The sequence below is a fragment of the Bacidia gigantensis genome (genome assembly GCF_019456465.1).
Source record: "Bacidia gigantensis strain McMullin 20006 chromosome Unknown contig_125, whole genome shotgun sequence".
NCBI lineage: Eukaryota > Fungi > Ascomycota > Lecanoromycetes > Lecanorales > Ramalinaceae > Bacidia > Bacidia gigantensis.
The window spans coordinates 1465406-1601776 of NW_025408591.1; the positions used below are offsets into that span (position 1 = coordinate 1465406).

At 50.2% G+C, this 136371-nt stretch overlaps 40 protein-coding genes across 40 annotated transcripts; 19 read left to right on the plus strand and 21 right to left on the minus strand.

Annotated features, from left to right (window-relative positions):
* Window positions 1–1538: 1538 nt before the first annotated feature.
* Window positions 1539–2416, minus strand: KY384_001223 (uncharacterized protein; the record flags this gene model as incomplete). The annotated part of the gene is made up of 2 exons (XM_044809754.1): window positions 1539–2065; window positions 2176–2416. The coding sequence occupies 2 exons, from the start codon at window positions 2414–2416 to the stop codon at window positions 1539–1541; spliced, it is 768 nt and encodes a 255-aa protein (XP_044673661.1).
* Window positions 2417–4273: 1857 nt separating this feature from the next.
* Window positions 4274–5494, plus strand: KY384_001224 (uncharacterized protein; the record flags this gene model as incomplete). Its single annotated transcript, XM_044809755.1, has 1 exon — window positions 4274–5494. One exon carries the CDS (start codon window positions 4274–4276, stop codon window positions 5492–5494), a length of 1221 nt encoding a protein of 406 aa, XP_044673662.1.
* Window positions 5495–7112: 1618 nt separating this feature from the next.
* KY384_001225 (uncharacterized protein) lies at window positions 7113–8505 on the minus strand (the record flags this gene model as incomplete). The annotated part of the gene is made up of 6 exons (XM_044809756.1): window positions 7113–7176; window positions 7242–7414; window positions 7469–7931; window positions 8003–8014; window positions 8070–8302; window positions 8365–8505. The coding sequence occupies 6 exons, from the start codon at window positions 8503–8505 to the stop codon at window positions 7113–7115; spliced, it is 1086 nt and encodes a 361-aa protein (XP_044673663.1).
* A 1142-nt stretch (window positions 8506–9647) lies between these two features.
* On the minus strand, window positions 9648–11226 carry KY384_001226 (uncharacterized protein; the record flags this gene model as incomplete). The annotated part of the gene is made up of 2 exons (XM_044809757.1): window positions 9648–10888; window positions 10953–11226. 2 exons carry the CDS (start codon window positions 11224–11226, stop codon window positions 9648–9650), a joined length of 1515 nt encoding a protein of 504 aa, XP_044673664.1.
* A 1069-nt stretch (window positions 11227–12295) lies between these two features.
* Window positions 12296–15029, plus strand: KY384_001227 (uncharacterized protein; the record flags this gene model as incomplete). Its single annotated transcript, XM_044809758.1, has 2 exons — window positions 12296–12732; window positions 12779–15029. The coding sequence occupies 2 exons, from the start codon at window positions 12296–12298 to the stop codon at window positions 15027–15029; spliced, it is 2688 nt and encodes an 895-aa protein (XP_044673665.1).
* A 2466-nt stretch (window positions 15030–17495) lies between these two features.
* On the plus strand, window positions 17496–18309 carry KY384_001228 (uncharacterized protein; the record flags this gene model as incomplete). Its single annotated transcript, XM_044809759.1, has 2 exons — window positions 17496–17874; window positions 18182–18309. 2 exons carry the CDS (start codon window positions 17496–17498, stop codon window positions 18307–18309), a joined length of 507 nt encoding a protein of 168 aa, XP_044673666.1.
* Window positions 18310–18347: 38 nt separating this feature from the next.
* On the minus strand, window positions 18348–20919 carry KY384_001229 (uncharacterized protein; the record flags this gene model as incomplete). The annotated part of the gene is made up of 6 exons (XM_044809760.1): window positions 18348–18469; window positions 18797–18873; window positions 18993–19183; window positions 19309–19711; window positions 19764–20459; window positions 20585–20919. 6 exons carry the CDS (start codon window positions 20917–20919, stop codon window positions 18348–18350), a joined length of 1824 nt encoding a protein of 607 aa, XP_044673667.1.
* A 598-nt stretch (window positions 20920–21517) lies between these two features.
* Window positions 21518–23158, minus strand: KY384_001230 (uncharacterized protein; the record flags this gene model as incomplete). The annotated part of the gene is made up of 2 exons (XM_044809761.1): window positions 21518–21555; window positions 21640–23158. 2 exons carry the CDS (start codon window positions 23156–23158, stop codon window positions 21518–21520), a joined length of 1557 nt encoding a protein of 518 aa, XP_044673668.1.
* An 853-nt stretch (window positions 23159–24011) lies between these two features.
* Window positions 24012–25024, plus strand: KY384_001231 (uncharacterized protein; the record flags this gene model as incomplete). The annotated part of the gene is made up of 2 exons (XM_044809762.1): window positions 24012–24903; window positions 24969–25024. The coding sequence occupies 2 exons, from the start codon at window positions 24012–24014 to the stop codon at window positions 25022–25024; spliced, it is 948 nt and encodes a 315-aa protein (XP_044673669.1).
* Window positions 25025–26032: 1008 nt separating this feature from the next.
* On the minus strand, window positions 26033–28050 carry KY384_001232 (uncharacterized protein; the record flags this gene model as incomplete). The annotated part of the gene is made up of 3 exons (XM_044809763.1): window positions 26033–26862; window positions 26923–27549; window positions 27609–28050. The coding sequence occupies 3 exons, from the start codon at window positions 28048–28050 to the stop codon at window positions 26033–26035; spliced, it is 1899 nt and encodes a 632-aa protein (XP_044673670.1).
* Window positions 28051–32068: 4018 nt separating this feature from the next.
* Window positions 32069–33089, plus strand: KY384_001233 (uncharacterized protein; the record flags this gene model as incomplete). Its single annotated transcript, XM_044809764.1, has 2 exons — window positions 32069–32465; window positions 32536–33089. The coding sequence occupies 2 exons, from the start codon at window positions 32069–32071 to the stop codon at window positions 33087–33089; spliced, it is 951 nt and encodes a 316-aa protein (XP_044673671.1).
* Window positions 33090–35823: 2734 nt separating this feature from the next.
* Window positions 35824–37550, plus strand: KY384_001234 (uncharacterized protein; the record flags this gene model as incomplete). The annotated part of the gene is made up of 2 exons (XM_044809765.1): window positions 35824–37002; window positions 37206–37550. 2 exons carry the CDS (start codon window positions 35824–35826, stop codon window positions 37548–37550), a joined length of 1524 nt encoding a protein of 507 aa, XP_044673672.1.
* Window positions 37551–38134: 584 nt separating this feature from the next.
* Window positions 38135–39106, plus strand: KY384_001235 (uncharacterized protein; the record flags this gene model as incomplete). The annotated part of the gene is made up of 1 exon (XM_044809766.1): window positions 38135–39106. The coding sequence occupies one exon, from the start codon at window positions 38135–38137 to the stop codon at window positions 39104–39106; it is 972 nt and encodes a 323-aa protein (XP_044673673.1).
* A 451-nt stretch (window positions 39107–39557) lies between these two features.
* On the plus strand, window positions 39558–40856 carry KY384_001236 (uncharacterized protein; the record flags this gene model as incomplete). The annotated part of the gene is made up of 4 exons (XM_044809767.1): window positions 39558–39806; window positions 39865–40041; window positions 40093–40213; window positions 40276–40856. 4 exons carry the CDS (start codon window positions 39558–39560, stop codon window positions 40854–40856), a joined length of 1128 nt encoding a protein of 375 aa, XP_044673674.1.
* Window positions 40857–42714: 1858 nt separating this feature from the next.
* Window positions 42715–43845, plus strand: KY384_001237 (uncharacterized protein; the record flags this gene model as incomplete). Its single annotated transcript, XM_044809768.1, has 2 exons — window positions 42715–43066; window positions 43133–43845. The coding sequence occupies 2 exons, from the start codon at window positions 42715–42717 to the stop codon at window positions 43843–43845; spliced, it is 1065 nt and encodes a 354-aa protein (XP_044673675.1).
* A 727-nt stretch (window positions 43846–44572) lies between these two features.
* On the plus strand, window positions 44573–46945 carry KY384_001238 (uncharacterized protein; the record flags this gene model as incomplete). Its single annotated transcript, XM_044809769.1, has 3 exons — window positions 44573–45170; window positions 45274–45515; window positions 45572–46945. 3 exons carry the CDS (start codon window positions 44573–44575, stop codon window positions 46943–46945), a joined length of 2214 nt encoding a protein of 737 aa, XP_044673676.1.
* Window positions 46946–48450: 1505 nt separating this feature from the next.
* On the minus strand, window positions 48451–50080 carry KY384_001239 (uncharacterized protein; the record flags this gene model as incomplete). Its single annotated transcript, XM_044809770.1, has 2 exons — window positions 48451–49576; window positions 49623–50080. 2 exons carry the CDS (start codon window positions 50078–50080, stop codon window positions 48451–48453), a joined length of 1584 nt encoding a protein of 527 aa, XP_044673677.1.
* Window positions 50081–50994: 914 nt separating this feature from the next.
* KY384_001240 (uncharacterized protein) lies at window positions 50995–51747 on the plus strand (the record flags this gene model as incomplete). Its single annotated transcript, XM_044809771.1, has 2 exons — window positions 50995–51296; window positions 51375–51747. 2 exons carry the CDS (start codon window positions 50995–50997, stop codon window positions 51745–51747), a joined length of 675 nt encoding a protein of 224 aa, XP_044673678.1.
* Window positions 51748–51881: 134 nt separating this feature from the next.
* KY384_001241 (uncharacterized protein) lies at window positions 51882–55578 on the plus strand (the record flags this gene model as incomplete). Its single annotated transcript, XM_044809772.1, has 4 exons — window positions 51882–51947; window positions 52074–52664; window positions 52724–53417; window positions 53522–55578. The coding sequence occupies 4 exons, from the start codon at window positions 51882–51884 to the stop codon at window positions 55576–55578; spliced, it is 3408 nt and encodes a 1135-aa protein (XP_044673679.1).
* Window positions 55579–56631: 1053 nt separating this feature from the next.
* KY384_001242 (uncharacterized protein) lies at window positions 56632–57858 on the minus strand (the record flags this gene model as incomplete). Its single annotated transcript, XM_044809773.1, has 1 exon — window positions 56632–57858. The coding sequence occupies one exon, from the start codon at window positions 57856–57858 to the stop codon at window positions 56632–56634; it is 1227 nt and encodes a 408-aa protein (XP_044673680.1).
* A 1002-nt stretch (window positions 57859–58860) lies between these two features.
* Window positions 58861–59562, minus strand: KY384_001243 (uncharacterized protein; the record flags this gene model as incomplete). The annotated part of the gene is made up of 1 exon (XM_044809774.1): window positions 58861–59562. The coding sequence occupies one exon, from the start codon at window positions 59560–59562 to the stop codon at window positions 58861–58863; it is 702 nt and encodes a 233-aa protein (XP_044673681.1).
* A 437-nt stretch (window positions 59563–59999) lies between these two features.
* Window positions 60000–61397, minus strand: KY384_001244 (uncharacterized protein; the record flags this gene model as incomplete). Its single annotated transcript, XM_044809775.1, has 1 exon — window positions 60000–61397. The coding sequence occupies one exon, from the start codon at window positions 61395–61397 to the stop codon at window positions 60000–60002; it is 1398 nt and encodes a 465-aa protein (XP_044673682.1).
* A 1284-nt stretch (window positions 61398–62681) lies between these two features.
* Window positions 62682–63533, minus strand: KY384_001245 (uncharacterized protein; the record flags this gene model as incomplete). The annotated part of the gene is made up of 1 exon (XM_044809776.1): window positions 62682–63533. One exon carries the CDS (start codon window positions 63531–63533, stop codon window positions 62682–62684), a length of 852 nt encoding a protein of 283 aa, XP_044673683.1.
* A 3933-nt stretch (window positions 63534–67466) lies between these two features.
* KY384_001246 (uncharacterized protein) lies at window positions 67467–68387 on the plus strand (the record flags this gene model as incomplete). The annotated part of the gene is made up of 1 exon (XM_044809777.1): window positions 67467–68387. The coding sequence occupies one exon, from the start codon at window positions 67467–67469 to the stop codon at window positions 68385–68387; it is 921 nt and encodes a 306-aa protein (XP_044673684.1).
* A 581-nt stretch (window positions 68388–68968) lies between these two features.
* On the plus strand, window positions 68969–70454 carry KY384_001247 (uncharacterized protein; the record flags this gene model as incomplete). The annotated part of the gene is made up of 2 exons (XM_044809778.1): window positions 68969–69187; window positions 69309–70454. 2 exons carry the CDS (start codon window positions 68969–68971, stop codon window positions 70452–70454), a joined length of 1365 nt encoding a protein of 454 aa, XP_044673685.1.
* Window positions 70455–73988: 3534 nt separating this feature from the next.
* Window positions 73989–76688, minus strand: KY384_001248 (uncharacterized protein; the record flags this gene model as incomplete). The annotated part of the gene is made up of 2 exons (XM_044809779.1): window positions 73989–75200; window positions 75252–76688. 2 exons carry the CDS (start codon window positions 76686–76688, stop codon window positions 73989–73991), a joined length of 2649 nt encoding a protein of 882 aa, XP_044673686.1.
* Window positions 76689–78030: 1342 nt separating this feature from the next.
* KY384_001249 (uncharacterized protein) lies at window positions 78031–78912 on the minus strand (the record flags this gene model as incomplete). The annotated part of the gene is made up of 2 exons (XM_044809780.1): window positions 78031–78510; window positions 78706–78912. 2 exons carry the CDS (start codon window positions 78910–78912, stop codon window positions 78031–78033), a joined length of 687 nt encoding a protein of 228 aa, XP_044673687.1.
* A 3091-nt stretch (window positions 78913–82003) lies between these two features.
* On the plus strand, window positions 82004–84361 carry KY384_001250 (uncharacterized protein; the record flags this gene model as incomplete). Its single annotated transcript, XM_044809781.1, has 4 exons — window positions 82004–82195; window positions 82446–83060; window positions 83474–83861; window positions 84336–84361. 4 exons carry the CDS (start codon window positions 82004–82006, stop codon window positions 84359–84361), a joined length of 1221 nt encoding a protein of 406 aa, XP_044673688.1.
* Window positions 84362–84513: 152 nt separating this feature from the next.
* Window positions 84514–85602, minus strand: KY384_001251 (uncharacterized protein; the record flags this gene model as incomplete). The annotated part of the gene is made up of 1 exon (XM_044809782.1): window positions 84514–85602. One exon carries the CDS (start codon window positions 85600–85602, stop codon window positions 84514–84516), a length of 1089 nt encoding a protein of 362 aa, XP_044673689.1.
* Window positions 85603–87220: 1618 nt separating this feature from the next.
* Window positions 87221–90406, plus strand: KY384_001252 (uncharacterized protein; the record flags this gene model as incomplete). Its single annotated transcript, XM_044809783.1, has 2 exons — window positions 87221–87533; window positions 87585–90406. 2 exons carry the CDS (start codon window positions 87221–87223, stop codon window positions 90404–90406), a joined length of 3135 nt encoding a protein of 1044 aa, XP_044673690.1.
* A 108-nt stretch (window positions 90407–90514) lies between these two features.
* KY384_001253 (uncharacterized protein) lies at window positions 90515–91402 on the minus strand (the record flags this gene model as incomplete). Its single annotated transcript, XM_044809784.1, has 2 exons — window positions 90515–91001; window positions 91113–91402. 2 exons carry the CDS (start codon window positions 91400–91402, stop codon window positions 90515–90517), a joined length of 777 nt encoding a protein of 258 aa, XP_044673691.1.
* A 3996-nt stretch (window positions 91403–95398) lies between these two features.
* KY384_001254 (uncharacterized protein) lies at window positions 95399–97829 on the minus strand (the record flags this gene model as incomplete). The annotated part of the gene is made up of 3 exons (XM_044809785.1): window positions 95399–96977; window positions 97094–97254; window positions 97338–97829. 3 exons carry the CDS (start codon window positions 97827–97829, stop codon window positions 95399–95401), a joined length of 2232 nt encoding a protein of 743 aa, XP_044673692.1.
* Window positions 97830–100379: 2550 nt separating this feature from the next.
* Window positions 100380–100944, minus strand: KY384_001255 (uncharacterized protein; the record flags this gene model as incomplete). Its single annotated transcript, XM_044809786.1, has 2 exons — window positions 100380–100517; window positions 100558–100944. The coding sequence occupies 2 exons, from the start codon at window positions 100942–100944 to the stop codon at window positions 100380–100382; spliced, it is 525 nt and encodes a 174-aa protein (XP_044673693.1).
* A 2214-nt stretch (window positions 100945–103158) lies between these two features.
* On the plus strand, window positions 103159–104462 carry KY384_001256 (uncharacterized protein; the record flags this gene model as incomplete). Its single annotated transcript, XM_044809787.1, has 2 exons — window positions 103159–103393; window positions 103495–104462. 2 exons carry the CDS (start codon window positions 103159–103161, stop codon window positions 104460–104462), a joined length of 1203 nt encoding a protein of 400 aa, XP_044673694.1.
* Window positions 104463–108066: 3604 nt separating this feature from the next.
* Window positions 108067–109346, minus strand: KY384_001257 (uncharacterized protein; the record flags this gene model as incomplete). The annotated part of the gene is given in 4 exon segments (XM_044809788.1): window positions 108067–108088; window positions 108105–109055; window positions 109068–109258; window positions 109290–109346. 4 exon segments carry the CDS (start codon window positions 109344–109346, stop codon window positions 108067–108069), a joined length of 1221 nt encoding a protein of 406 aa, XP_044673695.1.
* Window positions 109347–111094: 1748 nt separating this feature from the next.
* Window positions 111095–111909, plus strand: KY384_001258 (uncharacterized protein; the record flags this gene model as incomplete). The annotated part of the gene is made up of 2 exons (XM_044809789.1): window positions 111095–111479; window positions 111854–111909. 2 exons carry the CDS (start codon window positions 111095–111097, stop codon window positions 111907–111909), a joined length of 441 nt encoding a protein of 146 aa, XP_044673696.1.
* A 375-nt stretch (window positions 111910–112284) lies between these two features.
* Window positions 112285–114811, minus strand: KY384_001259 (uncharacterized protein; the record flags this gene model as incomplete). Its single annotated transcript, XM_044809790.1, has 3 exons — window positions 112285–112589; window positions 112638–112856; window positions 112969–114811. 3 exons carry the CDS (start codon window positions 114809–114811, stop codon window positions 112285–112287), a joined length of 2367 nt encoding a protein of 788 aa, XP_044673697.1.
* A 5289-nt stretch (window positions 114812–120100) lies between these two features.
* KY384_001260 (uncharacterized protein) lies at window positions 120101–121942 on the minus strand (the record flags this gene model as incomplete). Its single annotated transcript, XM_044809791.1, has 2 exons — window positions 120101–120127; window positions 120425–121942. 2 exons carry the CDS (start codon window positions 121940–121942, stop codon window positions 120101–120103), a joined length of 1545 nt encoding a protein of 514 aa, XP_044673698.1.
* A 2678-nt stretch (window positions 121943–124620) lies between these two features.
* Window positions 124621–126553, plus strand: KY384_001261 (uncharacterized protein; the record flags this gene model as incomplete). The annotated part of the gene is made up of 3 exons (XM_044809792.1): window positions 124621–126095; window positions 126148–126278; window positions 126483–126553. The coding sequence occupies 3 exons, from the start codon at window positions 124621–124623 to the stop codon at window positions 126551–126553; spliced, it is 1677 nt and encodes a 558-aa protein (XP_044673699.1).
* Window positions 126554–133924: 7371 nt separating this feature from the next.
* On the minus strand, window positions 133925–134678 carry KY384_001262 (uncharacterized protein; the record flags this gene model as incomplete). Its single annotated transcript, XM_044809793.1, has 3 exons — window positions 133925–134394; window positions 134458–134530; window positions 134571–134678. 3 exons carry the CDS (start codon window positions 134676–134678, stop codon window positions 133925–133927), a joined length of 651 nt encoding a protein of 216 aa, XP_044673700.1.
* Window positions 134679–136371: the final 1693 nt, after the last annotated feature.

Here is a 136371-nt window from a genome sequence, read left to right on the forward strand (position 1 = left end):
GTAGCTAATCCCGTTGCATCCCTCATCGTAATTGCGGCCGGGGACCGTCACAAACCTCCAAGGGTGCGAATGGCTTCTTCCGTTAAAAAGAACGCACTCCTCATGCGCCTTCATTTAAAGCCCTTGCAGAGCCCTTGTATTTTCAAAAGCATGACAAGTATAGCCAGACGGCCAGAAGCGACGAGTTTTTCAAAGCGCCAGGAGCCAATTTTGCTATATCTAAGAATCTAGGGAATGCATTCACTTCCATTCTTCGAAAAGTATAGTCTTGCGCGTGGCCAAAAAAATATCCGCGTTATGACTTTGATCCGTATTTTCGCGAGACATTTCCCTGGCTATTTCAATTGGAAAAGATACTCGCCGTTCAGCGCCACGGGGCACGTATAGAGGGATGATCCACTCCGCACTTTTTATGATTTCACGTCTCATAACTAAACGTTCAACAATGCCATGCTTAGTATTGTTGATATCAGGTTCATTTTCGTCGATAAAGCACTGGTAAAGAGACTAGTGCAGCGAGACGTAGATCCTATGGAGCAGAAATCAACAAGACGCTGTACATCAGTCCGAGGGCTAGTGTTAGGAGAACGGAAATGCGTACCAGAAATCAAGGATGTCTACAGATCTCCTTATGTCTCTCATGTAGATGTAGAGTTCATAGAGGCTGTAAGGCTCCTAGCTCTGTCCCGTCAAGACGTCGAAGAGGGTAGGCAACTCGATCTTTTTATACAGCATGTTGTTGGTGAACATGAACGCGCTCGAGAGAGCATTAAGGGAGTCGTCATGTTCGTCGTGATTGGCTACCGCATTCTGACTGTTCCGCATAGCCAACTGGCCCCCAGGCCCCAGCGATAACTTAAACTCAGCAGACAAAGGCATAGCTACGGCGGCGGCGTCATTCAATAATTTCGCCCCCCAATCTGACTCTTCAACAGATGGGTTAGATCGAATGGAAGGAAGGGACGAGTCGAAGTCGGCTGCAGGGAATATGTCGGCAGAGGTGGCGAGGGCATTTTGGTCAGGCTAGGATAAGCAGGAGTCGAATGCGGAATGAAGGATAAGGGACTAGCGAAATAGAAGGAGGTAGCATATTCTTCTAACGTCACTTAATTCATTCTTCAACAAGGAATGTAGTATTGTAAGGGAGAATGTCACTTAGAGAATAATTGTTAAAATAGGGAAGCATTCAGTCTCAATATCAGTAGAACTTTTCTCCTATTGAAAGTACGCCCCTCCACTTCTTTCATCATGACATTTGCATGCTTTGGCTTCTGGCAGCCTAGTTATAAGTGACTCTACTCCTCTTTTCACAGCAATGAAAGAATAAGAGGTTCAGAGGGACCTAACCCCCTCCTGCCCGCATGCCGCCAAACCCTAGACAGAGGTCAATGTCTCCCTTTCCCTCATATATGTAGTTGTGTTTAAGGGAAAACCACCACAGCCTGCTCACGCACACATCGCCAAAAAAGAACGTAGACAATAATCTCACGACCCTAGCTTTCTCCTCCCCACACCTCCCAACCCACCCCCACCCCACTCTACTTCCTCGCAACCGTCAAATTGACCATCTCCTCCTTGACCAACCGGCCCCCCTCACTCCTATACTCCCTCTCCAACTCCCTCCTCATACCCTCCCTCAATTCCCCCATCTCCCCTCCAAACCCCTCCTCCCTAAGCGCCTCATGCCACCTCCCACAAACTGGATTACCCCCATCAAAAAACCATCCCACCATCTCCTCCGCGCTGCTCCAATGCCAATGCGTCTTCACCTGCTTCGTCTCCACATCCTTAAACCCCGCGCTCTCGAGATTCTTTTTGATTTGCGCAGCCGTCGACCATTTCGGGCTCGTGACTAGCGGCGGTTGGAAGTTCGGGTGTAATTGCCGGCAGGCTTGCACCCACGGCAAGGAGATGGCCGGGTGGTACGGGTCGGCCCAGGTCGTGAGGCCGATGATGCCGGAGGGGGCGGTGACGCGCGAGAGTTCAAGGATGCAGGCCGTGGCGTTGTGCGCGAGGTCGATGTAGGTGCAGGCGAAGGCGTGGGTTATGCTGGCGGAGGGGATGTCTGGGGATGGGGTTAGCGATTGGCTCGGTGCTGTATGAATTTGCGCGGGGAAAAATGGTGATGTTGAGGAAGTTGTGGGGGAGAGGCAAGGGGATGGGGGATAGGGATACCAGTGAGATCACCGCCGTCCAAGAGCTTCGTCTCCACATTCTTCCAATCATGGTGCTTTGCTTTGCGGTTCATGACTTCGAGCATGCCGGCTGAAGAGTCGATCGCGATGACGGAGATGTCTGGGAATGATTTCTTGACTTCGGCGGTTACGGTGCCGAGGCCGCAGCCGTCGTCGAGGACTTTGGAGGAGGGATCTGGGGGGAGTATTTCGGTCGCCTGGTGCGGAATGACAGTTAGCATTTCATGCCTGTGGAGACTGGCTGGGTTTTTTCCCTGGGGGGCAGGCGCGTTGTATTTGGGTCATTGGATTGTCGGGGCTGCTCTCGTAGAGAAGAAAGGAAAGCTAGACTAGCAAGGAGTACTTGCCCATTTAATCAGCTCTACAATGACTGGGTGTACAGTACGTTCAACATGATGATGGTGATTGGAAGTGAATGACCAGTCGTCTGGATGGTGCTTGATTTGAGATTCCGTCTGGGTGGTCATGGTTGGTCTCGAGATGTTGATAATGGAAGTCTAGCTAACAAAATTGAGGGTTCAACAGAGTATGAGAGTATGAAAAGTCTGATCAAAATACTGGTAGGGTTGACCTCTTGACAATATTTCTTCAAAGATGAAACCCCGCGCAGGTCGGGCGTGTGTCCCCTCTTTAAAGCTCATGTTCGTAAGCAATGTCATTATGCCTGATCTCCAGTCGTGCATTGACGAGAACTTTACAATCAAGGCAGCCGCTCAACAAACAGCCTGTATGATGTCGGAAAGCCGAATATGCCCGTTTACCCCTCTCTCCTCTGTAGGGTTCTGTAGCGTATGGTCATAAGGACCTCCGCGACGGCTCGAAGCTGCAGAAAGACGCACAGTCTCCGTGGTTCAACCGGTTACTCGGCCCGACCAATATGCATGGCGTCTTTAGACTATCGTGATCGCCGATGCAGCGAGATCCCTTCTATTGTTCTCTGTGCTTGTACATAATTTGCACCAACTATCATCGGCAGAAAACTCCCCGCCTCTTATATTGAGGATGAGAATCACTCGATGATACTCGGAGGAGAATTTGAAGTAGGTTAGGCCGCGGTCTCAACCTAATCAGTAACCGTCCTTATTGTTTGATCGCAAAGAGACAGTAAGGAGACGAGCTTCGCTGAGAGCCTCACTTATCTAGGAGTGAGAAGTCCTCGTACGTATGACTAATATTGATCTGGGTAACAGAACACCCACCACATGTGACTGAACGACGTCTGCAATAATCCATGAGGGCTTTGCAAACATGTAGTGCATGAACACAGCATCAAAGCAACCCACTGGAGATCAGGGGCCGTCCGAATCGTGCTTTTCACTACAGTAGTAGGACGGATGTCAGCTCTAGTGACCCATGTGTAACTCTACAGACACTATGGCAAGCAAGTAAGACAATCGAAGTCGTAAAGCTCGGGAGTTTGGACCCCTTCGTGGATGAGGAACATAGGAATGGATCTGACAGCTTAATGATGTTCGCATCAGCCATAAGAAAACATATCACTTGGCCATCATGACTGCATCTATGTTACATCTGTGTTGCAAACTCATGTGGTGAAATCTACGCAGCTCAATCGTATTGCCCAGTGGCTAAGCGCTGTAGGAATGGGGTTGCATGAACTCTGTCCGAGAGGCTTGATCCAAGCCCTGAATTCCTCCGAGATCTTGAAACATCCACCCTTTCCGTCTGCGCTGAGAAGGCGGGAAAGAGGGTGGGCGGAAGACACTGTTGGCTGAAATGGACCCCCTGCAGCTGCTATTGTTAGGGGCCTGTATACGAGCGGCGTAGCGTGGGGCTAACCAGGGGGACAGATACATATTAATGGGGCTCAGTCGTTGGGTAGCACGAGGCTGAGATTCCGTACACGGTAAGCTCAATTTAGGCGACAAGGTGGGTATTCAACATGCTTCACCGAGGAAATGAATATATAACAGCGCTGTCGAAGCGTCATGGGATCGCCAACACCTGTTCAACATACATCCCGAACCGTCATTCAGCCCATCTCAATCAATAAGCTCTGGTATAGAGCTGAGCCTGCAATAGATATTGGCGCTTTACACATCTGAGTGTTCTCTTCGGTCATGCCAGTGCTACGCAGGATACGCCCAATGCGAAAGAAGTGGTCCTCGGTCCGATCATTAGGCGATTATGCCTGTCCCACAGAGGCACAGCCATCATCTCCACAGGGCAGACTTTTTTCTACGCATACTGATCATGACTCAAACTCAATGAACTCATTAGCAACAGAGTCAGAAACTTGCATCGTATCTTCACCTTCAGTTGAGCGACAAGACGGGCCTGAGGACACAAGCTCTACGACCGTGCTGGAAACAGAGGTCAATACAGTCGCACATGAATGCCCTCAGGAAGTTCACTTGCCCAGATCATCATCGCTGGCCCCCAAAAAGTCGTCTGCTGTGGATACTACAAATCCAAGGATCGAAATAATTGAAGCGTCAGAGCAACGAATCCCGAACATCGTTCTCTTTAATCATGACCAAGTCATCGTCACGCATACAGAAATCGAAAGCGGAGATGAAGACCATGAATCAGATGAAAATAATCTCCTTGTGGCGAAAGCAGCTGAGCCTGAGGAGATCGTAGACGTCAAGACGGAACACAAAGACTCATCAACCGTATGCAATCGAAGTGAGTTACTCGACGTTCCGCATGAGTCAGAAATAAGCGCGTCCGCCTCATCAGAACAGCTTGATCAGCTGTCTGAAAAAAGCGGCATCCTCGGTGAGCAGCGAGAAAACAAGGCTCCCGATCTTGATGGAGAGTCAGAATACGTCGAGGAAGTCGCGATCGATGAAAGAGATACTGATTGTCGAATTTTCGATCTTCAGATCTCCACTACTAGCGAGAGCACAAACCATAATCCAAAGCCTGTATTGGAGATCTTCCTATCAAGCCTCAAGCTAGATCCGTGTCAGCTCAGATGCTCTGCCATCAAAGCGAACGGTAAGATCTGCGGTGCAAAGATCCGACAATCCCCAACAAACGACGCCTTCGCCATACTGAAGACCATGATTCTCAGCGATGATATTGACAAACAGACGATAGCAACAGGCTTATACAACGCTGCGCGCCTATTAACCTGCGGAAGGCATCAGAAGCAAGCCAACACCATTGCCGCAAATTGGGCAACAACAATCTGCCAACCTACAAGCAGCTCCTCAAGCATCAGCAATCTCCAGATCGATTTCGTACCCGGAGGCGGCAAATTCTCACTCCGACATCTAACAACACCCCCCAAAAACAACGATCCGATCGCCTCCTCACCCTACGAGACCGCCTAAAGTCAATAATCCACGAACCCTTCCAGCCCACAGACACCAAGAAGGGCTACATCTACATCTACACCGTCAACAGCAACTTCGGGCTGGTCAAGATCGGCTGGACGGCGAAAACGCCGGCCGAAAGACTCGCCAAATGGGAGCAGCAGTGCAAACGGAAGATCCGCCTCGAACACCCGCTTCCCTCCCCCTCCCCCTCCCCCTCCGCAGAATGTTTCAGGATCCCCCACGCCTGGCGGGTGGAGAAGCTCGTGCAAGCCTCACTGCGGCCGTACAATCGATGGGAATTCGGCTGCGGGTGCAGAACCCGCTCTCATAAGGAATGGTTCGAGGTCGCGCTCCCGTACGCGATTGAGATGGTGAGGTTCTGGTCTGCGTGGATGCAGACAAGGCCGTATGAGGAAAGAGCTGGGGAATGGCTGGAGACAGGGAAGGGGAAAGGGAGGGGGAGGGGAAGGGGAGGGGGAGGAAAACTGTTCTTCCTGCTTGGAAGCTGAAGACGACGCAGGAGCCGGAATTGGAGCGTGTGCTTGATGATGTTGAGGAGAGAGTTAGAGGATATCGGGAACGGCAGGGGCGGGCGCGGCCTTGTGAGCGGCGCGCCAGGAGTGAAGGGTCTGTGGGAAGGTCGCTGGGGAGGAAGGCGAGGTCCGAGACACGCAGCCGTGTGAGGACTAGGAGCCATTCTGGTCAGGCTGCTAGTGCGGGGTCGGAGGGCGGTCTAGGTGCCGGCTGGGTAGATAGCTGGTCGGGCTGAGGGGCAAAGGGATTCATTTCATCAGGATGATGAGTGAGGAATGAATATCGGAATTGAGGCGTTGGCTACTCATCAGCGTCCAGCCATCAGATTTGATTTAGGCGAGATCTTGTATGGTTTGTTGTTTGTAATTGGAGATATATTGGATGGGTGACGTTGTAGGATTCGAGCATAAAGGAGACTTTTCAGATTTACACATCATTAGGGACTGGTCAAGGGGGATATTCGTATTTGCGTCGAGTCAAGGTGTCTCTGCAACTATCCTTGGGCGGTCCGCTACATTATCTGCTTCATTTGATCGGCGTATAGCGGATTTTTCAAGTATTCGAGGGGTATAGGCCTTCGTAAATCTCTGCGTTTGTCTTGGTGGCAGTGATTCCCTCGATCCTGGAGCTTGTGTTTGCTTGACTGCTCTATTACTCCCTTTTGATGCTGATGCTGGCTGGTGCTCTCACTGATTGTTTCTTCGTGAGATGCGACACAAGGACAAAACGAGGTGTCAGGGCGAGTATCATCCAACGAATAAGCTAGTATGAAGTGATACTGATCGATCCAGAGATTCTTCAGCATACGAATGATTGTAAGTGGCATCATTCATGAACAGGTGTCTAATGATATATGGCAAATGAATCTAAATTAGGAGATAGTCCTACTTCCCAGTACGTGCACCGGACTTCCACTTCTTTTCCAGCCATTACTGCAATCTGGCTACCTTACGATGATGTCATTAGTCTAGCTCGGTTTCTGATCGAAATCTGAACGATGGCAGCCTTGGGGACCGCTCTCTGTATTGTCTTCCATTCTAGCTCTTTCTTTCTTTCCTCATGTCAACTCGTTCACACAAGTGTTTGATCAAGCGCTATCTCATTCTCCATCTTCGGAATCTTCGTCATCTTCGGCACTTTCGTCAGAAGAATTGCTGGCATCGCTGCAGAGTTGGTTAGCTCTTGTTCAAGCATACAACAATCCTTTGAGAAAAATTAGATCGCTCACGTTTCTGCATCCGTCTCTGAGCCTGTTGTTTCCGTGTACCAATGCTCCAAGCATTCAGTAACCCACGGTTTGAAAATTCTTAGCGCCCAGAACATAAGCTGATCGACAATGCGTCTCAACTGCACAGCGTGAAGAATGTGTTCGACGTTACCGCTCCATATGCAAGCCATACGCTAGTGAAGAGATCTGTTAGTACAATGAAGTACGGAGGCGCAAACGCAGCTTACGTAAATGGCTCTTCTATCTTTGTACATGATGAATATCTTCACCTTGGGTCCGACCGATGTGAAAGCAACGATCGGCGACACTGGAAGGTGTCCTTTCGCCGCAAGACGTTCACCAAGCCTGTAACTAGTATAGCTGTCGTTTGCAGCTTGTCTCAGGGCTTCCTGCTGGTCTCCGAGTTCTTTTTTGAACTCTACTACCATCCAAGGAAATCCTGCATCTTTATTTGACTTCGAGGGGAGATGCAAGAATCCGTTCGGATGATCGCGGCTGAGACATCGTAAATTGTCTTGAGTAAAATGATCAACGGCTTTGCCGGACTTTTCAAGACCTTGAAGCCGGGAAAGCCGCTGGTCGCCGTAAATGCCTAAACCGAACCAAAGATCGGGTTTTGGTCGGTGGTCTTCCTTGTCTGAGAGTTGTCCTCGAATGGGGACGGCATTTGTAAACAGTTCATCCGAACCCCTGTGCAGCGTCAACGTCATAGTCGGGCGCTGGGGGACGAGGATGGGACTCTACCAACAAAGCAGATCTACCATAGAAATACCCTGACTGTTTCCATGAGCTTCTTGAGACTTGGGTTGCAGGACTTGCTCGACTTACTCAGATGATTGCTGGTTGATATCGTGAAAAACGAAGTTCGTCATTAAGGCATTCCGCTGCGACTCTTTGTGCCTCGTACCGAGATGTTTCGCCATATCTCGCAAGTTCGATGCTGCTTGCCATCGTGCCTCATACGTCGGGTGAAGAGAGTCAAAGAAAATGTTATCAGCCGGTTGAACGTCGCCTCTTACAAGATGCTCGTCTGTAAGGCAAAGTTTCTTGAGATCGATCTTCTGCATAAGCCAGAACAAAGTCTTTCAGTAATGCAACCTCTCACGACAAGGTCTGACAATACCTTTTGTTTAGGCAGAATATGCTTGAAATTTAGTAGAAGCTGTCGTAGCTCTTCTGCATGTTTTGGCAACGGAGTAATCCTTCTGGGGTTGGCTTCGATCTCGATATTACTTTTGTTCAGTGTTCGTAAGGTTGGTGCCATTTCCAAAGACTTGACTTATGTGATATCGCTTGATAGAAGTCAGACTTTGACGTGCTGTAGACGTGCAGTTGAAGCCATTATCTACTCTCATATCTTAGCCGCTGCGGTTGTGAAACATGCAAGCTTACACGAGTTGTTATTTCTGGAACGATTGGCCGTACTGCGGCCAAAGATCTGGCAAATTGAAGCGAGTCCTACCTTAACCCCCGAAACACCGGTCTTGGCCCCCTTGAAGCCAGCCTTACAACAGAAGATCAGCTCTCATGCAAATCTATTGGCAGGGTATCAACGATGAGAGAATGACACAGACACCATCATCATGCAATGGGGAGACCCTGGAAAGCGTCTCCGAACCATTGAAGACCAATCCCGATGTTTGTCCCTGGGCCGATCCGCAGCACTGGCCGCAGCAACTGCTACGCCGTAGGGTGCCCCATCACGGTACGAGCCTTCTCAATCCCTGAGGTTTGGGTGACAGTGACATCTCCGTTGCAGTTCCATTAAGTCTCAATTGTGGCTGAGAATAATAAGCTGGTCAAGAGATCCGACAACCAAGCGTAGCCACAGGTTGAAGATTTGTATTTCCTAAGGAAGCGCTTATTGAGGTGCTTTGGATACGTATTCTTCATACTTCAACAGAAGACCATCGGAGCAATGGCTTCAAAGCATTTTCCTCCGTTGCATGGTCGGGAAAAGCTGTGTGCATGCCAGTGTAATGCACAATACTCTGTTTGTGACGCAGCCTTGTTGGAAAACACGAGTGAATGCTGAAGGAGGGGACTTGACGCTCTCATTGCTCATGAGATACAAGATCGTTACACCTATCAGTCTTGCAGGCATACTTGTTCGTCCCGCAACACATGACGCGGCTTTCAGATGACTGTCATAGTGGAACAGAAAGATTCGAATCGTGTTTGCAGGCGGAACGGATAAAAGTATATCCGGTAAGGCCTTGGCATTGCGAGGAGGTGACCACTCTTCTGGACAACAGAGAACTCCACAAAAAACTGAAGTACGGTCTCGGACTCTTCTGATTTAGATATTGAGGAAGATTGATGATAATCCGAAAGTTTGAGCAGTCTCCGTAGGCTTCCAACAAATCCCCTTACTCCTCTCACTCCTCTAGTGACCATTTGTCCTCGTCATGCAACATTTTGATACACCCACGATCCAAATCCTCCATCGGCTACAGTCTCGGGCTTACAGATTTGCTTCCATTCACCACAACTTCCAGCTTGTTGCTCGAACCATTCCACATCTATCAACCATCGCCACGTAAGCCTAACTTCCACCTTCAACTTTGCAACGGCCTCCAAGTAGCGCATCTCTTGCTCGGTCCATCGAGAGCTTGCCTCGCTCTGATAGTTCATTTGCTGAATAGGACGCCATTGCCTTATTGGTTGTAGCGGTAATACCGATGTATGAAGAAGTGCAAGACCTGGCAACTTCTCTCTCAAAACCTCTACTACGTTTTCCCCATTAGTGCCAGAGATCTTTTGGCTGTAGTTGTACGTGGCTTGGCAGATCCGTAAGTGACCAGGTATGCTTTTCATGATAGAACCAAGCTTTATGAGAGCCTCAAGATCTTCGCCGAAATCTAGAATGAGTCCAGCAATGACTTGTGTCCCGCATTTGGGGCAACGAGTCCCGTGCGGGTGGGTGTCTGGGCAGCAGCTGACCTGAAGTCTGTTCTTGAAGCTCTGGCTCTGGAGGAAAATGCCATGGCTTGGGTCGGCGAGCTTGTTCGATAGTGATTGAAGTTCTGGCATGACTCTGCGAGACTCAGCTGGGATTCGGCTAGGCATGATGGTGTTGCGCCAATCACCACAATTCTTGAGCTCTCCCATGAGGCTTTCAAATTTAGGCTGACCAGAGGTTCGTTTCAAGACTAGAGTTTCCAATCGTTCTATCAATACCGATATATCCTTGCTTCTATCGCTGCCGTTTCCCTCCTTGAGGTCTCGGCTGCTAGTTTTGATCTCTAGCCATGGAGTCAACGAAGATACATGATTTTCCAAGTAATGCCCTAAATCCAGATTTTTTGACGCAAGATCAGACATAAGATCATATAGAGCCTCGACGATGAAGTGAATCTCATCGTCGACCTCTCTTGACGATATTTCCCGAGGCAAAGTTCCAAGAGCAGAGGCCAATGAATGCAAAGTATTGCAGACGCATCTCTCGACATCCTTTAATCCAGCCTTAAGCACCTGTATGTGACTCGAGATCTGTTTTCTTTGTACGCTGTACCTTCTTCCATTTGGAGCACTTGAGTCAAACTCATATGTCCATAATGCCAGTCGTTCGTTGGCGCCAAGTCCATCAAGCTTCACAGCATTGTGCGAACTTCGTACGCTAGATTGCCATTCCGCGGTCACAACTCCTATGGCTTATTCGCAGTCAAGTTAGCGTTTTACTTGGGAGATTTTAGCAACTACAAAGCTTACCGCGGAAGAACGCATCGTCCGTAGAGGCTTTCCACATAGATCGGGCTCCATCTTCAGCTCCATCGTCGCGCTTTTTCCAGTGATAAAGTCGATAAGCAAAACAAGACCGGCCCTCGGCGAATCGCTTCAGCTCCACCAGCCTAGGATGTGCCCCAGAATAGGTCGATTGGTTCACGACTCGGAAATGAAGGCTGTTGTCAAAGAGAGCAGCAAGACAGGAGAAAATCCTCGTTTGCAGCTCATTTGGTAGAGCTTGAATACGTTCATCGAGCATGATGGAGATGAGGGGGGCACCATAGGAACAGTTCATAGAGCCTGGGGCTTTTGTAACCCGAAGTATGTCTTACTATGGAATGCATGCAGCTGTACCAGCACACTGCAAATCCGCCCCTTGCGCCATTAATGAGAGACATTTTGCAAATTTCTCGTGAATGGATTTGGAGTAGAAAGGATTTGGAATTGAGGCGGAACAAGGATAATATGGTATTCTTGTACCACATTCACGCGTAAATTTATGCTAGCTAGCGAGCCTTTCGTGGCGTCAACAACGGTCATAACGAGTTTTACACCATTCTCGTGTCTGATCAGCCCATACCAGCAATTTGCCACTTCTTTGCACTTGATTTGGAGAGCAAACGCCCGTTAGGCTATCGCTTGTGCCACTGAACGTTCAGTTTGTGCTTCAATCTGGATCGTTCCAACCGGTCTATACTGCCAATGAGTTATTCGACGAGCGTTCATGTACTTCCGGTGCAAGTGTCCCAGAAGACTTTTCCTGCAGATTTGATACCTCCCGCCGAATGTCCGTGATAGCATGATGCACTTGAGAGAGCGAAAATATCTCCTCGGACAGCCAAGGCGCTAATTTGGATGCCTTTGTCGGAGAGCGGAATAACATATATCCGAATGTATCTTGGCATTGAAAAACGATAAGCGGGAACATCAATCATCTATTCAATTCAATACAAAAAACTTGAGAAATCCACAATGTCTTCATATATATCTAAAAGGAAGACTAGGCATAATGATAGAGCTGTAAGTTCTGGGCAGTTGCCGCAAGATACAGCGAGGGCTTGATGGTTTTCGCTGAGTGCTACAGTTTATCAACTACATTGATCCCGAACGATAGCAGTCGGATCAAGACTCTACAGCATTAGTCGATCTGCAGACTAGGACCTGAGATACTCCCTTTATTATATATACGATACATTCGCGAGAACACTTCTAATGTAGCGATTGATTAGTGGCCTTGAGCTCAAGAAGGACCACCTTGATAGCAATTATCCTCTTACGACTACGTCGAGGCGCTCAATGCTTTCAAGTTGAGTGCCCTGATACTAGCAATGGATCCATTCTCTGCTCTTGGATTGGCCGGCAATATCATACAATTCATCGACTTTGGCAGCAAAATTGTATCTAGTAGCTTCGACATCTACAAATCCGTTGATGGATCTTCATCCGTGAGTAGAGAATTAATATCATTAACAGAAAGTCTAGAAGAATCATGCGATAGTCTCTTGGAGCACCAAAATTCTATGACTAGGCATCGATCAATTAAGGCCGAAAAGGATCTCCTGGACTTGTCACGCTCCTGTAAAGAGCTGGCGGAGGAGTTTCTTGGTCGTTTACAAAGCCTAAAGGTGAATGGCGGTAACAGAAAATGGCAAAGCCTCCGACAAGCCGTCAAAAGTGCCTGGAAGGAAAAAGAATCTCAAGTCTTTGCTGAGAGATTAGAGAAATATCGATCTCAGATACTTCTTCTGCTTGTCCAAATCCTAAGGTGAGAAAAAAGCTTAGCAAGTGACAACTCATTGACTCGATGGAAGTGGCCAAACCTCAAAGACTCAACGGGCGCAGTCAAAACTTCTATCTCAGCAGTCACAAGCTGCGGGCGCATTAGATCAGCTCGTTGAAAGCCATCGTCAGCTGAATATCACAACAGCAAATGAAGCGAGCCGGATGAGGAGAGACATTCTCAAAGATCTAAAACAATTGATCACTGAAGATAATAGGAGGAACCTGTGCCCATTAGCCTCGAAACTGTCGAGTCTGATGTCAGAGGGTGATGTGAAGCTCAAAGAGCTCAAGATCATCGAAAGTTTGCAGTTTTCAGCGATTCATGAACGAGAAGAGCGTATAGTAGGAGCGCATCCAGCCACCTTCGATTGGCTTTTAGAAGAAGAGTCCTCGGAGTCTCAAGAAAGCGCAAGAGTGTCCATGCTAGAGTGGTTGAAAACACGTAATGGTATTTACTGGATCACTGGGAAACCGGGTTCTGGGAAGTCGACGCTAATGAAGTATGTTTATCAACACCCAAAAGCTCTTGCGGCACTCCGGCACTGGTCAGGCGACAAGCAGCTTCTTACTGCTCATTTCTTCTTTTGGAATGCCGGTACAGACATTCAGAAGTCTCAGCAGGGTCTCTTACAAACTCTACTCTACCACGTACTGAGACAAAGCCCAGAGTTAGTCTCTACCGTATGTATGAAACAGTGGTCGGCATTGGAGGAGGGTCGGCCAGCCATTCCCTGGACACGCATAGAGCTTTTGGCTGCTTTCGAAGGCTTGAGAATGCAAACAATTGAATCTGCCAAATTCTGCTTCTTCATCGACGGTCTGGACGAATTTGGTGGTCAGCATACGGATATCATCAAGAATTTTGCGTCCTCGGAGGATGTCAAAGTCTGCATCTCGAGCCGACCATGGAACGTCTTCGAGCGTGCCTATGGGACTAATTTCGGCATGAGGATCAATCTTCATGACTTGACAAGAGAAGATATTACACGATTTGTCGCTGAGACCCTCACAGAGGATGCGCTATTCCGAGAACTGAAGGAGAGCGACAGCCGGTACGAGGATCTAGTCTTGGATATTGTGGATCGAGCAGAAGGCGTTTTTCTTTGGGTATTTCTTGTCGTTCGGTCTCTGCAGCGAGGGTTAACGAACTCGGACACCATTTTTGAGCTACAAAAACGCTTGCAAATGCTTCCAACGGATCTGGAAGTTTTCTTCAAAAATATGCTTGATTCTGTGGAGAAGTTCTATCATGAGCATGCGGCTCGCATATATCTCATGTGTCTAGCAGCATCAGGCTCTTTGACAACAATGAGTCTTTCTTATTTCGATGAAGAAAATCCCTCCTTTGGATGTGTCAGGAACATCAAACCTTGGTCCCCACATCAGGTCGACCGCAGATGCAAAGCAAGTCGGACAAGGATACTAGCACGCTGCACAGACCTTTTACAGATTTCCAATGATAACCGGGTCGATTTCCTACATCGGACTGTGAATGACTTTTTACAGACGCGAGACATGACAGTGCTATTGATCGAACGGGCAGGCGCTGATTTCAATAGCCACTACCACCTGTGTAATGCCATGCTTGCCCAAATCAAAACCATACCTACTGGTGCTACATATGACGGTCAAAGTTCACATGCCGAAGACCTAACGAGTCTAATCGACCATCTTATGTACCATGCCTACCAATTAGAAGTCGAGACAAGGTCTCCAGGTCAAGATTTGCTCCTTGAAATGGAACATACCGTTGCCACACTACGAAGCGCAAATGCAGATGGGAATTGGCGGGCACTAGATCTTAAAAATGGATTCCGAGAAGGGTGGATATTCTCCCGAGCGATTCAAGAAGGGCTCTATCGTTTCCTCAGCAAAGAACTCACAGGTGTCAAAAAGCTTATTGAGAATGGAGGTATTGGCAGACTACCACTTGATATTGCCCTCCGGCCTAAGTCCAGCCATCATTCAAGAGGGAGCGACCCTCGCATAATCCGATTACTTCTCGACCAGGGTGCTGACCCGAATCAACAGTGGGAAGGCGTCATAACCTGGGGGCTATATCTCTCGAACGCGGCGAGAGAGCTATCTGCAGCAAGACGTCGCAATAATTTCGTTATTGTTGAAATGCTTCTCATGCATGGAGCAGATCTCAGTCTTCGTGACGGGTTTTTTGAATTCGTCAGAAGCTGTACGCCGGTGGAAGCTGATCGTTTGAATGACCTGAAGTTTCGAGCTAATATCCAAGATCAACAACGTACGTCTGACATAGAAGCTACCTGACCAAGATTCATCCAGCACAAAAAAGGTCAAACAAGTGTCCATGAGCATTTCAGCCCCGGCTGCTACATTGACCCTGGCTTTCTGGAGCCTCAGATGCTTTGGAGCGCGCCAATACCCCAAACGTCCTATATATCTACGAGAAACCATCTACTGCAGTACTCGCAGCACTAGAACCGTTAAATTCCATCTCTTCCTTAACAGAACGTTCATACGGATTTTGAGCACACAGCCCCAAGCAGTCGGACTTGGTGTTCGACTACCGATAAGCAGCTTTGCACTTCAAAGGAATATCCTAGTATACAGTAACTTAGTTCACCCAGGACCTTTTGGTGTCTCGGCCCACTTGAACCAGACTGTGAGAAACAGCGTCATGAATGTCCCAACCCACATCATAATCCAAGTCTTGTTCGCCAGTGGTTGTGGGGCGGTTGGAGCCTTTGGATTCACAGGCGGCAGTCTCTGCAGATATAGACTGACAACAGCGACAAGACTTCCCAGAAAATACAAAATCAGGATGTAGAAGAGAAGTCTGTGGACAGCGAAGCCTTCTTCAAACAGAAGCCCCCAGACTTCCTCTTTTTCTTCCTGGCCAAGGTCTGGCTCGATTTTTTCGCCGATCTTTTTTGGAATGGCAACAATGGCATATCGATTCCGCTTGGAAGCTGTACAGTCTTCTCCTTCAGGCCTCAGCGACGGCGAATAGATTGAGCGGCTGGGCACCATTTCAGGATCTCGTCAAGCGGCTATCTGCTCGGTGCATAGCTGTGGTATAGGGAATAGCCACTACCTGCGGACTCCGTTTCGACTGATGCAGCTATCATTGAAAATGCGGCTCCATGATTTAGAGGTGGTTCACTACTTAATGCATATGCCTAATTCATACAACGGTATGTTTGAAGGCCCTACATGTTCAAGACGTATACGTGCTTAGTCGTGTCATGAGGCTAAGGGTGGCTCTTACTTACCAGCGAAGCATGAAATCCTCAACTTGAATGACCATGCCGCCCTGAATCAAAATGAAGGCTGTGGCGCTTCATTCCGAGAGAAGAGATGCCATTTTGAAAGCAAGTACAGGCTTCTAATTCTTACACATTCGAACGCTCTTACTGTCCCCTTCGTTTCTTCGTAAATTTGTCAGATACCGTTCCTGTTGATCAAGAGTGGGGCTAGAAAGTTGTCTTACGCAACCAACAATGTTTTAAAAACTACCGTGAGCAAAAGAAACAAAAGCACCTCCGAAGGCGACAATTCGTCTTTTCTTCTGACATACTCTAGACTACGACTGCATTTAGCTCCACATCGGATCGGAATAAAGGCGTTTGTTTTCAATGAGCCACGCAGGCAACAGGCTCTCTTGATACCAAGTAGACCACATGCCACATAGTGCAAATTTTAACAGTACCCTCATTCAGCTTCACCCCTGTTACCACCAGATAGTCATACTTCACGTGTCACTGTTAGCACATGCTGGTCATCTAGACTTGTATTCAAAAACCACCTTTCACCAAGATTTGACGGGCCAAGTAAGACTCTAGATTCGAATCGTTGGTTTCCTTTACGCAAAATCATGACCATGGACTGAGAAAACCAAGTTTTGGGTTCGCAAGGTTGGCGCTGCCTCATACCGATTCCCCAACAAAAGAAGTCGACGGTTGATATGTTGATAGGACACATCATGAGGGCTGATAGGTCTAATGTTTCTTCCCGTTTCCGTTTTGCCAAAATAAGTAACGGCATGACAGCCGACCCGCCTTGAAACATCCTGTGGTCGGACAATAACTTTGTTTGTGAGCACAAAATCCCAAAATATCATGCCTGCGCTTAGATTCATCATACGCGCGAGCATACATTCAAAAGCACAGGTTGATCGAGCGACTGAGGCTGTGCACCAGCGACTCAGCAACAGACATGGCTAGGCAGGAGATCTCACTCTACCCCAGATATTTGGAAGCAATATAAAGATTTCGAAGTGCCCACAGACGAACATATACCAATAATCCACTTCCAAAGGACATTCAGACTCTACCAGAATAATTCTGCTTCGAGATGCATTCACCGATCAGCAACCTCCTCCCCATCCTCCTCCTTCTCACCCCCGCCTTCTCCCTTCCCGCCCCAGAAGCAGCCGCTCCAGCAGCCCAGCTCGGCTCAATCTACCCACCGTAAAGCCCCTTTCCCCTTTCCCCCTCCCCCCTTCCACCATTTTCCATCCCCACCCTCACCGCATCCCACCCTAACACCCCCCAGCCTCGGCGCCGACTACACCGCCACAATCCCCTCCCCCCTCTCCCCCACCGACCCATCAAAAGCACAATCATTCCTCCTCCGCTACCGCGCGCAATCCGCAGACGAATCCCACCACCTCCTCCCTCCCACCTCGATCCTCGCCTGCGCCACCGCCTTCCGCGCCCGCATCGCCGCCTACGTCGCATCCGGCCGCGCATGGGACTCCCCCTCGCCCCCACCATGCACAGCGACGAGCGCGATATCTCCTCCCACGGCGTCTACATTTCCATAAAACCGGCTATATTGAGGTTTTTGCCTGTCACGCTGGAGGCGGCGGATGGGCTGTTGCAGACGGTTATGAAGGCGGCGGTGGATACGGGGGGCGCGGCAGGTGGGACGGGATTTGTGGAGGAAAGTTATATTGATAGTTTTACGAAGTTTGGGGAGGAGGGGGATTTCATTGCGCTCGCGCCTATGAGGCTGGCGAGTGGGAATGCGGATGGGAGTGCGGTGGTGGATACGGTGGGGTGGGTGGATCCGGTGCCAGCGGAGGGCGTGAGTGCGACGGGTGCGCTGGTGGCGGCGCCGACGGGTGGGATTACGTTGCCGGTGGCGGCGAGTCAGTGATTATGGTGACTGAGAAGGATGGGGGAGCGGGGGAGTCGTGAGAGCTGAGAGGAAGTGTGACTCTTGGGGTTGGTAGACGTGGATTCTTCTGTTGAATATCGAAGTGTTCGAAAAGGCCTTTGGTCCATTGGGATTGATGTGCGCAGATATCAGATACTGCTTGTGCAATGATCGTGTGTGTGACGTCCATGACCTTTTCTATTGTTGTTACAACCGTGAAGTAATGCTAGCTACACCTCGTTGGCCTATCAGACTGCCAAAAGCTCCTTACACTTTTACCTCTTGTAATTTGATCTCAGAAATGAAAAGCCAATCACCACCAAACCCCATAGATTTAGACCACAACCCATCTAAGTTTCCTGAGACGCTTTTAAGACGCATCACTTTTGTAAAGCAAGTGTCGAACATCGAACAAGATCCCGAATAAAACAGTAAAGATCTTGCATGGCTATGACTTAACATCCATCATGCCCTCACCAAGATCTCTCCACCACTAGCCGTCTGTCCCGCTTGAGGGATTGTAATGATATTAGCTGCTAAGAGAGCGTCGATGAGAGAGAAGAGGAGGCCGTCGCATCCGCGCGCCGCTGTGTGGTCATGTTAATAAATTTCTTCGTTTGGTAGGATGGAAGTAGATGCATGAGATCAAGAGACGAAGGGCTGCATCATGTAACACGCAGAACGGAGTTTGGGAAAGACGGCGGGGGGTAAGGTGGAGGTCGTGGTGGATGGGGTAGGATGGAGGGAGGATGGTGGAGTACATACCAATTATATCAACACTCACGGGCAAGACCTCGGTGTGATTTGTTATGGTGGATTCGTAGGATGCCGCTCCGACTGTAATATTCATTAGACTTTGACTATCAGATAGGGGTGGGATTAGGGGAAGAGGGTGGCAAGAAAACGATACTTACGAGGAATAACGAAGTCTGGCACCTCGGCGAAGATCGAGATCTGGCTATCATCGAATCCAAAAGGCGGAACAGGCGAACTGTCACCATCTTTCTGTCAGCAAATCATCTCTCGTCTTCCACTTCTATTGCCGTCGCCTCACTACAGCCCGAGAGCCCCCACCAACACCAAAAGCAAGCGGGACGTTAAGAAACTTACTTTAGGTACTTATTGCGGTACACAATATTCACGCCCGAAGTGTAGAGTATCAAACTCTCAGAGCACGTAGCAGAATCGTTGCTTCCGGGCGGTAGAACGTGCGACTCCCACCAGTCCTTGAAAAGGGTCTTGTTGTGAATAGCGACATCGAGTTCGGAGGCGGGGAGGGAGTCGCCAAAGGCCCAGCGTGCCTGCGATTTCGCATCAGTCAAATTTTGATAAACACAAATTCACTGGAATATCGAGACAGCAGAATTGCGAGTCTACGGTTCTGTGTATGCTTTTCATCAAAGCAGGAGGGTGGGAGAAAACTTACGCGTGGCACAGGATCCACAAATGGCAACCTCCCATCATGCTTCGCTGCATAATCCGCATAGAACGGCGTGCGCACATTCTTCGTCTGCTCCTTGCTGATCAGTGTCGGGTACGTCCGATTTAACAGCACGCTCAGCCCTGGCAAGCCGGCGTCAGGTTTCGTCTGATCCCATAGCTTCGTGTAATTGAGAGCAATAGCATTGGTGCCAAGAAAGGCCTCGAGTTTTGCGAGGAAGGCGAGGAGGACGGTGTTAGTTTGCGCGACCACGTCGTCCGCTGGAACGGTGGAGGCGGTGGGGAAACCGATGGTTTGCAGTTTGGACGGGTATGTGGTGGGGAAGTCAGGGAGGGCGGAGGTGTAGATCACTTTGGCTGCTGCTGTCCAGATAGTAGGGTCGCGGCATCTGTGTTACGTGATGAGATGTATAAGCCTGTCCGTGGGGCAGAATGACTTACAGGAATCCAGCGGTATCAAGCTCTGGGGCTAAGGGCATTACACCTGTAAGCGGCGCGAGTCCGTGTGTAGGGCGGTTGCCGTAGATGCCCTGAACCTGACTTGGACCACGGATGCTTCCTCCGGTATCGGAACCTAACGTCAAATCTAGCCATGGGTAGCTCCCCTCGCCACTCCCAGGCCCAGAAGATGATGAGGACGTGTCTTGATATCCGTCGCCTCTTGGATTGAAAGGTTCGTGATAATCCACCCAGTCAGCCGTTGCGGTCTCACCGTTAGCAAATTGGCTTGTTTTCATCTTTCCTACAATAATCGCTCCAGCGTCAATAAGGCGCTGCACTACCAGCGCAGTCTCGTTTCTTGGCGGATAGAGGGCGTAGTATGCGCGATTACCATCGCTGGTTTGGAGACCACTAATATCGTAGATGTCTTTGATACCCGTTCGTACGCCTGCTAGGGGCTTGTCAGGCGTTTTGGTGTAGTAGAGCCGGGAAGGGACAGCGACGCCAGGAGAGTCAATTCCAGGCACCGTAGCAGGAAGAGCTGAGTAGACACCGCCTCCGGAAGGGAAGGGTACTGTGGCCTGGGTGAAAGCACCCTCAATGTCTGAGTACAGACGGCATGGCTGATACAAATCTCCTGTCGGTGAAAAGAGATATGGCCCAGGCGGGATGGCAGATTCGTATTGACTTGCTAAGCTTGATACCTGACTGGTGGCGTCTCCTACTGAGTATGTCGTAGACAGGTTGGATGAAGCGCCAAGAACGAGCACGCCTGCGCAAACATTAGAAAGCCTGTAAAGGCATGTTATCTTGTATGACACCTCGTCGACTTGCCTGTGAGGAAATCAGGAGTCCAGACATCATCAGCGCCTCCGAAAGTGTCGAACGTCTTTTGCAGCTCATTGACACTGAACGGCCCAGCTGGTGCTTTGACGACCGTGATTGGCGTCAACAGGGACCCGGCCGAGTAGCCTGTAGTCAGAAGTTGAGTGTAGAAAGTGCTCGGCACAGACGAGATTGGCTGTCCGGGGACATAGTATGGAATGCCACCTATCTCGACAGTCGAACCTGTAGATGTAAGCACTGTGGCAAAGATTTGACACGAGAAGAGCAGTGTCGTCTGAATTGCCAACAAGAGAAGAGCGGAGAAAGCCATTCTAGTTGCGGGCTTTGATCTTCAGATTATGAGAATGAGTGGTTGTATGAAGATAGTTTTGGGGGAAGAAAAGAATATATGGTTACAAGAGCACTCAGTCTGCGAGTGTTGTGTAAGTGTTGACATGCAGTGTTAGCTAGTGCCCATGACGCGTTTGGCCGCAACTCATTTCCGGTAGCCCGCAAGACAGCGCAGTTAGACTTGCATGGAGACAGTAAGACGATCGTGGGGTTGGATCCTTTGGGAAAACAGAAAGTCAGCTATTCACTTTTGTACTAGCGTGTGGCAGCAGCGAGGTATCCTGGCAAGGCCGAAAGCTCTTCTATCGTGGGATAGCTCGTCGTAGCTGTACAGCCACTAGCCACTTTACGACACTAGTCTCGCCATGTGGTGGTGTGAGGGCATAGTTGGAGAACAAATCAGATACAGAACAATGTATGCAAGGGCAAGAATAGCCGGATGAGGTGCCTCCAAGGGATTCACTTAGCATGAGCTGGAGATCGCCGATGCACGCTGCACCACTAGCAGTGTTGCCTTGCATATCCATCCAATTTATTTCATCTTCGACCGGGCATTTCCAGGTCGAGGCTTCAGAGATTCATGGCCAAACAAGACTTTCACCCTTAGGTGCCACAGCTTCAAGTCGGTATGAGAAGGTTGAGATTTCGAATGCATCCCCTGGGCCAGATCTCAAAGCTGGTTTGGCGATAAATCAAATACAACCCATGGTCCACAGAATGGCATTGCCGTAGCCCATCTCTCTCATCACCACTCTTTCCTCCTTCTTCACCAGATTACCCTTCTTATCATACTCTGCGGGCATGATTGTGGTATAGTAATAGATCCCGTAGTCTTCTTCCCATACATCTTCTTTCTTCTCTTTTCCCCCTTTCTTTCGCATCGGCAATTTTCGACCGCTTCTGCGAGCAGACTCTGCAGCAACGTGAAAGCCTACGTCCTCTTGTACCCATGATTGTTTCTCTTGGGTCAGCGCTCTGACGTTGGGTATTTTGTTCTTCGTCGCATCTTTGATCGCTTCGCATGTCCAGCAAAGGCAGGTGTGATGCTCGTCTTTGGCCGTATAATCTGGCGGAGGTGCAAGACGCTCACCTTCTTCTGACTTTGCTGTCGAAGTTGCTGGGCACTTGTATTCTGCATTTGCGCATGTGCTCTTCTCGACGTAGTGATGGTAGGACGGAGGAGACAGCTGATGGGTATACCATGAAAGCGCGATGTCGAATGAGAGGCTTGGTATCTCCGAAAGCTGATCTTCCTTCGCCAGATTTGGCAAAGCGCGCTGATATGCAGATAGAGTACGGCTCAATGAGCTTTGGAGGGCAGGTGAACGAATCCAGAGCAACATATGCGCTCGTTCCATCATTTGCTCTTGTGCATGAATAGCCTTGATCAGGTTCGTCAGTGGTTTGTCAGCCGAGCCGGCTGAGTACAATGGCGGCGTGGTGATATCTTTCAGGAAGTCCGGTGACTGGGAAAGCTTTGTTCGAAAAATCTTCTGCGCAGGTTTTGTGAGGTTGTACGAGAAGTCTTCGCGGCTGATGGTATCATGAATGGCCTTCCATGGCAAACCGAGAGTGAAAAACTTCTGCTTATCAAATTTAGAGCAGTCTGACTTGAAATTTGCTGTGTCCAAGACGTAGCTATGCCAAACCATGAGAACGTCCAGGGGCGGGAGGTAGTCTTTCGTGAATAATGTAGTGAAACTGGCCCTTTGATGTATGGGCGCATACGCCGCAGCTTGACTCATGATTCCTTCGATATTTTGCCACCATAGCTCGAAACGAGCGACTGCAAGCTTCACGATGAGACTCCATTTCCGTTTTTGGTAACCTTCGTCTTCTGTATCCACCTCCTCCTTGGCGGTGGACTTTTGAGCTGCAATGCCTTTTTCGTCCCCAATGGCTGACGTTCGCTCCGGCGTTGTAAGTCCTTGAAACATGATATCGAGAGTCTTGGACTGGATAGCATCTCGTCTGAACTTATGTAGGCATTCAAGAAGACATAGATGGACAGCCAAATCGCAGGCGAATGGAATTGAGGATGTGGTAGATGCCGAGTCGTTTGGCTGAAGGCGGAGATCTTTGAAGATTGCGGGATCAGGTATCTGTGGCTGCTCATCGATGCTTTGTGCGACTGGAAAACGATGAGGTAGCTTCCACTCATGGGGGTCGATGGGGGTCGCGGAGGAGCTGCGGGCTCTGAGGAGGTCTCGGAAGGGCATCGATGATAGGAGGCAATGGCAATGATCGGACAAAGCGTGGACGATACATCGCCCTCGACGGGGAAGCCATGATCTTTAAGAAGTCGCGAAGCAAGCCTATTGTGAGCCAAGGATGTACGAGATCCGCAGCAGGGGCTGAGCGACCAAGGCAGGCTTGGCGAGTCTTTATCGATAAGGCAATCATTGGCTGACGAGATTTATGCATGGGTGATGCATGATTTGCCCACACATGACGACCGCGTAGTTACGCTTGGCCATAGGGGCACAGCGGCTCCTCTATTGCAGATAACCTACATGATCACGTAGCTCTATCGGACATCTTTACAGAATCTCAAGCGCTCTGCCAGTCCAAGGAAGTTCGTGGACCGCGGAGCATGGAGCAGGAGCGAGCATTGAGTTGGCCCAACCTATCCGCTGCATGTAGCGATTGAACAGCGAGTATAGTCGATCAGATGCTGGAAAACATCTGAGACCGTTCATTGAGCCAATCTCAGAAAGTGATTGGCAGGAATGATATGGACTGCAGCACCAGCTATCTAGGTTTAGAGCAGCTCATGGGTACACAGATTACCACTGGTGTTATGACATCGGCAATCGCACCTCATTGTATTGTCTATACCCATTGAATTGCCAATGTAATGCGACGACGGAAGCTGATCCAGATATTGGCGGACCCGGAGTCATCTCATCATTCATCATCGTGGCATGGATCACGATCTTCGTCGCAATGATACCCACATTCTTCGATCTTACCGAATTTCTCGAATGGGCGCGTGAGCAGAAATGGCCTTGGGACACCTCCGTTGCTCGCGATCGTCGTCGATCGGTAGGATATCTGCGCAGGTCTGCTTGCATGCGTAGGACGCTCCGCCTAGGTCGTGGAGCCATTTTACGTACAGCGGCTGCTCGCCTACTAGGTGCTCTTTGCGATCTTCAAATCGTAACCAGCCTGGGGATACTGATTGCAGGCTTCGTTCAAATGCCAGAGATATCTTTCTATCATGAGAGCATAATCATGAACGCGTTCTGGCTTACTCTCAACTCTTTCTTTGCCGCGCGGGTCGACTATATGGAGGATGATAGTAAACGTGCCAAAATACGCCAAAGTGGTATCTTGATAAGTGTCATTCTTGGAACCGCTTTCCTGTGCTTCGTGACCCATCGAGAGGACGAAAAGTCCGGTGACTGGAATATTCTGGTGCCAGGACGCTGCTACCTTTACCACGATAAGTCTTCGGTTTGGTTCTGGCAAGGATGGTTTTGGGTGGGAGGGCAGGCATTCTACGGGGTTTGCCTCGCACTGGCTATCATACCATGGACGTGGCCCATTGTTGAGAAGGCAACATCAGGACTTCGACATTGGCAAGAAATGTTGATTACTCAATGGACCAAGAGTGCAGCCAAGCTTGGAGCAGTTCGGTTTGGCCATCTGCAAGGATTTGACCAATTTGACTTTCCACGGACGACGAAACGAATACTGATTTTCATCTTCATGACTTTGATTCTGTCGCTCTACTGGCTGGTCCTCCAACTCATAGCTGTGTACTCTTATGGCGATAGCTTTTATCCGGCGCTGATGCTATTCTATCTTGGGTTTGCGATCTGGAACACCTTCGACATCCTAGATATAAAATTGTCCAACAGGTCATTGGTGGATGGTACAGAAACGAAATGGGGGTTCGGTCAAGTACTACCACTGGTACTGCTCATAGCGATTGTCTTCAACACGGTTGATGCTATTAAAGGTGAGAGACAGAAGCCACATACACGATAGGGAACCTTGAATCACTGATGCATCTTTATCTTCTAGGGGCAAGACAGGAAGTCTCTAACAAGGCGAACAAAGCACAAGAGAAACCGATCTAAGATGAGAAAACCTCGATGCGCGAAGTTTTTGAGCCTAACATACCAGGCCAAGCATCACAACGGGCCCCCAAAATCCTTCATTTTTCTGAAGCTGCACGACTCCGATATTCAAGATGTTTCTATACCTACGAATATGATCAAACGTCACTCGATGCGGTAGCTGGATGTCTTCGAAAGCGCCTTTCATCTGAACCTAATACCAATCTCATCTTTGCTCCATCTTCGGCCCTCATACGAAGCTAAATTGTCATCACATCAAATGTCAAACGCAAGCTCAGCCCAATTTCAGCTATTTCGAGACTTGCCAACTTTGCGAGGTGCCATCCTTGAAGGACTGTGTCTGACTACTTTGGCTAGTGTCTCTGTGACTGCTGGACTGTGAGCTTGCAATATTGACACTTGCTAGCCTACCAGCAGTTTATCAAATGTCAGACTCTGGCCGGGAGTGAGGCTCGTCAGCTTCAGTCCAAGCCGCTCAACGAGCTTTTTCGAAAAGATCAATCAGCTGGAGGTGATAAAAGTCGCCATCACCAGTCCATGTTACCATATTCGACCTTGACCCCAAAAGATCATATGAACGACGAGCGGATCACCACCGTACGTAGCAGACTCCGCGGAAGGGGTAAAGGCTCGGATCGAGCGCAGGATCATCCAGAGCCTTCCTCTGGCATAAGGCAATGCCTTCAGAGGCTCTCATTGGGAATTTCCTTTGCGAAGCTTGTAGACGCTGCCCGAGCTTGGAAAGTAGTTGGCAGGCGGACATTGTGACGACAGGAAATCACAGGATTGCGCCAACCCTGGGAGGATAAGACCGACCTTCATAATTCCTTCGTAATCCCTTCCCACTTCTCGATAAAGGCGCAGGGAGCTCTTACTGATGCGGCAGCCTGCAGAGATCAGCATTGAAACTTCTAGTGGGTACCTTTGGTTCTCTTCTACTTTACGTACGTATGATATAGGAGACGCCATTACAGTCGATGCTATTATCCTCTCATGCCGTATTCATATCTAACGAAGTGACTCTAGATACCCACACCGCTTTGCAAGCTGTTCACTCCTCAACGCCAGCGCTCTCTCCCTCTTAAGCTCCTCACTCCCCGACCTTTTCTTCAACCCCACCTTCTCAATTCCCTCCCAAATCTGCCGCCATCCCGAAACATTCCCAAGTCTCTCCCACCACCGTCTCCACCCCACCTCTTCCCTTCCACCTCTCCCTATTCTAGCGGGCCCCGTTCCCCACCGCCCACCAATAACAAGCACATCGACATCTCCCTCTTCCACCCTCCCCTTCGCCATCGGCCACTCCCCAAACGTCTCCCCAGCCATACCCACCGGATCCCCACTCCAAGCAAAAGCAACAAAACTCCTCGCATACCTCCGCGCCAACTCCATGGCTTCCTCCCCATTATCTCCCGGCGCCACCAACCCCTCATTAAAGAAATACGGAATATCGCTTAGATGGCTGACCCCCCACGGTACTTTCATCTGCTCCCAGAACGGGAGCAGGCGCGTCTCGTTAAGCTCTGCTAAATACACTGCCGTCTTGCCTTCACTGTACCGGGAGATTTGCTGCGCGAGGGTGAATTGCGGGCATGTGAATGCCATATCCCGCGCGATGCGAGCGGCGCGGAAATATTGTGGGGAGGTATGAGTTGGGGAGGCGATCGACTGGGGTATGAAGTCGGAGAGAGGGTAGAGAGATAGGAGGGCGGTGGTGTTGAGGTGCGACGAGTTGTGCGTGCGGAGGAGGTAGTGCGTTATATGGGCTTCGGAGTGAGTGTGGGGATCGATGAAGACGGTGCCGTCGTCGCGGGTCCATGTTGCTATTGTGGGGATGTCTTAGATGTTGTTAGTGAAGACTCTGGGGAAAGAGTGGGGAAAGGGGGAGCATGACTTACTTTGCAGAAAACGCCCTTGCTCGAGCAATTTCGAGGGCGTGTCGGGGATCATGTCCTCGTCGATCACGGGCGTGAAGGCGCGGAAGCCGAAAGGTGGGCGTGCCTCTCTTGCTACGGCTATGTTGATTTTGAGCAAGTCTTCAAGTGGCACGTTTTTGAGACATGCCAATGCTTTCTCGTCGATGATGCCATCCTCGAGCGGACAACCAAGCCTACTAGCCACATCGACGGTATTTGCTTTGACTGCAGTGTCTCCTCTATCTCCAGCGATGCTACCAGAACAGAGAATCGCTCTGTGAAATAGTTTCTCTTGTTCACCACCCCAAGCGATGAGTTGCAACCCCACAGATATACTACCAAAGCTCTGTCCGTAGAGCGTAACGCGATTGGGATCTCCACCGAAAGCGTCAATGTTGTCTCTGACCCATTTCAGAGCCAGATGTTGGTCTCTCAAGCCATTGTTCTCGGCTTTTTGGGTCTTGAGAAACTCGGCAGCGGCGAAACCGAAGACTCCCACGCGATAGTTCATTGCGACGTAGATTACGGGCTGGTCGTTGGCTATGGATTGCTGGATCAGTCCGATCGGGTTGAACGTTTTGTCGTAGGCTTGTCCGACGAATGACCCACCTATTAGTAAGTAATGAGCTTGTTTGCATATGACTTTGGTGGAAGTCAAGTAAGCCTACCACCGTAGATATAAACCATTACTGGCAGAGGCTCCCGATAATGAGTGGCATCAGCAGGTCGAGCAATCCGAAGATTCAAGCAGTCCTCGCTCTGGTACGTAATATGTGACATGAATGGCACAATGGCTTCGCTTGGCTGTGGGCATGCCGGGCCGGCATTAGTTGCGTGTATCGTGCTTCCTGCTGGTGGATAGAAGGGTTTTGGTGCGGCGAACCGATTATGTCCAGACGTGTCTTCGGCGAAGGGAATGCCTTGAAATTGGTCGACGCCATTGTCTGTGGTTCCTTGATAGGTCACCTGCTTGTTGTGGTCGTGAACCAGCGGGTCTGCTGAGACCAAAGCAATTGTGTAAAAGAGTTGCCATGATAATAGCACCAGAAGATTTGCATACGCTATATTTGGAATGTTACCAATTTTCGCGGCGGCCAAAACATGCTTCATGTTGATTGCCGGATATAAAGACTTCCCATTGAGAGGGAGTACTAATAAATTCTTGATCACCAAAGTACGACGACGAAGAAGATAGCAACTCGAAAAAAGCTCAGATATGTTAGGGTTATAGATGCAAATATATGATGCTTGATGATATCGGACCTACTGTGGGCTAATTTGTGGCCGAGCATATCCTGTTGCCCCTCCGAGCCAATAAATTTTCATCGGCGTATATCTACATGCATGATGACGTTGAGCACCTTTTTTGAGAAGTGGGGTGCTCAAAGCATTGTTACACAAGGTTGTACTTAGGTTCTAGCTGCGCCAACCGATACTAAAATGCGTCCAAAGTACACGTAAACAGGGCGAGCTTGAGAGGTACGACATGGGCCCATTTTTTGTGAAAAGCCTGTTACGAAAGCACAAATCGCACTGCATGCAAAACCCTCTGAATATCCAAAAGTTCTGTGCACTTAAAGTGCGTACCCCTTGAGAGGGACAAGAAGATGCATGATAAATGGTAGAACAGCCCGGCCATACACAAAAGAAACTCAACCCCCTTAATAAGAAATGAACTAGGAGTATCTCTTCTCGACCAGGAAACTAAGCTGTCTGATACCTGATTTGGTCTCCTTACACTCTCTCATTCTTCAGCTCCAAAAAGCCTACACCTCTCACACCACTGAAGCCAAGGCCAATAACATATGCCTACCCTCCAGCAATCCTTCCTCCTTTCCCTATCTCCCTCCACCTCAACACCCGCCTTCACTACCTCCTCCGCCATCACCTCCACTATAGGGCCCACTATAGTCTTCGCTGTGATGAATCCTAATTGACTATAAGATTCATGCATCAGAAGATTACTTCTGCAACATAACCAAGGCATAGACTGCATAGACACTCTTTCATTTAATTACAGAGACATATCCTGATAGACTTCAATCAACGACTCGTAAGGATACAATCTGATCACAAGGAATAACTAGATGTTTGAAAGTAACCGGTAGTAGAAAATCACACACAGTATACTTGCAAGTCCAGTGTTCAATTCAGAGGTTAAGCATGTATATTATGAGAGTAGCTACACTGCTTAATTCAAGTATTAGAAGAGGACAGAACCAGGTCACTTCGAGCTAACATACCTAATTCGTTCGTCTGACCTTCAAGATATGCATAGCATGTCAAATCTACACTGAGATTCATCACATCATAGGAGCCACCCCCTTCTTCCCCCTAACCCCAAACCCCAAGAAACCCCTCCAATCTCTCAAGACATCGACGCATCCCGCGATGTCACCTTCAGCTCCAAACCCTTCTTCTCAACCCTCTTCGCCATCCTGGCCCTATGCGTCGCGACCGCCGCCATTGGGATGTAGAAAAAGTACCTAGAAACACAATTAGCCACCAACTCCACCAACCTCACCCGACCCCAGCGCATCCCAGGCTACCAACAAAGAAAAAAAGGTCACTCACCCAACAAGCACCAAAGTCCCCAAAGCCAACAACCCCTGCCCCAATCCCCCCGAGACGCCCACAAAGCCCGCCACATTCCCCGTATTATCCGGCTTGAGGTGGCTCTGGTAGCACATGTCGTAGGCGCCCTCACCGCCGTCGCAGCTGTACCAGATCCACATCATGTTGACCCAGGCGAGGAGGAAGATGGTGGCGCCGGTGAGGGCGTAGATGGGGTTGAGACGATGATGGGTGGAGGGGGTGGAGTGGGTGGAATTGGTGGGGCGGGGGCGGGCGAGGGCGAAGAGGACGGTGTCCGTGATGGTGTGCAGGGTGGAGATGAAGGGGAGGAAGGGGGCGTAGAATATGAACCATCTGGAGGGTGTTTTGTGAGCGGAGGGGTGGGGAAGTTGGGGGTTTGGAGTTTGGGGTTTATGAGGTGGATGGGGGAGGGGGAGGGGGGGGGAGGGCAGGAGAGACTTACGCGACAGACCAGCGTTGAGGGTTTGGGCGGTAGGTGACGCTATGGTCGAGAGGGGCTTTATAGAGTTGAGTCACGTAGGCGGCTGCTAGAGCGAATGTGATGATGGAGAAGAGGACGAGAGCGCAGAGGAGGAGGAAAGTGTAGCGGAGAAAGCCTGTCCATGGCGATGTGGTGTGGGGGGTGAGCATTGTGATTGCGAGTCTTGGTACAATTGAAGTTGATTTTGTTGTTTTAACTGTGATTGACGGGGGAAGAGGCTTCTTATGAACTTGATAGATGAAAAGGAAGAGGAGAACGAATGTAAGTGTTGATAGTAGGAAACGGGTATGTGCGTTGACAGGGCGGGGCAGTGGCTGGGTATCTGAGACCTCAGGATCTATGCACGACCTCGTTTACCGCCCAGTGGCACGGGCTGCATCAGAAATGAAGAACTATACACGAACTACAACGCAGTGCTGCGCCGTGTTTCGAGTGATCCATCGTGTGGCCAAGAAGGCAGGAAGAGAATCCTTTGAAGATACTGAAGATTCCTTGGGGCGGCTATTCTGAAGGTCGGGGGCCATCTTAGGGGTGGCTGGCCCCCTAAGATAGAGACCAGTGGCTTAGAAGCGGCCCGTAGATCTACAGCGGGACTGATTGGTCGGGGAACCTTGCTGCCTTACAGCATTCTCCTTGGCATCCTTGGCATCTGGGGGCTGGCGCTTACGGACTCCCCTTCGTACAACATACATGAAAGAGGATGAACGCATCCAGCTTGTTTGGGATGAACGGCTGGCGAGTCGAAACAAGATGTTTCAGCCTCCGAAGCAGCTTTGAGGCGAGACTCGGCTCGATGCCATGCAGAATGTCGAGATTGGGCTTTCCGGCCCCTGTTTGCAGCCCCTGCTCGCTCTCGTGAACATCAGGGTAGCATGTTTCACTGACTCCTTCACTGGCAATTGAGTTCAACTGCTAATCTAAGATGGCCTCGATATATGGCTATGTACGGTGCAACTGTCATCATCATCAATGTGGTGTTTCAGGGATGCCATGTCTCATGGCTTCGTCCAACACTGTCCCGCTCCACGAACACTGGAAATTCATTTTCTGAGCCTGAAAATTCTTTGAAAAGCTGAGGAGTTGAGCACTGATCTATCGAGATTGTCTGAAAGATGTGTTTATTCATTGATTGTCCATATCGATTCAATAGGCAAGGCCTTGAAAGAAAGGTACCGAAACGGGCGACATGTACTTATTACATGGCAGCAGCTTCTGTGACTTCAGGACTACATATTCCTGCGGCTGAAGATTCACGATTCAATCTTTACGGCCCAGTCTTTGCGGCCCAATCTTTACGGCTAATTTCATAGGGCTCAATAATAGGGCTCCATCCTTACGGTTCAATCCTTACGGCTCGGTAAGGGGCTGAGGCCACACGAGACCGCCACTCAAATGCGGCCGCAGAAGAATAAGTTGGCCCTACCTCGAACAACGCATCTTCATGCAGATGTCTCAGATCCTTTGCAGGCTCTGGCTTACACCGTACGCAATTTGTGCCGCCTCCTCACATCGGAAATGATACCCTCCCACTAAGCTAAAGACCTGCAAGCACATTTTATCCGGTCTCGCGAATTGAAACATGCTCAGAATGAGCCTTATCACCAACATGCCCAGAAGAGGCATTGCCACCAGCCTCACCCATTCGATTCTTGGCGTCTCTCCTCATAGCACCGCGCGTGATATTGCAGTACTACCTTGGAGGATTTTCCCATAACCCTTCAATTAGCGGCCCATACACCATCAGGCAAAGAGGTGGCATTGCTCTTGGTATTCAATATGCCAAGCCATCGTGTTCGACCGAAGGAGTAGGAGGTGAGTATATAGATCCGACTACGTCCTCAAGGCATTCAACAAACAATCAAACCAATCTCTTCGATCTTGAGCGTTGCCTATTGAAGACACTCTTGTCGATATATTACATCGAAAGCGACGAGCATCCACCATTGCACTCAATTGACAAACCCGTTTGTAGTCCTGGACGTGAGGCACTTCGCGGGAAAGGCACGGAAGACTCGGACATATACAGTCGCACTTCACTCCAGGTGAACTACGATGGCAAATCTCTTTTCGATAACACTTGTCAATGTTCTCTCTATTCTATCACTTGTCAATGCACTACCGCAGCTCCAGTCGAGAAACCCCTTAGCCACCCGAGATGATATACCACCTATTCCACCACGTCCTGATAACGTCGGCAAAGAAACTTTTCATGGGAGTCAATTTCAATTCTTTGACCAGCACGGTTTCGTTGCTGGGTCTCCGGGTGTGGAAGCCGCACCAGTCTTTCTATTTTCCAGAACCCAGAAGATATATGATCCTTGCTACCCTGAGAGCGCTGTCGTGATAGGCTCCAATCCACCAAAGCCGAATCCCGGTACAGATGGTGACAAAGGGACAGCAAGCGTGAACCCTGGTGCTGACTGCACTAATCCTGGGACTTACAACGGTGGTAAGTGAATCTGCTTCCTAGAAAGACGTTTTAGAGTGAAAGTCCCTAAGCTCATGGTCTTTTATCACAGCATATACCCTCGGCAATCCCTTCCCCGTCTACGTTGGTGCCGCATACTGTGGCGATACATGGCGTGTAAACTACGATCTATACTATGTGCACGATGGCGTTATGCTGGAGGGCCACAAGCACGATTGGGAAGGCGCCACAGTAGTCTTCAAAAAAGACCCCAGTGGCGCAGACTGGTGGTATCGCGACAGCATCATTGACAACGAGCATGGCTGGAAAAACCACTACGGCTGGGGCGACATCATCACCGTCAACGTTGACACGGGAGAGTTCACCGATGTCAAAGACGAGACAGTCGGCAAGCGTCTCAACCATCCTAAAGTCTATGTTGGATTTTTCTCCCACTCTGCTTTTCCTGACAAGGATACCAGTCGCCAGACCATCACGGCTACGAAGGACAAGTCTATTGCGGACGACGAGTATCGTAGCAATGACTGGTGGAGACTCCCACGTGGAGGCGACATGCATCTTTGGTCTGAAATCAACAAGGATTGGAAGTATGGAGATGCGGACAGCACGCCACCGTCAAATCACGACAACATGTGCGGATGGTAAAAGGCAACGGTCAATCCATTTGGCTGGCGTTCGCGGTGTCTGTTTTCTTATAGGACCCTTAGGACGCCTTCTCTGCTCACGCCTTTCCTTCAGAAAAACGTTTTATTAGAGGCCTCAAGCAAGACTCCAGGTGGCCACTCTGGGGCTTAAGAGAATAGACACCAAGCCAGCCGAAGCGATATCGAAGACCAGATCTTTGTGAATTTCGCCTACCAGCTGAACATCAGCACTCCGCCGACTGTACAGCCTCTTTTATAAATGCATAGCAAACTAGCCAGGCAGCAAACGAGCAGACACCACCATCTTTGCCCCAGTAAGTTCAGAACCAGAACTCGAACAGGCCAAGATCTTCGGGTCAACAGCCATCAAAACTCAGCCCACGAAAGCTATGCCACACCAAAAGGCAAATGCACAGATGAACCCTCCCCCTGTCCAAGAGAAATCTCAAAGCTATTCGCCCAGCGCCCTTTACGCCGTTGAACAGCCACACTCTGCAATCCAACAAGGATAAGACGGGAAAGACAAGACTTCCATACCCATGAATGGACGCCATCGAAATATCTGCACCGGCAATTGATCATGGGCATACTTCAAGACTTGCGAGAAACAGACCTGAGCAGACCTGCCCACGTCCCCTAAAGCCCACCCATCACGTCTGAACGAAGCGTATTCGTAAAGTCAATGCTAGGACCGCTATGACGACTGCGGGCCCCGTGGGAAAGATAGGTGGGTCCAAGACGAAAGCCGGTTTAGTCTGGTCAATATGGATGGTGTAGTGATCTTGACGATGGCTATGGCGATGGGATGCTGGCTGCATTAGAAATGTGTATATTGTATTAGTAGAATCTAGAGAGCGATGGTGTCCTAAATGTAGTAGAAGAGAAATATATTGATTATGCCAATGGAAAGGAGAGTCTGAAAGACTTGCCATGCGTCCCCAACGCCCTACCCACTGATTCGTAGAAACTTGGAAAGCTGTATCTAGTTTTGAGGGAAGGGAGAAAGTTGTGGTGGCGGGAAGCGGGGGGAAGAGGAGCAGGTCCGTGGGGTAGAAATAAATAGATGGTGCATCGTGTTCGTGAATCGACCTCGTTTATGGGAGGGAAAAGTATCGTGGCTAGGGATGTAGCGTAGTAATCTGTAGACAGTAGCTGGGATATTCGCCTTGCTATAATAGTTTCATCGTCCTTCTAATAAAATTACTGCTTTTTGTGATATTGTGTTATCAGAAGATTGCTATCGCACTTAGTATATGTACCAAATCATGAGGCTTCTCAACCAGAATCTACATGATTATGGATTAAAAATGTCACGGCTTGTATCACGTAGATGTATGTAGGCATTGACTATGTTCACTTCTCCTTCTAGGCCGGAGTATTGGTTAGGAAGGGCCATTGTGAATGGCTTACATTGATAACAGACTGCATGCTACTACTCCGCTTCCCTCTACTTCTATATCTGGCTTCTTTTACCTTGAGAACCTACTTTGTTGTCGTACTGTTCCCAGCTGGCTGTACGCTGCTTTTCATGTTTCTTTTGATACTAGCTTAGCCTAAGAGCCCACTATGGGAATACTTTGCAGAGCAGCGTGTCTGCATGTTGCTTTCTTTGTTGTTTTTGGCTTGGACATAGCTTGAAAAACGATTTGCAGCGGACTTATGTACTTCAAATAGCTAATTGACTATTTGCTGCTCTCTCTGCTGCTCGGAGGGTTTTTGTCAACCGGAATACTCATCAATGAGCGGAGTTTGCTAGAGTGTATGTGCTGCGGACATTCACCTTTCTTCCTGAAGGTGTCGGCCAGGTTGTCCGAGATGGGCATCCAATTCGCAAAATGTTCAACGTAAGAAGTGAAACTGATGTGTGACGATACAACCCATCTGCAAGTTCTAATTCCATCCTACTTGCTCTCTTGCATGCCTTAACTTCCATGGGCACAGTAAACCCACTATCATGGTGCAATAGACATTCCTCCCGGATGAGCCCTGCGGGATCGACGGGGATGTTCCCAAAGAGGCAGATTTACCGGTCGAATCATGCTCGCTCTGCTTTTCGGTCTAGATAAGCCTGCTGCAGGGCATTTGCCTGGAAGCATTTATCGCTACGTTGTCGGGTCGAAAAAGCAGTCAGATCCTTCTTGCCACTTCAGCCGATTACCACGCGCCGTCTTATCACTATTTTCAGCTAAGCGATGATGTCTGTTGAGTATTGAATTGATTTCGCTGTTTTTGATACAAGAACTTGTCCTCATAGGACTGGCCTAAGTCTAGAAGCCGATTGGGTCGGAATTGTTGAGCTCTTGATTAGATGGCACTTCCGGACTAGCAGCTTGATAGCGAAGTCTGCTATTACATCTGGTCTATATTCGAGGGTCGTGAGGATTCACAGATAACTGCACTCGGGTCCTTCAAAAACGCTCTGTCTACAGATTGTCTTGCACACGGGCCTTTGGTGGAGCATTACTGGAGCCACTGTCGTGACGAGTATAATGTGCGTGCAGATTCATTTGACGCATCACACCAAGTTTTTTTATCCACAAGCAATGTTGAGAAGAGTTTGACAATAATGGAAAACTGTAAAATCGGCGGTTTTTGGAGTCTCCAGCTTGTCAAGCAACACGCTATCCCAGATCACATCGGGACTGGACGTATAATGGACCCTGACTGATCTTGGAGTCGTCAAGCAATGGAAGAACCAATGCCTGACATCACATGGCGCAAAGTGCCATAATCCCATGAAGATCTGGCCAGCACGGCCAGCGTGGCTCATCGATGTTGAGGATAGATACGTCGTCCCCGGTCAGTGCGATGGAGATTTTGTTGCGTTAAGCTACAGGTGGGGTGAGCAATCAGGCTTCAGGGTGAATGCCGACAATATGACCAAGCTGCAGGAGCTGAAAGCTCTAGATAATCCAGAGATCTCAGAATATCTAGTCCCAATTCTGCAGGATGCTATGTACCTGACTTCCATAGTTGGCGAGCGATATCTCTGGATGGACGCGCTTTGTGTTGTGCAGGGTGACGATGTGGCTGTTGCAGAGCAATTGAACCTCATGGGAGCGATCTACGCCAATGCCATTGTCACCATCGTTGCCGCAGATGGAGACTCTCAGGAGGGAATTCTGGGTCTGAGAAACAGTTCTAATTCTCGAAAATTAGATCAGCATGTCATTCCGTTTGGCAAAGAGAAGATGATTGTCAAGAACAAGTACTCTATTCGTAATGGCTTTTCGGCTAGAAGTCCATATTCTGACCGGGGCTGGACATTTCAAGAGGAGAGAATGTCCCAGAGAAGGATCGTGTTCAACGAGAGGCAAGTACATTGGGTGTGCCAGTGCAATGTGTGGCACGAAGAGACAGTCTTCGGAGCTGAGTTGAAAGAACTCACCGAATCCAGTCTAAGTGTTATCCTGGCGGGGTTTCCAGACACAAAAGCGCTTGAAGATGTTTTGTCGGCTTACAACAGCCGTCATCTTTGTTATGACGAGGATACGCTTCCTGGTATTTCTGGGCTCTTTTCTATAATGAGTCGCACTTTCAGAGGAGGTTTCCTATGCGGCCTTCCTGAAATGCAATTCGATAGAGCACTTGGATGGAGACCCACTTACTACCATGAGCAGCTTCGGCGGCGGACTCTGTCTGACCGTCCTAACAGTTCTCGGCTGTCAGACTATCCTCTGCCGTCTTGGTTATGGGTTGGCTGGCAAGCTGCATTCGTTAGTAACGAAGACGAAGTTATTCGAATAAACAGCATGTGGAAGTTCATAGACGAAACATTTCCAATAACAGAATGGTATACAAGCAATTCTCCGCATGGCTCTCCATTGCGGAGGATCAGATCGACTTGGTACGAACGTCTTGATACCCTCAAAGGAACGACGAAGCCTTTACCCGAAGGCTGGACTCGCGACAAGGTTCATGATGATTGGCCAAACAGTGACGGACCAAGACTCTACCCAGATAGATGCAATGGCTACATATATATGCACTCTAGTATGCCTGACAAGGAACGTCACTCATATTACTACCCATTCCCGCTCGCAGATAATCAGGCGTGTACGCCCGCTAAACATCGTATTTATTTTGTGAAACAAAAAGAGCTCGACTATGGACCCAGCGAGCTGGTTTTGATAATGACCGTGACATTTGTGACAAAGCTGGTCGAAAGATTGGAAAGCTTTATCTGCACAATGCGGAGCAACGAGAGCTCTTTCCCAAACCAGTAGCAGAGGATGCTGACATGTCGCGGCTTGAACTGGTCGCCATCTATCGCTTGAAGAGACACAAACCAAAAAAAGATGGGCGATACAAGTACAGCTATGGTCAGACCGCTGAAGAATTTTACGTGGTCCTGTGGATAGAGTGGGTCGAGGATGTGGCATACCGACTTGCAAGTGGGAGCGTACAAAAGGTGGACTGGGAAGGGGCAGATCTCGAGGATGTGTCTTTGGTTCTAGGATGAAGAAAGTCTCGCATTTAGAGAATCAAAGAAGTCCTAGCTGCTTGGCAGAGGATGTGTAGGCAGCACTGGTGGAGGACGCATATTTTGTAGCTGCTACATGCAAAATGCCATCAGTAGATAGTAATCAGAGAATTCTTGGCTCATTGAATGGAGAGTCCCCACTACCATTCGAGTAGACAAAGGATCTTGGATGACGAAGAGAGGAAACACAAAATCCATCTGAGGAAGGAAAGCCGGGTATCGAATGAGGATGGAATGTTTTCCCCTCTCATCATGAGGGTTTCCCAACATTGTCACTCCCAGCGTTTATGTCATGATACCACACAAAAGATTACAGCACATGGAAGGACTAAACATGCAGACTCCAGCTCCCTTCCGCTCCTCCGTCCGTGAGCGCGGCGATACCATCGGCCCAGCACGTAAGCACCGACCTCGATTTCTAATTACCCCCCATCCCTGACTCCATCGATAAGACGCTTGCGATTCATCGGCATACGCATCAAAATGGCATCGACCTCACACGTGCTAGACCCTATGCCTGCAAACACCTACATCCGGTATCCCTACCAATCTTGATCTCGACCATGCCGCCTCCCCCTCAAAAGATCCTCGTCCTCGGCGCAGGCGAGCTCGGCCTCTCTGTCCTCTCTGCCCTCTGCACCCATCCTTCCCGCCACATCCCCAGCGCCGCCACCATCACCGTCCTCCTCCGCACATCCAAGCCCTCACTTACTTCCCAACTGACCTCTTGGGGCGTCGAAACCGTTTACGCGGACATCGCCGTGGCGACAAAAGAAGAGTTAGCAGGCATATTCGGGGAGTATGACACAGTAATCGGCTGCACGGGCATGGGGTTACCCGGGGGTACGCAGATAAAATCGGCAAGAGCTGTTCTACAGGCTGGGAAGGTGAGGGAGCACGGTCCAGAGGGGAAAGGTCCGTTGAGATATCTGCCCTGGCAGTTTGGCGTGGACTACGATGCTATTGGTCGAGGCAGCGGGCAAGATCTCTTCGATGAGCAGTTAGATGTCAGGGAGCTGCTGAGGGGGCAGGATGTAGTGAAGTGGGTGATCCTGAGCACGGGGATGTTCATGAGCTTTTTGTTTGAGGAGGTATTTGGTGTTGTGGAAGAATTGAAGATTGCGGATGAAAGAGGGGAGGAGAGGGGAGTGAAAGTGAGGGCATTGGGCGGAGCGGAGAATAAGGTCACGGTCACGTCTGTGGAGGACATCGGCAGAGTGGTCGCGCAGGTGGTTTTTGAGGGAAGGGAGATTGGGGGTGTGGTATTTACAGCTGGGCAGACGGTGGGGTATAGGCAATTGGCTGAGATTTTGGGGGAAGTACTGGGACGGAAGGTGGAGGTGGAGGATTGGAGTGTGGGGCAATTAAGAGCAGAACTGGATGAGAAGCCGGATGATAGTATGAGGAAGTATCGGCTTGTCTTCGCGGCGGGCAAGGGCGTTTGGTGGGATGAAGAAGGGACGCTGGAAAAGCAGATAGGTCTAATATTGCAGGACGTCAAAGCGTGGTGTCTGCAGAATCTTAGGCGTAATTAAATTCATATCGACTGATATGTCCTCGTGCTACTCCAGATTGGCAACCTACGATGAACAACGTCATGCATCGTACGGTATTAGTCAGAGCAGCCTCTTGCAAAGAGAGTGAATCTCACCTTACGCATACAAAGTCTTTGCGCTGATTAATCGTTGCGTGTCAGCCTGCACGGAAACGGCTGTTCGAGCGAACCGGGCCTCCCAATGTGGTTTAGCTTCTCATTTTGATTCACTTCCCAATTCTGCATAGTCTTGTCTCAAATGCATCATTGCTTCGGCTCAAGGCCTTCCAGCTTCCGAAGACAATATCAGAAATGTCTACATAAGAGGCCATGAACGGTATCATTCAAGCAGTGCAATTGCAATAACAATCAAGATATCTGGGATACCTTCAATCTATCAACAACTACCGAGATTCTCGATCAGTTGCAAAGACTACTCGACCTGAGCCAGCATGGTTATTCGCCTTGGTATCATCGGCCTCTCGGCCCACCCATCAGCATGGGCAACAATGGCTCACATCGGCCCTCTCAGCAAAGAACCTCTCTCGGACAAGTACCAGCTGACAGCTGTTGCCACCTCCTCACCCGACTCGGCGAAAGCAGCAGCCAAAGCCTTTGGGCTGCCAGAAGACAAGGCATACTCAAGCCTTGAGGCCATCGCACAGGACAAGGATGTTGACATGATTGTGGTGTCTGTCAGGGTACCACATCTCCACAGAAAGAGGCACACCTACCTTTCCACTGACCATAAATGCATAGGTGCCCATGCATCATCAACTTACCATGCCAGCTTTGAAGGCCGGCAAAGACGCGTTCGTCGAATGGCCGCTCGGCGCAAATCTTGCACAGGCCGAGGAGATGGCTGCGTTGGCGAAGCAGAAGGGGCTGAAGACTGCGGTCGGTCTTCAAGCCCGGGCAAATCCAGTCATTCAAAAGGTATGCGGAAAGCTTGAGAGACCGAAAGGCATTACTGAGTTTTGAGCCCAGGCTAAAGAGATAATCGATTCTGGAGCCCTGGGACGCGTCCTCACGACCAATTTTGTCGGTACAACAACTCGTTTCATCAATTTGCCGGAGAAAGCCGTGTACGTGAACGATCCGAAGAGCGGTAAGTACTCGTAACATCCCTTCATAAGTAGATCATAAGTCAGGCAGCTTACTCATCGATAGGTGCTGATATCGTCTCGATCCCCATTCTTCACACGCTCGACGCGCTGTGCTACCTTCTTGGAGAATTCAAATGGCTTGCTGCAGCTCTCGAGAAGAAGTTCCCAGAAGTTCAGTTCACAAGGGCGGATGGCACCAAGACCGATCCTGTCCCATCTCGGTCTCACGATTCCGTCAACATCCAGGGTGAACTCGAAAGCGGGGCGCCCGTCTCGTTCGCATACCACGCCACCACGCGCGCAACACCCGATCACCTCACTTGGGTCATTTCAGGTGAGAAGGCATCGCTCAAGTTCGATGGCGATCATGCGACTGTGCAAATGGCGCAGACCAAATTGAGCTTGTATGAAGTACCCCAGGATGATGCTGCTGGGTTGTATGAGAAGAATGTGGCGGCACCATGGAAGGATATCGAAGTGGAGGCGAACATGGCCTTTGGAGGTGTGGGCGAGGTTTACCAGGCGTTCGCTGAGGGCGACGGGGGAAAGGGCATTGTGGTGGACTTTGAGGAGGCGGTCAAGAGGCATAGGTTGTTGGATGCAATCTTCAGGAGCGCTGAGAAGGGGACTAGGGAGACTTACTGAGACTGCTATCACCAGGCCTTAGCGAAGAAGGTTGCACATGTGGGTCTATGACATGTAACGGTGGGACGGCACGCTCCAGTTAGACAACCCTCATTCGAAATGCCGTCGATTGAGAGCACAAGTCCACCAAATTCATCTGATCACCCTTTGAGCGTTGCACTAAGCACGATATTGGGCGATCACGCCAGGCCAAGACGCGTAGATGATCCTCATACGCAAGCGGCTTATATCAATGACCGGATCGAGCAATAATAATGGATGCAGCACAGACTAACAAATACACCAAGTTATCAGGCTTGAAGTTGTTCCCACAACTGCCGTGGATGAGAATGCCCGAGCAATAAGCAGCACGGACCAGCCAACGTCCAACCTCATGACTTGTAGGCTGAGAAGGACTTCAGCTCCGGGCAGAAGTCGCCCGTCCCACCCTGCGATGTGTAAGCTCGTCAAAAGATCTAAGTGCGTACTCGCTATATGTCGTTGCCCCAAAAAGACCCTATCGTTCACCGACGAGCAGTCAAGAGAAAGGAGCACAGACCAAGTCGACAGAAAGTTGCTTGCAGGGAAAGACCAAGCCTTTTTCAAGCCATCGCCTTCCCCACAATTACGTGCCTTGCGACCAGTCCTTCGCTGCAATTGGAGCGCATGTAGATGGATCGATCTAGCTTCGCTTTGACTCGCACGCTCCCTTTCGGCAGAAGGCCTAAGATATCGATACCGGAGAATTTGCATCAATCACAAGGATCAGCCCCTGCCTCTTCCTCCTCCTTCCAGTCTGTGGTGTGCTGCATTGGCATCGCACTTGAGCAGATCGCCGCTGAAAGTGGATGGGAGAGGTATGGCTCGTCTCGTTTATCGGGCGTGCCTTCTCTGGTGCATGATGGTAAATTGCCTTTGACAACAAGCCGCGCCCGAGGACTTTATCGGTCCCAAGTAGTCGCAATCGACGAGTCTTCGAGAAGAACCTAAGAATTTAGGGGACAATTAGGTCGTTTAAGAAAAGGCTACGGCTTTGGGCTAATTTGCTTGGACAGTCGCTCTGCCCAATCATGGGGGGCTTCCCCATGAAATGTCAGAGGCAAAGTGGCCACACATCGGAGGATTTCACGCAAGACAGCGTTGCGGTTGGCGGATCTGCGCTGACGCAGGATTGAGGCCAAGAGGTGCCAAAGAAAGCAGTGGCAGTAAGTTGAGAGACTTGACCTTTTTTTACGCTGATCCGAGTTCGCGCTAAATCTGCTCCAATGACTTCCCTGATGCGTTCATAGCACTGCATCTCCGACTCGAACCTACTCAACGCCTGCTCCACTGCGAACCTCCTCTTTTCCCTCCCACTACTATCCTCTACCATCAACCTCCCCTTCGCGACAATCGACTCCAGGATCTCCAACCTCGCAACATACCACCAACACCTTTATTGCGACCTCTTAATTTCCCTCGTTCTTCTTCCGACAGCGTTGGGGTCCGCCATGATCATACGACTGAGCACGAGAGCAGCATCAATCAAGCCATCCGACTGCCCTCAATCACACCGTCAGAGTGCTGATCCTCCCTCGCAATGAGTTACCAGCCTTCGCCTGGGCCAACTCATATGAATTACGTTGGTGGCACGCCCCCTCCCGATGGCGATAGAAATCTCGGCGCCGTGATAAATGGGGTAAATTGGGTCGTCTTCGCAGGAGCATGGATCATCGTCATATTGAGATCGGTGTCAAGAGTATGGCTGAGTCACAACTTTGGCTGGGACGACGCCTGCATGATATTGGCGCAGGTGAGTGAAGCCGCGAACAAGAATTCTTAGCGGGTGGATGCATGGGCTGACCAAGGGTCGCGGATGTAGGTTACCAATACAGTCGGCATGGGACTCGTCATGCTGCAAGTCGAATGGGGCCTTGGTCGACATCGGTATTACGCAAAGCAAGATCACTACATTGGTTTCCTCAAGTACAATTACTTCGACTGGTGCCAGGTCTTCGTCACCCTCTCGCTCTCCAAGATCGCAATCTGCCTCTTCCTACTACGAATATCCAAATTTGACCATTGGCGGAAGTTCCTTTACGGCGTCATCGCTTTTCTCCTCGGCACGCATATACCGATCCTTTTCATCTACATCTTTCAATGCCGGCCGGTCAACAAGGCCTGGAATGGTAACGTACATGGACAATGCTTCTCATTAGACGCTATATGGATATTGATAATAGTTCAAGGAGGTACGTGAGAGTCACCGACGTTCTCTAACCTGTGAAAACCAAGCTGATTCTTCGTGAACCGTCTAGTGTGCTCCATCCTCACGGACTTTGCTCTCGCGGCTACCCCTATCATCCTCATTCGCAACATGAAGTTACCTAAACGCCAAAAGATCGCTCTCAACCTCCTCATGGGCCTTGGTGTAATCACCGCTTTGGTCTGCATAGTACGAACTGTATTCTCTTACGAAACAAAAGCACACGACTTGACATGGCAGGGTATACCCAACGCGTTTGGTCGGATCTTTGAAATCAACCTGGGCATAATTGCAGCATGTATGCCAATGATGCGTCCACTATGGAACCATGGCAAGCGAAAATGGAGGGCACACTTCTTATTAGACAAATCAGCTACCCAGCGCACTCGGATGTCGCAGTTGCAGTGGTATCGCGCGCCATCTAGTCTACCGTGGTTCAAGAGAGTCAGGAGACACTTCCAGTTCCCTCTGAGGCCTGTGACCTCACAAACGAGCTCCGCGCAATCAATCAATCGCACTCCAAACTCTTTCAACGAGAAAGTGGTCTTGCCACCTCCACACCCAAATGTCACGAAACCTCGGGCGAAGTCTGCATGGCCACAGGAGTACGAGCGTCCCGAGAACGCGACGTGGGCGAAAGATGTGGATGAGCCAAAAATGAGCCAGAGTATCGACTTGCCTCTGCAGGGGGCGAGGAAAAGCGATTGGGAAAGAGATCCAGAGTGGGGGGCATTCGATTTCAGCTTTCACAGGGATGACCCGTGAGGAGCTTGTTATACGAGCATGATATCACGGAGTTATGTGTAACACGGTCATGAAAATATGTAGATACCTGGAGATATGGGACGGTATTTGGGCTTGACCGGCATAGCGAGGAGTGTATGACGGACCATTCTATAAACTAATGAACCTCTTGACATTCAGGTGGCAACCTTTCGTGGTTGCGTGCAGCAAACCGCAAGGGAAATACGCCCGAAAGACTTTAATGTGTGAGAATGCTTTCTTGTGTCTATGCTAATCTTCCCATGGCCAGCGATTGCTGTACGACCGTCAACCAATAACACTTTCCTCTCAAATCGCGCTCATCTGCGCTCGCCACACTCAATCCCACTTGCCACACTTTGTCGCGATTGACACCCTCAATCTTGGACAAGTGTCACCATCTGGAAATGATGGCAGGGTGGGGTTTGGATGGGATATTCGAACTCAACCAACGCGCTGTTCATCCATCGCACCTACCCATCTGCAGCAACTACCCATTGTTTGGCCTCTTCGTTTGCTTCTTCCTCGCTTCCCTGCAGCATCCATGAACAGGACTGCATGCTCCCGACAGCAGATTGTTGGATAAGTATTTCCATGCTGGCTGTTGGAAAAGCTGTGATCAAGTGACAGTTGAACTCCTCTTTTGCTTGCTGACAGACGACACATGAGGAACGCGCCTTCCTAGCAACATTGCCCGAGATTGTCTGGTACTGTGCAACGCCACGTCTCCATGCCAACCTACACCAATAATCGAGGCCGTGCGAACCACTCACACGCCCTCAGGTACTTTGGGCGACAGGCAGGAGCATCGTCGACGAGACAACAGGAAGCAGCTACATTCTCCCACATCCAGATCCTATCCAGGCCAGCCTCTGAGTACAACGAACCCGGAGACGACAACTCCAGTGAGGCGTTCATATCCAGGCCATCGTTGTCGCGCGAAGTTGAAGCCGGCATGTCAACCATTCGCCCGACTCAGGATACGCTAGCAAACATGCCTTCTGGGATGTCTTTTGCCCAGAAAGCCAGAGCAGCCGAACTCCATGCGGCGAGATCTCGCAAAGCAGCACAGGAGGCAGAAGACCATGTGCCGGATTTGGGACCCGTAAGTCTGGGAGCGTTCAAGTTCACCAAGCGCCTCACCACGCGCGCCAAAAGTCAAAAAGCCGACGGCTCTGATGACAAGGAACAGAACCCACAACCTTTTCCAGACAATCCACCACAGGTCTCTCTACCGCCTACTACGGCTGTTCGCCCCAGCTCTACCTCTACCATTCGCAGTGCGTATGAGCGACACCTGCAAGAGCAGGCTGCAGCTGCAGCCCAGCGTACTTTGACACCTGTGTTACTCTCGAATTTGCAACACAGTCCACCTGTTTCTGAGATTTCGTCGGCCGCCAATATCAACCCCCTTCGGTGTCTGCTAATCAGTTCGAGCAACCTATGAATATGATGAGTCGACGCCCCAGCTACCAGCCCTACGGCAGCAACCAAAACTTGAGCACCCCAGCGTCTCATGTCACCTCTCGTCAATCGTCCGTGATGACACACCCGAGTCAGAAGCAGCCATCAGATTTTGGTGGCTCTTCAGCAAGTGGACATGCCTTTGGCTCGATAGAAAATGGTGGCGCGTACATGCAGAGACAGACCAGTGGCTCAGCCAACCAGTCCAGGTAGGACACAATTCCTACACCACTTCCGCCTTGCTAATTGATTTAGTGCATACGAGATTGACGATCCATTTGTCAACCAGACATTTGTGCCAAACTTTGATGGTTACTCCGGCCAACAGTCAACACTTCCTCAACGCGCGAGTGTACGCATGCCACCTGCTGTCAAAGGCACGCTCGACCAACAGTACCGCTTCCCTCAAGCACATGAGGTGGGGGGTATCAAATCTGCTGAGCCCAGTCCTCATGTCCGACGTCCGTCACTCGCTGGTCAAGTGTCAAAACGACCCGAAGATTATGCAGAGATGCGTGCGATGAATGATCCTAAGGCGGTCACTAAGATCCTCACAAGAGATCCTCATCCATACACGGGATTCACCGCACCCAGTACCAAGCCATCGATGTCGAAAGCGGAAATGCTCATGCAAAATCTCGAGAGGCTGACGAGCGAGAAGAGTGGACCTAATACTGGCAGGACCGTGCTGTACGATCCAGTGGCACAGCACTCATCGCGCAACGCGTCGGATCAAGATCTCTCGAAAACCCTCCATCCTACCACTAATCGCATCCCTCAGCCGTTGGATCTCACCAATGCTGGAGGTCCGGGACTCTACACGACGGGCAACGACAGCCTCAACACCAGCTCGACAATCGGCCCTGCCACAGCCCGTTATGCCCCTCTCCCCTACTCTCCACAATACATCGCAGAACAGGAAGAGAAGGAACCTGAACCCGAAGACGACGCCATCCCCATGTCCGCGAATGAATACATGGCCGCCCTCGCGCATCCACGCTCCCCAACCCAAGAAGAAAAAGACGCCGAACTCATCGCCTGGTTCACAAACAAGCCTGCAGACCACGCCTACGTCCACGATGTCCTCGAGCGCCAGGCCCAACGCCTCGGCATCTTAGTCGCCGGCGCCTCCACTCCACCACAACAGCGCACCGTCCTCGCGCCTATCGGCAGCGGGCGTAAAACTTCCTCCTCCTCCCTCTCCCGTCACCCTACGGCCTCCTCTACCCCCACTTTCACCAATACGAACACGCCGGGCTACAATGCTGCAGGACAAGCGAAGCAAGCTGCAAATCAGCAGAAGGCTACGCACGATCTGATGGCTGGAGCGCTGAGTAGTCTGAGGATTCATGCGAGTAATGATAGGGGAGCGTCTGGGGCTGGGGCTGGGGAGGGAGGGGATAGGCAGGGGAATCCCTTCACGAGGTATAAGCAGCCGCCTGCGTGGTGTATTGATGATAAGAGTGAGAAGGGCCGGAGGAGCTTTTTGGGTGATGTGGAGTGGAATCCTCCCCGACGCGTGGGGAGGGATCCGAGGTATCCGGTTGTTTATCATGAGGGGCGGGCTACTTACTTTGAGGATGTTGGTGGTGTTGGAGGAGGAGGAGGGGGGAGTGGGGGAAGGGGCTGGGCGAGATAGAATGTGGGAGGGAGATGGGTACTCTGAAGTGGGCGGGGGATGAAGGCACGTACACTGGATGGAACGGGACGGAACAGGAAGGTGGAGTAAGGATGCTGTGATGTCGTGTTCGTTATGACTGACTGCCTGGCTAGATGGCTGGATGTATGCTCCGCTGCTTGCTCTTCAATTTCAAAGGAGAGAATGGGCTTGGGCTGATGCCGCGTATATATCTGGCAAGGGACGTATTTGATAGGAGGTGGGATGAATGTGGTCCTCGGTGCATGGATGGATGGATGGATGGACGGATGGGATGGATGGATGCACGGAAGATCATGATCGCTTGTGTACGTACTGGAATTCTTTGTCTCGTGGATGGATGAAAGGATGGATGGAGGGATGGAGGGATGGATGGATGTGACTGTACGTACGTACGTATAAATGAGAAAATTAAACAATGAGAGGATATGCTGCGAGCTGCGTGAAGGTGTTAAATGTCGTTGTGAACTGCCGTGTGCTTTGATTTCATAAGGAATTAATATGGCTTATTGGGGAAGGTGGGGTGGGGAGGGGTGGGGAGAGGCCAGAGTAGGGACGCGTGGTAGAGGTTTATGAAAGACTTGTAGGGGACGGAAGGGTGGCGTGAGGGAAGGGCATGAGAGGAGGGGAGGGAGGTGAGTATATGCACGGGTATAGCAGGTGTGAGGAAAGAGTATGGCTGTTCGTTCGTAGGAAGGGGAAAGGTGGATTGGAGAGGGGGTGGATGGCTCTTTATACTGTTCTTGTAGAGGGAGAGAGGGAGGGGGGCGGACGGATATGGCTGTTGGCGTGCGGGGAGGGGCGTGGGTACTGGGGATTGGGATGCGAATATGAGTGAGGGTGGAGGAGGGTGGAGGGGGTGGAGGGGAGGGTTTGAGGCGATAGTGGAGGCACGGACATGTTGACAGCGTTACTGTGGCGAGTCGCGAGTATGTGAAAGCACATTGAGCATCTGATTGTAAGTAGGGTCGCAATAGATGGGTTGGTGTGATTGTTCCTGAATAAGGATACGTGAAGGTGTCTTTTAACTCGAGATTCTTGCATTCAGATCTATATCTCCTCCGTATCCCAACGCGTAAGCAGATTAGTATAGTACATGAATGTGAACACATTATACCTCGCATCGCACCCTTTTCCCCCGTTCCTCCTTCCCTTCGCTGACGCCTTTCGAAATTATCCTCCGCCCGTGCCGGGGTAAAATATGGTCTACTGGAAATGTTCTATTTTTGTGAGCAAGATCCCAAGATGTGTCCTTGTCCTTGCCCCTTTCCTTTTCCGTATCCTATGGCATGGTTGGTGATGACAGAACGCCGGTGCTATGCGAGTGAATATAGTGATTGTAGCGGAATGAAGAATCGAGATCTAGTAGGAAGATTCGTCACAGAAGGTCGCCAAGAGATGTGCCTCTCGGACGCGCGGCCAGGAGGTGGTTGGCGTCAGTAGGCGACACCATGCGGCGAATTCCCTCCATAGGAAACCGGCCACGGTTACCGCTGCGCCTTGGCTTCCTGCTGTGCCTGACCCTGGTCTTTGCCGGCCTGCTCGGTCTTCTCCTTACTGCCCTCAGCCTGGCCATCCGTGCTCTTGTCAGAGGCTTTGTCTGTCGATGCTTTTGCTCCTTGCGACGCTTGATCTGCACCAGCTTTGGTTTCGGCTGCTTTGTCCTTCGAATTTGCACCTGACTTGTCTTTCGTACCACCATCTTGCGAGCTGGCACCCGATCCACCGGTCGTCGCACCATTTTGCTGTTCTGTAGCTTGCTTGGCAGCTTGCTTTCTTCGATCTTCCTCCTCCTTTTTCTTTTGAGCTTCCTCTTCTTTCTTCTTCTGTTCTGCTTCCTTCTTCTTTTGCGCCTCTTCGGCATTGTGTACTGCGTCTTCGACGTCTTTCTTCGCATTGCGAACCGCGGCGTCTAGCTTGAGGACACCCTCCTTGAGTTTCTGCTTGTCGAAGGCGTCTTCTTCGATGACTTCGTGGAGCTCGCTCTCTGCTTCGCCAAGCTTATCAGGGATCTTGCCGCCGTCTTGCACGTATATGTCGTAATGCTCGTCTTTTACCTGGTTCTTAAAATCATCGGAACGTTGGAGCATCTCCGCCGCGCTTCGCAGCCGGGACCAGTAGGCTTCGATTTCTTCTGGGTAGGTAGTATTTTGCAAAGGAATGTTGATCTCTTCAGGCCTATGCTCGATCTTGTCTAACCACCGTCCCATTGCATCCGGCCGTGCACCGCCCATTCCGGGGAAATGAACTGACACGCTGCCCCTCATCACTTTCTCGCCATAGCCCTCATAGTATTCATCATAGACATTGAACCAATGTCTTGGTTGGTATATCCTGTGCTTCTTATTCTCTGGCTGGTCAAACATGTATCTCAAGGCGTCTTGCTCTTTGAAAGGTAGGTCGACTTCTGGTCGCAATCTTGGAAGCGCAATTGCATCGGAGATGAGTGTGATGCTCCATTCGCAGACACGAATGAGGAACACGCCCGCGTTGAATCCGATCCAGTCTCTTGAAACCAGCATGTTAATGTCATGGAACATGCCTTCATTGGGTGGTAGGAAGATGGTCCATGGTATCAGGTTATTCAGGTGTATGGTATCTGCATCGGTCCATCTGATGTATGTTAGCGCTGACGTGGACAGGAATGCGACGCGCGTACACTATCCATTCGGCTCTCTTGCCAAAGTCTTTGGTCATTTCGTTCACCATGATGGCCAGTAGATATAAGACTTTGTCGTAGATGCCAACGCCAAAGTCGCCGTGTCCGACAATATCGTTTCGCAGGAAATGGGTAGGATAGCCCCATTTGTCACCGTGCGCCAGATGTGTCCTCAAGCCTTTTTCGTACATCAAATCGAAATTGCCGCCGAATTGCATGCTGACTTGTACTATTTGGGGCGCACCCTCATGATTTTCGTCAAAAACGCCTTGATGCTGGAAATTGGAGGCATTGCTGTTGTAGAGGTGATCTGCCTTCAGGTCGCCGCCCTGCTGCTCCGTCTCTTGTTTTCTAGGAATGGAGAAACGCTGAGAAACGTCGCTCCGAAAGAGTAATATGAGGGGAATAAATAGGAGGAGAGGGAGGAAGAGGTATCGTGGCGAGGAGGTGACGATCATGATGGCAGGGGAGGTTCAAGGGGTGGATTTGGAGGTCCCGTCTTCACTCGTAAGCCTCTGTCCACTGTGGCCCGTGCAAGCTAGGCATGGTCAGGGAGGGTCGAGTTGATGGTGCTTTGGGAGTGAATGGTTTCTAGGTCGATGTTTCTGTTTCGTGAGGCTCTGTGGTGTTTCTTGAGGATTCTTCTCATGAGGAGATTGGAGAAAAGAGGCACGGCCACTGTGCCAAAGACAAATGTTTCGGCGCCTCAGCCCTGCGGGGAATTGAAAGGTACGCCCGCCGTGCTCAGATCTATCAAGCGTTTCCCAGAGCTAGGACGCCGCGAAATACGGAGAATTCCGTTGGGCCTCGACTCATTCGTGCGGGGGATTCCTACATCTACAGGCTTTACGCTCATCTGCAAATGTTTGAAGGAGGCTGTTTGAGAGTAGTGCCCCTGAAAGAAAGCTTTCGTGGCATCTTCAGCGCGCTCGAATTCCGCACCAGACTGCCGTCCCAGGGGTCCTCCTCCCAGAAATGCTGCTCGTTCTGTTTCGCTTACACCCGATATATGGTTGAAGCTTGACAGTGATCTAGTTGACTTCTTCACAGAAACCTGGCTGTATGAAGCAAGATGCACAAGTTATACTAGCTTCATTTACAGACGAGTTAGACCATGGCCACAGTTGGCCAGTTAGTCATTTTAGTCCTGCACTTGTCATGCAGGCAGCACACCCTCAGAATCCCTCAGCCTTGTGTGGCAGATCCTGTCGAAAAACACCAAAAACACAGGAAAGGCCCAAACACTGCTTATCGAAGTCAGGGCGCCACAATTGGTCTTTCTTGATGCAACGGGCCTGATATCACAGTAGAACTGCCTTGAGGCAGGCCAACATTCGATCTTCAGGCATGATTGGCGCAGAAGCCTGGAATCATGGCCTCTCAAACGGCCTTCGCTCCTCCCGATGCATGGACTAGGGCTGTTAATAGATTCACAGAGGACCTAGATGACGACGAGAAACACCTATTCTTTCAAGCCAGCCCGGAGACCATCCTCTACGAAGCGAGTGCGGCAGAAAAGACGCAGAAGAGTAAAACCCGGCATTTTCTTGAGAAGATTCAACCCTGCATTGAGTCGATTGAAGATTATGGGCGCGCGCTTGATGTCTTTGCCAATACCTATCCACTAGTGATGAGCCCATTATGGGGCAGTATTCGCATCGTACTCCATGTAAAGTCTCAAAGTCATTCCGTGTCAAGTTTGTTAATCTAATCAAATCAGCTTGCAAACGAAGCGAGTCATTACTTTGAAAGGATTGTGGAAATGTTTACCCAAATCAGCGACCTTTTGCCCCGTCTCCATGTCTATGAAGCGCTCTTCCCAGACCATGAGCGTTTAGTCCAAGCCCTTTCTTTGGTCTACAGTGATATCATCAACTTCTGTTCAGAGGCGAAGCATGCCCTTCGTAAACCCAAACGAGCTATGTTCGGGTCTAGCTGGAAGACTTTTAAGCGTCAATTTGGACACCGAATCGAAAGTTTCAATCGTCATCAGAGGTCGATCGATAAAGAAGTGGACGTCTCCCACATGATTGAATCTGCGAAGACGACGGACCAAATCCAAGCCAATCAGCTAGAGGTGGCTAAAGAGAGAAAAGGTCGAGACCCTCCGCGTCACGATTTTTGAGCGTCATCGTCTTAACGGGGTAATAGCGCAAGATGTATGGCAGACAATCGCCAGCTTATCAACTGTGAACTACACAGAGCAACTATCCAAATCAAGAGCTCAACGCCACGACGGCACTGGAGGCTGGATCATTCATGAAAATCTCTATAGGGAGTGGAAAGAGAACCCACACTCGACAGGTCTTTGTTGTTGCGGCATACGTAAGCAGACAATCTTGCTGACGTGCATCGTGAATTAAAATTCCCTATAGCTGGATCTGGCAAAACGGTCCTCACGTAAGTATATCTAAGATTGCGTTACGTATGCTGAACACGAACAGGTCGAAGATTATAGACGACCTCGCAAACGGAGACTCGGTCGCGAGGCCTGTAATCTACTATTATTACGAATATGAAGACAGACCAACGCTGGAAACCCGTAGTGTATACGGCACTTTACTAAAACAACTTTTCATTGACGGCCTTGTCCCGAATGGTATACTCGATGAATTTGTCGAGAAATGCGCAAGCGATCGCCATCCGCCTCACGATCAGTACCTCAGTAGGCTGCTGCTCAAGGTGGTCGAAGGCATAAGTAAACTTTTCGTCATCATCGACGGCCTTGATGAGTGCGATGAAAACAGCCAACAGACAGTATGTGACACTCTGAGCCTCTTTGCTGCCATCCCTACATCCGCTGTCAAAATACTAGTGACGTGTCGAAACGAAGAGCGTCCATTGAAATACCTGCAAAGCTTTCAGAAGCTCCAAATAACGCCGGCCGCAACATTTGAAGACATTCAGAGATTCATCACTGCAGAGGTAAAGACTAAAATTATGCGCCAAGAATTGACCCTTCGTAACCCAGCTTTGGAGCTTTATATTGTGGATGAGCTTACCGCCAAGGCGCAGGGAATGTCCGTCATTACCCCTGACATGGTGTACAGAAAGCTTGAACTCACTAGAAAAGGTTTTTGTGGGTTCATTTCCAAATCCAGGACCTATGCGAAGCAGCATCCGATTCTGCTATTCGAGAGATTCTTAAGAATCTGCCACGAGGGCTTGATCAGACATACTTGCGCATCATCAAGAAAATTGACAGCTCTATGAACAGAGACCTGGCGCGGATGACTTTGCGATGGGTCGCTATAGCAAGGCGACCCTTGAATATCGAAGAATTACAAGAAGCTGTAGCTTTTGATAAGGACGATAGGCATTGGGACGAGGACAAGATTCCAAACGGAGAGAAGTTGTTACAGGCATGTTATGGTCTTGTGATCCGAGATGAAGCTAACAAGGCTCATTACGCACATCACACTGTCCAACAATTTCTCACGAGCCCAGAATCTGAGGAAGACAATGTTCAATTGCCACTTTCTCACTATCTATGCTTCAAAGAAGACCTGGAACACATGGCGGCAGAAGTCTGTGTGACGTATCTTTGTTTCTCGGATTTTGAGTCCGCTTTGATAAAAAGTGAGGCAGAGAGAAGGGTCCTTGTTAATGACGTATTCAAACATGGAGGCCCAATCGCTATCCCAGCGGCACTGGGTCTCAGAAGGTCCCTCATCAAATTACCAATTAGACTTTTTGGTTCCTCCAACTTCAACATACCACAGGTAGATTTTGCACAGTATGCAAACCCCGCCCGTCTCCGTAAATGGCCTAGGCCGGACCTGCTCAAGAAATATGGTATGTATTGCCAGCAGCGCTGTGAAGATCAAGCCAGCTGGGCGTGCATTCTCTGTCAATTTCAGCCAAGATTTGTTCTGAGCTACATTGCTGATTGTAGTAAGCCCTTTTAGATTACATCGTACAATTCTGGCCATGGCATACAAATCCAGCATTACCAAGTATGCGACCGTTCGATACGCAAGAAACACGAACTTCTCGTACACGCCTCCCCACAATCCCTGAGAATCAAAGACCTTCGGCGAATCAAGTACAAACCATTGACCGGCTCTGGAATCTCATCTTCAACAAAACATTGACTTTCGAGGTCCGTCCTTGGGGACCAAATCAGCACTTTGGCCCATACGGGTGCAAAGGCTGTCCTGTTCCTAAAGATATCCAACGGCCTTCGCTGCCCTTTATGGCTTTGATCCATTGGGCAGCTGGGTTTGGTCATTTCAGGCTCTTGATGGCTCTAGGACCAGACCTCTCCCCACATTTACTACATGAAGAGTATCACCAGGAGACTCTTCTCATAGCTTGTAGACATGGCCATGAACGAATTGTCCTATTACTTTTGCAGTCATTTGATCACGACTTAGGAGATGGTAGAGCTATGTGGGAAGCTTGCGCTTACTCCCAGATTGGCTCCTTGGAATTACTTCTAAGGTACCATAAATCCTATGGAAAGCATTACTATCGCCCGTCTTATTACGTCCTATTGTCGAAGCATGGGAGTGAGAGGCTGACTTTGTTGCAATATGCTGCACAACAAGGCAGTAACGCGGTCTTTGAGCTGCTGATCTCTCAACTGGATGAATCTTATGCCCAAATGGATCAAGATTTTGGAAAGACTGAGCTTCGGTATGCGATAAAGGGTGGCAGTGTGGACATTGTCAACTTGATACTCAAAAGCCCAACGACATTACCGGTACAAGACCTTGTTTCCTATCAAATTGAGTACGGAGAAACCCCTCTGATACTCGCGTCTATGCTTAGAAACGCCCCAGTTGTGAGAGCCTTGTTGGCGGCTGGCGCACCAACAGAACGGACCTCCACAAGATTCTTGGATGTCCCGGTACAAGTCCAAAAATGGGTCCATGGAGGAATGCTACCGGCGTATGATTCGCGTTCTAACCCTAGTCCTGATTACAAAGGTGCGGCCGCTATCCATTTTGCGATTCACGAAAATAATGCAGATGTTTTACAATTGCTCCCCAATATCGAGCAGTCATGCAAATGTGTGGTGCGCCTTGCAGGACGAGAAGATTATTCCCTAGAATACATCGAATTACGACCCTTACACTTGGCTGCAGCGTATGGACGAACCGAATGCGCAGAGGTTTTACTAGCCAAAGGGGCGAATATTGATGTTCCGTGTGACGACGTGGGAATGACTCCGCTGCATTTTGCAGCCATGCGTAGTGGTCGTGAGCTTGTTGAAGCATTACTTCGTTACGATGCAGACTCACTGGCGGACGATCGCTTCGGGCATAAGCCACTTGGATACGCTATTTCTTCCGGAAACGCGAGTATCCTGGCTCTGCTGCTGGGAAAACTGAAAGACGAACAACGGCTGTCTGCAATGTTAGAACAAGATTCAGGTCTGCTATGTTCAGCCGTAATGTGGAACCATATTGAAGCTGTTAAACTTTTGAGCCAGGAGCTTGCGAATCCGAAAATCACAGACAGCCGGACTGTGGCATGGGAGATACGACGTTCACTGTCTGATGCAATTTCCAGTCCTCATGTTAAAGACGACATAATCAGAGTACTGGTCGGGGTTCAGCCCGAAATTCTTACCCACAATCACAAAATCGATGACCACGGAGATGAAACGTTTCTGGACCGGGCCGTTCTCAGTCAAAATGAAGCTCGGGTTAAACTCCTTCTGGAGCTGGGCGCGGGGGATAGATACCCTACAGTTGGCACCTATTTGCAATCAATGGTCCCGATAGCGCTTTCGCTTGCCATAGACAACGTGTCTCCCGCCTGCTGCAGCGTACTGCTTACCTCGAAAATGTACAAGCCACTCTCTTATGTCCGGAAGAATGCATACGACTACGCTAAGACCCTGTATCAGGAGCGAAAGCTTGCCTCTAGATTTAAAGGCAAGGCAGATCAGAGGCGCATTCTGGAGCTATTGAAAGAAGGCGTGGAGCACGACTGGGACCATATCTAGAACTCTCCGTAAAAGTGATCTGCTAGACTAGTCTACAAGGATTGATGTGGCGTCTCCCTCTATCCATATCGCGAATTTCGGCAACAAGCATTTTCGCAGTCAACGCATGTGCGATATAAAGTTTCCGGAAGACAGTTATGCGGACATGCTAGCACGACATAGCACTCTAATCAAGGCACCAGATCCTAAAAGCACTCATTTGGGACAAGGAAGCCCAAGACTTATGCTAGATAGATCAATCAACACCAGCCAGCCACCTAAAGTCTTCATCTTCCAACCCTCCATCCCAATCGCGGCTTCCTTGATATGTTCAACTACACAACCTCCAGATGACCTTACCATGCTTTTGCAACAATATCAACTCCTCCCCACCCCTCCCGGCACTTACCACCACTTCTCTACCTCTCTTACCCCGTCGCGATCCTCTTCACGGCGTTCGCATTTTCTACGCCGGGTCATCGCTACCTCAGTCTACACTGTGTTTGCAAACTAGAGTCCCGTATCCTGCCTGCTATAGCTTTCTCTATTTTTCCTACCTATTCCCGAGCACTTCCCACCCGCTCACCATCGTTGTAAACCCTAAGTTGTAGTGGAAGGGAGGGGAGGGGGTGGGGATCGTTTGGTAACTAGGAAGGAAGAATTTTCTTAGTCTCGATCGGGTCAGGGTGTTGGGTAGTTGAGAGTCAAGGGTCTCAATGTGTGTTTACAGCTTGGGAAGACGAGGGTTCTTCGTATCATCGAGAATCTTTTGAGGTGGTTGTGTTGGGAGTTTGGATTTGGGTAAGAAAGGTGCTGGTGACTTTCTTTGTGCGCTGGTCGTTGTTGTAGTTAGGTTATAGGGTGCTGTAGATGACACTGCGAAAGAGGTAGAATGACGGGGTTTTAGTGGGAGAAGATGAGCTGGAATTTTTTTGGTTTTAAGATTATGTTGTGCAGGTGAAATTTCTGTTAGTCGTGCTATAGATGCTAGCATACAGTTGCTATCCTTGGCCCTTTACTCATGTGTCTGCTTCGCTGCTTCGCTTTGCTCGTATTCGTTCTTTCTGTATCTTCTTACCGCTTCATCGTGTTTAGAAAGCCGGTGACTTCTTCCATGCCACGCTGATCATTATCGTGTTCCGCCAGATCATCTTCATCCCAAATCCTCTGATCAGGGTCTTCCCTCCAAAACACAAGAATTCTCTCTTCTTCACTCTCTGCAGGAATGTAGCATACGTTCGGAAGTTCTTGTCCTTGTCGTTCTTCCTGCTCTTGTTCTTGTTCTTGTTCTTCTTCCTGCCCTTGCTCTTGCTCTTGTTCTTCTTCCTGCTCTTGCTCTTGCTCTTGTTCTTCTTCCTGCTCTTGCTCTTGTTCTTGTCCTTCTTCCTGCTCTTGCTCTTGCAAACCGTCTTCTCCTTCCTCGTCTTCGCAACAACACCCTTCAGAATGGTCTTCTCCTTCCTCTTCTTCGTATATTTCGGTGCAAACACGAACGATGCATGGCCCTTTGATTCTGCAAGAGAGGACACGAAGGTCATTCGCGGCCACTGCATGACGGCCCCTCATGGTGATCAGCGATACTCGTGACTTAGCGGTATTATCTGGCCATCGGAGAGTGGACTCCTCCAGAACATCGTGGAGGTGCAGGCGCCGGAGACTTGGTAGAGTCAGAATGAACATCAGATCGGCGTCACATTCGTAACCATGGATATGGATGCAATTTAAGTTCGTCAAGAAGATTTGTTGTTTGTGTTGCATTGTTGATCGCAGCATGATTTGAAAGAACGTACGCATCCAGAAACTAGTTGGTATCCCGAGCTCGAGGGATAGTGTGTGAATGCGGGTGGCTTTCATGAGGTATGCTGCCCACAGGGCCATGTTTTTGTTTTCCCAAGCGTTTCCGCCGAAAGAATGTACTCGATCGGAGAACTCGGCTTCAAGTTGATTTATGTCCATGGTTTGCGAGCATGAGGGTGCGAGAGGAGACTGCTCTTCATTTATCCTCACGGAGATGGAATGGAAGTCCCAAAGGCCTGGCAAAGTTTCTTTGATGCTCATATGCTCGGTGTAGTAGAAACCTTCGCTAAGATCTGTTTTCTCCTTTGGTGAGAATCCTGGGGTGTGGTACCGCCCGACTTCAAGACACTGATATTGTTTTTTCAAAGCTTTATGGCGGGTGTATTTCTTTTGGCATGTTCGGTAAAGTCTCCTCGATGCAAACGCAAAGTTCTCAAGATCGGGGAGCCAAAGCTCATCCGAGATGCGAACTAGAAGCTCGTTTGGAAGATCGAAAAGAGCCATTTCCTGCCTTTGGACTAAGTGAAAACTTCATTCAATTCTGTGGGTAGAAGAGAAGAAAGAATGATGGGAGGGGGGATAATTAATAGAAGACTCCACTGAAATTTCTCGAAAAGGCAACAATGCAAATGTTTAAGGTCGCACAAACAAAGAGGCTGCCATCACCGGTGTCGAGCTTGTACAACAAAGAGTCTGACAGCTCTCACGTCAGTGAGTTGTGTGACTTGCAAAATGCTGTTAGTTTCCTCATTCAGGTATCACAGTTTCAGAAAACCGACTTCAGGCTCTGTGTTTTTGTGATCGTTCGTCCAAACTGGTTTCGTGGGGGAATAATGTCTTAATTTGTTGATGCCAATTTCCTCCACAAAGCTAATCATTCAGAGAAGGCTTTCCTTCTGACTTTCCTTCACTTAGTCTAGACATGTGTTACACTCCATTGTTCTCAAGTCACAACAAGGGCGCGTCATTAGGTAGTCCAGCGTCCTCAGAAGCCCACTACAAATCAGCGTAGGCAACATTTGGCGGACTATTAGCGGTTTGAGTCGACGAACAAGGTGGTTTGATAGATAGTCCGTCTAGTTCAAGGGTTGGACGGACCCCTAGCAATGGACATTGCTTGGTTTTCAAACCTAGCAATATCTAAATAACAAAGAAGTTTTAGACAAAACCTTAAATGCTAGATATTTAGAAACTTATTAACTCTATAAATTTAGCAGCAAAATCTCTTTTATTAGAGCAATTCGTCCGAGGATATCGAGCTGCAAAATGCTTGGCAAGACTACTACAGTGTGCATTGATTTGGGTACTCGAGGGACCCCCTTAAAAAAGGGGATGTCAGTCAACTGCTGGGACCGTGAGTCTAACCGTTTAGACAGCTAGCAATCCAGTCCAAGCTTTGGACCGACTATTAGACTATCAGTTTTGCCACTATCAGTCCAGTCTAAGCTTTAGACTGAACGGTTTAAACGGTTGCTAACGCTGCTCCAAATCTCTCCTCTCCCTCCTTCATCGACTCCTATCAACACGGCCATATGGATGCAAAGGCCACTTAAGCTTCCCAAACCGCGTCCCAGGCAAATCCACCGTCTCCAACTTCCTCAAAAACCGACCCGGATAAGTCCGCGCCATCAGATCCATATTACAAAACGTGCACATGACGAACGTCAGCCCCTTGGCCGGGTTTTCCGAGACAGTCAGGGATCGCAAGTTCGGGAGATATGGAATGACAAGGCTCATGAGGAAGCCGATGGTGAGATATCGTCGGACGGTGGGCCCTGCGAACCACCCTCCGCTGGAAACGTCAAGTGTTTGCAGCAATGCTTCGATGCGCGGTTTTAATGCCGGATATTGTTCTATTCTTGTGAGGCTGGCGTCGCTGATATCTGAGTTTGACGGCGCGATGGTCAGATGTTCGATGTATCGATAGGCGTTGTCGCGTTCGATCTGGTCCCAAAGCGACCACCAGTCCGAATGAGAAGGGCGTGCTGGGAGACTCGTGACGCGGTATTTCTCTCGTAGCTTGGCGTAGATCGATAGCTGCCTTTGGCTGGCGGAGTTTAGTGAATGGCACGTCTGCGCAAAGTGGATCAGATCTAGAGGTTCTAGGTCACTCAGCATGTGCTGCAGCAGCTCTGTGGGGAGTGATTTGATGTTTGTTCTTGGTACGTTGGGGACTTTGCTCCGGCACGCCTGCTCTATTGATGACATGGCTGGTTGTGTACGTAAATTTGTGAATTGAAATGGGAAGATGTGACTTTGGACTGGGAAGATGTGATAGAAGTAGGCAGAGAATTGGTGGCTGGTCAGTGGCGACTCTTATTACCTTATTCCTGAGGATACTTTGCCAAGCTAACGCCATATTCCACATACAAGTAATGGGCACATAAATAGAGGAGCTGCAGATGTCGGCTTCAAAAGAAATAGGTCTTGACAAGGTGCCAATGTACTTTGGCTGGTGTGGTCTGGTCTCTAAGTCATTAATCACGTCCATCCCATCTACCCAAGATTGCTACCTAAACGTGCTGAGGTTAGTCTCCGTGAAAAACGAAGGGCGATTACCTGAAGCCTTCACCTGATATCTCGAGAAGTCATTTGAATATCATCCTGATCCTTGCTGTAGTCGTCTAGCTAGCATTGAATGTGTGTCATTGCAAGTGGGTGTTTGCGGTCGATGGGAGTAGTTCCGCAAGCTCATCGCCTACAATTGGCGTGCCATCTGCGTATCTTTCCAGCGTCACCTTGAACGTCAAGCCTATCTCTGACGCCCGCCTTGCAATTTCTGGATATGATCTCGTCTGTTCGATTGCCTTGCCATCTTTCGGATTGAGCCGCGCAGTCACGTCAAGGCGATTGAACTTTGGTAGCACGTCAGATTTGAGCAGCATGATGTCGAGGAGCAAGTCCCTGAATACCGAAGATTCTTGCTCCCATACATGTGAGTAATGGACGTGAAGCTGCTCGATGGATTGAGGGAGTTCTGTTCTGCGGCCGAGCTCAAAACATATTAAAGCAGGGTGATTGACCTCCAGACATTGGAGCCCATTCAAGCCGCGTAAGTCTTGTATAAAGGCACCTTCTCGCGAAGACTCGAGCCTTAGCTTCTTGAATGATTTGAAGGCGCCGTGTCCATATAGATGGGTCAAAATGTGGCAGAGCTTCTCTACATCAACGCTCTGTCGCCCGTGAAACGAGTTATTCGACCTAAGCTCGATAAAGTACATATGTTCGAGATTTGGCAACGTCGACAAAGATCTTTCCAAGACTATGGGGTCAATTTCGCAATCGTGTAGACTCAGCTGTGTAAGGCCGGAAAGACTGTTGGGTGACCAATGGTTTGAACTGGGCGCGAAATAACCTGATTTTAGGCCATAAACAAGGAATCTCTTCATGCTAGGAAGAAATGCGAATGGGAAGACATCGAATAATCCGATGCCCACGTCTCTGTCCTCGGACACGACATGCATCTGCTCTAGATGCTGAAAGGGTTGACAACCAGGAGTGGGCCTGGCAGGATGATGACTTGCGGCAAAGCCGCAAGGCTGCCACGCTGAAGCAAACTCGCCTCCAGGTAAATTCACCGTCAAACATTTAATGTCTGGTATCTTCTTCAGAAGTCGACTCAAAGAGCATTCATAGTCAATCGACTGGAAATACTCAAAGGGCCGTGGACAGCGTCGATGAGCCTCGTACCAAGTAAGAACATTTTCTTCTTCCTGAAGGTTCGGATTTCTTAGATCCTTGTCATTGACATTCACGGTGTAGTCCTGGTGGTCTCCATCTATCTCTAAGTGATGTATATAGGACGCTAAACGAGGCTCTCTGGTAATGTCAAGAAGAAGTTGCCCGTGGTCTTTTGCAATATTCGTCTCATCGCACTTCACATGATCATATCGCCGCTTGAGCTCTACGTGTCTCGCGAATTCCGATTTTGATAATGCGCGAAGCCGCTTTGAGGTGGCGCTGATGCTTTGGATGCATTCTGTGGTAAAGTATTGGGAGATATTTACATAGACCTCTAGGGCTATATCATTGAGAGTAGCCATAGCAAACGCTGTGCTTTAATGTGGTGAAAGCTGGTAAACCGTACGGCTCCGATGGTTCATACCCCTCATTTCGAATGAATGGCAGGACTCTCGGGAATATAAACAGATTTTCGGAGATAGCACACCCTACTTGGGGCATTTGCCCTATGAGAGAGCAATGGGTAAATACCGCTCTCCCAAGTCCTCCTGTCCCTGCATTCACTCCGCTTTCTCCCCCTCCAGCTCCCCACCCAGCCCCTCATCCTCCCCAACGACAACCCCAGGCCTCAATCCCTTCGGTCCACTAAAATTCCTCCGTCCATCCACAACCCACTGCACCACGCTAATGAAGATCACGATCGCGAACGCCACGATACAATAATTCATATTGCCCGCTGTGACTGGCCTTTCCGGTGGAAACAGAAACAGCACTGTCGTCAACGCTGTGTATGCTACACCAAGTACGTTTGCGCCCCAACCGAGCCAGCTGGGGAGGACGAAGGGGCGCGCGGGGAGTCGCGACCGTCCGCGCAGGAGATGGATGAAGATTGGGAGAGCGTAGGAGACGCTGAGGGCCTGTGGCGGGGTGGTGGGTTAATCAAGGTTTGGGGAAGGGGAAAGGGATGGGAGGGGAGGGGGGGCTTACAACAACGCTGGAAGAGACGATGGCGTTGAGGGCGGAGGACGAGGCGATGAAGAGAAGGCCGAATATTATGACGAGAACGAGCGTGAGGATTAGGGCGTTCAGGGGTAGGCCGAGTTTGGAGTGCACGCGGGCGAAGACGCGAGAGAAGGGGAGACCGCCGTCGCTAAGGGATGTCAGTGGGAAGTGACGAAGGCTTTGGCTGTGGCAGGGATTTGTTGTGGAAATTTTAGTTGAGGGACAGGCAAGTGGAACAGTAGATTTGAGATGTTTGAAAGACTTACCGGGCGAATGCGTATGTCATTCGACTAGAGGTCGTCATGATGGAGGTGGTTGCAAAAATGAGACAGAGCAATGGGAAGCTGGTGAATGGTTAGCCTAAATCAATTGTTGGCGCCCAAAGGCGTGGGAAATTGAGAGACACGTAGTCCATACATTAGCAGGCATATAGATCCTCCCTTGCTATTCGTTGCGTCGAAGAAGATGGTGAGAAGTGGGCCCGCTGCTCCTTTAATCGCATTCTGAGGATCCTTGAGGACGAAAAGGAGGCATGAGAGAAAAATGAAGCCGGTAAAGACTCCGATGCCGACGCAAGCGATCATAATCCGCGGGCCTTCGATTGTTGGGTTTGGAATCTCCTATCTGAAGTCAGATAAGCTTCCCTATGGGGTAGGTTCAGGGCGATATACTTCAATCATATGCGCAACAGCGTCGAAGCCAGTAAGACCAAAGCCACCCTGTAGAAGTCCCAGCAGCCACGCAAAGCCATCTGGCCATCCCGTATCGTTGATGAAGGCGCGATATACAAAGTCACCACTCTGATACGTCGGACTAGCGCACGCCAGTACCGTAATGGAGATAATGACGAAGCCAGCAATACTCCATGTGAAAGCCGCCTTCGTCACATACGGCAACGACGAATTCATAAACGCATTTATCAAGAACGCGACAATGTTGTATGCCACATAGATGAGGAATTGATGCCATCTCTCCGGACTGTAGCTATCGTCGTAGAAAGAGATCGCGCCTACAATCAGCTGGCTGCCGAGCAATCCCCCCGTCGCCACCAGCGCGACCCATCCCGCGCAATTGACCCAGCCCGTAATCCACGATAATATTGGAACCCAGGATTTCCAGCTGATGACGGCGACCCAGTGGTACTGACCTCCCGCCGTGGGGTAAGCGGACAAGAACTCGGCCAACGATGCAGCGAGGCATAAGTTGCAGATTCCGGCGGTGATAAGGCCCCAGATGACGGATGTCGGACCTCCACTGGGCAGCGAGAGCGACAGCGACGCAGAGAGCGCGGTCCAAGAATTCAAGATAGCGAAGGCAAGCCCGAGCATAGCAAGCGGGGAGAAATTCCGGTGTAATTCTTGCTCGTGACCTAGGGAGGCGAGGTGGGCCTTGTCATCCCCTGGCGGGGCGATGCTCTGCTTGCGAGGCATCGCGGTCAATTGTACGTCGTCCGCTGATGATGGGAGTGGTGTGTATTGGACTCGGGAGAGAGGCATGGACGACGAAGACTGGGCTCTTTCTTCACTGACGGCATTCACCGGGGAGCCATCAGCGGCGCTGCAGAGCTAGGGCATCTGCTGACTCCCGTCCTCGTCCTGTCCGTTGGTTCTAGCGTTGGTAGCTTCGGGGGACGATGATCTCGAGGGGTTGGGAAGCTTGATCTCATGTCCATGCTTGCTTCTTTGTCGTGATTTTGCGTGTATCAGCGAGGAAGATGAAGCGTGCTCGCTTTCGGTCCAGCCAAGTCACGTCTTGCGTAGTCTCTTGGCTCCTTGCGATCGACGTTGAGGCAGGAATGCTTGTCTTTGAGCTTGTTTTTAGGGGATGCTCTAGGGTGAGAATGGAGAATGCCGGAGATGTCGAGCCAATCGGGCCAATTTCAGGGCACGGGCTTAGCGCGGGCTGACCTCGCCGTCTTGTGGCGCTGTGGTCCGGCCTTCTCGCAATGCCTTGCACCGTCAGATGGTGAACTTTTACCGTGCAATGAGCATGGAGTGGAAGCTCGTCATACGTGAAAGCAGTGTTATGCTGACATCAAAAGCTGGAGAGGTGTCGTGGTCGTGCCTGCCAACAACGCAATGGGGCAGAACTCACGCTCTTCGAGTTGGAGCTTGTGGAGAGCCTCAGCATCACCGTACAAAAGCCATTCAGGTTTGATGTGCAGAAAGCCGTTGAATACACCATTGCACACTTTCTCGCACGTATGATAGGATATAGAGTCGTCCGCAGCCCTTGGCCTTTTCTTTGCCCAACAACTTGAGACATGCTTGAGCTGCTGACAATGCACTAACCTTGCCCAGCTGTCTAGGACTCCTCAAGGCCTCGAAACAAAATGCAAGAGACCATTGATGTCCACGTTCTATATACGAGTATTCGAGCCCCTGTGCCCCTCTCCAAGATGCTATTGCCTCACATATATCAGCCTTAGCACGCCGCTCACGGTCGACTTCACCCCTACAAAGAAGATATCAGAATACACGGAATAAGATGCTGACGCACTCAATGCCTGTGGCAAGATCATGATCTGTCTGAAATCCTGGCCCGAAGAGAAATACGCGCGCGCCTTAAAATAAGCAACGAGCACAGCTTCGTCCGTCAAGCTCAATGGGAAGAATACTCCGACAACAAGTGATGATATGAGTCTGAAGAGAATACCAGGATACGCTCCTGCTCAAACCTCAGACATTGGAAGGGAGGCATGCAAGACAGCGTTGCCGTCATGAAAAGGCAAAGAGGAGTCTATACAAATAGAGGCTTGAATGCATTTTATTGAGGTTCTCTACCACTAGGTTGCAACTTGGGATATCGGCTTCGGAACGTCAATGTGTACATGAACATTGATGCAATGAAATGCCAAGCCGCGACATTCTTCTCTGATATTCACGCTCTACCGACCCTTTCCGGAGGCTGCTTGATACATCTTCCTCAAAACGAAGGAAGACACTTTCTCTGTTCGACGAAGAACGTCAGGTCTGCCAAATTAGGACACCGCACCCAAATGATTACGGTGAAAATTGGAGAGACACGAATCGCGTTACAATATTCATGGATTCCATGCCCAACAATCCCCCTCCCAAGCCTCGTTCTTCAAGATCGTCTCACTCTGGCTATATTTCACGGCTTTTAGAGAACTCGACTGTACTGGCCCTTTCCAAATCTGCACACCTTATTCTTGTCATCACACCTTGATACGCACAATCCGCCGTTCGTGCTGTCGCGCAAGCATCATCTGGACACTCAAAAGATTTGCACACCATCAATCGATCTCTTTCCCTGCGTCTGTGGTTTAGGAAACAAATTCAGCCCTCATATTCTTCTCTCTGCTACATTCTCTCACAAGCCTCGGCTTCTGAATCTCGATGTTGTGGTTAAAGGCGGTCACGATTTTCAAGCGAAGGGTCCAACTCCAAGGCTCGAGAAATCAAAATGTCATGTTGTGAACAACTGGAAAGTCGAGGACTGAGACTGTCTCTGATATTTGAAGACACCGATTCAAATATCTCGTTCGTGGCATTCCGGAAATGCCATACAGCCCTAGGTCCGCCGTTGCTCTAGAACCCGCGACACTAAGGTGGTTTCAACACAGGATCTCACAGCGACCAGTAGATGAGGGTGACACGTGCGACTCTTCAAACTTTGAGCAGCTTCCAAAAAGGGTTTTTGTTGTCCCTGAAAGTCCTCCCAACGGCGATGTCGACCTCGGCCCAAATTTGGGCTTTGACTCTCTGTGTCATCTACCTGCTAGAGCGAGTCTCGAGCCCCCGTCTCTATGACAGCGACCTCCAGTGTCGCCAAGCTAAGCTTGAGTTGCCTACTGAGCCCAAGAGTTGTATTCGAAGAGCCCACCTTCAGATTGCTTGCTTCAGTCGTTTGTGTTTGCCCGATGAAATAATGATGTGGACCAGGAATTTTATAATGACCTAGAGCTTGTGACTCTACAGTATCCGTGTGGCGTCTCTTCAGGCGCTTTAGAAATTACTATATATATATTTAGTGATCAGTCCTCAAATCAGGCTGAAGGTAAGGATTTTAAAAGAAGAAACATAGGGAGCAGGACACACATTACATACCATTTCACCAGGCTCTTCAGGGGCGGCATAGGGCCAGGTGACGTTGATCTTCCTACTGAGACTTGCAAACCAGCCGAGACAATGATATATTGTCTCTCCATGCAGTGAAGCCGTTTGGAGCTTCATCTGGCCACTTCATCCTTTATAACACTTGAGACTGTCTCACATTCTCATGTGATCTAGCAATGTTCCCCAAGGCCTCGTTTCTCCTATTGGGTTTCAAGCTGAAGAATCGATGTGAGTCGTTGTTCACTAGCTTCTTGAACCGAGTCTGATGTACTTAGACGGCTTACGCAAATAGTGAATACACAATTGACTAGCGGTATCCTCAGCGTGAGAGTACCGTTCACAAGGCAATGCTTGAGGCGATATATCATCGAGAAAACAATTGTGAGCTAATTGTATTCGTGAGGCTCACGGGTTTGAGCATATGAGCACGATTGAAGATGATGATCAATAAAGTCTGAGACTTTCAGCCGAAGGATGCTAGGGAAGAACGGTGAATGAAGGCAACGGAAAGCAAGGTGGACGGATAATATTCGGCGCGAAAGGATGACGACGGTCAAACTCCATGAGACGATGCAACGGTAAGCATTCATCTGAACATCTGAATGAAGGCCTTCTTAAGGCATTTGATGAGACCATCGCTATTTGCGGACCTGATTTCCTCCATCACCGACCTTGACAGAGCAGGCAAATGTGTGGAATCAGTGCCTTAAGGCAGAAAGTAGTTCACGAATGCCTACCTTCCATCGCCAGCGTTGCTCCGGCATATAGTGGGACGTGGTCATCATCTACGAATCTTGAAACAGGCACACGTCAAAAGAATTCGAATTCGCACCACACCAATACCTTGCTTGCTGGAGTACGTGTTACTTCGACTATGTGTATCTAGCGGGAAAGCAACAAAACACCTCAAGCTGCTGAAAATACAGTGCGGCCGCTATCTGATGATATCGAAGGTAAGATGAACGCCTTCTGTGAGATGCTAGAATCCTTGCAGGCTGAGAGATCTGGCCTCAAGTGACCCTTAATTGCCTGACATGGCGCTACTTATTTAACACTGATGTGCCATCACGACACTGAATCCTTTCTTGTCACACCAGGACTTCACACTTGTTCGTCAGTTGTGTGAGAGCTTTACAACACTTCCCCGTCATGACTCACCCGTGCACCATAGCATCACAAGCAGCTGAAACGCAATGCTACACCGCGCTCACCATCTTATTCTCCATCATACTGTACTTCTTCATCAAGCTAATTTTCCGTATTGTCTATCGCAACTGATACCTTTCTCTGCTACACGACTCACACGAAGGGCGCGACCACTCATCTCACCACCCATCTCCATCGACCGTCATGTCTCCGTATCCAGAGTCAAAATTCTCTGCCAACACGTCTGAAGCATCCGAGCTCGAGCGTCGCGAGCATCCACAGCACGAGTCTCGGGACAGCTCTCACTCACTCGACAGTAGGTCCAATCATTCATCAACAAGTTCTGAACGTCTAGAGCGCGATGTTAGCGCAAGTCCTGAAAACTTCGGTCACATAGTCCCTTCTCAGCCATCGTTAGGCTTCCTCCCACCCGAAGCTAGTGGTAGGGTGCGGAACCTACTCCTTTACCCCGAAGTTCGAGGGAAACCGCCAGACTTCCACTCGTCTTTAGTTGACAAAGGCATCGGGAACGCGACCCATCTTAGGGACGAAGAACAGCCAAATCAACGCACTGAGAACTGGCTCCAGCAATCGAACGTTCAAGCAGCGCCTCTGGAGAATCTCGAAACACTTCCAACCAACAATGCTCTACTTTTGCCATCGAATACGGGGCGGTCTTCCCCAAATCCAAACGGTTTACTTCGCGAGGAAAACTCACCAGAAGCCGTGTATCGAGATGAAGCGCTCCCAGAGAGACTCAACGCCACCCACGTACCATCCCAATCAGCTGGAAACACCCTCAAAGACAGCACGAATACACATGCTATTCTCACTCTGGGTCAATCTGGCCTATCAGCTACGGGAACAGTGCAGTCTCCATCTGAGATGAGCCCTAACGAAACTCTACCGTCCAATTCCACGGCGACTTGGAAGACTACAGGCTCGGAGAATAGTCATACTCATGGTAAAGCAATACCAGGAGGGGTGGAACGAGATAGGGAGCAGTCTTCAGCAGACACAGAAGATACAGAAGGATTGAATAGTCCGGCACTGGAAAAGAGGAGCATAAAGCGGTTGGCGCAAAGTGTTGCGAAGAGATGGAGTTTCCCGAAGCACAAAAAGTGAATCCTGCTACGAACGAGGTTTTCGCGGCGAGTATCAACGGGTATTGAAGATTTTTTAATGCTCCTTGAAGGGGAAATAGCATCTGCAGCAGTGGGGGAGCAGGTCGTGAAAGTGGCAGCCGTGCTGCGTGGGAGAGCTGTAAAAGACAGACCCAATAGATCTTATTGACAGCAGGTAACGGCAAGCATATTATTATGATCTTCCGGTGAGCCTGGAGCGTGCAAACATCTCATGATTCACAACTAGGCGCTCGCTAACCTGAAAGAGTGATTTCTGGTGACGTCCCCATATACGCGCAGCAAGACGCAGAATGGCGCTAGTGTGACTTCAAAACCCAGACCCAACAAGCTCTCATTCCTACATACCATCGCCATTGGGTGCAATTTCTCTTTTCGCCCTCTTTGGATGATGGCATTTCACCATCCAACTCGGTCAAGAAGGCACATTTGCCTCCATAGCCACGTTTTTCGCATGCTTGTTCCACTCACCTTGAGCTAGATGCGCGTCTCTACGTGGAACAGTCCCACGTATATAACAATCACCGAGACGCACCTTCCCCGTACTTGGGGGTGGTACTCAGTATGTTCTGGGTCGTCATTCTTGCCATCACTCTGACCATTGCTGGTAGTGATTGCCACGTACCTCGCAGTCCTCCACCACAATTTCATCGGGTGGTAAAGAGAGCTATTACGAATGGCACCAATGACACCGGGAACGTCACCGACGCCATGTTTCCTGCAAAAACATTCCTGGGCAATGGCATAAACATCTTCGACGTTCAACCTTTCGACATTGTAAATGTGCGTCCGGCAATATACTCCTGCATGTTGAGACCTGTAGGCTAAGTCGGCATAGATCGAGAGCGCAGTGAAAGACGCTTACCGCCTAATCTTCTTCGATGAGAGTAGCCATTACAACCAGAATGTCCCCGGCGCCGACCCTTGGACCGTACCAGTCAACGTAAACTGCGACACCTCCTCCTCCTCCTCGTCAAGTAAGTCCCGCCTCCCACCCCCAGCCCACCCACTTCTTCCCAAACTCGCCCCTTCCGTATCGCTCAGCCTCACTAAACCCCACTCCGCAGGCACATTCGAGCACTGGGACACAGGCTACGAAGCAGCGCAGAAACTGGCCGCGGGCGGCAGTCTGGGGATCCGGTACGAAGCCATCAGCGGCGACGTCTCCGTCGACAGCGGCATCTCGCAGATTTTCCAAGAATACTTCGCGTACGCGCTGTTCGACTACAGTTCGCGGGTGCTGGACTGCACGTGGGACCAATGGGCGCACTCGATCAACGTCGCCACGCTCAAGCGCATCCTGGCGATCGTGCCAGCGTGGCGCGAAGGCGACGCCGCCATCCTGGAACGCTATCGCGACCTGTTCGGGCTCGTGGGTACGCATGTCGTCACGCACGTGAATTACGGCAGTCGCCTCTCCATCTCCTCGTGGGCGGACAACAGTGATGAGGCTGTGCTGCAGAATTTCTCCGCCAATGTGGACGCCAGTTTCGGGTTCATTATCAGTGGCGATGTGCAGGCTCATGCCAAGGACACGGAGTCCTACCACACGTTCTCCAAATCGTTCCAGAAGAGCGTCGGCTGTCATGGCGGCGACCAGGTTCTGGCGGGCAAAATCATGGGGGACCCCACGGGCCCGGACGTCGGCGACAATTATAAAGCCTGGCTGGATACGACGCGCGAGCGGCCTGACCTTACGGGTATAGGGGTCGACTCCCTCGACCTGGTGTTGCTGGCCAGTTTGGATCCCGAGTTGATGAGCAGGGCGGCCGATGTCAAGAATGCGTTTCAGTATTTGACCAAGCATCCGAAGACGCATCGCACGAATTGTACGATGATTGTCAATTCGGATTGGGGCGCCATTTCGCTGCTGAGTCCGAGCGCGACGGTGGAGGAGGTGCAGGGCGGTCAGGTGCCGCCGGATGTTACGGCCTTTGGGGAGACGAAGTTGAGTTGGTATAGTACGGCGGGGACTGGGCGGACGGTGGAGAATCAGAGGATTGAGTATGTTTTTTTTCCCTTTCTCCCCACACATTCTTCTTCCTCCTAGCCCCGTGGTCCTTTCCGTTCTTCCTTCCCTGGAGTTGGAAGGGAATGGGAACGTAACGCTGAGACGATGTGCGTGGTGGTTTAGTTTCGTGATCAAGAATTTCGGCGACCCCATCGATATCGCGCTTTCGCATGGCAGGGACAATTATCCGATAAAGGGAAGTGGTTCGGTCTCTGTGATAATTAATGGGGTATGTCTTCCTCCCCTCCCCTTCCCCTTACCCCCCTACCCCCCTACCCCCTTACCCCTTTACCCCCTTACCCCTTAAAGCTAACCCAACAGATCAACTACGACGACACCGAATCCACCTCCGCCTCCAAACGCATCAACGGCGTAAAAGTGAACCCGGAAGGCGTGGATGAAATCCCCGGCCAACGGCCCCAGCTCTCTTCCTCCTCCTCCAACTCCTCCTCTCCCTTCAACGGCGTGCTGGAGGTGGCGGGGAACGTGACGTTATCGGCGGCCGGGGCAGGGACGGGGGCGGGGACGGGGTCGGTGGCGACGTTCTAGCATACCCCAACCAGCCCCAGCGCGGGATAGATGTATATATGTATGTATGTATATAATAGATCAGAGAGGAATGGCAGACATGAATATTTTGCCTTTTTCTCTCTCAAGGTTTCTGGCGGCAAGGGGCGGGGCGTTTGTGTGGAACGCCTGCATTTGATTTGAGTGATTGATTGATTGGAGCTTTCCCCCGCCCAACCTTCAACGCCCCGCCCGGCCCGTCTGTTACAATGCCAACGCCCCTTCGCAGACGATATCTCTAGTACTCTTTTCATGAATGCTGTTGTAGGATGGGAGATGGAAGATGGGGAGACGGAACGAAGGAAGGGAGGTTGGATAAAGGAAAAGAGACATCGATCCCGCCTGCATGGGCTGCATTGCTGGAGATGTAGCATGCATGGTGAGACGAGGGCAGATCGGGGCGGGGCGTGGCGTGGTAATCGGGAAGGGGCTGCGCTACGAGAGCGGGGGAGGAGGGGGGGAGGAGGGGGAGGCTCGATTGAGAGCATTGGGAAGGGATGGGGTATTGGGATGTTGGGGATGTTGGGGGGTAAGGATTGGGGAAGGAGATTTGGGTGATGCCCGGCAAATAGCGAGATAGATGCGTTTATCGTTTCATGCCTAGATGAAATGCTCATTCCAATCATTCAATCACCAAGCCATACTGTCGGCCGAACAGAAAAAGGCGTCACATACATCATTGGAAGCTGGAACTCACATACATACACATGCCTCACCTTCAAACGAAAAACATTCTGAACCTCACCCTTCCCCCTACCCCATCCACTCCCCCCATCCACCTACACAACGCAGCCCTCACTCACTCATACTCATAAGCCCCCCACCCCCCATCCCGTCCACTCTCATCCACCACCTCCGCCATGATCTCCACACTTACACACCCCTCCTTCCCCTCCCCCGCCCCCTCCATCGCGCTCTCGATCTGGAACACCACAGCCCCCGCCGCGTATCCCGCCCCAGCTTTCTGTTTGCACGCTATCCACGCCATCGGCTGCCCCACTGCCTGCCCCTGCTGTCCCTGCTGTGACGTCGCTGTCTTGGGTGTGAAGGTGAATGTGCCGTTCGTGCCGACGGGGTAGGTTTGCCCAGCGGTATTGGTGGTGGAGGTGGTGGTGGAGGATGTGGCCGTGGCGGCCGAAGTGGTCGCGGTGGTTGCGGCTGTTTCACCGCCCACGGTGGAGTCCGTTGTGGGTGTGAAGGCGAAGGTGAGCAGGGCGCCGTTGAGTTTGGCTGTGTCGGTGCCCCAGTCGGGTTTGGCGAAGGTCAGGAGGTTGGTGGTCGGGATGTAGATTGGTTGCGTTGCGGGGAGGCGGGCGGCCTGTTGAGACTGTTAGTCGGTGTGTCTTTTGGGCTTTTGCTGGAGGGAGTGGGAAGGGCTGGCAGGAGGAGGTGATGCAGAATGTAGATGTGGGGATGGAGGGATTGAGTGTGGTGGGGGAGAGGGTGGGCGTACCATCATCGCCGTGCCCTTGGATGAATCTATCTTGATAGCTGTGATAGGTTCCGCTGGGCATGCGTCCGCTGTGTTGGCGAGCTTCGTTGGACATACAGCGTTCGTCTTGCCGCCAATCCAGAAATGATTATCTCGAGCGACGATGAGTTGGTCATCGATCAATGGAGTGTCCGGAGCTTTGGCTGAGAGTATGAGGGATTGCGGGACGGCAGCGGTGGTCTCCTGGCGGCTTTCGAGATGACTATTCCGTTGGTCTGAGCGGATGTAATTCTTGTTGACAGCGTTGCTAGAGTCTGCTGCTGCAGTGAGTGAGGTTAGGAATAAGCTGGTGGAAAGAAGGGAGCTGAGATGCATTTTGCGGGTGGCAATCTTGCCGCAGACAAGAGATTCTGTGGAGAGATGAGATGGATAAGAGAGGAGTCCTGAGTGTTCTTGCAGTGGGGAGGACGAGGGAGGATATCATATCAACGGCGAACGACTGGCGCGTCTTGATTCCACATATTGGTCACAGGAGGTGTTGGACGACTTCAGCGTGAACGCGTCTTCTTGCAGCATGACTCGCAGGATATAGAACATCTTGTCCGAGGCAGCGCAAAGGAGAGAGTGACATGTCTCCTGGTCCTTCGCATGCTCCAAGTATAACTGTAGCAGCAGCACCCATCTTGTGCAATGTTTTCAACACCGACAGTCCAATTGTAACAAGCCCAAGCTCTTTGTTCATGCTGTTTCTTTGCCTGCAATGTCTCCAACGTCGACTCTGGGGATTACGTGCGTGATGTAGCACCATGGCCATAGTGCGGTCTCATGTGAACGTTCTACGGGGTCGAGGAGGCACAGCAACAGGACCTCATTGGAGGCTGAGATTCAAGCAGAACAGCGTGGTCGGCATGACGTCTGTCATCCAATACAAAGCGTAGGTAGTGTGGAGAGCCAAATGATGCGCTTTGATTCGATGTATTAGAGAGTGGGCACAGCATACATGATGTATGTCTAGATATTGCAGACGCTGTTGGCGAGGAAGCTTCAGCGTTCCCCGGATTCTACGCTAGGACAAAAACGGGATTATCTACATCCACCGTTGAAACCCGGGCTCAGATATGGGCCGGTTTCTAATCAGTTAATAAACGGTTACAAAGCGCTTCATTTTCCATCAGCAGAAGTGAAAGCTTGCTAGACAAGCCAACTTGGACCGACCTGTGGAGATTCAGTGAAGCCAAACGCTATCATTATAAGTTAAATTTACAGAAAGTAGTAGGTGTAGTCTATAGTCGTCAACATAATGCCTGTGTTCTGTAAATCCTTCTACTTGTAGCAGTCCTGTTCCTTCATGATGATCGCTCGCTCGCTCGCTAGCTGCCAAAATTGTCGTTTCAGATTCAAGTTTTCCCACAACAGGGAAGATGTTGCGGGTAGTCGATGGCATCATCATCGTAGACTCTCCGGTCTCTCCGGCCTCAGACTTCCCGGCCGACTGCTACTCGTCCTCAATCTCTCATACGCCTCCCCAACAGGCGAACCCTTGACCTGCATCTCCCACCAACTAGGCTGACTCTTCAACCTTGCCCCCTAGCTCTTGGTCCTCTTCTCCACATTCCCTCATCAGGCTCGTCATGGCTGTGTATGTAATAATGCCCCCTCCTCTCATCCTTATCAACATGCCAGTTCGTGACCAACTCCCCTCTTTCGGGTCCTCCACCACAAGTGCCTTCGAGCGCACGAGAGGGAGGGCTGTTAACAGCCAACGCGAATAGGTTCTGCGGTTCCATGAAATCAGTCATGAGGCCGTCGGCGATGATGCCGTGTACGACGAGGAAGTAGAGAAGGCAGAAGACGTTGAGGAGGAAGGTGCCCACGAGCACGATGTAGAACATGCCCTGCCAGGTCTGCGTCCCGCCGGAGAAGTACTCCTGGGAGCGGACTGTGGCGTTGAACGGTTGTAAGCCGAGGGATGCTGGATCAGTGAGATTACCGATATTCCAATGTGGGACAACAGGGGAGTCGATGCCGGAGAGAATGAGGGTGCAGCCGGCTAGGACGGCGAGAGCTTCGGCGATCGAGGCGCGTGTTTCATTCAGAGAGCGCCCTGTGGGCTGGAATTGGGTTAGGAGGCGAGCGTTGGCAGCTTTATCACCGGTAGCACCTGCGCCGAGAGAGGTAGTTATGGCCCAGCGATTCGCGACGTCTGTCCAATTTTGATTATTGAAGGAGCCTGCAAGGGAGACGTTGCCGTTTTTGTGGTAAGCGCTCGGGTCGTGCGGATCTTCGCAACGGGTGGTCATGTTACCGCCACCTTTGGAGGCATGATATTCGGTAGAGCAGTTTATGGACATGGAGGAGCGTATTGAGCAGAGCATATATGGTTGGCGAATAGGGAGCCCAGGAGGCTGAGCGGTCGTGTTGGCTGTTGCAAGGACGTATACTGAGTCAATGGTCGAGTCTATCTGTTGATTGCTGCCATTGAAAACTGTTTGGTAGGGGTCTGGAATCTTTGGAAAGACTGGCCGCTTGCGATTGTGGTCCTCGCCCCACTGAAATATATCGTCGACTTTGGTAGTGTTGAAGTCGGACCATTTTGATTCGCCGTTGAGTTTGGGGATGGAACTGTTCTCACCTCCCGCATACTCGGTAAAATTGAAAACGGTGCCTTTATACTGAGGATACTCGTTGAAGACAATTGGGGCGAGTTCGTCTTCGGTCATTTCGGCACATAAGACATTGATCGTTGGGGAAGGGACTGAGGCTTGGATGTGATATTCACCGAGGCCCTGCAGAACACAAATTAGATAGTGTCACATAATGGGCTGGGTAATACTCACGTTGAAGTCTATGGGCTGCATGATACTATTCCGTTCTAAACGCGCAGCCCCGAACACAGCTGTCAGCGGCATAGCTAACGTCACGTTGTTGATAATGCGTTGATACTGGGCGGATTGAGCTGGCACATCCGATTCCTCGACCCAACTGCCAGTGACTGTTGTGTTGTCATACAGCAAGCCAACTGGCATAGGTCGCTCTTTCATTTTGGTTGATCTCCCACCGGCTTTAACCCAGGCATCCCAGCTCTCGAGATACTGTACATAATTGTGGTAGGCCTGACCCGAATGTTCAATTTCCGTGCACGTCTGCCCAAGGATCCAGGGATCATCTTCCGAAGCACCGATGGGCATTTTGCAGCGCTCGACTTGGTTTGATTGATTGGCAAATACTGTAGTCACGTTGCTTAAGAGAGGCCGTCTCTCTAGACGTCCATACCGCAGGTGTGGTGTCACCAGAGCGTCCGAGGCAGTTGTGTAAAGCATTGACAAGATGGTCGACGACAATGTGATGGCACCAAGGAATGTAAGGCCTCCATATCGTACAGTCTCCCAGTGGGTGAAAATGGTTCCTGGCTGCTGGATCCATACCCTCATATGCATGTCAGCCAGTGTAATGCCTCTTGAGCCTTTTGTGGATGCAATTTTGCCAAGGATTTGGCCTAAAGCAGTGACGAAGACCGTGACGAATGATAACTCAATGGTCTTAGCAAAGAAGTTGGCGAGGAGAGAAGCTGTAGTAGGAGGTAGAGGGCCTTTGTTCATGACAGTCTTGTGATAGGACAGCTTAGAAGCTGCGAGCCCCAGCCAAATGGCGGAGAAGATGGTGGAGTAGATTGAGAGCAACAGGATTGATACGGATATCCAGCTCATACGTCCTTGGTATAGTGATTTCTTCGACCTGCACAGAGGCTGGGTCGGGGAGAGCAAGGCTCCTGGTGATTGTAGGGTGCCCATGGTAGATGCCCTTTCTCTTCGCAAAGGATCGTTCTCCGAATCTGCAGCGTACGGGCTATTGAATTGAGAGACGGGGGAGTAACGTCCGTTGTGTTGATCGTCGATTGGGGGCGAATCTCCCCAAGCTTTGGAGCCAAACCTGACTCCGCGCGCAGATGATGGGGAAAGAAGATCTGAGGCATTTGAGTCGTCCTTGTGAACGGAGGCGCCAAATGCTAGCTTGTCTTCGTCGTGATCGGGGAATTGTATGCGCAAGCCATGAACGGAGTCTCTGTCCGGACCCTCTTCGTCTTGGGCCGCTGCTCCTCTGTAGGATGTGTCCATCTCTTGCGCCGAGCTCACACGCTGGTAGCCGGGTCGTTGAAGAACATGTGAGAGAGGGGAGGTGACGAAGGTCGAGGAGGAGCTGAAGGTATGGTCGGTGAGGTGTGAGGATTGAGGGTCGGGCGGTGGGGAGGGGTGATAGTTATGGCCGTCGGCCATATTGAAGGGGGACTGGGTTATTAGAATTACTGGTGCGAGTCTTCGCACTGAAGGTTGTTGAAGTCTGAGACAGTCATTATCAACACATAAACAACAACGTAACCAGTCAGCAAGGTGGCTTGCAGTCAACCGCAGGGAATTGGCGTGTCGCAGAAGGTATTAGGGGTGTTGGAAGAGAGCGGGATGTCGTGGAGGACTGATGAATGGAGTGGTGAATGGCGTCAACAAGGCTGAGCTGCCCAGTAGTAAGGTAGTGGTGGACTGCGCTGGCGGACCAAATTTCATCCTCCGCCATCGAATTGGTCGATTTCGGCAGGTTGCAGCATTTCATTCCGGGAGGATGTTCTAGGCTCGGTGCACTGCCTTTTCAGCACTTTTCAGCCCCCATCATCCTCCTCCAGTACGAAAGCAGTACGAGGCTGCCTGGGACGGCTTATCACCCGGAGTGTGTCACCTGTATGACCAGTGGCTGCAACCTCTGCCCTCACACGGACATAAGCCGCAACGAGAAGCTCAGATCACTGTGAAGTACAGGTCTAGATGCCTAAGGACACCCTCCATGGTGTCTCGGTGTATGGAAGGTGCAGAATTCACGCTCGAAGGATCAATTGGCATTCCCTAGTGCTGACGCCAAGCCGGCTTTGCCTCTTCGGCTCTAGTGCCAACTACCTCTACCTGGAAATACTCAGCCCTAAGAAATCTATCCTTAGCACCAACATCATTGCATGATTTGCTTTTGCCTCCTTCATCGTATATCTATCTTCTCCATGAAGTCGTGTATTTCAGGACAGATCTTCCGCATCCTTTCAGCAAGCCGTATTTCACGGGGGCTACTCTCTATTGATGCTGCGTGTTTCTGAATCAATCGACTTGAAAGTGACCTGTACCATTCACTCTAAGCGTGGTATATGGTTGAGGCCGTGCGGTGAGCATTGAATGCTGAGTTGTCTTGTTCGCTTCTTTGTATCAAATTTCCTCTAGGTTGATAAGATGGAGGTTACGCATGATCTTCGCACGACAATATTGATAAACAGTATCAATACACGATACGCGATTTTGTAGCCCTAGTCAGGCGGACTGAGCGGCCAGGTATAATCTTGAATGTAAACAATGCTTGGAGACCTTGGGTCTTTATGGAGGTTCGAGTATGAGTATATGTGACGTGATTCCAGATACCAGCACTGCACCCGTTGGAAGATGTCATCACCTAGGTATCTAAGTTTAATGCTTTGGGGAAGATTATGCTCGCTTTTTCTGTTGCAGTTGAGGTAACATCGGATACTGTCCCCTTTTGATATCTTACGACGCGGGATTGGAAGAGCGATTTGCAATCCTCTATTAGTCATTGTATACAGCCTTCTGATTGAATGCGAGAGTTGGAAATCACTGAGAATGTCTCCAGATCCTCCGAAACAGCGTGGATGGGGTGCAAGCAGGCCGGATCTTTCTTCATCCGAAATCCAAGCAAAGATTGATTCGTCCGACGATCGTTCATGATCTCGATCTGCAACCTTCGAAATGCCATCCCTGCACCTTCGCCGTAGAGTAGGGACACATTGACCCCGAAAAGCCCTAGGAGGCAATAAGCAATGTCCTCTTCCTTGCTCGTCACACGATACGAGGCCCAGCTCATTCTCTCTGCTACACTGGCAAATTGAATTTCCCTTTTCGGCTTTGGATACAAAGCTCTTTCATAGTTCGAAAATAGATAGTGGCATGCAATACGCGTTATTTCCGATACATCTGTCGCATAATCTGAGAGACTTCCCATCTCATTCCAGTCAGCATCGAAAAACAGTATCTCTTGAGGCGCAAGAAGCTCCTGTAACGTCCATCCTCTTGAGAACCAATCACTTTGACGAAACTGAGCTAGTGATTCTGGAAGATTATCTTTCGAATGATGTACATCGGCAAGATAAACATAGCAAACTTCACTAGCTCTATACCACTTCCACATGGAGTTCATCGATTCAGTCAGCTCTGCACTACTTCTTTTGTCGATGCAACAAGTATCGACCCACGCCCAATCGAAGCCTTTGTCCGCAGCCAAACGACAGAAGTGGCGAATTTTGGATAAGCCCAGCCCTTCCAGCGCTGTGCCTTTCTGCATCTCTTCGTACGAGACCTCTTGCTCGCTCCACCGATGAGAAAGAATAGCATATTTGAGGCCATGATGGCTATTGATTTCCTTGAATTCAGATGTTCGAGTGTTCAAAAGACGCATATTTGCTCTGTGGAATGCGCATCCATCAGGAAAATCAAGAGTCTCTGCTGTTTGTGAGCGATCAGAAACTGTAGTTGGTAAGGCGCGCTTCGCCTTTTTTGGAAAAGTTGTGCCAAGCCTTGCGTCAGCTGTAAATGCTACAAAAATATCAGCCCATTTTTCAATACTCGGTAGTACTGTACTGATGTGGGTCAGGGTCGAAGGATTCCAGGCAGGCTGCGATCCTCTCCACTCCACCGGATGACGAAGCATGCTTTACGAATCCGTGTTCTCAAAATCCTACGAATTGTATGAGCCAGTAGCAATATTCCACGCTTTCAAGCTTCTCAACTCATACAACAAGCTTCCTAATCATGACCTCCTTGATGAAATGTGCACAACACCACCAAGCAATCAGGCAACCCACATATCTGCTGAGCCCTGCTGCAATCCTCCATTTGCCACGCATTCAAACATGTTCCTAGCTTATCATTGGCCTCATGTTTCTGGCTGCCTGATCTCTGCCCTTCCTCCACTCATCTGAGAGCCCTAGATATAAATAGAAGAAAACGCAATACGTTCCACTCCCTCGGTCGCCGAGATATTGAGTGCTGACCGACCTGAAACGTGCATGAAGGGTGGTGCTGCATGGCGTGAGAGCACGTGAGGCTTTACATGTACTCAGTACGTAGCCCGTAGAGCCTTATAATAAATCAGGCGTCTTCAATGCCTTGATGATTGCCCTCTGCAATGTAACTCCAACCGAAGGACTTTGAGGCACAGCACGGGCTTTGGGATGGTTTCAGCTTCGCGCTAGTGTTTGCCAAGGCTTGGCATGTCCTCAGAAACTTTTCACTTGGATTCGTTGTTTTGCACCTCCAGCGTCCCCGTCTTTGATGGATGTTTGGGTTACATCTCCGGTTCTATGTGGATGAGCTTTGATGCTCGTCAGAGCTCACTCCGTCTTGTTCGGAGTCCCAGGCTCACGCCAGAACACAGTGACCATGTCACCGCTTTGCTACAGTCTTCTGTAACTCCGAATGGCATTGACATGAGCGGGTTCGGCTCTCACAGGCCTGCTGCCAGTCTGTGGGGTGGTCCACCACAGTGTTTGCTTCCTCATTGATGTGCTCTTCCTGTCCTGGATTTCTACACCTCTCATGCATATCAATGCGAGCCTCTACTTCTCAGTACTGCATTGCTCTGGGTTTTGACCTTCCATGGTCCCGATTGACAACATGCGTCGACACTTTAGCCTTGAGGAGGTCGCTGCTGACAAGGCTTATGATGAGAACTTTTAGGGAAGCTGAAGACCACCCCTTTACCCACACCCTGTCATTCACCCCGACGGCCCACGGAGAGAGGTGGTTACCCTCATGAGTGATCCACGAGATGCTCTATCTGATAAAGAGACCGAAAAATTACGGCATGGACAACGCTTTTGGCCACAGGAAAATGGGGGAAGCATACCTTCAAACAATGGATTGTGGTTAAAGAGCACAGGGAGTCTTGACAAGGACCCGGCACGATTTCAAATACCGAATAGCTACAATTCTCGCCTTTGCCATGATTAATCTCATCGACTCGTCGTCCATGTCAAGTCCAACCTGCAGCTTCCGACGACCCCGCCCCCTTCCAAATACAATCCCCCTCGTTCAAGACCCTCACATCAATTTCCACGGAAAGAAAAAGAGCGTATTCTACCACTACCACAATAAGCTACCTCTCCACGTTGCTGGCGATGGCAAAGAGTTACCAAGAACACAATCTGGCTCTTCCAACACCACATATTCCGCCCCACCTTCTGTACCGACAGCTCGCCGCCCAAGGGCTCTCTCATCCTCTCTCTCGTCTTGAAAGACTACCACATCCCCTTGCGTTCTTTTCTCCCCTAATGCCGTCAACCCCGCCGCCTTTTCACGACACCACTTCGGCACCCTAACGGCCTCTGAACCTCTGCGCCACAGTGGGGACACAAAGCATACACTCGTGTGGACCAAGAATTTCTATGAGCACGTCCCGATGAGGAACAGAAGTGATGAGGAGGGCATCATAGTCGACATTCTGTGGGACCTGGAGTATGAGTGCTGCGGGCAGATTCTTGCCTAGGCAGGTCATTATTAGTTTTAGAGCCAGTCGGAGGTGATGAGACGGATCTCTGCATGAGATGTCTGGCCTTGCCTCATGGTGTTGTTCGTCCGTGGGATCTTTGTAGAAAATAAGATAAAGAACAAATTGAAGAGCATGGGAAAAGGGGTGAATTGAGATCCATAAAGGGAAAAGGAAGGCTCTTCAAAAGAGGGCCGAGGGGCTCAGGCGAAGCAATCTCATACCAACACGATTATTTGGTGGAAGGAGTAGACTGCACCTATGGATAGAGGCGTCAAATAACCCCGTTGCCGCCCAAGTAACTCGTTCTACTTCCGCCGGCTCTGGATTTCATTCCGATTATCCTTTCCTTCTGGCAACTTGTCCGTGTGGCAAATGTGCTACCGCCTATAATCTTGTTGCATGTCCACTCTAGTGCCGAGTTTCATCACCTGAATACGACTGTCAGTGTCCACAGGTCACTGTGCGCGATTCAACGTGGCGGAGGACATGATTCGACCCTGGGAGGCCTCTATGACCGACAGTGATCAAAATTTCGAAATGGAAACCCTCAAGTCGATTTTCTGTCTTAGTAAGGAGTGCTCGTCTTGACTTGTGGCCGAGGTATATGATTTACTCGTGTGAAGGGGGTGGGCGAAATTAGTCTCGCGTCACTCCCGCACCCAACTACGCCAAATTGGTGACGCGAGACTAATTCCCTTGACTCTCGGGGGGGGACGATGCAAAATCCCTTCAGCCTTGCGAGCGCCTACACAGTGATCGTCATTGCATGACACCCTTTCCTTAGGGCGGAAGGATGTGCTTCGAGCTCAGCTCCGTCTTTCTTCAAGAACCTTCTTCTCCATTCTCGATCTATGTATTGTACTTATACAGACACATCAGAGCTAGGTCTGTAGTATTGGGATGCTCGACGCTAGTCAAGCGATTGCGAACAACAATATAGCATTGTCAAAGCTAGATTCATTTCCGCCAGATCTGTCGTCGGTAAACCTCCTCCGACATCATGTCTACAAACAATGCTTCAACCACTTGTGGCTACCTAAGCGAGCTAATTAATTACATCAACCTTCCTTACGAATTGGAGGCCATCAATCATAGCTATGCTTACAATTGGATCAACGAAAGCTATGTCAAACGCAAGGAACCACCACCACCACCCACGGCTGTCCTTGATCCCGATATCTCTGGGCTTGGGGTACGTGTATCCACATTTACACATCTAATGTCCCATACCAGATGGCTGACCCCAATGCTTACGCTTCTCAGGTCATTTTAGCATTCATTATTTCCGCTTATCTGACCTGGGCGACGGTAGCGATTGGCTACTGCTGTGGATGGCTCGATGAGCGCTTATTAGGCGATCTTGATCGGCGCCTTCTCAAGATCAAGCCACGATCATCCACAGTATGGAGCCCATTACTAAGGAGAGTCGTCCTTATCGTGAGGTACGTTTTGAAGCAGATTATACCTCCTTCTTGGCACCGGCTGAATTTACACGCAGTGATCAGCAGATCATCACGGGTATTGCCATCCTCGTTGCTGGCTTTGCTAAGAGAAGCAACATTATGGTGTACGATTGGCAATTAGTAACTTATTTGGCGTGGATGTCCTCAGGAACACATCTAATTACACTCTCTGTTCTTCGTATTTACCTACGCGAGTATCCGCAGCTTCGGATGTGGAGGATTTGTGGAATGCTGATGTTATTTGTGATGCTTTTCGTTGCCATCATGCCGACCGGTAGCAATAACTGGTATGAAATTGTTTACTTTGAACAACCAGTATTAGAGAATGTCAGCGAGTGCACCAGCACCTTCATTCCAGCGAAATGTTTTTGGAATAGCAAATTTTGGAATGCCTGGAGATGGGAAGGAGCACTTTCATATGCTCTCTTAATTTCGAACTATGTCATCAGGGCTGGCGCACTATTCGAGCTAAATGGGCAACGCTTTGAGCGATGGCGACCTCAAGTAAGGATCAGAGCTGCACTCGACGCAACTGTCAAAGATCTTGCGATAACCTCTAACAAAGCATGGCGGAGAGCTGGATTTCCGCAAAGAGTCCGCTATCACGCATTAATGATGACCTACTGCACGGTATTGGCTATCTCAGACATGTAAGTACGCCCAGCACCAACGAATTCCTACATCTCTAGTTTTCAGGCTATATTGCTAGCCCATAGACGTGATGAACGGGTCTATTTCTCTAAATCTGGCCACTCTTAAAGAAACGAACTGACTCTTCTACTTCAAAAAGACACCATTCATTCGCAGCACCAATACTCTGGGTCTCCTTCAGTCTCATTTGGGGAACGCTCGTTATAATGAGAGCGCGGCGATTCGTTGCGGAAGAAAATAGCTGGGGCTTTGGTCAAATAATCCCACTGCTGCTGCTTGCGTTGCCACTACTTGCAATGTTCGAAGCATTCTACGGTCAGTGACTCTGAAATGAATTCTAGTGATGAATCACTGAGCTACATGCAGAGGTTAAGAAACCAGGAAGCCAGCCTAATACGACAGACACAAATGACACCAACGGATGCCAACCTAACATGATTCAATTATCATCACCAGAACATGCTTCGGAGACTTCTCCCATCTTACCGAGCTTGCCCTTGGAAGAACCATTGTCCAGAACAGTTTTAGAAGCAACAGTGCACGGTGACCAAAGTGTACTCAGCAGCAGAGAGGACCCCGCACAGCCCCACTCACGACCATTGATACAGTCAACTCAAGGCATTCAAGCGGAAGCCAATGCTGACGAGATTGAGTTGACGGGCACGTCTTCCAAGGGCAACAGTGATCCTCTCGCACTTTTACATCCAGAAACAGGACGGCTTGAGGCCGGCATAAGCGCCGATGGTCAACAACGACGCTGGAAAGGTTTTCGTCAAGACTTCTACGCATCCAAATGGTTCAAGGGGTTAATATGGCTTATTTTATTTGCGAGCGTCTGTGTAGCTATAGCCATTTTCACTTCCTTCTACCTTGAATTCGATTTGTTTCAGGAGGACGGGATTTATTTCTGGGTCTTTTGTATAGTTCCGCCGGTTGGGATCGTCGTTTTGTATGTCCCTGCTGGGGTCTTCTGCAGCAAGATTTTTCGACAAGTATAAAGGATGCTTTTACAGGATTCCTACGTCGACGAAGCAAAGGCTGTGAGGGTGTCAGAAGAGCAAGTATGGTGTATGCCCTCGCGTAAATTCGTTCTCTATGGAAATCATAACAGACAGGAGGGGTATGCGGGGTTCTACGCTGAGGCTTCTCTATATGGGCTGATCTTACACTCCTTTACAAATGGGTTTGACCGCACGCACAGGAATTGGGATGGTAAAGTTTATACGAAGTCTGATGACATATGACGAAGAAGCTAAATATACACACGTTCATACATGGTCTCAAATGATCTCCCCGAGCTCCAAAGTCTTCCATATCAAGGAATGACATTCGCGGCACAAAGCTGCCCAAAAATGACCAAGAATACCAGATCTACCACTCGGCGCGCCTTCTGCCTTCACCAACGTCCAGAATCATAATCCTGATCGGTACTCCTCAACCCAGGGTCTCGATGAACGACCTTCCTTGGTGGCGTAGAAGTAACTCGATCCTGAACAAAAGATCCCTGCTGGTGCTGGGAGTAAGCTGGAGTCGAATGCCGAAAGTCCAGTAACCCGTGAGAAGAATTCGATTTCTGTCCATCTTGGCCCTGGGCTTGAGCATACCACTTAAGCGTCCATTGATCGGAAACGGCCACGAAAGCAGTTGCCAGTAAAATTAATGGCAAGATCTGGCTAATAGCAAGCCAGTCGTTCTCCGGATTGTTCGTACGACCGGGCTTTATCCATCCTGATTGGTTAACCCAGGTTTTCAGACTGTAAATACGCACAAAGGCGCCGACATTGACGGCCAGGAAGACTATGACGGCTTGAACTTTGTAAAAAGCTATTCCGAGACTTTGCCAACGTGTATATGTCCTGGTCGACCCTCTGTGATGCCTGTCCCACTGGAGCTGCCAAAGCGTTCTCCCTAAGCCTGCGATCAATCCGACGAAATTGAAAACGTAAATGACGAGCTCCTCAAATTGCCAAGGCTTCATGGGGTAACCTATCGTCTGCTTTTGCGCCTCGGTATAGCTTCGATAGAAGTCGGCGAACTCAGAGTCCAAGAAGCAGGTTGCAGGGAGGAGTAGTGCACTCGATGTCATACCAAGCGGTGGTTGATACTCTGGAAAGTCCTTTCGACTTCCCTGGTAAATGAGTAACTTCAACAGATAGCCAAAGATGACTGCAATGCCCACGACTCGGAGCAGTGCCGATGCAGGAGCTTTCCAATACTCTCTCACCAAGGAGAGCGAGAGGACAAAGTTTGCACAAGAGATCAGACAGATGTTTATGGCGATGACATAGTGGTAGGCGGACATCGAGCATTTCTGAATTAGCCAAAAGTCAAGGCCATAAGCGATTGTTGTCAAGGTTTGTGTGTCCGACACTGCCAATATCAAGGTTCGGTAGGTCACCATCCAGCGTATCTCTTCCGTCTTGAGATCGTTCGGTGAAGGATAGGATAGTCGACCGCTGCGCCACTTGAGAGTAAGGCGTAGCATGCTGACGAGGGCTCCTGGAAAGAGACAGATGGCGGTTATCATTAATGCTAGCAAGAACTGACGCCTGTCAGTCATACTCAAACGTTTGGGAGCGTCGCTCAAAGAAGCGTTGTACCCCAGGCCCAGCAATATCAGGGATAGATTCAAGTTGCCCCCTTTCGTATGGCCCTATCTGTACAACATTGGTGTTTGCATCCCATGTGATATTGCATTTTACAGTGACGTTCAAAGCTGCGCAAGCTTGTGCGGTTCCGTTGAAGGGACTTGATGCATCTTCGCTAATCGAAGTGGTCATCTTAAGGTGTGAAGTGTATACTTTTGATATTGGGGCGAGACTTGCAACTTACCAGAGATAAGCTGTATATCTAAAGGGAAAGAACTTTTACGAAAGAGAAGACGATGCATGGAACGAGGTCAAATCGAGACATTGAGGGATAGATATGTAGTCGATGGACTTGCTATACCCAGCCTTATCACGTTGAAAATTCGCATGATCACACAACCTCTTCTTCATGAATACAACCTTGCGCGATGTGGATTATGGTGTGGCAGTCAAAGCCCCGCGGCGGACGTTTTAAGGTGAAGATCGAACCCATCTACTCAATAAGCAGCTTATTTTAGAATGCAGTAAGATGTGAATGGCCCCCTTTCAAGGGGAATGCAGCTGAAATCCCTGTATTCTTGGGGCGGGAGGGGTTTGGGGCGAGTAGAAAATATGACGATACTTTTGGAGTAGTGAGACGTTCATTCTCATAATGGAACTGGGCTACGATGTCCCCAGGGTTCGTCAACGTGGAACTACGGTGACTGAGGTTTGACGGCACGTGAAAACATGCTGGCCAAGGTTGGACGGTATGGACCGTAGCCTTGTGCGAAGACTTCTGACACATATAATATCAGAGGGTGATCAGATCAGGAAGTCACAGCCCAGCGGTTGGTAGGGGCATCAGGCGGGGCATCAGGCAGGGCATCACCACACTCAGCAGCACAGGGGTCAGATTGCTGAATATGGGGGCCGTTGGTAAATAAGGCTACAAACATTTTCCAGATCGAATGATCCAACATGCTCTTCAGTGGTGCTGGTTTATGCGAGTCGTAATGGAAGGGCAGCCATCAGCCTGAATGCTACTATATCAGTCAGATTTCGATGCCAATATTGCCAAGATATATAGGGCTGAGTCTTCTCTCCAGTCACCAGAGCGAATGACGTACCGTTAACGTCTATGTTCCTTTTCTTTGCTACTATCGCATATGTAATCTGCAATATCAAACTCGGTTACAGGACGTATTGATCTTAGGGTTATAGGCGGATCTGACCACCACATAACGATGTCTTTGCCGTATTAAAATGTAAATTTAGCCGCCCGACCAGATCTGCCTTATGCAGGCCTAACGACTGATGGCGAATCACAGCAGTCCACGATGGAGGGGTTGTGCTATAGGCTACTGACCCGGTCTGTCGTAGACTCGCCCACCGTGCTCAACCATGCTCTTGTCGACGACCTGGAAGTATCCACAACCTATAGGTCCTCACGTCAGAATAGTCGGAGTTGATCTCCTTGAAGCCCGAGGCTCCGACAGCAACATGTGCGAAGAATTCTATTCGTAGCCTGACACAATGCTCGAGCCTTTAATTGCTGTCGGCTTGGCAGCAAACATCATCCAATTTGTCGACTATGCAACCAGACTTTTGTCCAAGGCCGGCGAAATACGTCAGCACGGCTCTTCGCTGGAAATACGAGACCTAAAGTTGACCACGGAGGACCTGAGAAAATTAACAAGCGACATTGAATGTTCACAAGAGCCCTTATCTGAATCCCTTACCAGGCAAAATCAAAATCCGAGCGTTCAGAGTAATGGAGGCGGCTTTAGTCGGGATGAGGTCTGTCCCATCATCAACTCCCTCCAAAAACTGCATAGAGATCCTGCTAGTGAGCGCAGCTGAAGAATCGTACGTCAATAGGACCTCGGGAGGCTTGCAGCGGGCTGTAAAGCTGTGTCCCAGGAACTAATTGCGGCTCTCTCTGATCTGCAGTCTACCACAAAGCTCTCGCGATGGAAGTCTATACGACAAGCGCTGAAAACCACATGGGGAACTGACAAGTTAGATCAGACTTCACAAAGACTTCAAAACTTTCGAGATCAGCTTACGTTGAGAATACTGGTGTCCTTTCGTAGCGACGCAAACATTCAGGCAGCAGTACATGATTCGCGTTTCGACACCTTGGAGCAAGGCTTGCAAAGCATCATTAGAGACTTCATGGACGAGAAAGGTGTGCTTATGACGGAGTTGAACCGGCACACGGACACATTTGAAAAACGACAAGACAGGATTGAGCACCTTCACCGCCATTATTTCGATCAGACAATCGCTGCAATACAACGATCCCATTCTGTCGATCCTATCTATCTTTCTCGGCCAAATGAGGCCTATTATCAACTGAAGGGCGGAGATCAATCACAGATTCAACAAGCGGTGCTCGACCATCTTCAATTTAGGCAGATGAACACACGCATACAAGATGTTGCTCCGGCTCACAAGGATACCTTCCAATGGTTATTCGACGAAAATATCGCGAGAAGACCTTGGAGCAGCTTCCTTGATTGGCTCCAGTCGGGATCTGGTTGTTACTGGATCAACGGAAAGGCGGCGTCGGGGAAAACAACACTTATGAAGTTCATCCTGTCGCATCCAATGACCAAAGTGGCACTCGCGACGTGGAGCGGAGGTGAGCAGGTATTGATACCTTCTTTTTTTTTCTGGAATGCTGGCATTCTGCTCCAGAAAGCTCAAGTGGGCCTATACCGAGCAACCTTATTCGAGGTTCTTTCTTGTCATAAAGAGATCATTTTTAAGATATTTCCCGAGCTCTACCACGAAGAAGCACGGCGAAACCAGCATCCACAACTGCAATCCACTATACAACCCCTCTCGGACACTGAGCTCAAAGTGGCATTCATGAAGATGTTAGATCATATCCCATCCCGCATTTGCTTCTTCATTGACGGTATTGATGAAACTGAAGGCGATACTGCCGATATTGTCAGCCTTATCAAACTCGTAGCGTCAAAACCAATGATGAAGGTTGTCGTCTCAAGTCGTCCGATCTCACCATGTGTCCAAGCATTTCAAGACTGCCCGAGTCTTCGATTACAAGACTTGACTATGAATGACATTCAAGCATACGTCAATGCTCAGATGTGCGATCACCAACTTATGAAACAGCTCTTCCTCGACATGCCACATGCGGCAAGAACACTTGTGGCTGAGATAGTCACCAAGTCGTCTGGCGTATTCCTTTGGGTAATGCTTGTCGTGAAATCACTCACTCAAGGATTGGAGAACCACGATAGGATCGAGCATTTACAACATCGACTTGGGGAGCTTCCATCAGAGTTACATGATATATACAGGCTCATGTTAAGCAACTTGGAACCCTTATACCGTCAGCAAGCCTCAAAATTGCTGCAAGTTGCATTGCGACATCATGAATCAGAGACACTCTATCCACTCTTGCTGATGCGACTCGCTTGGGCCGATTTAGATGATCCAAAGATAGCTACAAAGTTGTATCACGACAGTAACGAAGTGAAAAACATAGGAGATTTATGCGAGAACATGCGCGTTCGGCTTCAGAGCTGTTGTCGTGGCTTGTTGGAAGTTCAGGGCCATATGTCGCAAGGCACTTCCGTTGGATTCCTGCACCGAACTGTCATTGAGTTCCTCAGCGAATGTCAGAACTATCAGTATTTACAAGACCTCACCAAGGATATTTCTTTCGATCCTAATATCTCGTTGCTGAGCTCCTCCCTAGTGTGGCTGAAAGGATTCCTTGGTGTATGGCCGCCTACTCGAATGAATGAACACCACGTGGATGATATGCTAGTGGCTTTACTCCACCGAGTCGTGATCATCTTCATGTACGGTCGATTGGCTGAAACCTCCACAGGTAAACCATGTCTAGATTACCTCCGTGAGTGCGATTCTGACATAGAAAATCATTGGGAACATATATGCGCTTTGCAGCACGGAAAAGCAAAGCTCAACAAGACTTCGCACTGGGCCCTTGCCATGACTAGATTGAACAGGTGCTGGCAATTCGTGCACTCATTCCCGTCCTTGATGGCGGCAGCCGGCCTCGGTTTGTCACTGGACCAATACCTGAAGGAATCTCCGGAATGTCTTTCTGACCTGTCCAAACAAGACCTTCTCATCGATATCGTATACCACTTCGGTGAAGATATGGATGATTACGTCGCCGCTCATCAAATCTCCGTCGTCAAAACCCTCTTGAAGCACTCTGCCGACCCGAACAAACCGACAGTCGACAAATCAAGCGCATGGACGTTTGCCCTATTGCACTTCGACGACGCCATGAGCCCCGCTAAGCTCAGCCATTACCCAGAATGGCAGGGATTGGTCGGCGTCCTCCTCGAGATCATGGTGGAGCACGGAGCCGACCCGAACGCTGTTCAAAGCCGCGTGATTTTCCCCAATACAGCTTCGCGTTTCCTGGAACACTCTCCTACCGCACTATCGATCGTCCAATGCTCCATCGCAAATCTTAAACAGATTCGCCCGACTGGCTCAGAGGACCTCGACTGGTCTTTGCTCGTCAAGCTTATGGAGGATAGAGGACGTCAGCATCAGGATAGGACACCTGTGGACGAGCCTCTGCGACTCGCTTGTCATTCAATTATGGCAGATAAGTCTGCGCAGGCGCAAGCGCGGAGCCTGCAGAACTTGCAGAGCCTGTCGTCACAACGCAAGTGGTGGAAGAGACGCAAGTCTGGAGCACGTTGATTGGGAAGGCGGCTATGGCATATTTTGGTAATCTACACAGCTTCAATGAGACTGACTCTCCCAGCTTACATCATATGTATCGAAGTTACCGACTACCTACTTCTCCATCTAAGTCGAGCCACTTCCGCACATCTCGTTAGATGCTGCAGAGGTGTGACATTTTTCACCTCTGTCCTCCGCACCGACGGTGACAGACACCATGCCAGTTTCGGCTCCGATGTCGATATCGGCCGTTCCGCCGTTGCCTTGGAAGGTACCGTATAGATCGTCGAACACAGCGCTGCACCACGTCGGGATTCTGTCATGAACGAACTCTCCTCCTACCTGGAACGTTATCTCTAAGACCAAGATGCAGGCTTCGGATTGGCATCTGCCCCGCTCAATGTATCTTGCGACCGACGTGAGAGCATCTGCGCCATCTTGCACCATTTGGCAATAGCCTTGTTTGGCTCGATCGTAAGTTTCCTTTGGTACTGTGAAGCCTGATCTGACGAGGGCTCGATCATGCATGTTCCAAGTTAGGCGTCCTCTTCGATCAGGAGCTGGTTGGACAGAAACGTCATCGGATTTGCAAGCACCGGCGTTCGGGTCAGCTCTGTTGGACGGGTGTCAGTAGATTATCATTGATGACGAATTTTGTGTGTTTGCGACAACGACGGCAGTGAATCATTCAACAAGAAGCCTGAAGGGATGTGAGAGTACTTACGTATACGCCCAGTCCGTATAGCTGGAACTGCCACCAGATGCGCAGCCAGATGTCTCCTTGATGAGCCCACTGATACATTCTGACAAAGGGAGGTTTTGTTTCGCCTTGCCAATACTCTTGACTGTAAAGTCCCATCGATTCTTACCATCGGGTAGACACGCATGACGCGACGCGCCAGCATCGTAGGCACCTGTCAAGTGATTCGTACAGATGTCGTTGATCTTCGAAGCGGCCATGTCCTTATCTCCGACCTGGCCACCGTCGCTGTAGCAACCGGCGGAGACTTGCATTGCCAATGGCAACACAATCCAGGTCGACAAGAGAGTGGTATAGTGCATGGCTTTCAATGGATTCTGAGACTTTCAAAAAGTCGAAAACTAAATGAGGGCAATGATTGGCGAGATGGAAAGATTGACAAATTTCCGGAGACTTCAAAAAGACTGGTATGCTGAAGTCCTATGAATCGTAGCAGAAGTGACGTTCTTTTATACACTTGTCTGGAGCTTCGCCTCGAACCCATCAATAGAATCTTGCTCTTGGGCTTCTCAATTCATGCTTTGGTTCGACACAACGGCGACGGTAGAAAATGTTGGTTTAGGCGAAAGGATCTTGAACACGCCTCTGAACCAGCTACGGCGAAACGTCTCATACCATGGAGGCACTGCATCTGAAATTATCGAGGAGAGCATTCTGAGACTATGAAGTGGTAAAATGCGCGCCGCCGAAGAAACCAACTGCCAAGATAGGCGTGCTCATCTTCAGGAGCACTCGAATCTTCACAGATGAGGTCTGTTTCACCCCAGATTATGTCTGACACAATACGCCTCGATCCTGCATCTGACATACATATGCGACGTACTCTAAGTCAATATTTTCTTTCCAAGCGAGCTTACTTTTGCCGTGCCGAGTATACACAGCCCAGTGGGAGATCGAAGGAAGCTTGGCTTTGGGAAAATGATTTCCAGCAAAAATCAAGGCACTTTGCTGCCCACCTGATTGCTGCCGCCCTGATCGCCTGCAGGCCTGACCAAGATCAGTGAAAGAGCCATGGGCTGTTCTGTTGGAAATGGGACCTAAATCAATCAGCCTTCACGAAGAGAACGTGCAAAGAAGCCCTTTCCGTTGAATGATGACGCAACCGTATGCCGCCTTTATGGGATGATCCTTCCAACAGCTCCGAGGAACGAGTCTGGAGATCTTGACACAGCCTACCACAGAAATTTTCGATCATGTTCTGATGCTACCGTTGACTCGCCTTTTTGGAGGCGTCTTTCGCGCCTCCAACGCCGATGTTTTGCAGAAGTTCACAGTCGACTTGCGTTGCACCTGCTATTATCAAAAGTTTAGATTACGTTCAATGTCGACTTTGGAGACGTGCAGTTGTGTCTCTACGAGAGCAGCTCATTATCCGATAGATCGGCTCGATAGTCAGGAGAATGGCACCCATTTACCGAGCACAGCAGTCGATCGATTGAGATACTTGCTCTTTTGGAATTGTATGTCTAGTAGTGGGGTGGATCTTTGCTGTTTCGGTGTCCTTTGATCCGGTTGAATACTATGTCATTGCAGAGACCAATATAAGGACTGAAAGGGGCCGTCGTGCGTCTGACGGTTCACCATTTCTGGACTAATGTTGCCGACGTTTCTAACGAGGTCCAGCCTACAAGGCCCTGAGTCTCCAATGACAAAGCTTATGACAATCAAATCGTCGACATAAATCAGACCTATTGCCTTCTGATTTAGCCTGAAGCAGACGAGAAGATCAGTCTATCAAATGTTTATACCGAGTTCTCCCATAATACCTACGTCCAGATCAGCACCTCTATACCTTTATTCCGCTAGCTGCTGAACGAAGTCATTGGAAAAGGCCACAAATGAATTGAGACGATGCTTCAAGATAATGCGAGTTTCGCACCCCCTCAGCATCGCCGTGCAGCGTGCATGAGGTTATCCTTCGCTCCAAGTATAAATCGAGCTTTGAGCGAACACGCTCAAAGACGAAGATGACATTCGTCCAATGTGGATGCATCAACGGGCATGTTACTTGCACTTTAGTCCGGCCATGCAGGGAGGTTCTCGAACTGGGACCTCCTGAGAAGATTGTAGACTTCTTTGAAAAAGCCTTTGGCAACGGACGCACGACACCGGTTTTGTAAGTTCATGCAAGTTCAAAAGACTGAAGACTTCCGGTTTGGGTGATTGTTGGTACGACATGAACGAATGAAAGCACTCCAGCCGGATGTCTAATCTTGCATATAGCACGGTGCATCCGAACTCGCCCGATAGCGCGACCTTCCTCTTTCTCTGGAATCCCAGAGCAGCAATTGCACTCTCAACATATCCCGAAGTAGACGATCCGAGGATCTACGATGGTTCCCTGCATAGAAGAATAGCATGTGGCGTCGCGTGGGATGCAGGTCAGCTCATCCCCGTGGGAGACCCAGGGCTGAAACATCGGACACCGAGTACGCCAGATGCTGCCTCTAACATACCGATGATCCTATCATTTTCACCAGGGGCCCCATACTTTCAGCGCTGACCTCATCCCTTCACTTACTCCCCCTATCTTCTTCGGCCGCTCGAGAATCCTTAAGTACAACCTTTACGGGGAGCGCGCACTCCCAAAACCAGACCTTTATCCCACGCACTCCCCATCCCACCAATCCACATCATCTACACGCTCCTCCTCACCCACCTTCTTTGACCTCAACTCATTCGCAACTCTTACCTCTTCCCATCTTACCACCACTATCACCACCATCCACCACCACATCGACGGACCACTCTACAACAACCCGCCCTCCCTACCATCCCCCCACCATCCCTCCACCGCTCACCACGCACGCCCTTCCATCAACACCCCACCCCACAATAATGTCCCGCCTCTCAGTCTCCTCCCCCTTCCCGATCCCGCCAACCCGCCCCGCCCGCCCAAACACCCCCACGCCCCCCATCCTCCGCCGGCAATCCATAGCCTTCACCTCGCAAGCCTCAACCTCACTCCGAAACTACATCGCGCAGCCGGCGACCAGCACGATAAACGAGCGCGGCACCTCCCCTGCCTCCCCCAATCTCGAAATCCCCCGACGCAGCAGTAGACGTCTTGCCGGTGGTGTTGGCAGGGCGGCTAGCTCTCGGCAAAGCAGCAACGTTAGTGGCAGTCGTGGTGGTGGCGGTGGTAGGGGTGCAGGCGAGGGTGAGGGTGAGGTGGAGGGGAAGGCTGTAAGACCCAGCATCAGCATCAGCAACGCACGCGACAGATTCATCAGGGATCGTAAGGGCGTGCTGAATCCCACGCCGCCTGGCCCTTACGCCCCCCCCAACCCGTACGCCGTCTCTTCTTCCAACCCGTATGTTTCTTCTGGCTTGTATGCGGCACCTAGAGCCGCGCCTGCGCCTACCGTGCCGATGAATAGGAAACACTCGCGCCCGAGCACGAGTAGTAGTAGTAGCAGTAACGGTGGCAGTGGCAGTGGAAGAAGTGGTAGAAGTGGAAGTGGGGGTGGTGGGGGTGGGGGGAGCGACAAAGAAAACCACGCGCCGCGGAAAAGGGGGGAAAGGGTTTTCACTGCGGAGGCTCATGGGGTTGAAGAAGAGTGATGATGGTGGGGGAAGGGGAGGAAGGAATGGAATAAAGAGGGCGGTGGTGGGAAAAAGGTGATGCAGGGAGGAGGAGGGGCTGGTGGTGGTGGGGCTGGTGGTGGGGGGGAAATGGGCGCAGGGCTGAGTGAGAGGAGGCGTGGGGAGGGGGAGAGGGAGGGGGGAAGGGAGAGGAAGAGGAGTCGTGGGGCGTTTGGTGGGATGGGCATGGGCATGGGAAGGGGGGCCAAGCCGGTTTTGAGTAGTCGGTTCTCGGATGGGTAATGTAGGGGATACCTGTGGGAGCGGAGGTAGGGGAAGGAGAGGGGCGGTGTATGATAAATGAGGAAATGTCTCGAAAAGTAAGGTTGGTTTATTCCCATAGATTTGACGACGGTAAAGGGATGGGGTGGACTCCACTTCCCCGCCCCGCGGGAGAGGGGTTGACGATACCATCACCTCCTCCATACTACCATCACATCGCCCGAGGGGGACGTACAGTTTAGTTAGTCTCGATGAACGCATTAGAGTCTTCTGCCTCCCCATCCTTCCCCCTCCCTCCCCGTTCAATTAAAAAACTATCATCGCACACAGCTTTTTCACTGGATGGAATTTTGAATCGTAGAAGAATCATCATCAACGTCAGTATCTACCCTGAGGCGTGAAACAGCTGCAAGAACCCCCCTCCCTTCTCTAATCGTACACCATCATCGAAATTCCCCCGCATAACAAGCCCCCGCGTCCCCCGAGGCTACCATCGCCTCATACCCACCGCTACAATCGACCTTCCCCTTGCCATTCCCCACCCCCTTTCCCGCCCCCTGAGCAGGCCGAGGAAGCCGCGCTGCTGCTGCTGCGATGCCGAGGGGGGATCCTGCTGTTGTTGTTGTTGGGTTGGAGGTAGAGGACGTGGTGGAGGTGGCGGTGGAGTTGCTATTACAGCTGGGAGCGGGAGCGGGAGTGGGGGTGGAGGAGGGGGAGGAGGTGCTGTTCTGGCTGCTTGCTCCAACACTAACGATATCGGTGACGTTCTGAACGGCTGTCGTGCCTGCAGTGCATGCACCGCTAGCACCAATCCCATCGGTTCCGTTCTGAGCCGCTCCACTGCCAGTAGCACCAATCCCGTCAATTCCGTTCTGAGCCGCTCCACTGCCTGTCGTGCTAGCAGTTCCATCCCCACTACCCCCGCTTCCACTTCCTCCTCCTCCAGCAGCAGCATGTTCCGCACTCTCCCTCAACTGCTGCGCAGCTAAGTCCGCTGCATGCTGTTGCGCTTCTCGGGCCTGCTGCGCGGCGTAGTCGGCAGCGTGTTGTGCGGACTCGCGGGCGGCTTGGCTTGTGTCTGCGTTTGAGGGGGTGTTGTCGGTGGTGGTGGTGGGCAGGGTGGTGTTGCCTGAAGCAGCGTTGGTGGAGGGGTTGTAGCTGCTATCGCTACCGTTGAGGGCAGATGACGAGGATGAGGAGCCAGAGCCAGAGTTGGTGGAAGCTTCAATGCCAGTGGACGTGTTTGTGCCGGAGCCAGTGCCAGTGCTGGAATCGGAGTCAAAGTTGCTGCCTGAGGGGGAAGAAGAGGAGGAGGAAGTGGAAGGAAGAGAGGAGCTCGTGCCAGAGCCAGACCCTAAGCCAGACCCTGAGCCAGTGCCAGTAGAGGCATCACCACCAGAACCAGAACCACCTCCCCCAGCAGTAACATCACCCGTGCTCCCACCCCCTGTACTTCCACCCCCGCCACTAGCAGGTAATCCAGTCGCAGCAGCGTTCTGTCCACCCGCAGGCTGCGACGAAGCGGGTAGACCACTACATTTCGGGTCCGTAGCCCCGTTCGCGAGAACATGGGAGCAATAGTCCTGCAAGCTGGTGCAACCGCCGTTGCCGCAGACGTCGCTGCCGATATAGTCTGTACCGTTGCTGTTTGATGTTCCACCGATAGTTGTTGTGCTAGAAGTTCCGTTCGTAGCTGTGCCACCCGTCCCATTCGTTCCTCCCGCTGCACCGCCCACAGCAGTAGTTCCATTACCACCACTCGCACCAGCCATGCCCGCGAAAGTACCCTCCCCATCCCTCGTCTGCTCCACCTGCTCAGCCATGGCTTTACAAGCATCGATCTCCTTCTGTTGGCCTGAGAGGTCCGCTGTCGCGCCCTCCCCGGATGTGGTGGGACAGTTGGACGACGAGGAGGCGGGTTTGCCGGAGAAACCTTGCCCGCCGCAGATGGGTGACCAGTCTGGCTCTGCGGAGTTGGCGGTCCAGTCGGGGTAGGATTGGATTGCATCGCCTTGGCAGGAGCTGGGGGGTGTGGTTAGTGGGGGGGTGGTTGAGGGGAAGGGGGTGGAAAGGGGGAGGGGAAGGCGAGGAGGCTAAAGAGAAGGGCGGGGGAGGAGGGGGGGGGGGGGCCGACTTACGTGTTGTAGGCGCAATTGGCGTATCTCATGTTCTCGGGATACATGACTTGGTTGATTCTCATCTGGTCGGAAGCAAAGTCGCCTGTCTGGTCTAGATTATTGTAGAATTTGGGCATGGCAAAATGGTTGCCGTCGTGATCGTAAGGGGGCTGAATCATGCCCTTCGAACGCGTTAGCTATGCTTCCAGCTCGTCGGATGAGCGATGGTGGAATGGTAGATACGCCATGTTGATGGGCAGCTTACATCGTCCCAACAAGATCTGAAGAACCATATCGTTGGGTCTTTGAAAGCATCTCCATCCAACCCGGGAATCTGCTCAGCTGGGCGACTGTCACCCCCACTGCCCGACCAAATTTTCACCTTCGTGCGGTCGATCTTGATGTCGCCGGGCTGCTGACATGAATTCGGTTTGCTGGGGTCCGTGCTGCAGATGTCGGTGACTTTGAGCATCATGTCTGTCTTCCAGTCTTCCGTCCAGAAAGAGATACACATGTCAGGACGGCAATATCCTTTATTTGCCATCAGTACTTGCATCGATTGTGCTGGGCCCAGAGACTCACGATCGAGAGGTGCATACTTCAACCAATATGGATGAATCGCTACGTGGCTGGTGTAGTAGGCATTATGAGGGATACCGCAGGCGCTTTGCTTAGGATCATCAACGCCGCCCTGATCTCTTTCCTTGGATGTCAGTAGGCTACAATCCGAGGAAGACATGGGTTGACTGACGTCCATTTGTCGGAAACGCCATCCGGCGTATTTCCCTCGCCTTTGCCGTAGAAAAGCAGCTTGCCACGATTTGCACGCGACATCGGTATCCCGCCCTTTTGATTGACACCGTAAGGACCATTACAGAACATGCTGCCCTGCGCGTCTTTAATTTCCCCGTCTCGCCGTTTTGCTCCGTTTTGCATGGCAGAGCTGGCGACTGATGCCTGAGTGGTCCCACTCTGAGCTAGGGCAGATCCACCTGAGACTTGAGCAGCCCCATCTTGGGCTTGACGGCGGTTGTGTTGTGGAATCTTCAAGGCTGAAGCGAATGGATATATCAGTGAAATGAATGATAAGCAAAGTGCTGTACTGGAGCACAGCAAACGCATTGTCAAAAGAGTGAATGGGATCCAGTCCCGTAGAAAATACTCAGCAACACTCTGAAGGAAGGACTCTGCGGAAGGGGAAAGTCTTCCAAGAGCGACTCGACATCTGAAATAGTCTGTCCATATGCACACATTGTGAGACATCGGCCCGTTTCGTTTAATCTCCGTGATTGCATATGAGACCCCTTGGAAGGGATGTCGGTGTTTCACACAAGGTTGGTAGGCGCCCGTTCGTGAACTCTCTCCTCACGGGTCATGACATGTGCTCCATCATCTGGTTGACTCCGAGCTCGCTCTTCCTCCTGTTTTGCTCGGTATCGATGATCAGAATTGTTGCCTTCGCGTCGGATTCATCCAGCGTTTGGACGGTCCATTGGACCCACAGTTGTCCAGGATGAGATATAGTGGAGAGGTGCCGAAACAATGTCGCTTATAGAGCCCGTGTTCCCTATAACCATGAGTTCGAGGGCATTGCTGTCAGCATTTCTAGGGCCTGAAAACATGAAGCTGATCGTCGGGCGAATTAGATCGCTCTCTCGACCGCCGTGTTGGTGTTCCAGTAACCACGACTTTTGCTATTCCGAACCTTATAGTGATCCGATGTGACAACACGTCTCTGTATAATTGATAAGTCCGAGGCTGGTCTATCAATGCAATTACGGAAAGACGAATGCACTGCCTCAACAACCTTTAATGGTTAACCCTGAATGTGGGTCGCGGAAGGTCGAGCAGTGCACATGAACTCCACGTCAACTAAACCATTTTAGCGTTCGAATTATAAGCCATACAATGTAAAATTCCAGCAGAGAATACTAGATTGACCTGATGACTTGAAAAGGCAAAGGTCGACTTGCGAAAACGACTGGAAGAGCACGTGCGACAGTGGCTGATAAAGACCAGAATGTGACCCAGGACAGCGAAATACACGTCCATCTCTTGTAATATGTGGAAGATGCTTTGATGTATGGAATGATGAAAAAGGCGACTGCGCGAGTTTCGCTTGCATTCTATGCCGACCGCTGTAACAGCGTATGTACCATTCCTTTCTTGACTGCAACGAAGCCTTGCAACATTCAGCATCAACACATGCTGAGCGTAGCCCTGCAGGAAACTCCCAAGATTCTTCTGTACAACCGTGGCGGACGGACGTCGCACTCAACGCAATAGTCGGCCGAATTTTGCACCAACAAGGAGTTCAGCAGAACCCTATGCTGCTCGCTCCAATGCGCATACCTCCCATCAACTCGAGTAGCAAGCTAAAGGCATGTGCAATGCCCCAGGTATGCAGCCGCAGGGCCTTCGTGGCCCCAGCCCTTGCCTTCTTATAGCTCGTACTCCGGTCCTCAACAAATCCAATTCTACTTGAGCACAGCAAACGCATCGCAATGTAAAACGCGTAGCGTTCATTCTTTTCACCCCATAGACATGTATCGGTAGACTCGTTTCAGCTTCTAAGGCTTGTGATCATGGGTAGGAAGAGTCGTGGGTAGAGAGGGCCCAGGTAGTGGGGGATAGAGGGGACGGCAGGGACAGAGCGTAGGCGTAGTCTGATATCATGTTGGCTCTTCAACTGCAGCGCGGGGTCCCAAGTTGTCAAGGCCCTGGGACGTTAGCATCGTCAAGTACTGGCAAGGCAGTGAAGGGTAGCGAATTCTGGAAGATCACGAGCGTCTGCGGGGAGTGGTAGGCTTTCGGCTGAGTTGCAACGGTGAACCATGTTGGCAAAGCGGTTTCACTCTCGAACATAGCTTTAACTTATGCCTAGGCGTCAACTGGTTTCTATGGTTGATTGCAAGATAAAGATGTTCGCAGGTAAAAAGACTTGAGGCACAAAATTCGAGATCAGTGAAAGGCCGGCAAAATATTGTTCCGGATCCGATCCCCACTTTCATTTCAGGAGATGTTTTTGGCATCTTCATCTAGAAAAGCGGTTGTTGAAAATGAATGTTTCGTTTTATAAGTGTTTTGTGTTTCAATCACGGCAAGTATGCTACCACCATTAACGACATTAATAGTTTACAGTCTTCTCACAATCATGCAATTGACACATTCATTATTGATCGGAAGCCCCTTCCTAGGCCAATATGGGCTCAGGCAACAAGCCAGGAGCGATATCCTCATCAAAAGTCAAATATTCATTCGCTTGTCTAATTCCACTGCGTATTTTCCTTTGGCCCAAGATCCGCGACTACCAACCATCGACCTTCAGTCTTATAAATCTTTTGAAGTTCACGAAACGCTTCTCTCCAGATTTGCCTATTAGCCCTAAAGATCGAGAGATCCCTAGGTCTGGATTCAAAATCCGTGAATGAGTCCCACCCTCCCCCTGGAACAGTCAGTATCAACCTGTATATCAGGACGCGAACTTCGGGAGGGAGTTCCAAGAATGGAAAGGGCGGTTGATCGTCGGACATTGTGGACCTGGATTCTTCCGTACTAGAGTCGCTTGTTTGAGAAGACTCGTTCTCGTAGTCTTCCCAGGGATCTCCCGGATCTGAATATTCGGCGTCTTCCCGAGACGATGAACTTTCTTTTCCGTCGCTTTCTACTGGACGTACCTCGAATGTGCCCTCTTGATATCCAGAATCCCACGAACCATCTTCAGGAGGTTGAACACAATGTTCATCCTGCTGCTCCGAGGCGGAAGGATTTGGCTTCTGCTCATCCTTAAGTTTTCCAAAAGACCAATGTGGTGTTTTCACGACCTTGGCTCCTGAGCCTGTCTTGTGAAATTCCTGGTCTTTTGGCGCCATTGGAGGAGAGTGAGAGTCAATCGAGCGTGCTCGAGTCTCGAAGTCAGCGACTAGAATTTGCCTAAATTGTATCAAAGTCCTGTGAGACAATTCAAGTATTAGAGATTCTTTTCTGGTCAATTGAGATCCGGGATAGCTGCAGAGGACGATCCAAAGACCATGCCAGCGAGAATTATATATATTTAGCGACATACTGTTGGCTTTGATTGACAATGGAAGTATCAAGATCAAAATGGTCTTGAAAGAACAATGACCTTTGTCATTCTAGTGGCTGTGTCGAGCATCGGTCTCTCATTGTTACCAATGCGAGCACGGCCGGTTGGGCCTCGAAAATAGCAGTACTGGCCTGAAATAGGTCGTTCGACTGTTGAGGCTTTGATCAAGAGGAGGCTAGGCTTTGCTATGAGCGAAGTTGCACGCTCATGCTCAACGACCCTAACCTTGTACACTTGCTTGAGCGTCTTGTATCTTTCGAAAGAATAAAGTCGTGCATCGACTACATTCGAGGTTTGATCAGAGGTGCGCAATTGGAGTTTAGTGAACTTGTTTCAAAATAATTCGTAACGGGTCAAGAGCAAGGTCCAAATCTATCGGACTCATGACGGACGGAATACGTGACTTGCCCTTAGTAACATCACCACAACATATTGACGATCCGTCAGAAAACACCCACATATCTATCACTGCGACACAGCGTCCAAGCCAAGGCGCGTTTCAAGGTGAAAGCCACAAAGGCCATAAATAAATGGGTCCTGACCCTTAATGGTATAAGTAGACGCATAAAAGGTCGTCCGGTGTGCCAACCACACCAACAAGCCCTGAAAAGCGTGTTCGGCAATGCCATACGTATACTGCGGCCTTCCCGCTCCATTGTAGATGAAAAAACGAAGTTGACCTCCGGCCGGGACATCTATTAGTTATTGAAGTCCGCCATCGTTCCTGGGAATGGGTCTATCCTGAAGCTCTGGTGACCCTACCTCTGGTAATACCTTTGTGAAGAGCAGATCAAATGCGTCGGCGCTTTGAGCTACGTTTCTAGGCACACGATGCCGGATGTGTCCGAATTCGATGACGATCCTAGGGTTATCCTCGGAGACGACGTAATCTGGGTAGGTTTTGCTGTGATGTGTTAGCAGGGGTTTGGGAGTACACAGGGTGGTTGGGCATGTACTGGTTGTCGTCACTGAGGCCGGCGCTGAGGCCATCAGGGCCTTCGGTCGTCACGAGAGCACTGATGTTGAGGTTGTTGACTCCTACGGATGTTGCTGGCAGACATGTCGACAGGGTGAAGAGGAAGAACAGGGTAAGAACGACGCTTGTGGCTGAGAAGCGGTCAAGCATGCTTGTGCTGTAGCTGCTGCCTAAAGTACTGATGTCAGATACGGCTTCTTGCAGATGGTGAGGTCGTCGATGAGTATCGAGAACTCAAGTGCGCAAGGCTGTCTTGGAACCCTTCGTCGCCGAGTGTCATATATCACAAAATCTGTGGGCGCATATACCTCAGACGAAACAAAGCAAAGCATGCGCATATCAAATGGTCTCAAAATGCACCCAAACATAGCGCGGCAGCGCAGAATGCAAGACTATGGCGTATGCAAATAGATGACGCATGGCGCAAGCTTCGAGTTACAGCATGTGCACACCTGTGAACAAGACATGTGGTTCTGCATAGACGCTGAAAGGATACCCATCGTGACAGAGCGAAGGACCTGATGCGCATATGCCTGAAGAACTTCGAATGTGAGTAATCTCTTACGTCGTCGAGCAAACATCATAGGAGTGCTGAGTGATGCCGCTGATGATCAGCTCTGCTTTGTGACCGGTGCTTGCTTGAGAAGATACCTCTCGATTAAGCTGATCACACGAATCAAGAGAGACTTGTGCTATTATTCTGTACGTTCGATGAAAAAGTACTACTTCCACTTCACGGTGCTTCAGATAGCTCAAAGAATCTGTAGGAATAGTAGGGTATCACAAGAACAAGAGAAGACGAGGGCTCCAGGCGAGGTTTAGGTGACCTGCCGCTGAAGATGGCCCGGGAGAGCCCCCTATTCGCCGGTCCACTTAGCGTACCGTCTTCGTCATGGTAGTGACGCAATGCTGCTCTCCTGTTTCTATGAAGGATTCAACTCTTGGATGATAGCACATCATGCTGTCAAATATCCTTAAACATATGCTAGGACTTACAACTCACTATTCGACATTAAGTAGATCATGCAGCGGACCCACGAGCCTTTCCTTAAACACCTAAGTAAAAACAAAACACCATACGTCATCGTCAGCGCCGAGGATGCAGAATTCGACGACATCACGCTCCAAGACCTTCGAGCTGAAGGCTTCGAAACTCACTATGTAGCCATGAACGACGACCCTCCTACACGGTTCGCCGAAAGACTTCACAGGATAGGCAACCAACTCGCGGGCGTGAACGAGCGATTCGCCGTTGTAGGTACATAGTGACCCTCAAAACCATGCCAGTCCCATCCACTTCTTCCTATCTCCAGTCCCACATATCCGTCCAAGATCAACACTCATAGTCTTTCATCCCAGCCTACGGCGACGCAGCCTCCGCCCTCCTCACCCATCACCCAGCCGCCACCTCCCGCTTCAGCGCCCTAATAGCCTACTACCCCTCCACCATCCCCGACCCCACCCGAACAAGCTATGGTATGGACATCTCCATCCTCGTGCACTTAACTGGCACCAATGTCAACATCACCCGCAACCAAGAGGTCCTCGGTATCCAAGGGAAGCGAAAGACAGTCCGCAAGCGCATCGACCCCGGCTTGGGAGTCGGCGGAGAGCTGAAGCTCGCGTATCCGAGCTACAGCTATAAAGGCGTTGAATCGGGTTTTGCGGAGCATGATTTGGAGGAGTACGATAGCGTGGCGGCTGAGGTGGCGTGGGGGCGGACGCTGGGGGTGCTGAGGGAGGTTTTTGGCGTGAAAGTTGATGTGGAGAGGATTAAGGATCAATTTGTCGAAGGTATGTACTGTTGCGGTGACTTGTGGAGTTGGAGTGGCCAAGAGCTCATGGTGAATGAGGTAGATGTCGAGAAGAATCCGCAAAAAGCTCTCGCAAGCCTGCACCCAGAAGCCAAGGTTGTATTCGCACCCACCCTAGCAGGTGGCAGAACTTCCTCCCAGCTCACTCAATTCTACGAAAATCACTTCGCCCCCAGCCCAGCTTCACTCAACGCCCGTCTGATTTCCAGGACAATTGGCACGGATCGCGTCGTTGATGAGATGAGCCTGTCCTTCGTACACGATATGGAGATTCCGTGGCTACTACCACTTGTCTCGCCGACACACAAGAAGGTGGAGATGACGGTGGTGAGTATTGTGAAAATCAGGGGTGGGAAGCTTGAGACGGAGCATGTATATTGGGATCAAGCGTCGGTATTAGTGCAGGTGGGCTTACTGGAACATGGGAAACTTCCTGTCGTGGGGGCGGATGGGGCACAGGCTGTGCTGGGAAGAGATGTTGAACTTAATGGATTATTGGGAGGAGAGGGATGACTGGAGTGAGGAGCTGTAGAGGAGGTGCGTTTCGTTTGATTGGCTGATTTTAAACCTTGTGTCCGTCTCCAATCGCTTCTCAACTACTGTGACTTAGTCTCAGTGTTCTCATCTGTTTGGAATGGTGTAAAATGATTCAGTTTATTCTTCCTATTGCGGGTTCTCGCTCAATTACAAGATCTGAAGACCTTGACTGGGCAGAGGACTCTTGAGGTTTCCAATCTTTTAATACCACTACGCAACAAAATACTATCCAGGCGTCTTTAACCAGATTCACGCGAAAAAGGCACGACTGCTTGCGAGTTCCACCTTGAGGATAAGGTATTCTTGTAGCGAAATCGTGACGAAACATGTACCCAGCGAGGGCTTTTCCTGACACTAAGACATGATATAATGCCTCGCAACTGGATATGAGGATACTTGCAGCCAGCACAGACCGACAGGCCAATCAGACTCTATACCCAACATCAAAATCACATCTCTCACCCTCCTCAAGCAGTCGCACCGCCCCAGCTCGCCGCACTCTGGTTCCCCCCTCCACCCGCTGCCACCGTCCCACCACAAAAGGTCTCACTCCCCTCCCTCTCCCCCTCCCTAAACGCTCCCGTCGTATTATCACAGCACATACCCTCCGGCGGCTCCAAGACCCCCAACTTCTTCCTCACATCCTCAAACACAATCCCCATCGCCTTCCCCCCTCCTCCAGTAGCTGTACAACACGCCGTACTCACATACGTACAATTACACGGACACGCAGCCGGCACGACAGTGGTACTAGGCAGCGCCGGGCCACCACTAGCCGTGCTACTCGCCCCCCTTTCCCCTCCCAGCACTATCGAACTCAATCCCCCACCACCGGCAAGAAGATTCCGCCCAGCCCCAGCCGCTGCCACCGGCGGCGGCGTGCCTTCCACAAGCACCACATCCGCCCCCACCCCCACCCCACCAGCAGAAACATTCCCCACCCCCACCCCGCCAAAGCCCGACACATTACCACTACCATTACCACCATCAAAAACAGCACCAGCGAGCAACCCCCGCCCGTGCGTATAAGCAAAATAACTCTGCTTACAAGTCCCCTGATACCTGGCGGCGCCGGTGCCCTGCCACGCATCAGCGATGCAGCGGCACCAATCCGTCGAACTGCACAGGTTGCTGGGGTTGTAGCAGGATTGGCCGCATGTGGGACCATGCCCTCCACCCCCTCCAACCCCCCCTCCCCCACCTCCAGCGCCGTTGATGGGAGGGGGTTGGACTCCATCGTTGGTATTAGGATTAGGGGAGGGAATGGAGGCGGCGGCGGCGGCGGGGGCAGAAGGAGGCGGATGCGCGCCGGTGTCGAAATTCTGGTCGAGGAAGTCGTAGAAGGCGTCGTCGTTGGATCCGGTGTTGCAGGGCGCGTAGCCGGCTAGGTTTGCGCCGGTGTCGAAATTCTGGTCGAGGAAGTCGTAGAAGGCGTCGTCGTTGGATCCGGTGTTGCAGGGCGCGTAGCCGGCTAGGTTTGCGCCGGTGGTGGAGGGGGAGGGGTCGGAGGAGGCGCACAGGTTTTCGGCTCGCGCGAGCACGTATTGCAGGACTGTGTCCATCTGCGAGTTGGGGGCGAAGAGGGTTAGGAAGAGGTTGTTGTTGTTGCCTAGAAGGGGGAAAGGGGGGTTGTGTTAGTGGGTTTGGGGTGTGATGGGCGATATGGGGTGGGGTGGAATGGGGTGGTGTGGAGTGGGGAGGGGTGTGTGATGAAGATAGAACTGATGGATGGATGGATGGATGGACGGGATGGCTGGGTCTTACCAACTGGGATATGCCCTCCCGACGCAAACGGTTGACTCGCCACCATGCATCTGTCAATGATATTGGTGCCAGGCACCCACATACTTAAGAACGTGCCTGTGTCCCACTGCACCTCGTTCGTGATAGCCAACTTCGGTGTCAGTGCCATCATGCATTGCCCTATAGCCGCAAATCAACCGATACGTCAGCCATGATTGCTTTTCTTCAGACAAAGCAATAGGGGGAAGAGGGGGGGGTTGAATCTGCCTCGTTCATTTCCCCGCCCATTCACGCATGATCGGGGATTACCCGCTTAGCATGGAAAGGGGGAGGAGGAGGGGAAGGGAACCCCCAAGGTTCCTCAGCTGTCGACGTACCATGTGTAGCCACCACCGGCACCCGGAACCATCTCAGGTAAGTCGCGTCATCGACCCCAGCAGGTCTTGGCATCGGGCGCAAAGCGAAGAATTGCTCGAGGTGGGGCAGAGGGCGGTCTGGCCAGCCATTCATGAGCTGGTTGACGAGCCAGTTGCAGTCTGCGGTGTTGGGCGAGCCGTACATGATGCTGCAGGTGGGGATAACTGCTGAGACGGATGTTATAGCTGTAAAGAGGAGAAGGGTTAGTTGAATGGCGATAGATGGTGCCATGACTGAATTCTATCATGGCGAAGGGATATGGTAATGTTCTCTATAGATGACTGAGGAGGAGTTGAAATGATATCTTCGACAACGATCCTTGTTATATCTTTGCTCCATGCTTTCTAAATCGGCAAGAGGGCGGTCGATACCAACACCATATCAACACAGCCACAGCTGCCAACTCTCTCTCCAGTACACATATCAGAATAGTATTGTCATGAAATGTGAGTTATGGACTCATCTGTGGGCTCGTGAAGACTGAAACCCAACAAACACGCCATCTGCACCCGACGGGAGGGCGGGATGTCTAGCCGCATGAAATGATTCAACTTTGACGAGGAGAGGAAGAAAAAAGGGTCGACTGCGAAAGACAAGCCAGCCGGACATAGAAAAAAGAGGTCCAAGAAGCCCATAGCAACATCAGCTCCTTCGAAATGCGTCTACCTCTTGCTTAGACATTCACTCCACAACAGCGGACGTTTTGGACTTAGCGATGCGGCTACACGCTGTGACAGTAGCTAATCCGATTACGCGCATCGCATCGCATGGATCCAACACTTGAATTGAAGATTCGAGACTCATCCGACCCTCAACCTAGATAACAACAAGTTTTTGCGTAAAGAGAAAAAACCTTCCAGCAGGTATGAAAGAAAGTAAGCATTGACGAATTTACATACCTCATAAGAGTCAGGGCAACCAAAGCTCTGGTCTCGGTGTCTAAACACCTTCGCTGCTTTGTGCCACCGTAGCAAACGTCAGAAGAAAGAAACGTACTCCAAGCTCGACTGTAAGTGAGATCTGCAGTTCCCAGCAGCGCCCTTTCCATTCCCAATCAAGTTCCTGCACTCACAACGATCACCCGCCGCAACATCCTCCCGGTTCTACCTACCCCCCTCCTCCTCGTCCCCATCCCCATCAAACCACACAACAACCCCACTCCCCTCCCTCTTCGGCATCGGATTAAAACAATCATGATAAACCATGACATCCCTCTCAAACCTCGTGTCCCCATCCAACCTCATCCCGCGGCCCCCCTCCCTCCCCGCTTCCCTCCCGCGCCCCCCCTCCCTCCCCCCTTCCCTCCCACCACCCCTCCCAAACCTCCGAAACACACTCGCAATAGTCATCACAAACTCGGCCTTCCCCAGCTCCATACCCACGCACTGCCTACTGCCCCGACTAAAACTCGCCAGATATTTCAAACAATACTGTCCATTCGTCTCGAACGGCAACCACCTATCCGGATTGAACCTATCGGGCTCAGGCCATATGGCGGGATCTGCGTGCAAGAGGGGCGATGACATGCCCACAGGCGTATTCGGCGGGATGGTGTAGGCGTGGTACTGGATGGTGCGATCGGGGAAGACGCGCTGCAGCCGGTGCGAGGCGCCGTAGGAGAGCCGGATGGATTCGTACATGAGCGCGCGGAGGTACGGGAGATTCTCTAGGGTCTGCAAGGGCGGGATGGAAGCGGGGTCGGGGATTGCGGCCTCAAGCTCGGCCATTAAGGCGGTGAAGATCGCGGGGATCGTGAGGATGTGGTAGGTAGCCCACTTGAGCGCGTGGGCGGTCGTCATGGTGCCGGCGGCGATGGCGTTGACGGAGTTCATCATGAGGCGTTCGGCGGTCTTCTCGGACTCGGGCAGAGCCGTGGAGGGCTCGATGAAGTGGTGCATCATCGATGGTTTGTGCGTGGACTGTTTCGTGGAGAGCGTCTCGCGGTTCGCGACGATGTGGTCGGCTTGTTCCCGCAACGCGATTTGCATCGCGATGATCGTGTAGACGTCCGGTGCCGTAAGCTTTGTGAGCCACAAGGGGAAGGAGTTGAAGAAGGGGACCAGCAAGGGGAATTGTTTGAAGACATGCTGCATTTCGGACGCTTTCCGCCAGGCGTCGTGTTGGTCGCTGCGGAACTCGCGCGAGGACAGCAGGTTGAAGGATTCGGGGAAGCAGACTTCCGAGATGATGTCGGCGGTCAGGCAGGAGTAGGCGTAGATGAGCTTTGCGGGGCGGTTGGAGGCGCGGTGTTCGGCGAAGCGGGTACAGAGGGTGTCGACGGTGCTTTGGATGAAGCCTTGTAGCTTGTACATGGACTGTTTGGAGAAGTAGGGGTTCCATGCTGCCCTTCGGACGCGGTGGATGTCGTGGTCGACGGTATCGAAGAGTGATGTTTCGTTCATGCCCCAGCTACGGACCTACTTGATTTCAGCAGTCTTCTGGAGCACGGTAGAGTGCTCAGAAAGGCAGAGGTCAATACATACAGACCAGCCATATTTGTTGACTCTGTGTTTCTGACCACTGACGTAGATCTCGTCGATGAAATCTGAGTCGTTGATATGAACTTCCCACGGACTGATACGGATGATTGGACCTGAGGTTATGGTCATCTTCTGGTCGAATTACATGGGTCGGACATCTTACCGTATTTCTTGTGATAATCTCCAATCTTGAAGGTGTATCTTCCACCGAGAACGACATCATAATAGAACTCGACCCAGAGTGTCGCGGCTGCAAGCTTCGGGCCGGGGATGTGAGCGATTGGACTCAGATACAGTCGCCAGAAGATACCATAAATGGTGTATAGCAGCAACAAGGATGAGTTCAGGATGAAGAAGCCCCAGAGCGCGGGGACTGCGCCAGGAGATGCAGCTTCTGCTGCCATATCGCAGCTGGCGGACTTGCGTCGAGAAATCCCACGCCCTTCAAATCGAATACCTGATGGCGCCCTCTCTCTGTAGAGATGACACGGAGACAAGCTATTCTAAAGTGAAGGTAAAGAGTTGGATGAATGATCAGAGGCACAGTTACCTGAGCCGGCTAGTCCTGGCGAGTTTGGTGGGGCAATGACGCTTGGTCCTTGGGGGCCACAATCCGGCCGACAGTTAGTCCCGGTTAGCGACAGCGGACTCATGCGTCCCGCATCCCCGGGTTGGCTCTGGCCATCTCCGCGCCGTGAGTGACAGGAAGGGGACTCTTAGTGCTGGTCAGCGTTATCAATGGGTCTATTTTAAGACGTAACAAGAATTGGATCGAGATTGGTTTTGAGAGCAGGTGATTGTAGGAAGTAAACAGTAGTCAAGTCGAATTCTTGCTTTTTGGCCATATGAGGGATGTCTGCACGCTGGTTTCAACACGTAAATGCCGTGAGAGGATTACATATCCTATCGGCATCACATCTCGATTGGATGGTCGGCGGCACTGATCTTGAGAGCGAATACGTGTTCGTTGCCAAGTTTCTCAATCTTCATCCCGCGAGAGAAATGTAGTATGTATGGCTTGGGAGGCGAAAGCTTCAGGTCATAAGCAATCGTTGTGGCGCTGACATGGATGTGGATCAAGGCTGGAGCCAGGTTGGGACGCGGTAAAGGCAGATGCAATCAGCTTGTCTCTAATGTGCTTCGCATCTATCTTCTGCTATTGCAATGGGGAAACTGGAATGGATCTCCATAACATCGTCTTGGGTGAGGGGCGGGCCTCTTCTTCGTTGGCGATGGGATTGAGATTCATCATGGCGGGTATCATGTCTCACTGTTTGTTTGAGTTGACCTACCACCCACGACATTGCATTCAGACCTAATTGCTGAATGCTCAATGGTTAGAACCGGCCTGGCAAGAGTAGGCGCTGTGTGGGCAATGGAAATTGAGGAGGAATAAACCATTGCGCACAAATTGTTGATATCTTCCGAGACAATGTCAATTGAAGGCCAGAGATGGTGAGCCCGATTCTCTGCGCTGGAAGCGTAAGGCTTCGGTAGGTGATTCGTCTGCAGGTGTTTCAGTCATTTAATAGAGCGATGTCCAATTGTTTTCAGAAGGAAGCAATTATACTCGAGTGAGTCCTTTTCGGACTGTCTGCATACTGCGACAATGGATCGGTCGAAGGCGCTCAATGATGCGCATAACGCTCTCCATGCTCGGGGTGTCTGAGAGTCGCTCGCAGTGTCTCACGAAGCTGTCTCTGGCATGCATGGCGGAGAGCTAACAAAATCCCATGTTGTTGACCTTGAAGCCATGCCATCGCGAATGCGTCATGAATTGGAAATGTTGGGTCTCAAATTTGTTGCTGTCGTTGCTATTTGTTTCTGAAGGCGATGCGTTCGCCATCGTGAACTGCACACGAACGTCCTCAGCACTCAGGGGTAATCCAACGTAGTTTATCATCAAAGTACCCCAAATCAGGTCTATCGCTTACCCACATCAGCACCTACAAGATCAAAAACTCCAACATGAAGCTCTCCGTCGAAGACGTGCAGGATGCGCACCCCATCGACCGCGTCAACGGCCGCGTAACCCTGCTGAAAGCCCTCCAGTTCGTCTGCACCTTCACCGAGCCTGAGGCCGGCTTCCTCGACGCCTTCGACTTCCATCACGGCGGCGTCAGCTTTGACCTCATCAACGGCCCGCCCGAAGGCGGCTCAAGAACCTTGGATTGGAATGATGCTTGCAATATCATTAGAGGCTTTCTGGGCTTCTGGGAGAATGTGGTGCAGGATTTCGAGGAAATGGAGTTTTTGGTTCTTAGAGGGGGAAAGGTGATAGGGCATGGGGATGTGGAGGATGACGATGAGGGGGAGAGGCCTGTGGCCGCTCAGGCGGTGGAGAAAAGGACGCGTAGACGCAGAGATTTGGACATGTCATGCCGCAGGTGACGTGGGAGAGTAGCCCCTCTCCAATTGTACTTTGAGCCAAACAAGCAGCCATCTTTGTACCCCGAATGAGGACCCCAACAAGACGCTGCGTAGGGCCACTCAAGCCTGGCATTCTTCCTCACCGCTCAAAACCACGCACTCATGCAATGCTCTACTGGTGGTAGTTCCATAGACAACGAGTGTTCACATGCATTCACCAGCAGCATTCAAGCCCAAGGTCCTTGGACCGAAGGGATCCTTCTACTCCATGCTCTTCCATTCCTCGTGTCGTTCCCCTCCAGCCATGTTCAGAGGTGTGAGACCCAGTTCATTTTATCTCAGCTCTTGCTACAAAAGGCATGCGCGTCATTGCGCTTGCTCGCCTCACGCGTGTTGCGCTTTTTCAATCATGATTGGGCATGTATCTCATCTTGTCTTTGCTTGGCTTCGGAGAGGACCGGCATTGAGGAGGCAGGATGTCAAACAAGGCTGGTGGGGGAGGGAGATTGATGAGCGAGCTCAGACGAGAAAAGGTTGGTGTTGTGACTATTGACGCGTGAGAGGAGGATAACTTTCTCAGGTCGTGGGCTGGAGGGAAGGGAGGCGGAGGCGCGGGAGGAAACTGATACGGCTTTTTCGTAGAGGCTGAAGTCAGCTAGACGCAATGACCTTATGACGCTTGTGGACTGTTATCTGTCATGCGCTTGACGGCAGGATATGGGCGGGGTGTGAGGTCAGTAGGGTTGATGACGATTTCCATGTTTACAGTCTTCCTTATCTCCGTGAGATTATCCTTTAAAGCCGAAATTGCTCCATTCTGATTCTTCTGGAGCCGCAGGTTCATCGAAACTGTAACCTTTCGTTTTCTTTCCTTTTTTCTTCTTACTGCTGCCAAATCCCCATCCATCTGGAGTCGCTTCAACAATTTCTGCTTGCGGAGCAGCTTCCAGGATTACATCCTCTTGGGCTGTGGGCGTTGCAAGTTCGGGTGGAGGTTCCGTATCCTCGACTTCTTCATCTGTTGCGATGTGAACAGGGCTCGGAGCCCTCGAAATCGAACCAGAATCTTCGAAAGACGCATGTTCATTGGTACCTAGAAACCGCCGTCAGTGGCTACAGGAATCTGGTCTTCGGGGCGAACCTGAAGCATGCTGTCGACCGAAGCGATTGAGTATGACAAGACCATCATTCAGTGTCCCTACTTTCTCTTGAGTGCGTCGCCTCTCTAGCTGTGAAGCCTCGGTCTCTCCCGCGATTGAGTCGACCACAGTATCTTCGAGCTTCAAGATTTTCTCTGGCGAGAGTACGTCCGTCAACTGATCCAAAACGCAGTTCTCGACGGCAAGCACTGCAAAATTATCTACAAAGACTTTCATCGCAACCTAGAGATCATGTCAGCTGCTACCCTCTATAGCTACGCCTGATACGGTCAGAAAAACGTCTAACCTTGTAATAAGCTTCCATGCAATCACTTGCTTCTGAACACGCATATCGATCCATGTTCTTCTCGGACGGTTGGCCTAGCGAGTCGACTAGTGCTCCGGTGTCAAATTCGCTTGGGTCGGTGACATGCTGTGAAGTGCCAACGGTACGACAGCCGAAGAATTTATTGATGCGGCGAGTCTGATAATCTTTTCGAAACGCACGACGGGCGTCTTGGATAGTCTCGGTGAAATAATGATTGTAGGTAATTGGATGACCACGTTGATGGGGTCGAATCAGCTCCTTTACCTTGTCATGCAGCGTCTGCGAACAGCCTTCAACAGCTGGATACAGCAATTCAGTGAGAAGACCTTCCGAAGTGGTCGAGTCTGCGGTAACATCTATCATCAGCTGCAAGGCAGTCTGTATAGCTTCGAGGATCCGTTTGCAGTACTTCTCCGCAAGCTTTGCCCAGGGTTTCGACTGCTCGAAGAACAAGTCGCCGATGATTAAAGGATTGAATGTCCCGGGTAGCTCACGCCCCCGACTTCTGCTCATTAGCTTTCCTACATGATCGAGATAATCTGATCTGTTGATTTTGTTAGTATCATGTAGGTTGCTTCGAGATTCGCCGTCCACAATGACTTGGCTTTTGCCTTTCAAGCGCACATCTTCCGCGAACTTCAACAAAAGATTGTTGACACTCGCTCGAAGTCTCTTGTTGTATCCATCGTCTGTCATTGCATCCCCAAAGAAGTCGTCGGCGTACACCCCGTCGATAGCGGCCTTAATCAGACTAGAGAATGTTTGACTGACTCGAACCAGGTACAATCGCCGCTCAACAATCGTTTCTCGTGCGACTCCAAGCTTGCTCAGACGGCTGTCACAATCGCGAATGCCGCTCTCAACATCCGCAATTAAACTTGGAAGCACTGCTAGAATTTGATCTCTCAAGACATTGCTCAAGCGAGACTGTAATGGCTTGATACCTAGAGAGGTCGCTGGAAGAGATGTCCAGATGCCATGTGCGAAGAATTTCTCCTCTTCAAGGTCGCGCTGTGCAACGGTATGGTCTTTTGTGTCAAAATCTCGGTTACGTAGCACGTGCCAGCCAAGTCGAAAAGCTACATCATCATTTCTGGCAAGACCAAAAAAGGATCTCTCACTATCAGACCCCGGAAGAAGTGTATCGGGTTTCGTGATGATACCCAAAGTTCGGGCGCCGTTCAAATCGTATTCACGGGCCATGTCAGTCACCAGTTGGTTTGCGTAGTCATTCTTTGCAGTCACTACGGCGAGTATAATGCTCCTTTTATTGGCCATGTACGATCGCACTAAGTTCTTCACCAGAACAGCGTCCTCAGCAGTCTGTTGCTTGTTTGGAGAGTGGAAAAGACCTGGAAGATCGACGAGTGTGAGATGGGGTTGAGTTGGACTAGAAAGCTCAATCCGAAGGATATCCTCACTGAAGCGCATGCCTTCAGAACTCAGACCCATAGCATTTTTGGCTGCTTCGATGAGATCTGAGAGTCTATCAACATCAGTGGTCGGCGCTTGGAAATCAGATAGTCTCATCTTTTCTTCGGCGCTTCGCTCTTCGCTCGGTCGGATCTTGACGCTGACGCTTGTCGCTGGGTCACGACGAAGAATCAATTCTGTCGCAAAGCGAGTGCAAAGAGTTTCTTTCGTGGGGAATCGGACACCTGATATGGCCTCAAGCACGGAGCTCTTGCCAGAGTTTTGATCACCGCAGACCACAAGCTGGGGGAGTGGCACATGACGGTCCATCCCCAAGGAACGCAACTGGTCGATGACATCAAGAAGTTGGCCATGATCTTTCGACTGCAGTATTGGAGGCTGCATCGAGTCACTCTTGTCGTTGCTGTCACCCATGACTCAAAGTGTCACAAAATAAAGTAGCTGAAATGTTCAAGTCAGCGACGGATCTTGCTCGAGTTATATCGAGCAACAGCAACATTAAGATCTCTTCAGAGCACCTATTGATTGCGACACTAGATCAGGTTTCTTGCTTCTCTTCACAACGTCGATAAGGCAGCAATGTGGGCAGCCGTCATGAACGCACGGACTATCCACTCCTGCCTTCCTCTTCAGCCAAAAATGAAGCGGGAGCTTCTACGCGTGGCTGCCAATAGCCAAAAAAATTGCCCCACCATCTGTACGTTTTAGCCTGATGCAGCTAGAGCCATGCATGAGGACGAGTATGGTAATGACTTGTCACTGCACACGAGGAATCCTGCTTTGAAGGTCGCTGCTGCCTGCTTCAAATTTTCGTTGATTGGAGGAACCTCATTCTATTGCAGATGGTAATCTCATTGATATCGATCCGGGTGGTCGGGCTGATGTCTTTGCCTACGCCGTTGTTTTTGATTGGAAAATGACGTAAGATGTGTCTACTTGGGACAAAGATGCTGTAGGAGCTTCTTGGTCTCGAGACATATTTTAATTGAACTCGCGGTAGGATTTGATCAGAAGAGCTTGCCACCATCCAATGGTATTGATGCATATATACCATGAATAGAGGAAACAACTACCCAGAACAGGAAAAAATATTGAGACTGACTGTGTCCAAGAAAGGGGACCTACCTGGCGTGGTGAAAGCATTTCAGCCCAATGATCCGCATTCTCCGGTCAGTCAGGGAATTACTCATGGGGCTATATCTAGTGATGCATACGATACCATTTTTCATCTGCAGTATTTGGGAACTGGCCCTTGATACCCATTTGAGAAGAAGTCTATTTTGTTGTGAAACACAGCTGTCAACTTTTGTGACATATAGGCCATCATTTGATGACGAAGATGCGTGTCCAGCGATACGCCTTCGCGACATGTTTTCTGACCGCAGAAAAGTATAACAATGACCATAGACGCATCAAGATTGTAAAGATATCGTACCATCCTAGCGATTGAACTCAATTTCCAGTTAAGAAATAGATGGACGCTTGCGGCCGAATGTGCGGCAGCCGCATGTCGTACGTCGGGACCCACGAATTGCCTCTTTTTGATTTTAGCAATGAAGCTCTCCCGGGCTTGCGATCAAGAGATTCAGAGTATCCTTCAGTATCGTGTCGGTCGAGCCAAACTCACGGAAGGCTCCAGCTTCTAAGCGGTATCCACGACGAGCGCCGCAGCCGAAAGCGAGTCAAGATGGACGCGAAGCCACCTACTGTAACCCACGATCTCACCCCAGTGCTCGACCCCCAACATCGCTGTCCGGACACCACGCATAGAGCCTTTGGCTGATGGCGTCTTCAGATCGGAGGCTAGACGCAACTCGAAATCAAGGGCGCGAATCTACAACACTAGGACGTTGCGGTCTGTGGGCAAGCGCTTTACGGTTGCTAGCAGACCACAGGCTCTAATTGGGCTGCCAATAGATGTATCGGGCATGATTTAACGACGCAGGGGCAGGCGTCTTTCAGAAAGGATGGTCTGAGTCCAGTGACGGGGTCCGGGAATGTGACGCTGCGTGAGGATGCGACCACAAACTGGTAAGTAGATGCTGGGAGGAGAGTGGATGATGGGCGTGGGGCCTGGCTGTGTTCGAATGTCGAGCGCAAGTTCGGTGTGCCACTCAATCCAGGCTTGAGTAATAGATTCAATCGTGTGGTGGTGAGACATGAACGAGCTGAAATCCTGAGACCTGAGTAGATTCTTTTGCCTAGTGACATGGGTTAGGACTAGTCTCTATATATCCCTAGGGAATGGAATAAGACATATATGTTCTTTTTAGTCGGGGTTTGTTTCCCAGATCTTCCTCTCACAAAACCCTGAGATCGAACACGAGCTTGGCAAATCGTGCATTTAAAACCCTCGATGGATAGTTCCTTGAAATACGCAGGAAATACGCCGAGAATGAACCATCCCTATGTATCAAATTTCCAGAGCCGCACACTCGTCACCAAGAGTTTGTGTTCAACTCTCAGCAGTCCAGATGATACATAAAGCTCAGCTTCAAGAGCGAAGCTATCGAGAACCGACTCAAGACTGCTTCTATCGATGACGCTCGCAACTATTTGCACGAACAAAACGTCAACAGGCCTGCACTGCGTCAGAAACTCGAAGAGTCATACAATATATCGGTTTCTATAGCCGCGCTCTCATCCCTGATACTGTGACGGGAATGAACATACTTCCAGAATGCTCTAAAAGTAGACTACTATCTTATCAGGGGTGTGGGTAGGGAATGATGTTTGGGCTTCTAGGAGGGTGGTTGAGAAATTGATGGGGGCGAAGGGTGAGAGTAGGGAGGCGGAGGTTTGGACGGGGGGCACTATGTGTGAGGAGCCGGGGAAGAGAATTGAGCCAATTGAGGTGATTGGAATACTGCAGGGCTTTGAGGGATAAAGGGGTAATGACTCGAACTATTTCTCCAGGTGAGACCGCCTTGCCATACGATTGTTGTAGCGCCAAACTTTCATAGGTACTCAAAGAGCCATATAATGTTCTTGGCGATGGATACCTGAGCTTACTTATTGGTGTCATGGGCGAGGAAGGCTCTAGAAATAACAAGTCTCAGCCGATAGGTCCGCTTGTAGCTGACAAACACATCCGAAAGACCCGTGGAACGGAGAAGCGGTGAATCTCGACCAAGCCAACGTGAGTCCCTGCCAAGAAAAGTGCTGTGATGCTGTCATCGGGCCTGGGTGTGCCTCTCGCTTTAAAGCATGCATTGTAAGACAGAACTCGAGGCCTTTTGTTCGCGTGCTGCGAACCATATAAAGATGCGTCGCTCCGGGGAAAGGCCGTTCCAAAATCGTTAGATGACCGCGGCCTGCTTGCACGTGTGCTCGAAATTCCGGCTGCAGAGTACGGAAATCCAACAGAACACGGAACTCCGAGCAGATTGCTTCAATATACCAAATCCTGGTAAGCCACTGTCGCCATGCTTCTCGCGTCACGAATCAACACTCGTGAATGACAATGGTGGCTTGCCTCCTCACGCAGGCGGCTGCTCAAGATGCGAAGCACCAACTTCCCTTGTCAGCAACATCCCCAGCATAAAATAACCCGACAATCCTCACCTCCATTAGCAAAAACCTGCCCAAACTCATCAATCTCCTCCAACCACATCTGATTCCTCCTCCCCACATCCTCCGTCCCATTCCTAATCCCCATCATATCCATAACCGTATGCGGATTCGTCCCCCACCTCAACTTCCACTTCAAATACTCCCTCAACCACTCCGTCTCCTCGCTCGCCGCCCACAGCAGCTTCGGCGACGGCGTCGGCATGAACGCGATCTCCTGGCAATTAAACTGCGGATAGTCGTTTAGCACCGACCAGCACCACATCATGGTGTGCGTGAGCAGCATCACGCGCCGTTTGGTGTCGAAGTAGATCCATTCGCGGTAAGTGGGGATTTTGTCGCGGGAGGAGGTTTCGGCTTTGAGAACCAGCCCCGTGGAGGCTAGGTGCAGGCATAGGTCTTGCAGGGCCAGGATCACGCGTTGGTCGTCTTTGTGGCTGCGCTGCTTGCTTTGACCCCCGGCGAAGAGGACTTGGATTGCGTAGAGGCTGTAGGCTTGCGCGGCGGCTAGGAGTTTTGGCTCGTCGTACGTGGTGTACTGTGGTAGGGGTCAGAGGCTGGTGGTAGGTATCTCAGCGGGTTTCTCGATCAACGGGTGGCTTACGGCGAGGATCAGGCTGTCCATTTCTTTGGTCAGGGCACGCGCGGGATCGCCCATTAGACATGCAATTTGGTCCTGCGAGGCTTTTAAGATCTCCTGGCATTTGGTGAGGAAGGGATGGGTTGCCGCCTCATCCTGGGACGAATGAATGAACGGCGGCCTCTGTTCATTGGCGTACATGCGAGCATACGAGCGGAAAATTCTGATGGTGAAGTTGGCGACATATCTTGTATTGTAGTCAATAGCTTCTTTGGAAAGAGTGTCGACTATTGAGGGCGCGTATGAGCTACGATCTTGTTCTACAGCTGCGTTGAACTGAGCATTGGTGTCAGGAAAAGGGGGATCTTCAAAGCTGTGATCTGCTTCCGATGACCCATTGTACGCCGAGGGAGAAGTGTAGCTCGCTAGCTCAGACGGTGTATTTCGCACGTGGCTCCTCTCTTGATTACTGGAGTATATGCAGTCTACGCCTCGTCCAAGGCACCTTGCGCAGCTGGGACGTGAGAGGTCGCAGCGGACCTTGGCGTGCGCACAGCTCTCACAAGCCTTTCGCCGCCCAGGTTTGACTCGCTCGGTCAGACATCGCTTGCTGTGTCTGACCAATGATGACCCTGGTTTGGTCAATCAATTCTTGTAGAAATACTGTTGCCAGACGCACGTTGTGAGAACTGCCTATTGCATCTCCCGCAATTTAGATCTTGCACCTCAATTGCCATTGAGAAAATATCAGTACGTTTGCAACTCGTTTCAGCCTCTTCGGATGTCGATTTTGTGGTCGGGATGACACGGTCAATTGCTTAGGTGCATCTAAAGAAAGAAAGTGGCGCACCGAGGGCGTCGTGCCAATTTGTGCCCAAGGGCGCCAAGATGGTCATATGCAGGGCCATTTCGCCGATGCACCACGAGAAGCGGTGAGTCGTTTAGGGTGGGGATCGTCGTACTTAGTCTCACGCCAGGCATGCAGGTTCATGCGGCTCCGGCATTCATTGTCCTGGGTAGGAAGAAAGCTCGGAGGATACGGAAAGTAACGAACGTGCTTCAAAGGGACATTTACTGAAGTTCTCTTCTACGAGATCCGGAAATGGAGCTTGTGTGATAAAGCTCTACCGGACTATCTTCCGACATGCCAAACACTGGTAGGCCTGCTTCGGAGCCAACAAAGTTTCGACAATCGAACGTGTGTTTTTCCTGAGGATGAGAGTGCTCACTTGGAAAGCAGAAATAAAAGCTTTGTAAGCGACCGACAGGTCAGCGCGGATCGATGTCCAAAAAGGGGGCCTTCAGATATCCGTGGGTACCACAAGATTTTGTAATACTCACTCCCAGAGTCTCGTCTGTACATCTAGTTGCGTTTGGTGATAATAATATATCGGAACCACTAAGACGTTGAATGGGTCTGTCAACATCCAAGTGCTGAATTAAGTATGAACATTTCCGGTGTACCAAGACGGTAGATTGGTTGGTCTTAACGATAAACGACTTATTCATAGTCTTCTTCATATCAGAGTACAGTCGAGTTCAACAGCCTTGAGTCAATCGAGCCTATCAATAGAGGTAACCTAGATGCAAAGCATAGAATGTACGATGAAGCAATTATTTTAGTTTTCATCACACTCACTTGACTGCAGACTCCCTGGATCTGAGTCACTTAATTCCGCGCTCAATCTTTTTGAGACACAGCTCACCCCTTCAGAGGGGCCAATTTCTATGTCCACAACCCACGTCCATTGCTCAATAAAACGAGGGTACATAGGGTCGCCACGACTGAACATAGAGTGGTAGACGTCTTCTCTTCCGAGGTGTAAGGTCACGCATAAGACCTCAAGTTTGCCGAAGGGGATTCGAAGGTATCTTACCATGTTGGCCAACTCATAAGAGTCATTGCAAGCTTGATCTCCAGCTGAGATACAGAATACGAACCTAGGGCCCATGCCCGAAGGGCCAGATAGTACCTCCAGTTTGATTGCTCTGCCATCGGTTTCGTGCCGCCAATGGAAGAGTTTAGAGAAAGAAGATACAAATGAGGAGATGATGCCGTTACCATTGGCAAGGACCCTGTGTGCCCTCGTCCCGTCATATGGGTGGTAGGGCTCGAAAGAGAACTGTTCTTCAAAATTTTTCGCCAACTTGATGTCCATGCGTTCCACGCTCGTCAGGGAAGGGGTACCTGGAATGGTCATATTTCGATCTTCGAATGTAGTCTTGATTCCGAGATAAAAGGTGTCTGTCAATAGGGATATCATATGAGCACCCTTATCAAAGAACATTTGGTCAGGATGCAGTCTCCATACAGCCCCTTGGTCTTTTGGGTTGGAGGGGTCCAGGATAAGCATGTAAGGTTTCACATTGGGATCAGACAGTCGTGCGCATGCAAACACAGCGCAGATTGTGTCCGGATTCATAGAGCCCAATGATGTCGGAGAAAGCGTATTCCCATCAAGCGTCTCGTACTCGTAAGTATTTTCGCTCAGTATGGATAATATTTGGTAGTCCAATTGCATTTTCAGACCCATATTGGTCAAAGAGTACGGCTTTACCCGGTGATATGGAATTCTAATGATCTCGCCGGACTCAGCAAAATCAGCTGGAGAAGTTGCTAGAATGCCGCTAATGCCCATTGATGGATTCTTCCAAGCAAAAATGGTCTCATCACTCGAAGATCTGATGATCTCGGCCTGTAACCGAGCAAACGCTTTCATACCTTCACCGTATAGCAAAGGCATGTTCACCTCAAAAAGACCTATCAGGCTGTACGCAACGTCTTCAGTCCTAGTAGTCTTTCTCGATGAAGCCCAAGATATTCTTTGGGCAACACTGGCTGCGGCGGGATCATCGATATGTTCATGGCTAATCCCCGTAATTGAAGAGATTTGACTCTGCAATTCCTGCCGAGTGCCAAAACTCACCCAGTTTCGATCGTAGAAGATTACGTTCGAAGGTGCTAGAAGTTCTTGAAGGGTCCAGCCACGTCGAAACCACCTACATTCCTCGATCTTTGGGGTAATTTGATCCGGTGGGCAGTCTTTCCCAGCGTATTCATGCGGCTCTGGTGCAAAGTCTGCCAGGTAGGCATAGCAGACTTGAGCATCCGCATACCATCTAAACATTGAGTTGATAGCCTCGGATAGCTCAGCACTGCTTGTTTTGTCAATGCAGCAGGTGTCAGCCCAAGCGTAATCGAAGCCATCCTGGGCCGCCAATCCACAGAACTTTTGAACCTTAATGTAGCCGTCCAATGTGGCTGATTCAGGTAGGCAAAACTTTTGGAACGAGACCTCCTCGGATCCCCAGGTATGAGAGAGGATTGTATACTCGGGTATATCTTCTCCGACGAATTCCACCAGCTCTAGAGTGGAGGTTTTGATGAGGCGCATGTTCTTCCTCAAGGCGGTCAAGCAGTCACTTGAGGACAAAAGCGACCCTTCTGAGTGCGACCGCAACTACAATGAGCCTTGAGCCTAAATCTTTTGCCGTCCGGCGTTTTACTTTGTAGTTTGCAAGATACTTTCAGTCACGGGTAAAGTGCGCTTGACAAATCAGAAGCGTGTTGAGAGTCTCTAGCATCAACAGTGCGTATGTCTTCTCTCACCCAAAGATAGTTGGCGGTCCCTCGCTGACGGCGGAGGAGGGAGTGGGACGGAGAGCAAGACGAAGCGCCAAGACCTTAGTACTTGCTCGGACTTTACGGACTTTACAAGGAATCACGTGCTAGAGGCTGGCTGCCCACTTGCTGACATTCCACAAAACATTGCATTTGCCGGTACAAGTCACCTCCAAGGTGTCGAGTTTGAAGACACTGAGGCACTGTCATCAGATGTGATGAAGGGAATGACTTGTCGAGACCAGACTGTGAGCTAGTAACCCTTTTCATAGGCATTTTCTTGGAGGGCAAGGACGACCTCGGCAAGGTATTTGACCGCTGAGCTTAGATCGTGTCTTTGAAGGCAGAAGACTGTACTCCAAAGCTGCCCTCTTCAAGCTTCCATATGGAGTCCTAGCAAACATCTGTGGTCACATCGCCAAGAGCTCACTTGCCTCGCTCGCTCTCGTCGATTTGTATCCGCCTGGATTGGAGCTTTGCTTCTTTTGACATCATCGGAAAGCTTCTGCGAGAAGCTAAAGAACGCAAGGAAAATGGAGGCTTGACAGAACGACACGCTTTAGGGCCGTGCATACGTCGCATCCTGGTGGCCGCTGATAGCAGATGGATCACCTATTATTACGGAGTTGAGCTGGGTCGGAATTTCTGCAATCTTCCAAAATCCGAGCAATCCCAAAAAATGGCAGCGGCACGAAAAGCCTGTTGTCGCGTCCACCTTCGAAGCATAGAATCTGTACTGTCGGATCGCACTGCTATTCTACAACTGGAGGCTTTGGAATGGCGGGATAGAGTCAACTTTCAGCCCTCGTTCTTTGAGTTTCTGAAAGATCCATCCATCCCATGGCTTCTGGAACGAACGCACAGGGTGAGAATAGGCAGGCTGCCTTCTTGAGCGCAAAGAGGGATGGCTGCTACACACTGCTGGGAGAAATGTTTGGATGGAAGGGGCTATTTCGGGCTGACTAGTGTCTCATGCATTTGCGTGTACTACGGCGCAAGTCAGACGTGACTTGACCCGGCTAGAAGTCATTATAGTAATAAATGCGCGACTTTGGGACAACGATGTGTGAGAAGAATCTCCTCACTCTTCGAGACCTTCACATAAATTGCAGTTCAACCAATGCCTTTCATATCATCAAGTCAGCCTCCTGCAGCATTCACTCGTAGCGATTTGTGGAATGTCCTACACTTGCTACTTCGACCAGCCATGTGGCTCCGACAACAGCTACAACTTTCCTTCTGGGCAATTTCCCACAATACACCACGCTCTCGCCTTCAAGACTTTATATGGTGACACTCGGCACGAATTTACTATTATTCACAACACTAATCTATCGCTTCTTCATTATGTCTCAATGCGTATCCGCTGCCTGATGACATTGAACATGTACATGGAATCACTTCACAACGCCTGCTATGCTGAAACGTCTACTACATTCACTTTCCCTCCCACTACACCACGAGCAAGTGTCCGACTTTCGCAGCCACCTTCTAGGCCTTGGCATGCAATCATGCAAATCGTCGCATGCACCTTCTCTAAACGAGACGGATTACCTGCCGGTGAAGCTATCTTATCCTATTCACCAACGATCATGTGGCGTAACGAATTTTCCGCTATCACCGAACCAACCGCAAATTCACTAGTTGCGGCTGTTGACGGCCCTTCCAGGCCCTCGGCGCGGAAAAGTGGGTCGTACGGTATGGCGCGATGGGTGACACTGGAGGACTGTGGTTCGCAGCGGGATAGCCAGCTTGGTGTGCGCAATAGTTGACTGCATGGGAATGCAGTCCCCATCACCTACATAGCACCTCCTATCGCATTGATGCATTGCTCTAACGTCCCCCTTCGCATCGTCATTGTGGTGGTGGGCTGGCGATGAGGGGTGGCTGCCACATTTGCCAAAGGAGATTACGAAGAGGGTGAACCACTGAACCTCATTTCATTCACGCGTAGATACGCGTAAGTCGGTGGGGTCATGGCGCGTTGGTGCAGCCGAGCTGCGAATTGGAGGTGGTGTAAGTGTGTTAGGAGTGTTGCAATGTGTTGAGAAGATTTACATGGACTAGACTGTCCGGCCCCCCATTTTTCCCCCAATTTCTGTTTTCTTCTTCTGTCTTCCTCCATCGTCGCACCACTATCGTTCTGACTCATCTTTCTCTCACAGATCATCGATTGTACATCGTCAAAGCTGTTGAAACTTAGCGACAGTCATCATCTTACTTCACCATTCACAATCTAGCTTTGCAATCCAATTCTGCCATTTCATTTTGCCATCGAACTGAAAGCCATCACGGTGAAGGGCCACAATGCCGCTGAGTCCTGTCGTTCGCGGGCTACTGTGGGTGGGTAGCTACCTCCTAACGTCTTTTCTCACCTATGAACTGTGTAACAATGGTCTTGCCATCATTCCCGGATACGGCCTCCTCGTCAATGAACCTGCTCCTGTTACAATGCCTGATTTCTCCAATGGTATTTTCGAAGAGCTGTATAGAGTTCTACATGAAATGCCTACCTCATCGGAAGATTCGAATATGCCCATCGCTTCATCGATCACATTAGCCTTCAACACCACGTTTCCTCTTGCCAACACTCTAGATCAAGAGTACGACTTGCCACAGAACTCTCTTCGCGATACCAACGATACATTAGCCGTCGGCAAACAGCCACAAATTGATGTCTCCGCCACTATCAACATGTCTATTCATGACTCGAACTCTGCGAAGCAGATGCTCAAACACAAAGGCAAAGCCATGAGAATCTTACTTCTCATTACCAGTTACTACAAAGTTTTTGACGACTTCATCAATGAATCAACCATTCTAAAGCCAATTTTCCAGTACACTATGTTTATGACAATCAGAGCCATCCATTCCGTGTTCTACCACAAGCTGCTCCTCGTCAGCGTTTGGGTAGAGAAGCATCTTCGTCAAAAATTCTCAACCGCTACAGAGAAGACATTTTCTTGGGATTTCTGGAGATACAGCGACAAGAGCATGTTTTCCATAATCAAAAGAAGAGAAAGAGGGCATAATACAAGCAAGACCGAGGATTCTCAAGACCGAGGCACCGACTCTTCCGTCACGCTATACGAATCTGACACCACTGGAAAGGAAATTGGACACAACGAGTGTAGCCCTGATCACAAATGCTCACAACCGGCAGCCCATGATACGTCGACTTCAGTGACCACCCTGGATCATGATTACCTCGGTCTGCAAGGAGACGTAGCTCTGTCTGATGACACTGATCCAGTGTCACACTCTCTTGGCCCATCAAATCAAATATTCGAAAAGCAACGTCGCAACGATGAATTAGAATTGACGCCTTTACAATCCGAATTTGGTTCTGCAGACTTAGCCAGCCTTGTCAACGACAGTGAGGGAAGCATACGGGCATCGGATGCAGAGTCGTCAGTTTCTACGAACATCCTAGAAGAAGGATCAACTACATCGTCAACCCTCACGACAACTGCACAGTCTAGTCAAGATTACAAATCTACGACTACATCGGAGCCAGACCTTTTTGAAAAGGGCGGTACAACCCCTCCGTCAGCCGCTACCGCGACTGTACAGTCTAGTCAAGATGATGGACATACCTCCCTCTCGGAGCCAGACCTTCCCGTAAAGGGCACTGCACCAGCCCCGCCAGCCACTACCGCAACTGCACAGTCTAGTCAAGATGATGAGCCCGCCATCACTTTGGACCCAAATCTTGAAAAGCACTCTACTTCACCTCCGGCGTCCACGACAAGAAAAGGGCTCACAGATGAGCTGCTAGAAGCAGCTGGCGCAAGACCTCTCGATCGACAAGGGTCTGTCATTGATATACCGCCTCAGAATAATTCGCCCCTCCCCCCACATCTTCGGGGCCTTGGAATGGTGGCTTCACCTAGGCCCAAAAGCCCCGACAATCGACCTCCAACCCCGTCTATCCCGCTTTGCCCCCGAGATCTAGGCTGCACTGACAAAACGTGCAAGATGGGCCACCATGGGCCAAGAGTTGCCGCCTCCAAGCCCATCCACTACAACGAGTTTTGCTCTTATGGCAATAGGTGCACGCGCACCAATTGTGGTCGCATGCATGGACCTCCTCAATGGAGGCCAAGAGGGTATGTCTACTCAAAGCTCAAGATACTCAAGACTAATACCCCTTCCAGGAGACGTTGAGTTTAGGGAGGCACCATCCCATGAACGACTGGTCAATCAGACCGGTGGGATGGACAGCAGTGCGTACGGCAGTCTTTGCTCAAGAGCGACCGGTCTCAGACCGGCTGAGCAAATGACTTGGCATGTACATCACTGGCTAAGAGCAGGTTCGGGAGACAGAGGGGAGGCGGCGAGCACAGCGGTTGTTGTCTTGAGCGACTGGTCTAAGACCGGCTAGACAATGACTTGGCGTGGACCTCGCTGCCGGGATCATAGGACAGGATGGGGAAGGGGGGGGAGACTGGTAGTTTCTACAAAGCAGCGATTGTTACGTCGCCGAGGACCTGTTTGCGTGGTACTTGTTATGGAATTAGTCGTGTATTTGAGTCGTGCGATACTGTTTGCAAGTTTGCAATGCGAAGGAGGGCACCAAGAGTGCCAGATACAATTAATGATCATTTCCTTCCCTCATACCTCATTGATCTTCATTGCTTTCTCCAATCTAAAAAGTCTTGAAAACGTGATTGACTTCGACTTGACGTTTGTTATATGATTTCTGCTTCCTCATTCATTGATACCTACTGCGACCTCCTCGTGATGACGTCCACTCGAGCCTGTGTTGCGAGGTGCGTTTGCGTCGCCCAGCAAGTCATTCACTTTCGAGCATGATTCTCCGAACATGTGAAATAACTTGACTACGGACATAGTTGAGACACGGTATCAGTCGCCGCTTTCGTGGAGTGACTCAATTATCTGTGGAAAGGAGGAACAGTCACTACAGGAGGTTATGCCCAAGGGAAGAAACCTCTCCGCATAAATCACTACGTCGTTACGATGGCTACGATTTGTGTTGATAGTCCAAGGAGTACCTCTACAATTCCAACTCGCCCTTTACAGCATGTGTAGCATGGTTGGTAAGACACCAAGCCGGTGTAATCTCTGTCCCTGGAAAACACTTCACTAGCTGAATATTCACCTGCTGTAGATTCGAGACATGCCACTAGAATGAGACATGCACTTTTCTCATGATCGTTATCATGTGTGTCAATAGTCCCGAGGCATGGGCAAAGACAAACACATCTAATTCACAGTCAGTGAAACCTGTGAGACATCAAGTCGGTGTAATACCCATCACTCGAGAACACACAACCAGCTGACAGTTCACTTGCCAGTAGTTTAAAGACACGTCATCTAAATGAGACAGAAACTTCTCACATCATTACGTGTGAATACTCAAGATGTATATCACACGAGAAGGTAACTCGTGACTTGTAAAGTGTAACGCCTCAGCTCGTGCATAAATACCAGCTCCTCCTCCAGGTTTCCTTTACTTCTTCATCCTTCGCTCAAGCTCGTGAGAGTTGGAGCCAAATGTCGGTCTTGCTCGATATGGAGGATCACTAAATATATATATACAGGTACACCAGCTCGAGGTTTATTGAGACACGTAGTCGTCACACACTTCGTGTATCGATATCATTACATCGGATCAACAGCCGCGATCACCCGATGGGTAAGATCAACTACATGGAACAAATTCCTTATCTGCCTGCAACCAAACCAAGGAGAAGACTACCCACGTACTCGCTATGACCCGTTCTTGGAGCGTATGAACGGTCATGATCAAAGGAGAGAAAGCAGTTCAACCGTAGAACACGGAATTGAGCGTCTGCAGGCACCCTTCGGGTCCTCTCTCGCTGACATCGCTGTTGCCAGGATTCCTACATCAACGCCAACACCGTTTCTGCTCCCCTTACTCCTGGGATTAGTTGCATTTCAAGCGTACCGATGGGCAACGAGGCACCTCCAGAGGATCAGAAAACTAGGGTTTCTACGTCCTTTCTCGAGAGTTGAGAGCTTCTTGGGAGCCCTTCGTCGGCGGACTCGCATTGGGAGGCGAACTCATGTCCCACAGTATCTTCATCCTCTCTCACGAGCGCAATCTCTCACACAACAAAAAACCCAGCGGCGACGGTAAGAGAGACGAGCGGGGAGCGTGGGGGGAGATTTGGAAAACACTGCGATCTTCAGAATCTAACCAGAGCTTGAGACAAATCCTCGGCTAATCTCTCTCTGAAAACGCATTCTTCGTCTGCAACACATCTTCAGTCTGACGACAGGATTCATGTGAGATTTGTGCCGTATTCAATATCATTAAAGCCTGCCCATACGCCTAAGCCACGCCGCTCAGCTCTTTCAGCCGCGGCAATCAAGACGACGGCCCCCTCATCTGAACATGCAAGTCATGTCAAGGCTCATGCAACTCCCCGCCGTGATATGAGTGCGCAAGGGCTACTTCATGCGCGTGGTGCCGATACAAAATTGGCTACAAATAAGTGGGGACCCCTAGATGGCACAGATTCATCTCCTCTACGGGCTCCTTTGCATAGGCTTAGAGCTCCATCGCCATCCAAGTCTGCGTCAGCACATCAACATCATTGTTTAACAAATCTACCTCGGCGCCCCCAAACAATATCTTCCACGATAACGGCGGAAGAGTTGGGTGGAAGCTGTGCGAGAAGGACAAAACATGCTCGCTCGGATGAAATGCGCCCAAGGGTTCATCATGGAAGCCAGCCAAGCTATGCAGGTACCACGAATTCTGTTGGGCAGCAATAAGATGCACGAGACCTCATTACGGGATGTACCCATAACTGAGGGTGAGGAAGCTCATCTACAAAGTCCTTGTCTCCCCCAGATTCTTTGTCAACATACATCCGGGCGAAGACCACGGTGTCTATATCACATGATGAGACTTTAAATATACATATATATACACATGCATTGGCATTGAGCAGCAAGCGATAGAGCAACGAGGTGCTGATCTGGACACTGCAGTCAGCTTCGGCTCTGTCCATTCCTGGTTCGGTTGGGGTGAAGTCCGAGCATGGCTTAATTGAAAACTGGTGACAGTCCTCAGGTGATCAGAAGGCGCCTGACAAGCAAAAGACAAATAAAGGCTAATGACTAAGTTACTCGTCATTGCAACATAATACAAAGTCATTGACGACTTCATCGAGGAATTCACCACACCGGAGGCAATCTGTCAATACACTATGTTCCTGACAATAGTCCGCTATCCTGATTCTGAACGACTTCAGTCCCGCAGCAGATGTACAGAAATATCTCGATGTCGACAATCATTGCCACCAAGGATATAGCGCTCTCTCGAGAACATAAGAGCGGAGAATCTACGAGTGCTTTCGCAGCCTCCCTGATACCGGAATGCTCTCACCTGGTGTGCGAAGTACAAGAATCAGAACCTCCACCAAAACAGCGAGCGAAAATACCCGAGCCAGGAGAGGATTCAAACAACCCACCATATTTCTAAACATTCGACAAACATGGGGCATCAAGACTCTCACAATCGAACCATGCCACGACCCTTGGCCGTCGTGACCGCTGGGTAACGCAATGGCACCACCATTTCAACCATAAGAAACGCCTGCTGTGACATTAGATGGTAGAATAAATGACGCTGAGATATTTGCAGCTGCCGCCCTTCTTGGGAAAGTCTATGAGGCTTTAGAAAATCTTAATGATGCCCCCTTCGAAAGCTCGCAAATGTCAAGATTGGTAACACTCAATATAACATTCCTCGAGACTCTTCACCAAATGCTTTATAAGACCTATACCAGCGACTCTGGAAATGAGACCCAAGTTGGACACACCCCCACACCCACCACAGTCAATTTCACCGTGACCGTTTCTTCACCAGCTAGTGGTTAAACGCAAACGAATAGATGAGGGCCGCTACATGGAGCAAGCCAATCCATTTCAAGACACTCCGAGCCTAGGCCCCCGCCGCTCCCAGTGGCCATTGGCTTTTCTTTCCATTACAATCTTGATCTTGGCTATAATCAGCATTGCAACATTGGTCTCCAACAGAATCATCTGCTTCGCTGAGCTCCCTAGCATTATCCACTCTGCAGGCTCTCTTCGCGCCCCAGAAGTAATTGGATCTGCAACGGCAGCTTGGGGAAGCTCCGCTATCATCTAATCTAAAGTCTACAGCTCCTGCAACCCTGCCCATTAGTGCAGGTCCGGCACTCCTGGCAATACCTTCCAAGAGACCACAAAATGTGCTAGGTGGCGCCGGTGCCCAGACGATAAAGAGTGTGCGTGCAAATTCTGTGGGAAAGTCCACCATGGCCCACGGGTCAATCCATCCAAACTTTTCACCACAGAACAATTCTGCAAATTTGGATCAAGGTGCACCAAGCAGAACTGTGGCAGGTACCAGACGTCGCCTGCATCTACTTGCTGAACTTGTACCTCCTGAACCCTCCCTAGGTCTTTACATTGCGTATGATTACGGTTGTAGATGAGGCAAGTGATGATGTCGAGCGAGAGTTCTCGAAGCTGTCTTCTGCTGAATCGCACGAATGAACCACGACGTGCAGGGGATTATATTTGAGACACAAGCTACTACAACAACGACGTGAACATACAAGAGTGCGGTGAGTACAGCAAAACAGTCAATCACTTGCTACGTGACAAAACGAAGGCAGTTGGCAGCCGAATACGCTGCTTCACGCAATTGACGTCACACTATGTCTCAAGACATACACTCGTGAATGAACAGTTGATTGTCTCACGTGAGTCTGTGAGTGTCGGAACGCTCGTCTATAAAGTCTTCGTCCTCCCCCGTCTCTCTGTCGGTCTACACCCTCACGGAGTCTATGGTGCAGGCATCATAAAGCTCGTGCTCGACTCGGATTTTCTCTACTCAGGTCAACTCCATTCTAAGACGACCTAACATCATGGATCTCTAAATATATATATACGCAAGTACACCGCCAGTTGATCCTGTGTCAACACACCCACACCTTCACGGCCCAGGAATGGTGGCCTTATCGAGACCCAAAAAACCCAACAATCGTCCTCCGACCAAGCATATCGAGCTTTGCGCTACAGACATAGGCTATGTTGATGAAACATGCAAAATGGGCCACTTGATATCACTATTAGAGCCCACCCTATATGAGCTTGCTCTCACAACGGGCCAAAACTTAACACCGCGAAGCCCATCCTCTACAATGGATTCTGTGATTACGAAGATAAGCTCACTCGCACCAACTGTGGTCGAAAGAGGATATGGAGGACGGTTGAGTAAGACTGCCACGACTGTGCCTGCTTTTCTTATCATCCTTCTTGAAATAGTCAATAATGCGAGCTTCAGTCTCTTTCCGCCTCAACACTCTCTCACAAGACCTCAACAGTCTTCTCCGCGATGCCACATCCTTCAAACACGACTTACAAAACGAAACTGACGTATTCTTTGGCCCTTTGCATCTCCACTAAGCACTCGTAATTACACGCCCGCTGTCGATATATGGTCGTTGGGGGTCATGAGTCTGCTCTACACGTTTCGCGTTTCGATGCCGGTACAACCTCACACCGAGCTTTTAGCTCTCCTCAACGACCTGCACCAGACCATCGAGACCGTGCAAGAGGCGCACAGCAGCTTCTGGAGCTATTTTAGAGTTAGCAAAGGAGAGAAGAGATACTGGCGGCGTATTGGCCGGAAGAAAAGCACTTCAGGCAGATCAGCAATCCGGCGCTCTTTCCGCTCGACTACTTCCTCAGATCAACGAGATAACATGATTGTCCGCCTGCTCAGTTCTGATGGCAAAGTTATCAAAGTAGGGAAAAAGGGGAAGGGGAAAATTGAAGGAATTTGGAGGCTGGGAGAGTGGGCTGTGGGTCTTTGGTTGCATTGAGATCACCGAGGGAGAAAACCATGGACCTTCTCAATCAAGACCAAGAGGGTGTATTTGTTCGAAGCTTAGGATGCATAGCAGTGCGTACAGCATTCTTTGCTCGAGAGCGACTGGTCGAAGTGAGACCGGCTGAGCAAATGCCTTGCTATGACTTTCACCCGCACGGAAGACGTTGGGGAACAGAGTGGGTCATATACAGGATGAGAGAGCAAAAGTACTTTTGACTGAGCTTGGGTGGAAGATCATCGACTACATACGTGCATCATATTCTGTGTTGTTGATGAACGATACAGGCCGATAAGACAGTCGACGATTACACGAGTCAGCCGCTTCGCTCTCACCTCATATTCAAATACCGAGCTATGACAGATTTTGACTTAGTTTGTCAAAACGCCTACGTAGGGTTCAGATTAGGCTAAACATTCCACAGGCAGAATGGATGTAGTCAGTCTATCAATCAATAAAGGCACTATGAAAAACCTGGAGAGCCCCAAACCGGACCGAGTCAAGACACAAAACCAGCGATAGTTGACGTCGGTATCCAGACACCGGACTCCTGGATGATTCAAACCCATGTTCACGAATCTCAAGACAAAAGCGACGATTCAATGAGATACACTACGGTATTTCGGTCTTAGAAAAAAACTTGAGCATCATGACGCGGGACGCAGGCGCTGATCAGATGTCCACCAGAGAACGACAATGATCCGCTGCAGATTGCGGATAACGGACCTGCTCACTCTATGCCGATATCTGTTACGTCCAAAGCGTCCTTCTCGGGAATGGAAACATCGACTGCATCATCGATCACTAGCCTTGAGCTTCAGACACCAGTATCGAAAGCTTCACCACCATCAAAACCACTCCCTTCACATGTGAGATATCCATTGAAGGCTCCATTAAGCCAGTCGCAAAGTCCACCTACTAGTTCTACCTATCCAGAAGATACTGTCATCGAAGTGAACGTCTTGGAGAGCACACTCTTAGTCTCTATGATGAATACAGCCCACTAGCGGTCCAAGACAGCTGCTGACGCGTACATAGCGATGGCGAGCTTGTTAGAACCTAGGTCCGTCTCGGAATCAATTACTCCGAAAGGGGATATGACAAATGGCGAGCTCTTTACGGCCAAAAAGCCACTCGTCCCAGCCTCAAGCCATTAAAGCTCGACGACTGAAGAGAAAAGTCAAGGACTTCCCCAACAGACATGCCTCTTTTTAGACCTGACCGATTGCCAGCAGAGGCACTGAACTCTCTACCGAATCACCTTTTCTGTAGTACGAGTGGACTAGTTGAAAAGAGTCTATGTCTCGGAGGTAGACAGCACAGAGAGCCAATGTGCGATCTGTGACTAACATCTCGGGCGCTATATCGATGTGAACGCGCACTTCAAGATCGCAAATACAATATCACCACATGGGAATGCTCGAATTGTCTACTATGAGTCAATTATAAAGTGTAAAGCCTTTTCCTCTGTGTACATAGATTCGCATAAATGAGGAAAGCGCTACCTATCTTCTTGAGATTCTTGCTCAACTAAAGGAGTGCATAAACATTAACTCAAGCTTCCATGTTCGCTCAAAAAAGCCCTACCCCTCGCTTCTACTAACCAGAGATTCAAGAAAGTCCTCAACGTATAAAGCCTTCCAGTGAAATCAAGCAAAAGGCAATTCCTTAGGCCGACCATAAGCGTCACAACAAGAAAACCTCCAAGCGCCTTTGTACTTCCGGAAATGCGTCCAAGGGAAAATCTGCATTGCGTACCACGGAAACGGTGGCCAGACACCTCGATGGATTCCCTTTTCGTAGTCAATGTCCGTATTGCTCAGAACCAGTGGGATGATGGCGTACTATTTCGATTAGTATGCTCTTATGTTCATGCATTATCATGGTGTTGGGGATTGTGTACATACTGGATTCGGCGTATTAACAGCATGCTCAGTCACTTTCTTCATCACCTCCGCCCACGGAACATCATACTCCTCCAACTTCAACAACGTGTCAATCTCATCCTCTAGATGTCTGTGTAACGCCGGTGCGAAGCCCTCCACAAGCCTCATAACTTTTTCCCCATCGTACTCAGCTACGTCATTCTGGATCTGCGTTAAATAGATCTCGAGATCGTGCATGCCCTTGTGGAATTCGTCATGCTGAACGACGTTCTCATCCAGTAGTCCTGCTTTGCTGTGCTTTTCGAAAAGAGGGAACATAAGTGTCTCTTCTGTGTGGTGGTGTTCGCTGATCGTTGCTATGACATGCAGGCTGAATGTCACGAAGTCTGCGACGTCGTTTGCGGTGCTTTGGGGAACGTTGCGCGCTTGGAGGAGGATGCAGTTGATGGCCCGGAGGAGGACGTCTACACAACAGGTCTACATGTTAGTATTTCTGGGAAATTCAGACCAAGGAGGAGATTTCTCACTGTGCACGTTGCACATCTCTGTAGCAACGGTAGATGCATCGGAGGCTTCTTGGCCTTTCTTTTCAGCTGTGAGCTACATGTCTCTGCATGATCTTCAATCGAAGAACAGTTACCTTAAGTTTTGATTTGGGTGTTGGTATGAGCTTCAGAGGTTCGTCCGCCCAAGCCTTCGTCAAAGGATGCTCGCTTGCATGCATTTCTCCAATCAACTTGAACAGCATGTTTGCTCTGACACGCGATAAAACCTATCGACCCTATCGAGAGGCATTTCATAGTATTCTTATATTCTTCGTCCTTGCTTACTTGTCATTGAGTTTGATGAGTGGCGTTGAGCCGGCTATGTTGGCTTACTGCTGACTACTGATTTAGTTGGCCTAGAACTGGGCAAGCTTGGCGAGGCCGCCGGTGACAACCTTGTCCCACGTTCGAATGGCAACGTAAAATCCCACCGTAACTTCGTTAGTGCTCACCCAAAAAACTCTAGCTAATGAAGCTTACTTTAAGTAGTTCCAATGAGCGCTGTACCTAGATTCTTAATTTTATTTAGACCCATAAACATGAACCCCCCAGCGCTATAAAAGTGCGAGTGAGCACTTGATGTAAGACAATGATTCAAGCGGGACCATGACATACCCAATTTTTTTCCGTTAGATAGGATTAGGGCGATTTGAAGCACAAACATGATGACAGAAGGAAAAGGAGAGAGCGGGAACCACTTACGCCAAATATCGATCCAAAATACGACGATCCAAATTGCCATTCTCAGGTCTATAGAATTAAGGCTGCATAGGCGAAGGTATCTCGTGGCGAGCTTTGTATTAATACACGACCCTAGATCTTGAGTGAGGTAAATGGAGCCTGCCAGATTGCGGAATCTGACAAAACAACAACGAATCGATCAAGGAAAATGGGGTTTGAGTCTTCGAAGCGTATGCCTCTCTCGAGGCTGGAGGCAGGGTTAAGGTAAAGTTCCTGGACGCTGGGACCTATCAATAGCATTGGACCCAGCCTCCGACCCAGGCACGCATGTGATACCTATTTGCCTGAAAGCAATCGAGATGAGCGTTGCCAACAAAAAGAAGTCAATACATTAGCATCGCCATTAATTCGAGCGCAGACTGCATGACTCGGGGACGAATCCTGTGTTGAATAGACTGAAACAATCTTCTGAAGTCTCGAATCATTGCTGAGGTGGCAGAGAGCTCTCCTAGGAAATTATGTAAGAGCCGGCTAAGAGCAAAGGCTGAATAGTCAGGACTCCTTGCAGTGCCTCACGTGGCCAGGACTCTGCCAGTGTGGGGTGGGCCACACTTTGCAAGTGATGAAGCCAATGGCAGTGTTACATGCAACGTCTGGAGGTGGTGCACCATCACACTCAAGCGAGGTTAACCTAACAATTCAATGTGCGATTAGATCATGTTACATACGTAAGCTAGAGGTTAAGGAGTCATAGAAGTGGTCTGGAGCTTGGGTGGATACCTCAGCCTGCTGCAGGAATCAAATTGAGGAAAGAAGAAACGGCCAAAGGCATTTCGTATCCGGTACTATATCGTTTGCTTGCTTGAAGATCAAGTCGCGGACATGCCAGCTGGGAGAAATGACTCCGCTCCAACACTACGTTTGCCGTCGGGCTATTTCACCTGTATCAGAGATTCATTCATCGTGACCCAAGTGTGTATGCAAGGCCGATGGCAGAAATAACGAACAGTGGCGTTGACTACCACTCAAAGTTAGACCGTCTGCACCTGATCTGTGCCCCACCACTGCTTCTTATGATCCTACAAGTCGCCTCGCGGCGGGTGCATTGCGTTTGGTACTCGTCGCATAGCCAGTACGAGTCTCTTCTTCCACTCTGCATTGAATGCAGCTCTGCGGCCTTCTACAGTGCAATCTGGCTGCCTGACTAGGTTAAGA